This window comes from Mercurialis annua, linkage group LG5 (genome assembly GCF_937616625.2).
Source record: "Mercurialis annua linkage group LG5, ddMerAnnu1.2, whole genome shotgun sequence".
NCBI lineage: Eukaryota > Viridiplantae > Streptophyta > Magnoliopsida > Malpighiales > Euphorbiaceae > Mercurialis > Mercurialis annua.
In genome coordinates this window covers 6293441-6400233 of record NC_065574.1, presented here as the reverse complement: position 1 = coordinate 6400233, position 106793 = coordinate 6293441, and the positions used below count along the sequence as shown (strand labels likewise).

Here is a 106793-nt window from a genome sequence, read left to right as displayed (position 1 = left end):
CATCGATCCGGTTTGAATTTCAGTTTACGAGCATTGCTATCAGTGTCTCGTGTTTTAATTTTAAGTTTCGTTTTAGCTCATCGCTATCGGTGCTGAAAATTCAAGCTCTTTTCGAATCGTTGCTATCAGCGATTTCGATTTCAGGTTCCTATTCTATCAATTTTTTTATGATCAGTTCGTTAATTTGATTTCAATCAAATTCAGTTACAGTTTCTGATAAACTCTAATTTTAGTCCAATTTTGATTTCTTATTGATCATTATAATCAAGATTCAATTTCTGATTTCATTTCAATTTTGATCTCAGATTCTAAATTTCAATCTCTATAGTCTCTGTTCTTGTTTTTCGATTCATTCTTGTCGTTTTTGGTTTAACAGCAACTGTTCTGATCAGTTTCTGATTCTTCATCGATCTCCATATCTTTGTTATCTTTTGAGTACAGTGCAATCGGTACAATCTCACATTCTTTTTCAGTTAATTTTTATTTTCAATCAGCTCTTGTTCAATTTCAAATTTTTCTTTATTCAATCTCTGATATGTTTTGAGTTAATTGATTGAGATCGATGCTATTGTTTGGTTTATGGAGATGATTTTGCAGTGTTTTAAAAACTAGAACGGACCGGCCGGTCGAACCGCGAACTGGTCAGTGGTCCGGTCTGAAAAGGAAAAAACCGAATCTTTTAGTTGAACCGGATTGAACCGGTAAAAAACCAGACGTTGAATAAGATTGAACCGATAAAAAAACTGGTGAACCAAAAAAAATTCAGTTTTTTTAAATTTATTAAACCGGTTGAACCGGTCATTGAACCGATTAAATTGGTTGAACGAGAAACCGGTGGCCTCACCGGTTCGGCCACCGGTTCGGTTTTTAAAACACTGTGATTAGGGCTGAGCAAGAACCGAACCAGACCGAAAAATCAAACCGAACTAAACTTTGTTGTTTGGTTCGGTTTTTCGGTAAAAACGGTTTGGTTCGGTTCCTACTTTAGGTAAAGTTCGGAGTTCGGTGTTTGGTTCGATTTGGGTGTTTTGAAAACCGAAAATCCGAAAAAATCGAATAAACCGAAATTTAATATATAACTTTTTTAAAAATAATATACATATATACTCATATTTATATGTTTTTGTCTTTGTATCTTTATTATTGTTAATATATGAATTAACAATTGTTATTTAAACATATATGAAAGTATATTAGACTCTAATTATTTAATATTTGAATTAATTTTAATAAAAAAAATTAAAAACATAAAAGTAATTAAATTCGGTTTTAACCGAATCGAACCGAAATATTTCAGTTTGGTTCAGTTCGGTTATTTTACTTCCAAACTAAAAGTTCGGTTCGGTTTGGGAAATTTCCAAACCGAAAAAACCGAAAATTTTCCCACCGAACCGACCGATGCTCACCCATAACTGTGATTTTGTGATAATTTTGAGATTTGATTGGATTGGTTATGCCTTAAGTTTGGTGTTTAAAACAGCGCTCATTACATGTTTGATAAAATTCCTCACTAAAAATATGAGAACTCAATTGGAAGGTGGTGTGAAAAATGCAGCAATATGGTGAAATGCAGAAACTCAAGAAAGAGAATGTGGGGTTAACTGCTCTTTTTTATTTTGACAAGAAAGAGGCTTAACTTTTGACCACAAATGAACAGTGCACATATATGGATGGTTTGCTGAATATAAAATCAAGACATTCATAGAGGAATTGCAGGCTAAAGATGATGTTAATGTTGGTTGCTCCTTCTTCTTATCTTGTGGGAGAAGAATAAGAGGAAGAAGCATATGGAATTTCAACCTTACGTCAAGGGAATTTCCTTATCAAGCTCGGCATATTTGATGCCTATGCCAAGCTTGAGGGGATAACAGAGATGGTTGCTCCTTCATTTCCAACACTTCCAACACTGAAATTCCAGCTCAGCTACAGCTGTTTACAACTCACATTACAGCTGGTTACAGCTCACATAACAGTTGGATTACAGCTCATATTTTGTGTCTATAAATATAGATTTGTGTTTAGTTTAATTCCAGTTTTTATAATTTTACAAAAACTCAATACAAAATTGCTCTGTTCTCTGTTTAATATTCTGTTAAAGTAAATCAACAATAATTTATGGGCGGAGAGAAAATAATTTTCCGGTTAATCGGAAATATCATCTTCTCCCACCCTTAAAAAGATGAAGAAAAAAACATTTTTTTTAGATAGAAGAGAGGATAATTTTTAGAGAGAGAGTGAGCTCTCTAGTCCTCGTCCATTAGTTCACATAGAACTTTGATATTTATAAGGTTAGAAAATAGTGTTGTAAATTAAAGAGCAATGAACATAATCCAATTTTCATGGCGAGTGATTTAGGCACTGCTAATGTAATATACACATTTAATGAATCATTAAATCCAGGAACTTTCACACTGCAAAAATCATCAGGAAACATGTTGTTTTCGACCATGCTGTATTGTTGGTGCAGCACGTTGTTCTACAGCCAAGGAATATTCAGCATGGTCGGCCTAATCAACTGAAAATAGACATGTTTATGGACTTGGGTGCCCGTCCAGGCCTGATCTTTAGAGTCGGATTTGGTCAATAATTTTTCATCCCAAGTCTGATCCGAGCGCAAGCCCGAGCCCGTTATTTTATGCGGGGCTCTACATTTATTTTTATAAAATTTCCATGTAAGCCTATTCAAACCCAGCCCCAGCCCGTAAATTTATAGTATTAGGGCCGGGTTTGGGTAGAAAATATAAAGCCCAAACTGGGTATGGTCAGACTTGGGCTTGGAATAAAAATCAAAAAGTTTATTGGGCCCGACCCGACCCATTAATAGATCTAACTTAAAGTAAGAAATAAAATCACAACAAAGAAAATAAACAAAATTAAAAATCTGAAGTAATCCAATGCATGATATAATTTACCTAAAAACAAGACAATTACATTTGAGCAATATAAAGCAGTTCAACAGTTGAACATATAATATACCTGTCCTCTTTTCGAACAATTTAAAGATTTTTTTGCAAAATTTTAAAGAATAGACGATCTACGTGGCCGTAAAAAATCAAAGGGTGCTATTTTTAAATAATTTAAAGGATTGTTTCTAAACTGTTGCCCAATAATTTGTTTGAAACGTTTGATTTTAAAAAAATACTATAAAATGTAAATAATTTTGAAGGATAGTAAAAAAAAGTTACCGAAAATATAATAAATCTTATAGAATGTTTCATTTTTTTCAAGTCGATATCGAATAACTCACTAGTTCGACTTATTTAGATCCTTGATGAAAGACAATCCTTCAATTTCAGGCCGAGTACCAAAAGAGGAGGATTTATTTTGGGCCAAGTTAAAGGCGATATTGGGTCTGAAATTCTATCTTCCTTGTAATTTTGGAGCTTTATCAGCCCAACTTCATTCAAGCTTCATTGAAATTGTACCCTGGAACAAAAATCAAAAAAGATAAAACAAAATCAATTAACAAAGTGTTTTGTTGAGTTTTTTTAAGAGTTATGAACACAATCCATTTACATGGAGAGTGATTTAAGCACTATTACTGCAATATACAAATTCAATGAATCATTAAATCCAAGAACTTTCACATTGCAGAAATCATCAGGCAGTAGGCCGTGTTCGACCATATGCCGTGTTCGACCATATTTTGTTGTTGGTGCAACACGCTATTCTACAGCCAAGAAAGATTTAGTATGGTCAGCCTAATCAACTGAAAGTAGACTTGTTCATGGGTTTAGGTACCCATCCGGCCCGCCCAATCCCGTCCTTTTAGGGCCAGGTTTGAACATTAATTTTTAGTTACAAGCCCGAGCCCAAAAAACCTATAATTTTTTACTAATTTTATATGTAAGTCTAAAAAAATTTGACCCGAACCAACAAAAATAGAGTGAAAGGGCGGGTTTGGGTAGTAAAAATGAACCCCAACCCAAACTTACTTAATAAAAATACAAAAGTCTGGCAGGTCCGGGCCGAACTCAGACTATAAACAGGTCTAACTGAAAGTAAGAAAAACAAATTACAACGACAAAAAGGCAAAAAAAAAATAGAAATCTAAAGTACTCTAATGCAGAGTATAATTTACCTAAAAACAAGAAGAATGCATATGAGCAATATAAAAGAAGTTCAACAGTTGAGCATATGATTTACTTGTATTCTTTTCGAACAATTTAAAGAGTTATTTACAACATTTTAATACGTTGGACGTAGCCCTAAAACACTACAAATGGTTACTTTCTATTTTTGAATAACTTAATGGATTGTTTTTAAACCTTTGCCCAATAATTTATTTGAACAATTTAACTTTAAAAAATACTATAAAATGTAAATACTTTTAAAAGATAATAAAAAAAAGTTATGTAAAATATAGTAAATATTAGGGTTAAATGCAAATTCATATACGAATTTTACCCTAATTTGCAATTATAATATAAATTTTGAAACTTGGCCATGTCAGTATCCAACTTTACACTTTTAGCAAATCGATACACTCAACTCCAAAAACACTAACATGGACATTTTAATATACCGCCATGTGTCGTTACATGATTGGTCGGTATATCAATTTACCAAAAAATGAAAGTTAGTTACTGACATTGCCAATTTTTAATTTTTTTTTTTATAATTACAAATTACGGGTAAAGTTCGTGTATGAATTTTCAATTAACTTTTGAAGTTACTTAAACCCTTGATGAAAGGCAACCATTTCCAAAAGAAAGGATACATTTTGGGCCAAGTATATTGGGTCTAAAATTCTATCTTCCTTGTAATTCCGGAGCTCTATCAGCCCAACTTCATTCAAATTGTAAACATGCTCCATTAAAAAATCAAAAACAAAATAAATTAGCAAATTATTTTCTTGAGCTATGAAAGATTGCAATTGGAAGAAAGGGATTATTGAGTGAAATGGGGAATTGGAGAAATCGGCGTAGAGTTCGTTATCAACACTATAAAGATCCATCATCATCTTACTATAATCATCACCAACCTTCTCATCATTATCCAGGTATTTCATGTTTTTTTCTTCAATTCTTGAATTGGGTTTATGGAAAGTTATTGTCTTCTGGATTTTCTTGATGGGTTTTAGTTAGATTCTGTTTCTACTTGTTTATCTCATTGATTTAGTTGTTTCTTGAGGTCTCATAGTTACACTGAAGAAGAAAAAAAACGAGAAAATTTTATTATTGCCTGTTTGGTTGATAAGAAAATAGTGAATCATCCATATGCCGAGTAAGTAGTGTGACGTCCGAAAAGATTAGAACAACAATGTCGAAAAAGGGCTTCGAATTAGGCTTGTAATAACTGATTTTTATCTTGAAGAGGAACCTGCTCAATGTTAAAAATGGTGGTTAATGCCAGTTTTGAATGCGTTAACTAAATTAACCGCAATGAAATTGATTTCATATTGTATTTCTATAAATTTCTTTTTATCATTAAAAAATTAAGAATTGCTCAAAATTGGAAAGATGCATTTTATTTTTGTTGGTTTTCCAATTTCAATCGATAGAACATGATCCTGAATTGCTTTGAATAACTTCTAGGTCTAGTAAGTTTTAACTAGTTATTAACCACTCTAGAACTTTGAGTTTGATGTCACAAGTGAAGGTTGTAAAAATTCTAATGCTATTTTTGTTCAGAGTGCAAATTTAATGTGGATCAGTTGCGCCTAAACATAGTACGCTGAATCATTTTAACTCCACTTTCACTTGTTATCTAAGTAGCAATGACGTTTCATTGAGTCAATATTTTCCTTTTCGTAAACATGTCAAACTTGGCGTTTCCGGATATGGAACATAGGAAATCCTTAAAATAACATTGTCTCACCATGTTCGTGTTCAAGTGTCCTGTTTCTTATATCTGTGGCTGTGCTACGTCGGTTGTTATGCAAGAAGTAAAATGCTTATTCTTGAGAAAAAGAACAGGATCTCCTGTGCTTTAAAATTTTATCCATCCTCCAGTTATGACATCTCTATTAAAATTAAACTCTTTTTCTTTTGATCCAAAACTCTCTCGTGGACTGAGGATGGGCCTTAAACAGGTCCCGTGAGAAGATATCTGAAATGTGAATTGTTAACTTCTCTATACAGAATTGTTGAGGGTGGCTTCTTGTGCTAATTTAACAGTAATTTTAATGGTTATACTTTTGTATGGTAATTCTTGTATATGTTTATGCATACACGAGTCTTGTAAGAGTTTTTTGTTTCTCTCTGTTTCATAGTTGTTCCCCCTGTTCTTATAAAATTTCCTCTTCATTGAGCTGACAAGTGTTTATGAACTGATTTCCCTACTTTAATAGGGTTTGCTGAAGATGGTGTGCCTATATGGGAGAAGAAATTTTGTTCTTCGATTGGATCAGTACCATGGCAGAAGATTGTAAATGCTAAGAAGTTTTTGTACTGCCATGATACTGTTATGAGATGGGATGATTCTGCTAGTGAAGATGCATTTCAAAAAGCGAAAAAACGGTTTTGGTCAGAGATCAATCGCCTCCCTTCTGAAATTTCTTTGCCGGATCCAGATATGTTCATTGATCCAATAAACTGGCACCCGGATATTGATCCTGAATTGGTTAAGGACTTGGAGCTAGCATTTTTTACTCCCGACGACGAGGGAGAAAATGATGGCAGTGTAGAGCATAAAAATAAAAAGAATAAGAACTCGGTCTCTATTTCTTCAGAAGGATGGAACGGGAAGGAAGATGAAGTTAGAACTCCTTGGGAATGTGAAAATAAAACGGGTATCGTAGATTTAAAAGATAAAATACAGGACTGGAACAGGTGGCATACTAGTACAAATAATTCTAGTCATCTCAATAATAGCGATACCCCATGGGGCAATCGCTCTCCGCAGGGAAATGAAGCTTTGGAGAGCAAGACGTGGGGAACTAATGGTGATATATCTCAGGGATGGACCCAGAGTGTAAATAGCGTCAATGAAGCGAAAGACTGGGACAACTGCAATTTAAATAATGATGGTAGCCCTTGGGATTGTCGGTATCCTCAGGGAAATGCCAGCAACGGGGGAGGCAGTAGTAATAAATTATGGGGACGGAATCACAGTGGAAACCAGTTCAATCAGTCAAAGGAATGGAATAATAATGGTGGCAATCCTTGGAAAAGCAGCAGTCAGAGTTTCGGCCCTGCGAAAGACAAAGCATGGGGCTACTGCAATGATCGTTCCTGGAGCACTAATAAGCAGGAGCTCAGCATTAATGCTTCCCAAAGCAACTTTTCTCAGGGCGGTGGAAACCGCAAAGATAGACAGTGGAGAGGTAATGGGAACAATCCTTACAGAGAACCAAACGACATGGAATTAAGACAACAAGGTGGTGGTTGGCGAACCTGGGATGGGGATGGGGACGGTCACCGTAGGCAAGAAAGCAGTCATCTTCATGCTGCTGGAAATAAGCAGACAAGGTTTCAAGGGAATGATTTTCCTGCAAGTAATCGCTGGAATGGTGGAGCAACAAAGAAGAGGGTCAGTTTTGCTTACGAGTAACTATATAGTTACAGATTGGCCATTTTTGTTCTGGGAAAGTTCATCCTCTTTTTGCTCTGGCTGATCTTAATGCATTTCTATGAACTTTCCAGCAGGAAGTGAAGAATTGTTTTTGATACTTTTGCACTTTCTATCCTTTTGTTATAGTTCATATAACACCAGAAAACAAAAATGAACCACCTCACTTGACTGATGTTTAACAGAGCTACACAAGGGAATGTAAGCTGGTTTTGGTGTGTAAGTTTGTATTCTAATTCTATAAAGAGGGATATAATTTGCCACTATCAATGCAATTCGTTTACCTAACATAATAATGCCCTTTGTTTTAATTTATGCCTTTGGATTGATTTGAAGTGTTTTCAATTTTAAAGAATGAGTTTTCTGAAGACTTTTGTGGCAATTTGCCCTTCATCTTCAAAAAGTGATGGTTAAACAATCTACTATATTCTTACACAAGTTTCGACGCTTGTTGCTCAAATGAGATAATATTTATTATGCTAAAATTAGATAAATTGATTAGAAAAATCAAATTTATGACTAAATAGATCATAAAATTAAAATATGTGCTAATTAACTATCACTTGTAGAATCCGTTTTTTTAGTTGTCCATTTAGCCAAAATTACACATATTTAGGAATAAATACTAATATAACCCTATATAATAAATACTTTGTAAATTGAGTTATAAATTATTTTAGCCTTAATCACTCAAAAACCCCCCACCTTTAATTTTTTTTTCAATTCCACCCCGACGTTGAAAATTTGTCAATTTTACCCACTTTTGAATTTTCCGTTTTCAATTGTACCCCAATATTTTAATTTTTGTGAATTTTTTTACTTAAATGATGAAATCATTCAATTAATTAAGTCTAAACATGAAATTAAATTCTTTTTTATTCAAAAAAGTACAAATAAGTCCTTTATTTTTAAAAACTAACTAAAAACCATAATCAAATTAACACTAATTTAAATTCTTAATTAATTTAACTAAATTTAAATAAATTTTAAAAATATACAATAAATATATGCGAGACATGAAGAATGTTTTAAACAAATTTCCAAACGCAAAAGACGTTAATTTAATTTTTCAGGGTAGAATTGAAATACAAAAATGCAAAATAGGGTAAAATTGACAAATTTTCAACGTCAGGGTATGATTGAAAAGGGGCTAAAAGGTCGGGGTTTTTTAAGACATTAGGCCATTATTTTATTAGGGAGGGTTAAATTTGAAAGATAATAGTTAATGTTATTTTTAAATTCTAAATGGACAACTAAATGTAGACAAATTCATTTGGCTAAATGGACAACTAAAAAAGAACGGAAAGAGTAGTAAATTTTCATTTAAGTCATTTTGATATTTGTTCCTCCTAAAAAGTACAATGATTTTTTTGACCTTTTCTAGAGGCCAAATGTCGTAAAAAGGTCAAACCTTTCATAAAAGTTTCACAAAAGTCCTGACCTTTTAATTTTGTCGATTTTGGCCAAAAACAAATTATTTGGTTTCAATTGTGGCCAACTCTCAATTTGATTTTAATTTGCCTTTGTGACGCCTATATGGCGCCTATATGGCATGTCAAATATTGAAAGGTCGAGACTTTTGTGAAAACAAATAATTCATTTTTGGCCAAAATCGACAAAATTGAAAGGTCGGGACTTTTGTGAAACCAAATAATCAGTTTTTGGCCAAAATCGACAAAATTGAAAGGTCGGGACTTTTGTGAAACTTTTATGAAAGATTTGGCCTTTTTACAACATTTGGCCTTTTCTAAATAACAGACGAGATTTCTAGTGTAAACGATGTCGTTTAATCAGTTCGCCTGCAACATCTGATATTACAATTTACCACCAGAAATGCCACCCCAACCACCACCACCAAAACCTCATAAACCCTACTTCTTCTACGGCCACCGTAAACCCTCCCGAAACCGCCCAGTTGTCCGCGGCGGCCTCTTCACCAACCGCCAAACGATAAACTCTCATAACTCCACCAAACCCTCCACCAATCTCGCCCCATTTGACCTCCAAAAATGGGACCCACAAAATTCTTCACCACCAAAGTCTCCATCTTTATCTCAAAACAACTCCCTTTCCGCTCTTTCCCAACGCCTCTCCCCTATCTGCCGCTATATCCGCGACGCATTCCGCAAAAACAGCAACCACTGGGGCCCACCAGTCGTTACCGAACTTCGCAAGCTCCGCCGTGTAACTCCTGACCTCGTCGCCGAAGTTCTTAAAGTCGAAACTAACCCTCATTTAGCTTCAAAATTTTTCCACTGGGCAGGTACGCAAAAAGGGTACCAGCATAATTTTGCTTCTTATAATGCATTTGCTTATTGTTTGAATAGGAATAGCTTTTATCGTGCTGCTGATCAGTTACCTGAGTTAATGGATTCTCAAGGGAAACCGCCGTCCGAGAAGCAGTTTGAGATTTTGATTAGAATGCATTCTGATGCTAATAGAGGGCTTAGAGTTTATTATGTTTATCAAAAGATGAAGAAGTTCGGGGTTAAACCTCGGGCGTTCTTGTATAATCGGATAATGGATGCGTTATTTAAAACCGGTCATTTGGATTTGGGTTTGTTGGTTTATGATGATTTTAAGAGTGGTGGGTTAGTTGAAGATAGTGTGACTTACATGATTTTGATAAAAGGGTTGTGTAAAGTTGGTAGGATCGAGGAAATGATGGAGGTTTTAGGACGGATGAGGACGAATTTGTGTAAACCAGATGTTTTTGCGTATACTGCAATGGTTAGGTTGTTGGTTGGAGAAGGGAATTTGGATGGATGTTTGCGGGTCTGGGAGGAGATGAAGAGAGACAGAGTGGATCCAGACGTGATGGCGTATGTGACGTTGATTACGGGGTTGAGTAAAGGTGGGAGGGTAGTGAAGGCGTATCAGTTGTTTAAGGAGATGAAGGAGAAGAAAATTTTGATTGATAGAGCGATTTATGGAGTATTGATTGAAGCATTTGTGGGTGATGGGAAGGTTGGATCAGCTTGTGATTTGTTGAAGGATTTGGTGGATTCTGGGTACAGGGCTGATCTGGATATCTACAATTCACTTATTGAAGGTTTGTGCAATGTGAAGCGTGTTGATAAGGCTTATAAGCTTTTCCAGGTTATGGTTGAAGAGGGCCTTGAGCCAGATTTTAGGACACTGAATCCCATGTTGACATGTTATGCAGAGTTGAAAAATATGGATGATTTTTCCAAGCTGCTTGTTCAGATGGACAGGCTGGGATTTTCCGTTAAGGATGATATGTCCAAATTCTTCTCTTTTCTGGTTGGGAAAGAGGAAAGGACTGCAATAGCTTTAGAAGTGTTTGAAGACTTGAAAACGAAAGGTTATGCAAGTGTTTCAGTCTACAATGTTCTTATGGAGGCACTCCTCAAAAGAAATGAAGTGAAAAAGGCATTATCTCTTTTTGAGGAAATGAAGGATTTAAATATTGAACCCGACTCGATCAGTTTTAGTATTGCGATTATATGCTTTGTTGAAGATGGAAATATACAAGAGGCCTGTGCATGCCATAACAAAATAATTGAGATGTCGTCTTTCCCTTCTATTGCTGCCTATTGTTCCCTTACTAAAGGGCTTTGCGATATTGGTGAGATTGATGAAGCCATGATGCTTGTTCGCGACTGCTTAGGCAATGTTACGAGTGGACCTATGGAGTTCAAGTATGCTCTTACTATCCTTCATGCATGTCGATCTAATGATGCGGAAAAGGTTATTGAAGTGGTGAATGAGATGATGCAGGAGGGATGTCGTCCCAATGAAGTTATATGTTGTGCTATTCTCTCTGGGATGTGTAAGCATGGGACAACGGAAGAGGCAAGAAAAGTGTTTGTAAGTTTGAAAGAGCGGAAACTTCTAACAGAAGCAAAGACAATTGTTTATGATGAAATGTTGATTGAACACCTGAAGAAGAAAACTGCAGACTTAGTAGTGTCCGGATTGAAGTTTTTTGGTCTGGAATCTAAATTGAGAGCAAAAGGATCCACACTTCTCTCAACTTGAACAAGTAACAAATTATTTACTATTCTTTTAACCTTGATACGGCATCCAGAAGGTCTGTTTTCGTTGCTTGTGATTTGTGAATCTATCAATAAGTGTGTTACTACATTGGCTAGCAAATGAGGTTGAAATCTGTAGGTTTGGCGAGTTTACATGGTCGAGCCATCAAATTTATTCTTGCTCTGTTCATACAGAAAGATGGTGGAATTTGCAGAAATAAAAGGTGCAGATGGAGGTGGAGGTGAACTTGCCGGCTCTCACATTGTGTATACTTTACGATGGGAACGTTGAACCAGCACGAGTAATCTGTTTATTGTAGGTGCCAACATCTCCCATGGGCAGGTATATCAGTGAAAGAAAAGCAAAATAATTTCTTCAAGATAACTTATGGGATAACAACGTTTGTGTGTAGTAAAAGAATAATATTCACAATGTAGCTCCATAGCAAAGCAGAATAGCTACCTTTGTACTCGAGGCGCACTAGAAATTACAGGGGTTTAAGAAGTTACAATCAGCTTTTTATACGATGAAGCCCGCATTATGTTTGCCTACTCGTGCATTCAAATGCAAATAAAATTAATACAAAAAATCATATTAGATGAAACCTAGGCCTCCCGTTTTGGCCGGTTGCGGGTCTTTGTGCCCTGAAGCGCACGCTGATTCACTTCATCCTCCAAAGAAATGCCATCGTCGTCGTCACCCTCTTCATCAGCATCCCTGATTGCCTGATTAATGGCAAGCTACTCCACAAGAAAGAAAAAGAAACCCACAGAAGTTAAGAATTGAATAATCAAATGAACTCTTTTAAGTTTAACTAATTTTATTCTAATATAGATGAGCGATTGAAAAACCAAAACCCCAGTAGCGTACTTACATCAAACACCTAGTGGGCATAAAAATTAATAAGCAAAGACTCCATACTAACCGAGATAATTTCCCAACCCAAACACAACAGAGCGAACCAAAGCCAAGCAGAAAATTAAAGCTCAAAAAGTGAAAGTACCTCTTCAAGATAATCTCTGTCAAGCTTATCAGAAATTCTAAGAGAGGTGATGATGGTGCCGATAAGCATAGAGAGAGGGATCAAAAATGCGACAACATAGGTGGTTGTGCTGGGCGCTGCACGTGTTATTACCGATAAGCTTCTCCTCGGTTTTCCGTCGCCGGCGAAGCGGATTGTTTGCACGTGCAGAGGCTTGAAGGTGGCACGTGCATAGGCTGTTGTGTGGATAGGAAGAGCGGGAGATAGTGAATTGAGGATTAGGAAAGTAGCCATTGTTTTGGAGGGAACTCTTTAGGTGTATCCGTTCGTACCTTTCATATGATTTTCATATTTACATTTTACTCACCTTTTTTTTGTTGAGAATATTCTTTTTAAAAACTTTATTAAATAATAATAGTGTATATTTATATATTCTCAATTTAAAATTATATAAATGCTTCACATCTCTATATAAATCTTTTGTAAAAGTAATAATAATAAACGAAGGTTGGATTTTACTTTCATGCTATAAATTAAGATTTCTAATTAATTTAAATTTGGAATTTTAAAATTTAAAGATTTAAAGATTTTTTTTTTTTCGTTATAAAAAGAACTGAAAAAATGCAATTAGTGAATTAAAGAATACCATGAGGATATGTTAGCACAATTTACATACCTTACACACACTATTAACACGCCGTTTAAGAGAATAGTTTATTTACCCCTATTTAAAGATGTTACTATGTTAGCGCTTTATTTGTCCCTATTTATAGACCTTAGGGGCTTATTTTTCCCTTTTTAGAATTTAGGGGCTCTTTTGTTTTTGACTCCAAACATTAGGGGCATATTTGCCCCTTTTTCCTAGTCAATTTGAATTGCCAGTAGCAGCAGTAGTATTTCTTATTTAAGAATTAGGATGCTGTTTATGGTTCATACCATTCTAGCTTGAGGAGCTAAACCAGATTTCAGATTTTGAGATTATGTAGACAGACAGCTTTTCAAGTGCAAAGACAATTATATTCTTCTCCTTAATTACAAGACTGATATCTATACATTAATCTCCTAAAGGAAATGTACACAACCGCTTGGATCATGATCGGGAAGAACCAACCAAACCGAACAATAACAACATGTTTTACTGCAACAAAGAGTGCTCTTTCTTTTTCTCTCCTGATTCTTCCCTTCAATTCATATCATACCAAAATGGATCAACCTACTCGAACAGGATTGAGAAGAAGAAGCAATCATGCCGGTATCTTAAAATCACACTTCCATTAATTCCTCATTAGCTCCCGGTGGAGACAATGGTGGAACCGCTGCTTCGTGAGATGTCGTAGCTTCTGACTCCAGAATCCTCCTAGCAGTTGCTGCCTCATGCTCTCTGCTTCGGCCAATCTTTCTCGAGGGTAGCGATTCAGAAGCAACAGCTCTTGATGAGTTGCTTTTTTTAATAGAGGCTAAAAAATTGTCTTTTGAGAGAGTAGTTGGAGCAGAAGCGATTACAGAGGTGAATACACCAGATTCTCTTAAAGCCTCTATTATGATCTGTAATAGACGAAAAAGAGAAAAATCAAGGAAACCGGATAAATGACGAATTATGCATCCTTCTTCACTCTTGCAAGCTAAATAGCAGAAAATACAAAATAGGCAATAGAAAAGATCAGATGATTGATAAAACGATATGCAATGAAGTTCTTACAGCTCAAGATCAGTAGTCTAGCCATATGTGAAATGTGATTGGCTGAAGGAGAAGTCGGTTACAAATTGTAACGGAATTGCATTAGTTTGCAAGAAGTTAATTAGGAGTTAGTTATCTGTTAATGAGACTCTTATTCTGTTAGTAACTCTATTAACTGTAACAGTTGTAACATTTCCTTCAGCCAATCACATCTCACATATGGCTACGCTACTGATCTTCAGTTTGACAGAATTCTACAACTTTACGCTATGTAACCATCTGTTTGAGTTGCTTTAGCAAAATAAAGCCATTCCATTTAGATTTTACAATTCCTACTTATCAGCACTTTGTTCACAAACATAGCAAATGAAGAATTGCCTTTCCTTACCGAGGGAGAATATATGCGAGTTAAAATGCCTTTCCTCAAGAGTTTCAGTTTCTGGTCTTTATCACCCCATACAACATGTTCATGATACCTAAAAACAGGTGATGCGGAAAAAATTATCATTGTTCAACAAATAAATGCAAATTTACAGTTAAAACTAAAAATAAATTAAAAGAAGCATGTTGTTCCTAGCAATTTTCTACGCAAGGTAAACAATTTAAATATCTGCAAGTCAAGTATCTATTCAGATGAATCTCATACTCAAAACTTATTGGATTTAAGAAAATACAAAAATAAAGTTCATGGAAATAATAAAGCAGAAGATAAGGAGACAATTTTTATGAAATCAACTACTTACCACTTTAGCATTTCCTCCTCAGTTGCAGTTGAAGCAATTATGAAGGCCTGCACATAATGTTTAATTAATTAATTCAAGCTTTACTTGTAAAAGAAAGCCTAAACCTTTTATTTCTTGGCATATCTGGCAAAAGCATTATCCGGTGTCGTTATATTAATTAACAACTGCCAAAATCAGCGCCTTTTGGTGAAGGAAAAATACTTTTCAGCCAAAATGCCATATAATGAAAGGTTGTGTCTTCTTGTGCTACGTCTTAAAAGGTGTTTTTTTTTTTTGCATTTAACCCTTAATTCAAAGATGGGAAGAATTCAGAAGAAAAAGGAAACACAAAAATTTTCTAGCAATATAATTGATGCTCTATATTGAGCTATCAACCAGACCAATATGAGAACTGACATAAGCGAGCATCTCTAGGTTAAAAGAATTGGCAATAGCCCACGTCCTCATTATAAATACTTCTCAATTGGAAACCAAATCACCAAGTTCCCAGGAAACAAATTAATCCTCACTTTTTACATAATGACAAACACTCCCAAGTTGCAACTCACAAACAAAAACACTTCTCTGGTCAACTATAAATAGTAAGAACCACTCAGAACTGGCTAATGGCTACCATGTAAAGCCAACTTGGCCACCAACCCTCTGTTAGTTATCACAAACAGATTAGCAATAGCCCATGGCGTCATTGTAAATACACTTAGTTGTGTCATATCAATGTTATTCAATGGTGCTCTAGCATAATAAATGACAGTCGCACACTTTATCTACGTGCTATGTGCTAAACCCTCGGGGCTCTCTTATAGTTTTATTGTTTTGGAAACAGATGTGCAGAAAAAAAGGAGAGCAACAAACTAACAAAGTATTGCTGCTAGCATGATGTCCTAGATTCCTGTACAACATGGCCTCTTTCAACACAAAGTACAAAAAACTACTCCATATTCCACATTTATAAATTATCCAGTGTATGTCCACTGTATTTAAAATGCATATCATACTTTTTCCGGCTTATCCTGATGTCATCTAGAAAGAAAAGCAGCAACGGTTAAAATGAGAAACAATATGACTAAAGATAAATAGGAGTTGAACTCACAGCTCTGTCGAATTCCAACATAAAGCATCTTTTGACATCCTCCTTTGTGGGCTTGCAGCCACATCGATCACGTCGAGAAGTCAAATCTGAGAATTTGGAGTATGTGTAATGTAAAACCGCTGCCTCTTCTAACTTCACCTCACTAACAAAATACAAATCAATTGAAGTAGTTTTCAGAAAGCTGACAAAATTCTCACAAACAGATGACTGTCAGTAAAATAAAGATAACGCCAATAACTGAGGTCTTTCATTCACATTCCGTTTTAAATTTAATTTTCAAATCGTTGCTCATGTAATATCATAAAGTCGACGTACTTAGGGGTCTTCATGTAGTTGTGCCATCTATGAGCACCATTAGGACGAAGATGGTCTTGAATTCGAGCAGCAGATTTCCCATTTCCATAAGTTAAGAAATAGTTTGGATTACCACGAGTTGATTCCTTATACATGCCAAAGTATGTTTCCTTTGGGAGATGGTCATAGTTCTTCTTGAAAACTGATACCTGTTTGCATTGACACAATAATATAAAACATACACGAGAACGTCATAAAATTGTACAAAATAAAGGCAAGAAAATGCATTATTCAAATAACAATAGAGGCGGCAAATCACCAATCAGTTTCAGCAAAATTCCTATTACATTAGAAACTAAAATACTTGAGAAACGGTAATTTCTACTAAACTTTCATCGAATACAGAAGTCATTAACAAGACATCTGCTCCCATAGATTCATTTTTTGACTGCAAGCTACCCTTCCAAATTTTCAATCCCTCAATAAATTTTTCCAGATATTATTCTCCTTTGTCAAATGGATCTTTTGCCATAGAAAGTGGGAACATTGACCTCGTTAGGCATTATCTTTTCAATTCCTAAAGTCAGTGAACGCATGCGAGCATTTTATATAATGTTACAAGCAGTGTGATTTTAGATTTCATATTAGTGTTAGGTTTTGTGCATTTAGTTTATTAAGAACAAGAATAAATTCGGTAATAATAAACAGGTGCCGGCTTACAACATCACAAAGTTATTGCTTTTACTAGGAGGAAGACATTCTTGTTGTAAATGTATCAGTTCTTTTCCGCCTATTATATTCTCTTTAGAATGCCAGAAACATAAAGAAACTCACTACAAACACACAAGCAGCTGATCTTCTTTGGAAGTTTGGATATCTAATACTGGTTTATTAAGTTTCTGATATGGATTGGCCAAGTTGATCACGAAACCAAAACATTAGTTCTATTTTCAACCACCTATCATTTATTACATGATCACTGTGATTCAACATACTTGTAGGTAGTAGCATATATTCTGACCACAAAGAATTCAGTTACACAGTGTATTTGCAGTAGAGCATATAGAACGCTTAGTAAATCAATCCGTCTGACCCAACTTTAACAATTAACATAATTAAACAGTCTAAATTGAATTTGAACGAATGAATACAGAAATCCAAAGAGTTTACCTCAGTAAATGGGTCTTTGACATCATCACGTTCAACACTACTTTCCTGAGATACAAAGTTACCACCAATATTTGATTATAAGAGCTATCAGAACTATTAGCACACTGCCAAAAAAAACACATGCAACTTTGCAGAATTGGCAATCAGTACTATCGCAAAGTTCTAAGTCTCAATGATCTCACTTACATAATTTGGAAATATAACCATATCCACATTTCCAGGAACATCCATTAGTAATTGCCTTAAAGAATATTCACTAGCACCAGCAGGATGTATCAGTTCATCAGTGTCAAGATGAAGTATCCAGTCCATGCCAGCATCCTACATTTTTGTGAAGTGAGAAATAAGTTCAAGAAAAGAGCAACTTTTTGAATGCAAACAAAGAAAAGTGGAAAGTATATCTCCAGACATGAAAATAAAATGGCAGAAGCTGCATACCCTTGCCATGACAATAGCCATTTCCATATTAAGAGATTGCTTCACAAAGAGCTCATAATTGCATGGTTTGTAAAAGAAACTCGACAGCCATGTCTCGTTCCAAATACGACTGATTAAGAAACGAAATGAAAAAGTTAAATGGATCATCTACTAAAAAAACATCTTGAGCAGGAATGGGTTCAAGAACTTTAACTGACCTCTTAGCCTGTTGCTCCTCAAGCTCTCTTGTTCTATAAATAACTTTCACACCCTAATTAAAAGAACACACATTTTATGCTCAATAACTCACAATAACAAAATAACATATATCACCAACATAGACTGTAAAACACATTAACTCACGGGAATAGATTCAAGAACTTTAGATACATTAGGAGCTGCAGCCTTTCCTTCCACAAAGAAAAAAAAGGTTGAGACACCCATAACCTTGTGGTAAAACATCCATGGAAGAATTTGATCTAAGCCGGCTGATGTACTTGTTGTAATACATATCTGCACATTGAGTACAAAGGCTGCACACACTCAGAAATTACAATAACTAGATCAATAAATCAATTTAACATAAAAACTTATATCATTCAATCCAATGTTTATCCCATACAACCATTGCGTGCATCATGTCAAACAAGCCAATCAGCAGCATTTGCGATTGGAAATCTTTTAATTATTAAGTATTTATTATTAAATATTCCACGTGGCTAAAGCATTATTAATTTGCTGCACGAATAACATGGTAACGGTTGTGTTGTATAATTTTACTATTGAATAAACTTCACAACAACAAAAATGAAGAAATGAATCAATTTACCAAAAAGCCAGGAGCATTGATCAAATTTACATGCATACCTTGGGCCTCAAATTGGGCTCAACGTCAAATTTCCAGTCATGGAAGTACGGGAAAGAAGGGGAGGCAGAGCGTACAAGACTTAAGCAATCAGAAGAAGAGTGGTGTGGTTTAGGAGACAGAACGGAATTTTCCGTTCCGGGGAAGATCTCGTGGTTGTGAGAGCCTTGTGGGGCCCAGCGAGCGGTGGAAGCGGTGGGATCTGCTAGGCCGCCGTGATCGTCGCCTTTCCATTGGAGGATGAAGGCTAAGGCTGCGAGTGAGAGAGGAAGGAGAGTGAGGAGGAGAATTAGCTTTGAAGTGAAGGATTGGTGGTTGGACGATGAGGTGGCGGAGGATGGCCGGAGTGGGACGTGGAGGTGGTGGTGGTGGTTGGGCATAGTGATGAGTACTGTACTGGTGATGTACTATTAGATTTGATTTTATGACTTGATTTTGTCTCAACTCAACATGAGCGAGAGAGTGGTAATAAAACAGTGTAGCAAGTTAGTAATTTAAACTAATTTTATTATTTTAATATATATTTTCAAGTAATTATTTTAATAATTTTTAAAAATTTACTGTGAACCCTATACCATAATTTGCTTATTTAAAAATCAAATCGAATATTTCCTCACTTTCAATTATATTAACTACTAGTCGTAATCCCGCGCATTTGCGCGGAATCAAATTTATATATAATTTAAACTATGATTAATTTTTAAAATTGTAATATAAATAACTCATAAAAAATAAATTTTTTAATTTATGAACTAATTAAACAAAAAAAACTAAATTAAAATCTGATAATCTTAGTAATATATATATGTTTTGATTTTTATTTTCTTAATCACTTCTTGTACCGATTTTTATTTCTCCAATGAGTTAAATACTATTGATCACACGTAATACCGTCGCCCCACTGTTGATTATTTTTCCATATATACTTGTAACCTTTAAATTGTCTGATTCTTAGTTGTGACTTCCGCTACATTAATTCTGGAGGTTATTGAATTTCTTCAAAATTACATAATGGATATCGAACTTTAAAACATAATATAGTTATTAAACTTTCAAATTTACAATTCCAAGAAGTTTTTAAGTGACTTTTTGTTAAATTATGTATATATGATAATTATCTTTTAATTATTTATGACAAATAATACTTTATATTTTTTATATACACGATCAACCAAAAATCGGTGGAATTTTTTGTTCAGTAACAAAAAATTCTTTTTCTTAACATAAAATGACAGTTTAGTGATTTAAAGTTCAGAATCCATTTTGTAATTTTAAGAAAGTTCAATACCGTAATAATGAAATACCTGTAAAAATTTCAGATAAAAATACCAACTTTGATTAAAACCAATACAATTATTGTAAAAAGATCAATTAACTCCAGAAGAAATTAAAGTAAAATTTGAACTATTTTTCACATATCCTGGACAAAAATTAAGCGTGAATGTACAACAGATTTTATTGACGTTGAAAATGTGATGAATTCAAGGTTATAATCATTATATCTAATTGTTTGGTTTAACCTGTTTTTTTTTCGTATAAATTTATTTCCTGTTTGTTGCTATAATCTTTCTATTCTTGGTGGCATATAAAAAGAATGGATCAGATTAATATAAAAGAACCCGAGAATGTCCTGATAACACAATATTAGAAATATAAACATAAAAAAAGATCGTAACAATGCTCACAACTTATAGCTCAAATTGATAGTTAATTACTATTAATTCAGTTATTATCTTATCAATACCAAAAAATAAAAAATCAAAGAGTAATTTTAACTAAAAATAAATCAATACTACTTAACAAAAGAATATAATAATACTGAAATCATCATCATGTGTAGATGGAATATGCTTTAAAGTTCAATTTTTTAACAACATAACCTATAAAAGAAGAAGAAGATAGAACGTTAATCAACCACATTTAAAAGAAAAAATCAAACCCAAATAATGAATTGGTTTGAAGTTCAATTATTTTACCCAAAAATTAAAGTATTAGGTGAAATTGTTGTTAATTATTGACTTATATGATATATGTTAAATTAACATTATACATTCCAGTTTTTTACATTGCAATGCCAACCAGAAAATAAAATTATAATGTTCTTCTCCAGAAAAATGTCAATTTATCTAAGTAATATAACGCAAGTCATTAAAATATTAACATTTTAAAATATTAAAGAGATAAATTCCTTATTTATATCAATAAGAAGTGATCATCATAAGGTGAAAATTAATTTTGTACATTTTTTCATATTTCAGAATCAAAACTCATAAGTGAAAATGAATAAAAAAAATTATACATACCTTTAAATCTAAGCTACAGTTTCAACTTTTCTCGTAACATGCCTTGCCATCTGATAATATATAGAAAAAAAAAACAATTTTTAAATTGCAATAATAAGAATAAAATAAATAAAATATCTCAGAACTTAAAAAAAGAAATTTAGAGCAAATCGTTTCAGTATATTATTAACTAAGAAAACAATTTCCATGATAACAAATCAATATAAAAACAAACTTAATGAGCAAAAAGTAAAACCCTAACTACTATAAATCTCAATGAAATTACAACGGGAATAGAGATTGACTACTATGATAGTATTTGTATTAATATTAGGTAGTTCAGTGTGTTTAGGATGCTAAAGTCATGATAAATTCTAATTTAAATAAGTATTTTATGAAAAGTAGGAACTAATGTGAATTATTTATTAGTATTTATTTTTTAAAAATTAAATAAAATTAAAGTAGTTTAAGAAAGTTGGAGATTATGAGAATTCTCTATTTGGTGAGAATCGATGAGAGGGCTCCATTGTTTCTCTCAATTATATAAGTATATAGGAACTAATGTGAATTATCTATAAAATTAAAGTAGTTTAAGAAAGTTGGAGATTATGAGAATTCTCTATTTGGTGAGAATCGATGAGAGGACTCCGTTGGTCCTCTCAATTATATAAGTACTAGTCGTAGGCTCGCGCATTTGCGCGAAATCAATTTCATATTCTATATAAACATTAATATTTTTATTTAAAAAATTAATAGAATGCCAAAATAATTATAATAAATAGTATGGAAACTAATAATATTAAATAAAATAAAAATACATTCTAATAGTTTTTGTAATAAATTTTTCTAAAGTATATGAATATCTATAATATATATTTTTTTCATTTTATATTCTTATATTTTTTTTGTATTAGAGTTTTATACATGATGCTACTTCTCATAATAAATATGGGCTGGATACCATAATAATCAATAATTTACAATATTTATAAAATTTTCTTATGCAGTTTGATTTTTTTACGATTGATAATAAAAAGATTATTGTTCATTTTCTATTAGAAAACATGTGTTTAATTATTACATTGGCAAAAGTTGCATATTTATTTTCCTTCTCATCATAATGCTTTATAGTGACGAATTCTAATAGTACTATTTTTCCTACGAATAAATAGAGTATATATTTTAATATTAATATATTGAGTTTTTTTATATTATATATAATTTTATAATGAAATTTTAAAAAGTTATAGTTATTTTTCGAATGATTTTCAAGAATGATTTTGAATTTTTCATAATTTGAAAATAAAGCACCCTGAATCTATCAATATAATAAATAATAAATAATAAATTGATATGATTAGAATGAATATTATAGAAATTAGATGAAATTAATTTTTAAAAAATATGAGTGGAATGAAATCAATTTTTACCTTAAAGTATCATATCTTTAAGTCACTATCTAAGGTAATTTATTAATTTATAACTGGGGTGCAACACTTTAAATTAGCTACAATTATGAGTCTCGTCGTAAAAGAAAAATTATCTAATAGATCATTAATTAGCTCTTAAGAGAAATAAAAAAACGCGTGACGATTTAGCACAATATCTGGAGGTATGATCCTCTACCTACCAATTTTAAAGTAATTATTCTTAGTCCTAATCTTAATTGTGTTCAACTAATTAATGAAGGTTTTTAATAATTATACACGCGTACATTTACTAATCTAATGCTAAGGAAAATTAACTAACATATGCATACTTTCTAGCAAGGGATTTAGATTTGAGTTAGTCTATGACTATACCATATATTAGTGGGTACGTGTTCCATTCATCATTGCAAGGAGATTAGATATGTGTATATAGCACACTCATAATGAACAAAACAATACTAACTGTTCACAGTATATGCAAGTTATCTCTATTATATATAAGATTTGCTGTAAAAAAATAATAATATGATACCTTCTTGGAATATTAATCGCACCAGTAGTTAGAATAAAATTGCTGAATAGAATTGCTGAATAGAATTATTTATGTAAATTAAAAGTACATCGGTAGAGTTTATATAGATTGAAATTTGACGAATTGTATTTAACTTGAAACTTATCACTTTCTCAACAACTCAACTATTGAATACTTATCTATATATATTATAATACTAATTTAAATTAAATTCATGATAACAATTTATCTAAAATAATTAAATTAGAATAAGTAGTTTAAAAAAATTGGACACTACCAGAATGCTCTATTTTGTGAGAATCAATGAGAACGCTCCGTTGATCCTCTCAATTATATAAGTATATAGATATATAGATTTTGTGAGAATCAATGAGAACGCTCTGTTGGTCCTCTCAATTATATAAGTATATAGATATAGATTATGAACTTTTATTTATATTATTTTATTTAATTACACAGTAAAGAAAAGGATAGTCAAAACTTAAATAAAAAATTATTACCTAAATATACCTTTAAACCATATTAAAATTTAAACAAAAATTAGAGATCAATTGATACTTTTTATTTTTTTCTACTCTTCTACCGACAACCTCTGCCACTTCCGCCATCCCTACCCTAACGAACACACATTCTCATACATGTTCGTCTGAGATCTATGTTCGTCTCAAAGGCAAACAGATTTGGGTTCGTCTCGCCGGAGGTTAGGTCATAGGTGTTTTTTGTTTGATCCATGAATCGGCGATGTTTTGTGTAAAAAGCATTTTTATTTTTTCATTCCTTTTTAATGGTAAAAATACAAAAAATTTACAGATACCTTAATTATTTATATAACTAAAAATAAAGGGTTACTTAGTTTGATTCCAATCGATAAATATCAAATTATGAATTACAGTATATGCCAGTGCTTACAATAATTTGATCTGACTTAAGTTATTTTTGATATTTACTGCATATAATTTTATTTAAATTAATTTTTTAAATATATTGTTTAATTTGTGGTAAGCTAAACGACTTAAGTGACAATATACCCTCTAAACTTATAAGCAATGTGCAATTAACACATAAATTAACTTTGCGGGCAAGTCAGTACACGAACTTGGTGATTATAGGCAATTTGCCTCATTCTGGCAATTTGCCTCCTCATTTTGTAAGTTAATTGTCTCTTAAATTGGCAATTTGCCCCTTTAACTTGTAAGTAAATTTGCCAAAATGGGTTAATTACCAATAATTATCAAGTTCGTGTAGTGATTTGTCAACAAAGTTAATTTATGTGCTAATTGCTCATTGCTTACAAGTTGAAGGGGCAAATTGCTACTTAAATATAAGCTAAACAGGCTTTTGCTGCAATGTCCTGGCGTCATATGCCAGATGATTGGCCAAAAAAAAAATATGCCAGATGATCAAATTGAAAGCCACGTCATCTGATAATTCCAGATGGCAACCATGTCATAATTTTTCTACTAAATAAAATACGACACATCACCAACTTAAAACGATGCCGTCGTTAAGAAACCGAGAAGCCCTTTAACTCATCCCTAACATTGGGTGAAATAAAATAAAAAGCAAGCGTAACCCTAAATTGACATCAGACCAGAACAATAAAAAGAAGGCGTAGCCTTCGTTTCTCCGATTATCCACCAGCAGTTAGAGTTTAGCTCACCTGATGCTCGGTGGCGTGGATTATCTTCCCTTAAAACAAAAAGGAGAGGATTCCGCCGCTAAATGCTGTTGTTTACACCCAATTTCATGTCTTCTTCATTCGACTCCTCTCTTGCTCCTCACTGCAACTCCTTAAATTCCCGTAGTGTTGTATTTTTTTCTCAATTTATTCTATCTTTTCTTAATTATAAATTTATACGCTTCTTCGGTCCTAATCCTCAGCTTCGTCTATCTAACACAAAATATGAGTATTAATAATAATAATAAAAAGGTACGTCTTCGTAAATTTTAGTTATGTTTGTTTGATTATCAATTATAGATTATATAATGGAGTTTGCTATGTTGATCTTGTAGGTTTTATTATTTGGGTCATTCACAGAAGATGACATCAGGTCATGGCAAGATGAAAAGCCCGTGGAGAAGAAAGAATTGAAGTTTGGTTCTTTGAATTGTCCCACTGGAATTACTTTTGGCAATTTTAATGGTGAATTGAGCTCGCAACGAGGCTCTACAGATGGAAAAGTGAGCTTTGGAAGTGCCAATTCAGCTAAGAAAGATAAAGAGAAGGATGTTAAGGACGTTAAGAGCGTTAAGAACTCCGAGCCTGGCATCTTGGGCAGTCCGAAACAGAATGGAAGTGTTGCCAAATTCGCCCATTCTGATGGTGTTACAATCGGTAATGGTGTGAAAGACTTGAAACTGGAGAGTTTGGAGTTGAATTCGTTGCCATTTTCACAGAATGAAGACAATGTTGTAAATCAATCACTGAGCTCGAGCTTTCATGTCCTTGATGGTGGACCAGTAAAGGATGGGGATGTAGAGAGGGCTAACAATGAGCTAGCTTATGTGAAAGTTGAGAACACTAGGAAACTAAATAATGGGCCTGTTGCAGCTATGAGAGATTTACTCCCTCGTGGCTTGATTAACTCGGGGAATTTATGCTTTCTCAATGCCTCTCTGCAGGCTTTCTTATCCTGTTACCCTTTTGTTCAGCTCTTGCAGGATCTTAGAAACCGCGACATCCCAAAGGTTTGCTAGCTTTGATGTTTTACTGTTTTTTTGAGGATTGGTGTGTGCAAATTTATAATAATTACTGATGCTATGCGTCTGTTGGGCAATGATTTACTAGGCTGGGTTTCCAACGTTAACAGCATTTGTTGAGTTTCTCTTCGAGTTTGACGTGCCGAGCAGTTGCAGCTTGAAAAAAGACACAGCTATTGTTGAGACTGGCAGGCCTTTTAGCCCTGCCATGTTTGAAGGCATTCTCAAAAAATTTACTCCAGATGTTCCAAATAGCATATCAGGACGACCCAGGTCTGTACTTAAACTTTGCCATTACTTTTTCCTTTAAGATATCATGAAAGACTCTACAAAAACATTATCCCTGGAACTTTCTTTGCAAAATCTGGTTTTGTGGGCTGCTGTCATTATATTTGTTATATGTCTACAATGTATGCACCATGCACATGTGTGCAACTGTAGTAGTTTTGAGTACGTAAGATATGAAAATAGTGGAAATTTAACATGTGACTGCAAACGCAATAATTGGTGTGTGCTTTTTCTTCCCCTTTGCTACTTGTTGGATTCATATATTTTCCTTCAATGTACTTACTTTCTGGTATTTTTGAGTGACCAGTTAACTAACTTTAGTAGAAGAATGAGCAATAAGCACAACCCATAATTTTGCTTAGACATGCTTTCATGTTGAAAGAGCTGTGAATTCTAATACCAATTTAATTTGCTTGGCAGTCTGAAAGGATTAGGTACTGTAAGTAACTAACTAACTATAAAGTTGCCATTTGCCTAGTGTGCATTAATGAAATATTTCCAAAATTCGAGTTAAGGTGAAATCATGTGATCTTGTGCTCTGTATCACAGGCTGGGGTCATCCTGAAATGTCAACCTGTTAGGAACATAGGTGGAGGCATTCGCCTTCTCATGTTGCAGAATAATGAATTGTAGTCTTGTGATTGTTATAGACAGATTTCTAGACCTGTTGGTAGTATTGAGTACTTTTGCTATTATGCACATAGTTTATTGTAATCCCATCCCCATAACAAATATGAGTTTAGCTTCTGACACATTGTTTTCCAGGCAGGAGGATGCTCAGGAGTTCTTAAGCTTTGTCATGGATCAAATGCATGACGAATTGCTTAAGCTTGAAGGGCAATTTGGTATCACTAATGGTGCCAAAACATCTTTAGTTTCTTCAACTGAGGATGACGAATGGGAAACAGTTGGCCCAAAAAATAAATCTGCAGTGACTAGAACACAAAACTTTCCTCCTTCAGAGCTAAGTCATATTTTTGGAGGACAACTGAGAAGTGTTGTGAAGACGAAAGGTATTTTTGTTTTTCCTTTTTATAACAGAACATAATGGAAAAGTCCATGTTCTACTATTTGTTTCTTCTGAATTAATTGACTTTTCTTTTGAAATCTATAGGAGGAAAAAAAAAACAATTAGAAGCATTTTCTTTAGCAATCATGTAAGAAAAACACACTTCATTTGCAACCTGCATGAATATGTCTTTTAATTTCTCTTTAAAAAATGCTGAAAATTATGAATGATTACTCTCATCTTGACTTTAGAAATTCTCACACATAGCTAGGAATAGGTAACTCATGAAGGAGGCTTACTTAACCAGTCAATCTTTTATTCATAAAATTTTTCTCATGTTTTTATACTACACCATGGGTCCTGTATAAATTCCCTATGTGCATGATAACTGTTGGCGTGCTAGCTATTAATATAGCATATCTGGCAGTATCAAGTATACTTACATTTCTTTTTAACATTTTTTGCGTGGTGCAGGAAATACAGATTCTGCAACTGTTCAACCGTTTCTGCTGTTACACCTTGATATTTATCCTGAAGCTGTACGTACGATTAAGGATGCACTTCATTTGTTTGCTGCACCAGAAAATCTCGAAGGGTACCGGGCATCGGCAGCTGGAAAGGTGACTTATTGACTATTTTTACTTGTTTGATTGAGGTTAATAAGCTTACTTCATTTTAAGTTTAAGAATCGTCTTGAGCCTATTGGGAATTAATAAACAGTAATTAATATTTATGGGTTGATACAGCTTTTAATTTTGTCTCTGGGTTCAAATGCTGATTTTGATATTTGGTTTTAGCAAGTTCTTTATGTTTCCTAGTGATTAAACTTTGAAATGCATTAAATTCCTGCAGGCTGGTGTTGTGACTGCTAGAAAATCTGTGAAGATACAAACACTTTCTAAGATAATGATACTGCATCTGATGCGTTTTAGTTATGGAACCCAAGGGAGCACCAAGCTGCACAAGCCTGTGCACTTTCCCCTTGAATTGGTGCTTGGTAGGGAACTACTTTTTTCTCCTTCCACTCAGGTAATACACCTTTACCTTATGTTATTCTTATTCAACAGCTTTTTGTTATCAGATCTCTCTTTTGGCGCTTAATCATTCTACCTTTTTTCATTCTTTCCAATAATTTTGGTTTTGGACAAGCATGTCACTTAATTTTTCTTTTGCTTCCTTCCTACTTGGCATATCTTAATTTGGCATTTTATTATTTGGTTGTCTGGGCACAGTCAAGCTAGTTTAGTTTTTTTTTTATGGGTTGAAGCACTCATTCATACAGATGGCACTAATTATCACCTTTGTATTGGCTGAATGGGGAAAAAATTATTCATTCTAGTGCTATTGTGGCAAACCAAGATTTCTCTTTAAATGATGTAACAGAATGGTATTGAAAATCGTTGTCAAATCGAGAAGCGAAATGCTTGATTAGTAAATCTAGAATTGAATCGAAATCGTAAGATTCGTTTTATATTTTTAGCATTAGTTAAAATATACTTGCGTAAATTATTAATGAGATTCTATATATTCCTAAAATTTGAACTTTAGAAGTATTAAATACAAAAAATAAATCCTTGACAAATTAAATTAGGGTACTTATTTTAGTAAAGTGCTTTGAGGGCATGCAAGTTTCAGTTTCTTCTTATTTTCTTGTCATTTTTTCCTCTTTTAATTTATGGCATATGAAACAGCATGTTTTATGTGTTTTTTCATCTTTTCCACTGATCCCATAGATTCGGTTTTCATTTCGGTTAATTTGCGATTCAGATACGAATCTTTTTGGCGATGAATCATACAATTCTGGATTCTAATCTTGCAATATTGATAACAGTGGTATTGATTAGTTTCTTCTTTTCCTTTTGTCATTTGCATTAACAGAGCCGGAAATATGAACTTGTTGCCACAATAACTCACCATGGGAGAGAACCTTCAAAGGGTCATTACACGGCTGATACTCGCAGTCCGAAAGGCCATTGGCTCCGTTTTGATGATGCATCTGTCACCACAATTAGTACATCGAAGGTTTTGCACGACCAGGCTTATGTCCTCTTCTACAAACAAGTATAGAAGGTGGTGGAAAGAAATTAAAATTGTGAAATATTTAATGGATGAGATCATCTGGCAATATGACCTCTGATTAGTAAGGAAGTTATATGCTAGGTTCTGGGAGCTGCCTTAACAATCATGTATTTATTTATGCATGAGCATAGAGTGTGTTCTTGATGAAAGGTTGGAAGAGTTTTTTGTGCAGTAGTTTTATTGTAACCTTTTTTTAGTAGCTTTATTATGAGGAATGTAACCGATCTCAAATTTCGTAAAGTTTTGCTGAAAATATATTTCTATTTGTTCCTGTCTTATTTGTGTTGTCTTAATTGAGAATAAGAATTTATTAAAGTTTGTAGAGCCAGCCTGTTACTCCAATTGCCTCTAAAACAAATTGTGCTCAAGGATCCTTATGCTAGGCTCTTCTTCTTATTAAATTTGATTGATTAGGTTAATCAGGAATAAAGTAAAAGAATATATTTAACATAATGGAAAAAGACAATCACATTAAACAGAATAATCCTTAGTTTAATACCTAATTAAAGTAAGCTAATTGTTCTTTTTCCTTTTAGCTACTAACAATGTCAGGGTATGCCATGTTCTTTGGTTTATGATAATATGAACACATGTTAAGCTTAATCATGTGTCTAAAGTCTAAAGTATGATTTAAGAAAATTTAAAATGATTCACACCACTAAATATATTGTATCCTTCAATTTCTTTTCTCTACAAAAAATTTCATGTAATACAAACTCAAATCTTCATCCTGTAAACAACAAAAGTATAACAAAATTTAAAATGTTGGTAAAAAAAACAAAAACAAAACCTTTCACTCTTCAATTCCCTATATTCCACACACTTGGATCTCAATTAACAAAACTATAACACAAATTGAAAATTAGAATCTTGCAGAATTGTCATCTATACTCTGTTTTTACAGAGTTTTGTTGTGTGTTAAGCTTAGGCACCCACCAAACTCTTAAACTCTTGTCGAGACCGCCGCTATACAGCAAGAAACCGCCGCCAACTCTATTCGGCGACGCCTGCAAACACTTGACAGGCCCTTCATGACCACTAATCTCCCAAACTTTACTAAGCTTACCATAAGCTTCTCTTCTCCAAATCCCAATTTTCTTATCAGCTGAGCCACTACACAAAAACTCCCCCATCAAACACATACACAAAACCGCCATATCATGTGCCTTCGTCTCCGAAACCAATCTCCACCGTTCAAGATCACAGCTCTTTTCCCATCCCATCACATACCCATCAGACCCGCCTCCATAAACCCACTTCCCATCATCCGAAACCGCAACCGAATTAACCGAAATGTTCTCTCTCTGTCCCTGCAAAATCCCCTTCAGACAATGAGAGCTCATTTTCCCTTGCTTTGATCTCCCCCACGCTTTAATCTTCCCGTCTGCTGAAGCTGAATAAACCACTCCATTACATGCTACAACTCCATTAATGGCGTCATCATGAGCTTTAATCGACTCTATGCATTTCAAATCCGATACCCTCCAAACTTTCAAACTCTTATCCCAAGAACCAGAGTAAATATAACCGTTATCAACCGTTAAACAAGAAATACTGTCGGCATGTTCGATCCACAGTTTCTTATGATGTCTCCTAGTTTGTACGTAATTACTCTGCTTCATGAATTTCCTGACATAATCTTTTGTAGTTGGAAGTGTGTCGACAAGTTTAAACACATTCTCCGAGCTTCTCGAAACCTTCCAAACCCTAATCCTACTGTCTTGATGCGCAGTAAAAACCCTGTTTCCGACAGCTACCAAAGCTTTAACCGACCCGTCCCCTTGTCCGAACTTCGTAAACAGTCTCAAATCAGGCTGTTGCCACACTATAATATCTCTCCCTTGCGAAGCACTCAAGATAAACTCCCCGCATAAAGCCAAGCAAGAAACGGAGCCAACATGGCCGGAGAGTACTGCTAGAGAGCGATACGGGTAAGAACCAGATAAAGATTTTCTTATATTACAATCTTGAAGATCAAGACGGAACGATGGCGGCCGGCTGTCGTTGCTGACCTCGCTGCTGGCGGAGCTTGTGGTGGTGGTGGTGGTGGACATGGGGGCTGATAATAATGGAGTTGAGGAATTAAACTGTGGTGTTATGAAATGGTTAATAGCAAAGATGTGAGACAAGGAATATTCTTGATCCATTAATTAATGATCATAAATTTTTTTGGTTTGTTCTTGATTTAGAGAGATGAAGGGAATAAGAAATAAAGATAAAGAGGGGAGCTGGAGCGGAGATAATTAAAGGGAGGGACAGGGATTTCTTGAGGTTAAGGGATTCCTATTGGTGGGTATATTTAAATGGGATAGAGGTGTAACGGCTACTTTGAATATATTGGCAGTTGGATCATCAAAATTTAGTAGCTTATTTGGGTGTATGTTGACCACTCATGGCATGCCAACTCAACACTTTATTCACCAATAACCAAATTTGATATTTATCTTTTCTAAATATAATTAGGAACATTATCATTCTTCTTATGAAAAATGCATGAGATGGTGTGAATCATCTATTTATAATGTCTTATAGATAATTTATTGACACAACGGTTCTGTCTCATTATTTTTGCAATACACCAATGTAATATATAGTATATAGTATAATGTTATAATATAATTATACAAGTTAAACGAGCATTAAAAATCTCAACTTTAGATATATTGTATTGATTTATATGAATAAATGTTAATTTTTCATTTTGTTCTAATAATTTAAAACTCATATTTAATTTTAGATTTTTTTAAATTACAATTAGATTAATAGATATAGAAAAAAAAATTGTTTTCTTATTTGCTAAACAAACGTGAAATAGATAAATTGCTAATATAAGTTTAGTTTTTTTTATGAGTATGATATCCAGATTTTACAGTATATATTACTCGAGCTAACTCCGTGTGTTTGTGGATTTTACGCATGGTTCACCATGGGCGTGGTGAGACCCGTCAAGATTTTTATCTTATATTTATGACTCGGATATTCAATGATCAAAGACGCTATAGCTCGTTGTAAGTGTTAACAGGAATGATGTGATTAATTTTCATAACCGTTGTGTTTTTTACAACTAAAGTCAATGTTGTCAATTGTGCATCTTTAAAGCTTGTAGTAGAATTTAATATATATAACAACTTATATCTTAAATATTTAGTATTTTGTTTTGCACATAAAATAAAGATTTAATTATTGCCACTAACATTTCAAAATTTACAGTCCAGTTAAATTGAGATTTGAGCTTTGAGGCTTAGAATAATTGCTGGATAGATGAAAATTCAACATTAGAAAAATTTGAGTGTAATTTAGAATATATTAATGGGAGAGGATGGATTAATTCATTATTTTTGATTTTAAATTTGATGTGATTCCAGTTCACAATTTTTGTTTTATTCAGGACTTATAAACATAGTCTTTAATACATTGAACAAAGGATCAACGCGCCTCCTGAACTTATGACACGGGGTCATCTAGTCCAAATTATATTTTTTTGAGCAATTAACCCATAAACTCTTCATATTTAGATCAAATAATCCCATAATTTATATTTTTATTTCAAAAAATAGATTTAAGATAATTATATCGCAAAAAATTAAGGGAGTATCTAATTATTTTTTTTGCATCCCTCACCTTCGATTTGTATTTTACGCGTTTTAAAAATATAATTATGCGGTTATTTGACCCAAAAATGAAGAGTTTTGGGGTTAGTTGCTCAAAAAAGTATAAATTGGGTTAGATGAACATGTGTCACAAGTTTAGGGGGCGCGTTGACCCTTTATTCTTAATATATTGTATTTTGTTGTCCAACAAGGAGTATCTGATTCGGCTCGGTGAAATAAAGTAATTCCGGATAAAAAGTTTGAAGAGTATTAAAAAAACTCAGAAAATGGTAAATCTATCGAAGAGTATAAACAATTCAAAAAATGGTAAATCTATCGCTCTCTTCTGTATAAGATAACTCCGGATAAAAAGTCAGAAAGTGATTTGTCCGTCATTCTGGTGAATTTGGCAGGTCTGTCGCTCTTTTTTATATAAGGTGACTCCAAATAAAAAATTAGAATGTGACAAGACCGTTATCTCCGGTAAATTTGGCGAGTCTAAAAGAACAATTATTGAATAACAAATGTGATCACATTAAAAAATTATGAGTATAATGTAAAACATATAAATAGAGATGACGGACTAACTAATTAACTAGTGAAACAAAATTGCTTTAATTTGGCTAATAAAATTATTCATTGATTGAACAATAAGTCAAATGTTGGAAGCTTATATGCCACTTTTTCATACATAGTACTATTAATAAAATCCAATGTGGGATCAACAACAACAAATTATAGCAGAAACATTGGACAAGACATTCATCCTTAAATTTGTATGTACCAAACCTTTGTACCCATCTTGAGCACCCCAAAAGTCGTCTCCAAAGCTACTTTTTCATATAGTATAACTACATATTTTCCTTCAATTTTGGTTTAAATATGTTTTAATTAAATACTACTATGATTAGCTCACATTAGTCACTCTAATTGCAATCTCAACTGAACCCACCTGCAGCAATAATCGCCACCGCTACCTAATTCTATTCTTTTTAGTACTGATTAATTAATTAATAATTAAATTAATGTGGTCGGTCATTATGTTGGAAATCTGAATAAAGAACAAAACTCATGTGTCCGTTATATAATATTCTACTACATCACATGGGCTGTAAAGAGTAGAATTGTCTATGGAAGTTGCTCATAAAGCAATCTTTGGGTACCTTTTAGTAATTAATTAGTACAAAATAAGATGTTTGTGAAATATATATTTTCACCCCAAATTTTATGGAAAAAGTACTAATGTTTGATTAACTTTTTTTGACTTTCTAACAAGGAGGCTATTTGCTAGCATAATTAGTTCTCATGAACAAAAAACAGGAATAAATATGTTGCTAAGTAAAGAGGAAGAAATTAATAATACACACTTTTGAGCTGTTTCAGTTATGTGATTAAGCGTCAAGGCACTAGCTACAATGGCCGAGTTACTCACATATTCGTGCACTCGTTCTGGTTGGAATTGGTCGAAAATATAAATTTCCTTAAAATAATAGATTCCGATATTTGAACTATGTTATGATTGATATGAAAAAAATTATCGATTAGTGTTATTACAGTTTCCCCCGACAGGCTATATGATACTGTTTACTTGGAGTAGGGTATTTGTAGTTGGTTGGATGGCTTTAACAATTTACTAGTACTGTGGCCATGACCTGTAGAATTGAGTATATGGTTACTGTTACGCTAAGGCCACCCCTAAAAGAGAGAATAAATAAAATAAAAAACAAGAATTAATCTCGATTTGGTTGGTCAACTTCTTATCTGTCAAGTGTTGAAGATGCAGATCACTACATTCTGAAATCCGCATCGCTAGACTCGCAAAGAAAGGCTAAGTTCCGGTAAGTGTGAGTAATAGGCCCAGTTAGGGTGTGCGTTTGTCAGTTTGATCACCGAATCGTATTATCCGTTATCAATTGTTTCAATTTTCACCGAATTAAATTGTAATCGAACTAAAATAATTGTTTGATTCGATTGGTTAGTTTAATTAACTGAATAGTCGAATTATTTTATTATTAATTATTATAAAAGTAGAAATAAAATAAAAAAATAATTTTGGCACCTGACATAGTGGGTGAGTCTACCAGTGGGGATTTTCTGCATTCACAAGACTCAAACCCGAGACTTTGTCTAAGCGATACCTAACCGCTTACCACTTGAATAACATTATGAATATGGGAAAATCTATCCGGAATAAATCAGTCAATTGATCGGTTCAACTAGTTCATAAATTTCAAATGAAAATTAAACCAAAAAATGGAATAATGCACACAGCCAGTAACCAAATGGTCGGACAAGAAGTAGATCTGCTATGAATTTTGCTTTTGCAGTTGCAAAACATTTTTCCAACACATATCACATCCTGACAATCACAACCTTAAATCAAATACCACAAACACACAGTTCACGAGCTATATGTACAAGTACAAACAGATAAACTGGAAACAAACAAAAGTCTGGAGTTGTGTCTCAATCAATTTGCAGATCTAAATATTTCAACGAGGCTGATGAATTTGGCGAATGCGTCTAGGTGAAGCAGGAACACTCACTGCCTTAATCCGGTATTCAGCTGCCGCCGCCTTTGCCGGAGAGTTGCCGGATCTAATTTCCTTATTCATCAACTCTTTCATTACAGCATCTGCATAATCAAAAACCTAAAAAGATCAGATGTATATATTAATTACATCGTACTCCCCTGCTAATTAATTAATAACACTGCCTACCGTTGAACACCGAAGCATTCGGATCCTGTTCTGCAGTCATAGCTCTAGTTTAACAGTCAACTGATTAAAATGAGAGTGAAATAATCGGACAAATACTTTCAGATAGGGATAAGGAGAGCGACTGAGGAATAGAAAAGTGTTAACGCGCGTGATTGAGTCCCAAGCTCAGTTTCGAGATTATAAAATAGTAACCGGTAAAAGCCGGTTTGAATTGGATATGTTTGACACGTGGCGATTAAGCAATGATTGAGAGGATTATATCAGACAGCAGGATCAACGGTTGAGAGTTATCTCAAATACTTGCTACTTTAATAGTACAGCCGATAATAAGAGAGTTTTGAGTTTTAACATATTTTACCTTTTTAGATAAAAATGAAATGAAAAAGAAAAGTACAAAATTGAAGGATTAAAATTAAAACTTTTGTAAAAAATTATCCTATTTCTAACTTTTTCTTTTGAAAGTACTCCATTTCTAAATTAATTTGTACAAAATTTTCCGATTTTAGAACTGTATTATTTTACTTTTTTGTTTTAATACTCAAAATGTATAAAAATATTGAATTTTATTTTATTTTTAGTTATCATTTTTTTGCCAGAAGGTAATTTTTAGTTATCATTTAAAACCGTTATAAATCTTTTTGAAAGTTATTTTTAAATATAGTTGCAAGCCTATGTTTAAAAGTCTATTGAAATTATTTCAAAAGAACTGTTTGAAAACTATTTTCGAAACTGCTTTTTACTTTTTGAAAAATAATTGTAAATTATTTTTAAAAATCTGTTTCAAATTATTTTAAAAAACTCATGCTGAAATGAGATTTGGATTAGAAACCAAAATACAAAAGTAAAAAAAATAAATAAACTTCAATGAACATTGAAATGTAAATTTTTAAGTTATAGTTTTAGGGTTAATTCTGCATTTATTTTTAGTTATTTTTTTATAAACATTCATTAAAATACACTGGATCACCCAGAGCCCAATCCAAGTAATCCTTCTGTAGCCCAAACGCTCGGCTCGATCCACATGGGTAAATCAATTTTAACTTTCAAACTTCCTGGCGCGGTTTCTCTCTCTGCCACTCCAAATCAAAACAAAACCCTAATTCCCAACCATTTCAATTCCCCAATCAAATCAATGATCCTGTAGAAATTCACCCTTCTTTTACAAAATGCAGAACCAGAAACGGATAACGTGCCCCGAAAACGAACCATTAGCGGCGTACATGCTGCAAAAAAGGCAAGAAATCGCCGATAAACCAAAAGGGATATCTGACAACTTAGACACAACTCTTTCTAAAGCTTACAACAGTGTCTGCACTGCAAACTCACCTATCACTAATCTCAAGGACTTATCTCAAATCAAGTATGCTAAAATTCCATACTTATTCAATTTTCATTTTTGCTATTTTTTTCGTTGAATTTGGTGTTATTTGTGGCATAGGGGTATCGGTAAATGGATTCTGAAGCTAATGCAGGGGTTTTTCAATAGTGATCATGGAAGTTCCGAACTAGAAGACTTGACCGACAAAGGTTTTTAAGTTTTTTTGTTTTTGTTTTTGTTTTATTTTAATTTTCTAATTATGTACAGTTTAATTTTTCAGTTAAGAAAGGGAAGGAGGCGAAACGATACATGCCTCAAAAGAGTTCCGTGGCATATGCGTTACTAATTACCCTCTACAGGGAGACTTCAGATGGCAATGAATTTATGCGTAAGCAGGAACTTATAGATGCAGCTGAAGCAAGTGGGCTATCTCGAGCTCCTATTATGTATGTTGGTTATTGCTACTTTCTAAATTGCGTATTGATTATTTAATTAATTAATGGAAGTAGATATGGGTTGATGGTTGAATGCTGTTTCTGTTCATAGGCCTGACAAAGGGAGAGGAAAACAGACACAATTTGGAAGTTCTCCTCGGGACTGGTATACTGGGTGGAGTTGCATGAAAACATTGATAACCAAAGGATTGGTTGTTAAATCAAGTTGCCCAGCTAAGTAGGTTTTTATTTTGCATGTTTTGTTATTTCTGATATGTGGCCCATGATCTCTTTCATGTCAACTTTTGGTGTTACAATTTAATTTTTTATTAGAAAATATAGTTTAGGATAGATTAATCACATTAACTAAGGTTTATTAGAGATGTGAATACCTTTATGCTGAATAGAATATGGAAAAAAATCAAGTGACTTATAAGTAAAGATGTTTTGTATTTTGACACAATTCAGTTAGTTATGTGTAAGATGAATTCCATTTGGTCAAGCACTCTCGGGATTTATAGAGTTTCTACAAGGTTAGATTAGATTAACTTATATTTATTCCCATATTTTTGGCTCAGAGTTTGCCCATGTTTGTGTTGTTTATGAATGAGTTTTGATACAAATTTTATAGAACAGTCAAATATGTGCATCTATTATACGTGTTTTTGAAGGCATTCTTTCTATAAGGAGCTGCCACAGGGTTGCATTATATGCATATGCTTGTCAATCTGATCTAGCCAATTATATTTCACACATGTAAAGAAATCACGATGAATAATCTGGTTCTTGTACATACAAATGTTTGTTCCTTCATTTTACATGCAAATGGTATTGCCAGGTTCATGCTGACTGAGGAAGGACATGAAGCAGCTCGTGAATGCCTCATGAGATCTCGTCTGCCAGATCCTAGAGAGGTTTCCCTTTCAGCTATTGTGGGGGAGCCTTCCGATGCAGACATGAAGAATGCATCAAATCTAGAATCTAATCACTCTGACTTAGCTGGAGCAGTGACATCGTCATCTATTGGTGTAAGCAGACAGAAGAAACCAATAGATGTTCCTCTTGAATCTCTTCAGAGGGTGCGCCTTCTATTGTTTCTTGTTAAATAATAATCTTCCATTTTTTATACTTCAGTTTGAGAGCATACATCAGCAACATCTTAAGAATTCAGTTTTGATGACCCTCCTCCTCTACTCTTGTGCATTTAGAAGTCCCTGTTTTTAGAATCTCTTTAATTCCATCTCTTGTCTTGAATGCATGATCTCTTAAGACTAATTACTGTATTTTTGGCAAAGATTTTCCTTGCTTATCATTATTTTTAAAGTTAGTACATGATTTATATTTCCTGTGATTGCTACCTGTTTTGATTTGTTCTCATTTAGAATTCTTATTTTGTAGTTTTTACGCATGGGATACTCTAAGGAACAGGTTCTCCATGCTTTCGCTGAAGTCTCAAAAGAAACTGCTCCGAACAAGGATATTTCATCTCTCTGGCCGTCAGTTTTGTGTCGTCTACGAGAAGATGAAGTTTATGGTCTGCATTCAGAGTCTCAGAGTTTCAGAAAGCATTCCCAGTTGACGACAACAACCTGTAAATATGTAAATGGTAATGAACTTAAATTGTAAATGTTGGCATTACTAGTATTTAATTTAATAAAATAGTCATTTTCTGATTGGAGCCTTTATAGTCAATCAGGTCAAATGGATCTTGTTGGTAATGAGAGTGTAATGGATTTAACTTCTGCTGATGGAAAAACATCAGATTCATATTCAGTCCGCTCTGCACCTGATTCATTTTCCTTGAGAACATGCTCATCATCGGTATGTGCTCAGACTTGATATATTTTTATTATCACTACTGTGGAATGCTATTTCGTCTTCTAGAAAAACGCAATACACCTTGTTCAATTACCTCAGGTAACAGTGCATTATCTAGCTGTTACTTCCCTTTTCCTCGCAGGATTATCATGTGAAAAAGTCAAGTTTTGATGGTCTAGAAGCAAAGTTGAACACTTTAAGCATGCCACCTCTGAGCTTAGGTGAAAGATTTGAGGATTTATATGAAGTAATCTTAGTATTGGATGACAGAGAGCAGTTTGCTGTTCAGGGGTTAGTACTTAGCTTCACTAGGGATATTTATTATGTTTTCTGATGTAGGATCTTAACCAGTAGTTGTGCATGAACAATTTATAAAAAGCATTTTCTTTTATGGAATTTCCAAAATGGTCTCTTGTCCTAGTGAAACATGACTATACACTCTTTTCTTATGACGATGAAGCTCGACTGTTTTTTTTTTTGCACGACTAAGTGTTTCTTGAAATGCCACATTTACACTGTTATGTGAAAAAATCAGTGGTATATGTTTATAAAATTATTTTTGGAATAATATTGAGTCTGGTTTTGATTACTCTGAGTGTATGCATATCTCTTGGTGTGATTAGGAAAAAAATTGTGATTGTGAAAGACTTTGTTATGTAAGGTGTAAATAGGGGTGAGAAAAAAGCAAAGAAAACATATTAGGGATGTGCAATCTTCTTGAAAGTTCTGAAAATGTAACTTTTGTGTAAGAAATATGCAAATGAACTTTTGTGCATGAAATGATACCAGATTTTATGTAGCCATTATTTTTTCATACTCTTTACTCTGCTGTTGGCCGTTGCTTTCCATGATGTTTCACCTTTTTGGATGGAACCTTGCCAGTTTGTATGGTTTTATTTTGGTGATTCTTCCTTTCTATACACATCATATTAAATTATTTTTGAACTCCTTTTCTTGTTCCCTTGCCTTATATATGCATTATCGTTGCTCTGACAGGTCAAAGCGTAGTAAACTTATCGAAAGCATTTGTAAAGAACATAAAATCAAAATAGTGGTAAGCCTGTTTGATCCCTTAAATATGTCTTTTTTTTTGGAAGTTTGTCGTGGGAAAGGATTGTTAAACTGTTCTTGAGAGTAGAATAACTATGGAAGTGTGAATTTTAATATAACATCAATTGGATACCCAGTCATGTTCTTGCTCATTGTTAATTCATTTGCTATATTTTGTGGTTTGCTGTATATTTTATAGTTGCTGTATACCACTCTTCTACACTTAGAATTTTGGAGGGACCTTGCCTGGAATAGCCTCATAAGGTCTATGTGTGAGAGCTGTAAGTTTGTAATCAGAATTCAGAAGTGATTTCATAGACAGAAACAAGTGTTCTAGTTGCGCTGCCAATTTCTTCGGTGATTTTCTTGGCACTCGTGCTTTTCACTGGACATGCTGAAATTATTCCAACAAGAGGATAAAAGAAATGGTTTGTCTCTGTTTGTTTTGAAGATGCAATATTTGAGAAATATAGAACTTATCCCAGTTTCATGCTAGAGCTTCTGCTCTTTTTCGTTTCTGGATCTCTGCCCTAAACTTGGGAATAGGGAGTCTTTTTTTGGTTTGGTTCCAGCTGTTTGTTCTTTGAAATGTCCATGGTTATTTATTATAGATGATTGATTGTTCCATGTACATTGTACTTTTCCATATCAGGTTAGGCGCTTACCTGTTGGAGATGGAATATGGATAGCTCGCCATAAGTATCACCACAGTGAATATGTTCTAGATTTTATAGTTGAGAGGAAAAAAGTTGACGACTTGCGCTCTTCAATCAGGGATCACCGTTATAAAGATCAGAAACTAAGACTTCTGGTATCTTTTTCACTTCTCTCTTCTTATTTTATCTTCAATAACAGTCTTGCTTTTTTGTTTCCTTTGATTGCACTTTTCTGGCGACTTATCAAACTACAAAATTTATAATCTCCTTTAAAAAAACCTAAGTGTAAACCTATTGGATAACTTGATTTTTCATTTCTTTAATTCTTTAATGACTTCACTCCTAAATAACAAGACAATAAAGCAGACAGCATGGATTTGACCAATGCCCGAGGATAATAAGTTAGTGCATGAATCTGTAATTCCCTAATTTGGTTAATGAGAGCAACTTCATTTTTTTCATTGAGTTCTTAAAAATGTATGTTATTATCCATTTATCAGAATATTCTCATATCATTGTTTAATATGAAAACGGAAATGAAAATGAGAAGACACGATGGTAACAATTAATTAGGATAGCATATTTGTTGTGTCTTTTGCAGATTTGTATGGATACAGCTTGTGAAAATGAAAAAACACGCTTAACATGTGGTGTGGGTCGTTATTTTCAAAATTAGATTTCTTTGAGTTTGGTTCTAGTAAGAGAAAAATTGTGTTACATCGTGACATTTTGTTCTGGTTAGTGGTTATAATATTTCATAGTGATGTTGGGGTGCTAATTTTCATGTCACTAGAGATGCGGACTTAAGAAGCTGATATATCTTGTGGAAGGCGATCCAAATTTTTGTGAAGCAGCTGAAAGTATCAAAACAGCGTAAGCATTAATTTTAATCCCAACAGCCTCATTTTAATTTTTTTTTATGTTGTAACTTTCTTCTTGATCTTTTGATTGGATATTTCTGGGTTATGTGATTTATGTCATTGCAATTATTCTGAAGATGCCTGTTATGAACTATTGAGTGAGTAATGATGATAAATGGAAATATGGTTTTGAATGATAAAGTCAAGACTCGTATGAGATAGGGCATTGAAGATTATGTTGTCAAGTTTACCTTGGTGGTTTAGAACAAGTTCACCTTTCTGCAAGTACTTTTGTGTTCAATTTTCATTACAACTTATCTGTTTATAATTCTGTTATATGCAGCTGTTTTACAACAGAGATTCTGGAAGGATTTGATGTGCAGAGAACAAGTTGCTTGCGTGATACACTCAAGAAGTATGGATATCTAACTCATTCCATTGCTCTGTATTATCGTTCGCAGCTACCTGCTGATAAGCCCAAATGCAACGAGGTCTGTCCTCCTTTTGATGAATTTATTAAAAGGTGTCAAGACCTGGAGAAGATGACAGTCAGTGATGTATTTGCCATTCAGCTCATGCAGGTACTTACTTTTCTTGTTGGTGTGGATCATGGGGTTGACTAAATCAATTATATTTCTAGGAAGGAAGTTTTATAGGTTAATTAATCTTACAGAAAAGCCCAATTTAGAGAAGTTATGGCTCTATTACGCAACTTTATCAGGGGCCACAGTGCTGATGTATGCTTAATTCTTATTTTCCGCCTTAGTTCTTGAATAGCCTGAATGTAGGACCCATACATGTGGGGCCAGAAAGATTGCATAGGCACCTATAAATGAATTAACGTTTGATTAGTGAACTATATACTTGGGTTATATATTGTGACTTAGAGGTGAATACTTTGTTTGATTAACTCTTTCAATTTCCAAGTCCAGGTCCCACAGGTAACAGAAGAAATTGCCATTGCTGTTCTAGATCTGTACCCAACAATTATCTCTCTTGCACGTGCCTATTCTCAACTTGTGAGTTCTCATTTCCAAATGCTGGCTGATTAGCAGACTGATTCGGGCAATTGGTTTTAGTTGTCTTGGGTCTTTTTACAGGATAAATTGTTACCAATTTACTACAACTTAAATTGTCTGCTTAGAGGGCTCCAAGAGTTAGTTGGCTGTTTGTCTTGTTTTCTGTAATTCATTAATTTTGCTATTATTTACTATGCATGGATTATCCAACTTTGGAAGGATGGCGACGTTTGTGCACAAGAGGAGATGCTTAGGAAGCACAGTAACAATGCCATCAGCGCCACCGCTAGTAGAAATATTTTCCGATTGGTTTGGGGCAATGACCATTGAGGTATTGATTCTTTGAACATATTGGAACTTGATTTCTTTTGTAAGCAAAAGCTATTTGCTTCATTACTCTGCATTTTTTATGTTTGTTAAATATCATATGGTGAGCGGAATTGTTGATATTGAAATTGTACATTTCAATCATCAATAATTTCATTTTAAAGGTCAGAAAATAGTAGATAGGTCGATACAACAAGTGACATATAATACTGACATAGACATAATGAGCTAGTAAATCACTGCTTTCTTTCTTTTTTGATAATGTTGGTGCAGATACAAAAACACCAAGTTTTACTCTCTAGCAAGAGGCTAACTGTATATAGAGACCTACTGAAGTAACTACAAAAATAACCATCTGCCAACCTATCTTCTTTGCTTTTTTATGATTCGAAAGCTATCCATAACTTGTCTCGTATATGAATTCACAAACTGCAAAGAATGATGGAAATGAGTTACACAAGTTGTGCATATGGAACTTGTCTTTGTCGGACTCCTAGAAATTGTGCGAACTAACTAACCTCTAGTTTTAGGTCGTCCTTTGTTGCATGTACTCTCGAATAGCCAAAACTTGATATCCTTTTCAAACTCCAAACTGGAACCTGTAGTATTGGTTGTCACGTCAGTAGGTTGCTTAATCAATTCGCTTAATCTTTCGTGGGAAATTATACTTACAGAGGGTGGGAAGTTGTCCAAGCGAAAGCCAGCCATTCCGATAACTGTATGCACTGGGGCTACATAGTTGCTGTGATCGTATGTGTCTGTCCCATTTGCATCTTTGGTAGGCATAGCCAAGCATTTTGATTTGGAAACAGAACAGCTTCTTTCGTAATTGTGAACATGGCCGACTAGCACTAGATCGACCTTGAACTCTACTAGTAATGGCTCCACAAAGACGACAAACTTTCCGTCCACGCTTAACATATCAGATGAGTACATAGGTCTATGCCTGCATTTATGAAATTATTATAATTTGTTTTGCAATTATTATTCATTTGCTTTACTTAGTGCTGAATGAACCTCAACTTACCCTGTGAAGATTAACCAAGGAGTTCTTGAGCGATTAACTGAAGCCATGTCCATTCTCATCCATTGATACTGTTCAGAACTTGGAGACCAGTCATTTTCCGTTGACATGACCACAAAATGGACACTTCCTTGTTCAATGGAATACCATGGCTTATCCTTAGCATATGTTGGCATTGGAAAATATTTCTCGTAAGGAACTCCGCATTCTCCCCCTGAGTCAGGAGTTCCATAAACCCCTCCCGATTGTATATAATCTCTGAAAAGGTTTTTCCGTATTAGTATCCTATAGGAGCAACATAGAGAGTTCGAATGCTCATTTGAAAGTAGAAAAACATAAATCTGTCACCTTTCATGGTTTCCCATTGCAGTCATGTAAGAAACTCGAGAAGCGACCGGGTTGATTTGGTGTAGAAAATAGTCCCATTCAACTAAGAATCCGGTTGCATAGCTTATATCTCCAATGTGGAAGATGGAGTCTGCATTTCCATATTTTAGTTCTTCAGCTATAGCATCAATCACTGATATGGATCCTGGCTGCATACATTTATATACTGTGCAATTAACCTCCGATAGGTATTTACTTCGAACCAGATCAAAATTATAATGGTGCAAGTTTTTAAACCAAACCAAATCAAGCCAGTTGGTTTGGTTTTTTAGTTTGATTTGCATGAAAATTTAACTAAATCTCTTCATGTTCAAAATGGAACTGAATAATCAAAACTTTTTGTAGTGTTACTTCGTTTGGTTTTCGTGGACTCCTAATTATGGGTCGTGTGATTGAATGTGGATACTTTGATACCTGAATGAAGTGTTCCACGGCAGCATCACGGGGAGCCTTCCCCATATCACCGAATGCAAGGAACTTTACTTCATCTGCCCCTCCGGCAGGTGGTGTCTTAAACTCAGTTGGAACACTCCAACCAACTAAATCACTGAATTAAATCATCAACAAAAATCAATAACGTATCATATATAAGTAATTGAATGTAATTCAATCAAAACTGAAATGATCTTTAGTATTATAAGATGTATCGTATTTGAGTAATATTAATTCAAAATTTTATGGTTGATATGAAAAAATATGGTACCTTCCATATCTGTAGGAAAAGGTAGTTGAAGGGGTAAGTCTAGTCATTATAGCTGAATGTATAAAGCCAGGGTCATGCCATCCAAAATCCCTGGCAGGACTTGGGATTGCGGTACCTATCAATTTTTACAAATAATTAGTTACGTCGGTATGTAATGTGATTAATTTGATTTCCGAGACTTGTGTTGCACGAAAAGTTATCAGGTTTTAAATTTCAGCAATTCGAATCCGTCTTTGGACTTATATATATTCTGAAACTCTATTTGTATAATATATTTTTGTAAAAAAAATTCCTTTTCTCCATTTATTTATTTTTTTAAAAAATTGTTTCCGTGCTACATAGATTAAGACTGCAAATTATATAAAGAGAAAGTTCGGAAATGAAATGAGACTCACTACACATATCCCTTTGTGTAAATGTTGTAACTTGTGATGCCGCTGCTTTCCCATTGTACTCTACTTCTTGTGGTTCTGCACTCCCACTAGTCCATGTTACTCTCATCTACACCATAAATTATATACAGCGGTGGAACTATAAATTTTTAATAAAGTGCGCAAAACTATAAAGTGATATTCGTTTTATTATGATTATATATATTATTTATAGTATCTTCAACTATTTTCAGACTTACAGATGTTCCGGTTGAGTCCGTGCTCGAAAGATGGCCATGTAAGGGTGCATTTGGATTAGAAAATTTGAACGGACCGGACCTAGCCAAAATGCAAGGTGCATCGAAGCCGCCGGCAAAAAGCACAAACTCAATGTCACTTCTAATATTGATCAAATGAAAGTTGAGTGTACCACTACAAACACCATCAACGAAACAATTGATGCCCTTCATGCTGCATTTTGTTTTACACTTCAAATACTCCGGATCATCGCTCATATACTTGGCCTGTCCATGAATTTAAACACTCTTATTCAATACTAATAATTAGTTATTTATCCAACAACAAAATTACAAAGGCTTTTAAATGACGGATCGTCTATGTCGCATGGTTCTCCGACATTGACACACATACCCAATGGCGAAAGTAGGGGTATAGTAGGGGGTTATTTAATATCTTATGCTAAATGAAATTTATAATATGTCGACTCCTATTTTTGGTAAGTAAAATTTTTAAAATTGGCATAAAAACTGTTTTTTAATATTAATTTCAGAATTTGTAATCATATTTGTAGTTTATTCTTTATCTCCAAATAAAAGCACTACTTGAAGAGAGTGCATACCTTAACAGGATAATGACAGAGTAGAGGAAGACTGGTAATATCACCGGTCTCTACATAGTGAACTTTATTTAATGGACAACTCGAGGCGCTGCACATAAATTCAATATTTTATACCTCGAAATATTAATTTATGCAATATATAAAAAATAAACTATAAATATACCAAAATAGTTATATATAAATAAAAAGAATTACTCAGAAGGTGATATCATGGCAATCCAATGATCTCTCGTAGGACGCGAAACTCCACTAACGGTTACATTCACGAATTCTTCATCGGAGAGAGTGTAAGCATTATTAATATTTGCCGTTGAGGTGACACTTATTTTAATCTTATGAATATTTAAAAATGGACATTCCAGCAAAGATCTTCTATTAAGCACTCGGAAACTCGATATCCCTGTGTAGTTTGCATGCGCGATCGTCGAGTTAACAATAGCCGGATGCAGAGAATACGAAAAAGATGAGTTTGGAAATAAAAATAATCTTATTACAAGAACAAAGAAAACCCAAGAACAACATGAGGGTTTCATGTTCAAAGATTGAGAGTTAGCAATACAAAATTGCTAGCTATGGCAAGAAAGAAAAAAATGCTATTTATTAATATATTTCTTGTTCTTTGTATATGTATATAGATTTGCTATAAATAAGAGAGTTTTTGGTTGGTAAGTTCAAATTGTGGTCAAAATTTTAATATTTTTTTTATGAGTTTGAGATTTAAAGCCTGAAGGAGCGGCTTGGATTCTATATTTATGGAATTTAGCTAAATATATATTTTATTGATTTATTTGATTTCTTGACGTGACTGAGTTGTGATTATTTACGTTGATAATAAAGAGGAGGTGCCTGACTGTTTATTTCTTGGATTTTTTGTCTATATATATGCTTTTTGCTTATATTTCGGTTATTATAGTATCAGCCACATATTTTTTGCATGGCTATAAATAGAAAATTTTCTTATATCTTTGAATTTATTTTCAGAAATTAGTTAGCAAAACAAAATGAGGAGTTGAATAATTAATTTATGCTCTAACTGTATAAACATAGTATGGTGATCGAAAAATATTTACCCCAACCGCCTCTTTTTAACTTTCTTCTTGATCCTTTGGTTGGCTATTTCTGGGATTTATGTCATTGCAATGATTCTGAAGATGTCTATTATGAACTATATTGAGTAATGGTACAAGAATTATATGGTTTTTGCTTTTTGGTATACGGTCCATGAGATTTCTCGAACGGGTCAAGACGACACCTTTAAGCTTTTTACATTCAGTCTAATGTAGATTCTTGCGGGAGGACTATTGCTCCAAGTTTTAAACGGCTACGTACATGAGTATAATTTTGACTGATAAAGTCGAGATCCTTATGTGATAGGGTGTTGAATACCATGATGTCAAGTTTACCTTGATGGTTTAGAACTAGTTAACCTCTCTGCAATCATATTTTTTGTATCCAATTATTGTTCCAACGTATCTACTTATAATTCTGTTATATGCAACTGTTTTACAACTTACATAGAAATTTCGGAAGGATTTGATGTGCAGAGAACAAGTTGCTTGCGTGACACACACTCAACAAGTATGGATACTTAACTCATCCCATTGCTCTGTATATGTTCGCAGCTGCCTGCTGATGAGCCCAAATGCAATGAGGTCTGTCCTCATTATGATGAATTTATTAAAAGATGTCAATGTTAGATTAATTTTATGTTTGTTAAATGTCATACGGGGAGCGGAATTGTAGTTGATATTAAAATTGTACATTTCAATCATCAATCATTTCATTCTAAAGGTCACAAAAATAGCAGATAGGTTGATACAACAAGTGGCATATAATACTTTGACATAGACATAATGAGCTAGTAAATCAGTGTTGTCTTCTTTCTTTTTTGATATGACCTACCGAAGTAACTGCAAATGTAACCCTCTGCCAACCTATCTACTTTGCGTTTTTATGATTCGGAAGCTATCCTCAACTTGTCTCGTATTTGAATTCACAAACTGCAAAAATTAACGGAAATGAGTTATACAAGTTGTGCATACGGAACTTATCTTAGCCGGACTCCTAGTAATTGTGTGAACTAACTAACCTCTAGTTTTAGGTCGTCCTTTGTTGCATGTACTCTCGAATAGCCAAAACTTGATATCCTTTTCAAACTCCAACCTGGAATCTGTAGTATCGGTTGTCCTGTCAGTCAGTAAATTGCTTAAACTCGCTTAATCTTTCGTTGGAAAATTATACTTACAAAGGGTGGGAAGCTGTCCAAGCGAAAGCCAGCCATGCCGATAACTGTATGCACTGGGGCTACATAGTTGCTGTGATCATATGTGTCTATCCCATTTGCATCTTTGGTAGGCATAGCCAAGCATTTTGATTCAGAAACAGAACAGCTTCTTTCGTAATTGTGAACATGACCGACTAGCACCAGATCGACCTTGAACTCTACTAATAATGGCTCCACAAAGTCGACAAACTTTCCGTCCACGCTTAACAAATCAGATGAGTACATAGGTCTATGCCTGCATTTATGAAATTATTATAATCTGTTTTGCAATTATTATTCATCTGCTTTATTTACTGCTGAATGAACCTCGACTTACCCTGTGAAGACTAACCAAGGCGTTCTTGAGCGATTAACCGAAGCCATGTCCTTTCTCATCCATTGATACTGTTCGGAACCTGGAGACCAGTCATTTTCGGTTGACATGACCACGAAATGAACACTTCCTTGTTCAATGGAATACCATGGCTTATCCTTAGCTAAGGTTGGCATTGGAAAATATTTCTCGTAAGCAACTCCGCATTCTCCACCTGAGTCGGGAGTTCCGTAAACCCCTCCCGATTCTATATAATCTCTGAATAGGTTTTTGCATATTAGTATTCTATAAGTTAGAATGATCATTTGAAGAAAAAGGATAAATCCATCACCTTTCATGGTTTCCTATTGCAGTCATGTAAGAAACTCGAGAAGCGACCGGGTTGATTTGGTGAAGGAAAAAGTCCCATTCAACTAAGAAACCGGTTGCATAGCTTATATCTCCAATGTGGAAGATGGAGTCTACATTTCCATATTTTAGTTCTTCAGCCACAGCTTCAATCACTGATATGGATCCTGGCTGCATACATTTATATATTGTGGAATTAACCTCTAATAAGCATTCGCTTAGAACTAGATCAAAATATTTAAACAAAACCAAATCGAGCCTCCCACTTAATACACCTTGAACAACTCGTACAAGTGTTTCCAATAAGTCCAACGAGATGTGGGAATTAAACTTTGTCCACTCCTGAAACCAACTGAGCCAACCCGTGATATGGTAGTTGGTTTTGTTTTTTTAGTTTGGTTTACACTAATATGTCACTAAATTTTTTCATGTTCAAAATCGGATTGAAGAACCAAATCCTTTTGTAATGTCAAACCGAATCAAACTGAATTTGTCGGTCTAGTTCGGTTTTTCCAGACACCTAATTATGTGATTGCATGTGGATAACATGATACCTGAATGTAGTGTTCAGCAGAAGCATCACGGGGAGCCTTTCCCATATCACCGAATGCAAGAAACTTTACTTCATTTGCTCCTCCGGCAGGTGGTGTCTTAAACTTGGTTTCAACACTCCAACCAACTAAATCACTGAAACAACAAAATCATAAACTCATCATATATAAGTAATTGAACGTAATTCAATTGAAACTGAAATGATATTCAGTATTATGAAATCCCGAGTTCGAACTGGACTATATAGCTGATAAATCAAAAATAATGTATTAATATATTTAAGTAGTATTAACTGAAAATTGCATGGTTGATATGGCAAAATGTGGTACCTTCCATATCTGTAGGAGAAGGTGGTTGAAGGGGTGAGTCCAGTCATGATAGCAGAATGTATAAAGCCAGGGTCATGCCACCCAAAATCGCTGGCAGGACTTGGGATAACCGTACCTATCATTTTTACAAATAATCAGTGTTTGTGGGAGGAACTGAACCCCATGACCTTAGCAATTAGCATAATGCTGCCTTATAGTGTTTGATTTTTTTAGCGGATATAAATTTTTGTAAGTAAATAATGACGTAACCATGAGCTGTAAGTTGCAGCTGCCGAGACTTACGTTGCATGAAAAACTGCCATGTTTTACATTCCGGCAATTCGTATATGTTTTCGGACTTTTAAATATTCCAAAAATCTATATTTATAAGTTATTTGTGTGAAAATTATGATTTCACCATTTTATATTTTAAAAAATTTCTCGATTTCGTACTATATAGGATAAAGAGAGAGTTCGGAAATGAAATGAGAGACTCACTACACATATCCTTTTGTGTAAATGTTGTAACTTGTGATGCAGCTATTTTTCCATCATACTTCACTTGTTGTGGTTGTGCACTACCACTAGTCCATGTTACTCTCATCTGCACCATATAAATTATATACAGCGGCGGAATCATAAATTTTTAATAAAGTGGCAAAACTATAAAGTGATATGCATTTTATTATGATTATAAAATTGAATTTTCGGACTTACAGATGTTCCGGTTGAGTCCGTGCTCGAAATATGGGCATGTAATGGTGAATTCGGATTAGAAAACTTGAGTGGAGCAGACCTAGCCAAAATGCAAGGCGTATCGAAGCCGCCGGCAAAAAGGACAAACTCAATGTCACTTCTAATATTGATCAAATGAAAGTCGAGTGTACCACTGCAAGCACTGTCAACGAAACAGTTGATGCCCTTCATGTTGCATTTTGGTTTACACTTTAGATACTCCGGATCATCGCTCATATACTTGGCCTGTCCATGAATATAAACTCTCTTATTTGATATTCTTGATTAATAGTTTATCGAAAAGCAAAATGTATCGACGCTTTAAAAATGGAGTGTCTATGTCGGATATTTCTCCGACATCGACACACATACCCAATGGCGGAAGTAGGGGTGGGGTAGCGGGGGCGTCCGTCCTTATGCTTGAAGTATGTATGAAAAACAATTGTAAAGTTATTTTAATATTTTTTATATATCATTATTTTTATATCAATTTCAATGTATTTATGTTTAACACTCTTACAGTTGCTTTTTACGCGGTTAGAAAATATATGAGTAGATTTAATTAACCTTATTTTGAAGAGTTATTGTCAAATTAAAGCAAGCCCGATTTATATGAATCCGTCCAACAAGTTCAAGGATCGATAATGACCCATAAACGAATTTATAAAATTGAAAAGAACATGCAAATTAAAATAATTTTGTAGAGAACTTTATAAAGTTTAATGGTATTATAATTATAGTTAGAATGGTTCTTTAATTTTGAGAAGTTATAAGCGGTTGGATCTAAAAGTTTGTAAAATTAGAGCGTTTTTATTGTTGTAATTATAGTTCAGGGGACGGAACGTAGAAGGCAAAATTGGACATTTGTAGTAATGTCTTGGTCTCTACTCTACTCTACCTCTAGGAATCAGCTTGCCCCTAACATTTAAATTCCTTTTTATTTTCTTTTTTTTCTTTTCGTTTTCAATTTGAAATAATAAGAAATTTGTTTTTTTTTTTTCAAAGGCTAATCTTTATTGATAGAATTATTAAAATTACAAAATACATGATTAAAATGAACTCCTAATCCTTTTATTTGTTAATTGGATATAAAAATGACTCTAAAAATACAATTGCAGGACCATACTGTGCTGTCATTATTTTATATTCATAAGATATAATTTCAATTTGGAGATATAAACTCATTTTTCCATCTATATATTATAAGTTTCAGTCAACTTAATTGATTTTCCAAATTTTCATTCAAAATTTTCTCAAAAAAAAAAGGGCTTCGTCAAAATTAGGAGTGTTTATTTTAAAGTATATATAAATACACACACACACATATACATGTAAAAGGAAATCACGGTTTCATAGTACAAAATTCCTCTCTAATTGGGATATTCAAAACAGTGTTTTAAAAACCGGATCTTTTAGTTGGACCGGATTGGACCGGTATGAACCGGTAAAAAACCGGGTATTAAACCGGATTGGACCGGTAAAAAACCGGCCAAACAGAACTACTAAAAAACAGCTAATTAGCGACGGAAATTAGCGACGGATTCAATTTCCGTCGCTAATTAGGTGTATTAGCGACGGATTCAGCGACAGACGTTGAATCCGTCGCAAATATGGCAAAAAGACTGGCGGGAATGCTCCCGCCACGTTAGCGACGGCCACGTGCGTCGCCAATCCGTCGCTAAAGTGGCGGGAGCATGGCGGGAACGTTTGGCGCCTATATTGGGGGGCAAATTTGGCGACGGATGTTTACATCCGTCGCCAATTTTGCCCCCCAATTGAAACGCGCCGTTTCAATTACAGAGTTAGCGACGGATATGTATATCCGTCGCTAACTCTGTAATTGAAACGGCGCGTTTCAATTGGGTCAGAGATTAGCGACGGATTATGTCCGTCGCTAATCTTCGACCTAATTAAAACACTTCTCTTCCTCTTCCCCATTTCTGCTAACCACTTTTTCTCCCATTACTGCCGCCGTCCGTTTTCTCCCATTGCTGCCGCCGTCCGTTCGTTGCTCCCGCCGTCCGTTCGTTGCTGCCGCCGTCCGTTCGTTGCTCCCGCCGTCCGCTTCTCTTCCTCTCCTTCCATTTCTCCTCCCCGTCAACCACCGCCTCTCCTTCCTCCAGTACTGCCGGCACCACCGCGCTGCCGCCACCGCCACTGCCTAAGGTAAGCTGTTTTTTTATTATTCCTTGGTTTTTATTTGTTTTTAATTAATTAAATTAATTAAAAAAGCTCCTTTCCGCAGCCACCGCTGCCACCACTGCCACCGCTGCCGCCGCTGCTTCCCCCGCTGCCGCCGCTGCTTCCCCCGCTGCCGCCGTTGCCCACGCTGCCGCCGCTGCTGCTATATATTGTAAGTTTAATTTTTTTTTATTAATTAGTTATTTAATTAAATGTTAATTATTAATTATGTTATATTAGGTTTAGGGTTATTTGTTAGGTTAGATAGGATTTTATAATTTGTTAGGTTAAATTAGATTAAAATTGTTAATTAGAATTTGTTAGGTTAATTAAACCCATAACTTTGCAAATGTAATTTAGGTGAATTAATTATTGTAATTAATTTAATGTGTTTAAGTTTAAATATAATTTTTCTAGTTAATAATAATATTTAGCAAAGCTTTTTTATATTGGTTTAGATTAACTTGTTATTCAAATGTTTAATTTGATTTCTTTTGTTTAATTAGGTTAAATAATTGTTTAATTAGGTCACATAATTATTTTTAATTTTCGGTAATTTAATTAATTGTTATTTAGGACAATTAGTTGTTTGATGTAGATTGCGGTTTGTGGATTGTAATTTGCTTGCAGGACTTCCCTGAAAAATGGGTGATGCTCATTTTTAGGGGAAGTGCTGCCCAATTTTTTCTAGAAATTTAATATATTTATTGCGTGATAGGTGTGATATCCGTTAGTGTGTTGCAGCGGCTCGACATTCTTTATTGTTCTTTTATATCTGTTGCGGTTCTGCTCTACAACAAGTAAGTACCGTTATTATTTTTATTTTTATTTTCATTTATAATTAATTAGTTAATTTATAAGCTGTTTAAACCTAAAATGACCTCGATTTTATTCCCACCGAATAAAATCGTAAACCTAGCCGTAGAGTTCCCGTCCCGTGTGTTCAAGCGATTGAACGACACGGGATTGTACAGTTTGTACAGTTCGCAAAACTGGTCCTCCCGTAACTCGATCACGAAAAATATATATGTCTAGTAGCGGTAGAAAAATATTCGGTTGTTTTCCAGCGTTTGTTCTCCGGGTGGATGTATAGTATATGTTATGTAACGCTTATTCCTCGCGGAATATATAATTAGCGTTACACCACATATGCTAAATATCGCACTGAAGGAGAACGACGCCGGAAGGCTGCCGAATATTTTCGCCGTTGCTAGGCATATATCGTGGCCGAGTTAAGGGGCGCCAGTTTTGCGAATGGGATAGGTCCATACCTTTAAAGCAGTCAATTACATTGACTTTGCTATTTTCGAGCGAAAACCCCTCCTAATTATCCGTGCTACAGAAATGGAATCAGACCGAAGTTGGATGTATAGGCGGCTCCAGGGCGGGTTGTTGTACCCAGGTTTTGACGAGCGCGTACAAGAGTTTGTGAATTTCGCCTTACGTCATCCTGCGTGTATGAGTGGGGCTGAGATTAAATGTCCTTGTCCTAGGACAGGATGTAAAAATACGAGTTATCGGGATGTCGAAACAGTCAAGCTTCACATTTTGCAGAAAGGGTTTGTCAAAGATTATCAAGTCTGGGTTTTTCATGGTGAGGGAAATGTTTTAAATCCCCGTCCCGTTGCAGAGCTACCGGAGTATGACGTTGACATGGAATATGAGGGGGGTGACGAGTTCAGCTCCGTTCAGAGAATGGTTATCGATGCTGCCGGTCCAGAAGTAGTGTTCACGGAGGAGGAACCGAATAATGAAGCGAAACATTTTTATGATATGATGCGGGCGGCCGAAGAACCTGTATGCCCCGGTAATAGCAAACACTCTCCCTTGTCTGCAGCTGCTAAAATGTTAGACATCAAATGTCGACATAGTGGGTCAGTAGCTTTAGTAGATGATGTGACCGAATTTATACAAGAGCTGCTCCCAGAGAACAACAAGATGCCAAAGAACTTTGCTGAAATCAAAAAGATAGTTAGAGGTCTTGGATTGCCGGTTGAAGTTATCGATTGCTGTTTTCGCAACTGCATGATTTATTGGGGGCCAGACGCGGAGTTAACACGATGCAAAATTTGCGATCACGAACGTTGGAAACCGCCCCCTAAAGGAAATTCTGTGAGACGACGAGTTAACGTCCCTTACAGGAAAATGTTTTATTTTCCTATAACTCCGAGACTGCAGAGGTTGTACGCTTCTATAGCCACCGCCAAGCATATGACGTGGCATGCAGAACACGAGATGGTTGATGGAAAAATGTGTCACCCGTCAGACTCTCCGGCGTGGAAACATTTCAGTGAATTGCATACAGAGTTTGCAGGAGAAATTCGAAACGTCAGACTAGGCCTGTGTACTGATGGGTTTCAACCATTTGGGGCATTCGGGCAGAATTATTCATCATGGCCAGTCATTTTGACACCCTACAATCTCCCCCCAGGGATGTGTATGAAAGATGAGTTCATGTTTTTAACTGTTATTGTCCCTGGGCCTCGAAATCCTAAACACCAAATGGATATATTCCTGCAGCCGTTAATAGCTGAGCTGAACCAACTGTGGGAATTTGGAGTCCAGACATTCGACGTTCATAGGCGACAGAATTTTCAATTGAAAGCGGCACTAATGTGGACAATTAATGATTTTCCCGCGTATTCCATGTTGTCTGGCTGGAGCACATCTGGGAGATTGGCTTGCCCACACTGCATGGAAGATACCGCTGCTTTTACGCTTAAAGGGAGTAGAAAACAGTCGTGGTTTGATTGCCACAGAAAGTTCTTGCCTCGTGGTCACCCGTACCGTCGTAACACAACTCATTTCCGTAAAGGGAAAACCGTAAATCAAGAATTCAGACAGCCGAAAACCGGAGAAGAATTGCTGGCAGAGGTGGACAATCTGGGTTTTATGAAGGCATATGAAATTGGGGCTGAGAAAAATAATGCTGCAAAGTCGACAGATTATGGTTGGAATAAAAAAAGCATTTTTTGGGATTTGCCGTATTGGAAAACAAATCTCATTCGTCACAATCTCGATGTCATGCACATTGAGAAAAACGTATTCGACAACATTTTCAACACGGTACTAAATGTTCCCGGGAAAACGAAAGACCATGCAAAATCTAGGGAAGAGTTGAATGACATATGTGATCGGCCTGAGTTAGCAAAAGATCCGATAACTGGGAGATTTCCTAAGGCGATGTATGCTTTGGACAGGGACGGAAAAAAGGCTTTACTCGAGTGGATTAAGTTAATAAAGTTTCCAGATGGCTATGCGTCTAACTTGTCCAGATGTGTCGATACAATCAGTTTGAAGATGCATGGAATGAAAAGTCATGACTGCCACATTTTTATGCAAAGACTTCTGCCAATCGCTCTCCGTGAGTTATTACCGAAGGAAGTGTGGGAGCCTTTAACAGAGCTGAGTATCTTTTTCCGTGAGTTAACCTCCACGTCTCTAACAGAGAAAGATCTTGAACGTATGAGGCTGGAAATCCCAAAGATACTGTGCAAGCTAGAACGTATTTTTCCGCCCAGCTTTTTTGACTCCATGGAACATCTACCCGTACATCTACCGTACGAAGCTATGATGGCAGGGCCGGTTCAGTATCGCTGGATGTACCCATTTGAAAGGTAATGTTACTGAATTTTCTCAATACTGTGTATTAACATGTAATGTTTGCTAACTGTGGCATGTGGAATCAGATATTTGAGAAAACTGAAAAAAAAGTGTCCAATAAAGGGAGGGTAGAAGGAAGCATCAGTAGCGGATACTTGAATGAAGAAACCGCAAAATTTGCAGCTTATTACTTTTCAGAAGGTGACCCAATGATACCTGAGCGGCTGCAGAGAAATGAAGTTTGTGACATTGAAGTCGACGACAATGTTGACAGACTATCTATTTTCAAGCCTCACGGGCAATCAGTGGGTGCTTGTCGAAAGAGATATCTTGAAGATGCCGAGATTGTTGCTGCCCGGACATATGTTCTGTTGAATTGTTCAGAAATTGAAAATTACAGAGAGTAAGCTTTACTACAGATGTTAATGTAAATAATAATAACGATTCAGAGTCTAATTGTTGATTTCTTATTAACTTAAGGATTTTCGAAGGCGAGTTGCGGAGAGGAAACCCCGATATCAGCACCTCGCAAATTGAAGCAAAGTTTGAGAGTGACTTTGCCTACTGGTTTCAACAATATGTAAGTTTTTTAAAAATTATATTTCGATTATTTCAGTATAAAGTTCCGATTTACAATACACTTTTACGCTACAGGTTCAAAATCCAACTGTCTGTAGTAATCCCTTCATTCTTAGTCTCGCCAAAGGACCTCTTAGATCAGTCAAAACATTTAAGGGGTACCGGGTAAACGGATTCAAGTTTCAGACTCAAGCGTATGGGGAGGAACAACTTACGATGAATAGTGGAGTCTGCGTGAAGGGAACTCAATATGTCGATAACGAAAATGACTTTTATGGAGTTTTGACAGACATAATTGAGTTGGAGTATCCGGCGCTTCCAATGAAGACGACTGTCTTATTTAAATGCGAGTGGTTCGACCCAGCGCACAATTCTGGCACAATTAGTAACAAAAAATACAACATGGTGGATATTAATAACAGAAAGAGATACAATAAGTATGAACCTTTCATCTTAGCCGAACAGGCCGATCAAGTTCATTACCTACCATATCCGAGTAAAAGAAGGGATAAATTAAATTGGTGGGCAGTTTGCAGAATAAAGGCACGATCAGAACTTGACATGCCCGAGGGGATTGTCCCGGCTTTTCAAGATGACATAGAAGAAAATCCTCTCATTGTTGCAACAGACGACAATCCGACATATTTAGCTGATCAAAATGGAGAAGCTGAAGAAGATGCGTTGTTTATGCCTCCTGAACAAGAAACAGAAGATGAGTTCATCGCATCCTCATCAGACGAAGATGAAAGCGAAGAGCTTTAGTAGTTTAGTAATTTTTTTGTATTACATTTTTTAAGTGTATACTCGTTGAATTTTAATTAATATTTATTAGTTTTATGTTTCACGAAATATTTCTTAATTTATATAATGTGTTGGTTGGTTGTGGAACATGTAAAATTGACGTATGTACAGGTATGAGGGGTCGAGGCAGTGGCTCAGGCCGTGGCACAGGCCGTGGCACAGGCCGAGGACGCGGACGAGGAGATGACCCTGTTGTTGGCGATACCGACGTTGCTGAGGAGCAACAACAGCTGGAGACCGGAGGACCTATTCAGCCTCGGCAGCAGCGTGAGCCTGGCGAGCCCCCGGCTATTCTGGACGACCAGGGCAGGGCGAGGGTTCACCCAGACCCTAGCAGGTTTGATTACTATTTAGTTTGTAATGATATCATAATATGTAATTAATTTATATGTAAACTAATTTATGCTAATCAAATCACAGGACTTTGTTGCTGGACTCAGGGCCGGTTTCTCGTGCCATCAGAGAGATTTTCAGGAAGTGCTGGTTCGAGACTGGCTATGCATGGCGCTTTCTGACTGCGGATCAGAGGGATTTCTATTTCCAGGAGTTCCAGGTAATTAAATTAAAGTTAATACATGTACGTATTGATTTTCGTGAAAAACTAACTCACATCATACGTTTTTACTGTTGCAGAAAGAATTCTGGTGGGATAGTTCTGTCTACAGCGACGAGCTCATCAGACAGGTCTTTATGACCCACGCAGCTACCCGCTACAAAGACAACGTCCATAAAATGAAGTCCAAAAAGCAGAAGCATCAATCTGTGGGCCAGGACATATGGGATGCCTGGAATGCCTTCTGGGACACAGAGGCGGAGAAGAAGAAGTCGGAGATAGCCCGGGCAAACCGGATGAGCGAGCCGGCGGGCGCCGGTACTGGACCGGTCCGTCATACCGGGGGATCCCGCTCAGCTCTCAAGCATATGGACGTGATGGTATGTTTCTAAATTCAGTAAGTAAAATTATGTTTTTTTTTTATTTTCGAACTTATTTAATCATATTTTTTCTAATAGGCTAAGGAGCTCGGCCGGAAACCGAGTGCGACGGAGCTGTACACTCGCATTCACTCCACGAAGGGTGAGAAGAAGCCTGTAGACAAGCGGGCTCAGAACATGACTGTAAGTTCTTATAAATTCATAAATCTATTAATTAGATTTAGGCTTCAGTGATGAATATATATATTGTACTTGTTAAATATATTTGGATTAAATCTTTAAGTATATAAGTTGTGTAGACTTGACGTTTGTATACTTAATTAGATTGAAAGTGTTTGTTGTTTGGGTTATATATTGTAATTTTCTTGCAGGATTTCCCTGAAAAATGGGTGATGCTCATATTATAAAGGAAATGCTGCCGAAATTTCGTTAACAATTTGAATTACTTTTCATATGTTATGCTTTTTTATTTGTCATTAACCTGAACTGATATGTTTTTTAACTGTTTTGCAGGACGCTATTGCTGAGAGGCTGGCTGCTGCGACTCAGTCGCCGACCGGAGAGGGTAGCTCGACGAGTCCAGCTGAGGTGGATGAGACCCAACTGTTTCTGGACATCGAGGGTGTCAATAAGAAGCACCGCGTGTACGGTTTAGGGTCGGCGAGTAGCAGGTATGCGGCCCCCAGTAGCAGCAGGGCGCAACGAGGCAGCTCTTCTAGGTCGACACATCTTGCGGACGAGGACATCGAGCGCCGTGTGCAGACAGGCATTCAGGAGGGCCTGCGAGAGGTTGAGCAGAGGTTAGCGGAGCAAAATCGTCAACAGCTGGCAGAGCAACGGCGTGAGCACCAAGCGGCAATGGCCCAGCTTATCCGAGAGGAGATAGCAAGGATGATGCCTAATCTTCCTCCAGAGTATCAGCCACAGTTTCCCGCTCCCCCACCAGACCGTGATGACACTACAGATTTGTAGTGTCCTGTTAGATTAGGATTCAGAACTAATTATGTATTTTTTTTCTTTTAGACGACGTTATGTGTATTTTGATATTTATCTATATATTCAGTGTCAACTTTCTATTAATTGTTATCCGTAAATGAATTTTAATTACTGTATTTACCGGATTTGAAACGACAGGGAAAACAACTGCGAAAAATGGCATAAATCTGCCGAAAAAACATAAATTGGCGACGGATTTTAAATATTGGCGACGGATATATCCGTCGCCAACTTGCCAAATCAGAGACAAACTTGGCTAATTTGGCGACGGATTTATCCGTCGCTAAATTTCTGGAGTTGGCGACGGATATATCCGTCGCCAAAGGTGCCCAGTCTGTCTCCAAATTGGACAGTTTAGCGACGGATATATCCGTCGCTAATCCGTCGCGATTCGGTCTCAGCTTTGGTCTCAGCTTGAGACCATTTAGCGACGGTTTCTGGTGAATTTAGCGACGGGTTATCCGTCGCTAAATCTGCCACGGAATACAATTTTGGTCGCTAATTTGTTTTGCGACCAAAAATGTTGCGACGGACGTAGTCCGTCGCAATTCCGTCGCTAACAGCAGTTAGCGACGGAATGTGGGGCATTAGCGACGGAAACCGGTGGCTTCACCGGTTCGGTTTTTAAAACACTGATTCAAAATAACCTCCATTCTAAATGGAATTTAAAATATTTTAACTCCTATTTTTGGTGAAGAAAATTTTATACCAATTGGCCTAAAAACTATTGTATATATATGAATTTGTAATCATATTTATAGTTTATTCTTTTTTCTCCAAATAAAAGAACTACTTGAAGAGATCATATAGTGCATACCTTAACAGGATAATGACAGAGTAGAGGAAGACTGGTAGTATCACCGGTCTGTACATACTGAACTTTGTTTAATGGACAACTCGAGACGCTGCATATTAATTCAATATTTTATATATCGGAATAAAAGTAAACTATAAATATACTGAATATATAAATGAAAATTATTACTCGGAATTAATTGGTGATATCATGGCGATCCAATGATCTTTTGAAGGATGCAAAACTCCAGTAACGGTTACATTCACAAATTCTTCATTAGAGAGAGTGTAGTTATTATTAATATTCGCTGTTGAGCTAACACTCATTTTAATCTTATGAAGATTTGCAAATGGACATTCAAGCAAAGCTCTTCTGTTAAGCACGCGAAAACTCGATATTCCAGTGTAGCTTGTGTGCTTGATCGTCGAGTTAACGATGGCCGGATGCAACACATACGAAGAAGAAGAGTTAGGAAATAAAAATAATGTTACTAGAACAAAGAAAACCCAAGAACAACATGAGGGTTTCATGTTCAAATTTTGAGAACTAACAATACAAAATTGCTAGCTAGCTAGGAAAGAAAGAAGAAATGTTATCTTCTAATATATTTCTATTTGCTATAAGTAAGAGTGTTTTTGGATGGTAAGTTCAAATTAAGGTCAAAATTTTAATATATTTTCTTGTGAGTTTGAGGTTTAAATCCTGAAAGGAGCGGCTTGGATTCTATATTTATGGAATTTAGCTAAATATAAATATATTTTATTGTATTATTTGATTTCTTGACGTAATTGAGTTGTGATTATTTATGTTGATAATAAAGAGGAGGTGCCTAACTGTCTATTTCTTGGACTTTTTGTCCCTGCTTAGGAATTTAGGAAATACATACTATGCTTTTTGCTTATATTCGGTTATTACAATACCAGCTACACAATTTTTTGCATGGTTATAAATAGAAATTATTTTCTGTTTTCTTCGAATATAATTTCAGAAATTAGTTAGCAAAAGAAAATGGGGAGTTGAATAATTAATTTATGCTCTAACTGTATAAACATAATATTGTGATTTAGTACCATTCTAGATTCTAGTATATTGTGTGGTCCGTGGCAGAGTGAGAATAATTCGTTCAGTCTGAATTTAATTTTTATTTATATTTAATTTTTCGATAGTACGGTCATAGTCTCTATCTAATCCTAAATTAATTACAAATTTAATGTTGTATTTTTTTTTTAAATTCTATTTTGTAAAACGTTTGATCACGACTAGAAAATTAATTGTAGTAATTTTTAATCATTAAAATTTCACATGGCTCACGCACAATTAATTTATTATATGAATGATATGCTACCACGGTTGGATTTTATAATTTTTCTTCAGATAGTCCCGTTCCTTTTTTGGTGTGGTCTACTTGCATGTGAATTTCACATGTTTTTAACCATTTAGAGCCGTTGAAAATTGCATTTTATAGATTCATTCAATAGCCATCCATGCATGATGCAACTTTAACATTTATGTTGATATTTAGGTCTTACTATTTACTAGTTTGTTCTGAAATTTATATACTAGAAAGTTGCATTTTTTTTCAAAGGAAAGTTCAAGCTTATATAATTGCTTTACATGCATGTAATTTATGCCTAAATGCATTAAAATAAGGCTAAATTTATTTTGAGATCCTTAAATATATTATTTTAGTTCATCAAATTCTTCAATTTTAATTTGGCTTCTTTATATCCCTAAACTTTTATATTTTGGTTCATCAGATTCTGTAAATCTTTAAACGGATATCCATTTAAGGACCAAATGATCCAAAAACGAAGATTTAGGATCCAATGAACCAAAAAACAAAAATTTAGAAATTCAATGGAGCAAAAACAAAATTTTAGAGATACGAGGAAACCAAATAGAAGTTGAGGGACCTAAAATGAACCAAAATCGTACAGTTTAGAGACTGCAAAATAAATTTAGTCTTAAAATAATAAGTAAAGGATCATCTGGATGTTTAAATTTGTAGGAGGGATTTATGTAAATAAAAATTAGCTTACATTAATAATTTACTCAATAATTTTTTGAAAAAATTATTGCATTTTTAGAGAATGTGAAGCAGTTAATATTTATTAAACACAAATTTCTTAAAATTTTAAATAGAAAACATAAATATATTGAAATTGATATAAAAATAAAAATTTATCTATGATTGTTTTCTATGCACTTTAAAAATACTTAAGTGAATGTAATTAACTTTATTATAGAGAATTGTGGAATAAATTGTCAAGTTAGATAGCGCTTCACTTATATGAATGGGATTATAAATTTAAATATCAAAATGACCATTTACTCTAAATATAATTTAAAGGTATAAAAATGAAAAGAAAAAGAATCTGAAGGATCTCATTATCCAGAAATGTTTTGTATCTTGAAAAAATTAACTATTTTGAATAAATAATTTGGATTGTTAATCATTTCACTATTCATTGGAGGAAGATTTACTCAAAAGTTATATACTATATATTATTACACACTCGACTGCAAGTTAATAGTCAATTTATTAACTAATAATATGTATATGTAATATGAACATAAGCTATGTAAATTTTATCTGTAACTGAAGATGGGTATTGTGTGTAGGCAACTCTCTTACATATAAATCTGAACGTACACGTTTAAAAATTGGAGTTGTCCCATGCTCCGACCCTAAAAAAGCCATCAACTTTTAGTTTCTTCCACCACAAGGATGTTGATATCGATCTTTCAATATAGTAATTGATTGAAAATGAGGCTTCGTGTTAGCAAAACCAATCCCCTAGCGAGCTAGTGAGTGGAGATTCCCCTGCAGAGAGCCGCATGAGGGGAGACCTTCACGTCTAGTTCGGAGGGCGGAGTTCAAAAAAATTTAAATTAAGAATTAGAAATTTAAAAAATAAGGATAATTGAAAAAATGTTGGAAGGAGATGGTAAATATCTTCTCCTTCCACTTAGTTATAGGATATTTGATTATGCTCGTAGATTCTACAAAGTCAGATATACATTGTTGAGCTGACTTTAGGTTGTTAATTATTCTATTCACATTGAATTCTAATTCCGAATTAATATTCATGTTGAAAATGATTTTTATCTTTATCTTTTTTTTCCGGTGTTTCATATCACTTATCAGTTTCAATTTATTATCTTTGGTTTTCACGATTTAATTTTTTTCTCAATTTCTTCTTCTATTGAAAGAAATTCCTTCTTCTTTTTTTCATGGGTGTCGAGATCTCCGAGCTTTTACTGCTCCCAGTTGGCTCCGAAATTCACTTAATTGTTGTTTGGTGTTAGGCTTCACAAATAAATTTTACTTTTTGAATGTATATGAAATTAAAGATCAACTAACAATATACCGATGGTAAATTAATAGTAAATTTATTATTTTTAGTAAACCGATAATTAATAGACTAATAGTAACTTTATTTTTAAGTAAACTTAAAGTAAACCGATGACAAAGCGGCTGAAATTAATTTTATACATAAAAAAAATATTGATTGTAAGCTATACAAATGGGGTGTTTTGTTCAGTTTTTTGGTGGAGTTTTTAACTTTTACTTTTTAAAAAACTTCACCAAATTGTTTGGTGAGAATATTTTTAGAGCTTTTTGGAGCTTTTTGAACCTCCAATAGGTGATGTTTGAAAAGCTTCATTTTAGAGTTTTTTGCTAACAGCTAGTAGTTGTTTCAATATTTTTAATGATTTTGACAAAATTACCCCTATTAGAATATATCGTTTTTTAATATATAAAATTAGTTAAATTATTTTTAAATACTATAATCATTTATAAATTATATAAAATTATTTTACTTATATTAAGACAACTATAATTTATTTATTTTTAAAAAAATTATTATAAATTTATCAGAAAAATATCTAAGTAAATTTAAATTAAATATTACTTCTTATAATTTTTTTTTAATATTTTTATTAAATAATATATGATATATATATATATATATTCATAATTTAATAAATAAAAACAAAAATATGCCCTTTACGGTCATTTTATATATAAACAGCTACAACAAATTCAATCTCACCAAACATTTACGGTCTATCAGTTATACGCTACCAGCCAACAGCTAACAGCTAACAGCCACCAGCTACAAGAAACAGCTGAACTAAACAGACCCAAAATGGTTTACTATATTTTATAATTATGACAGTAAACTGATAATAAACTTGTGAACCAATAGTAAACTGACGACGAATTAACAATAAACTTAATTTTTAAATAAATCGATAGTAAACTAATAATAAATTTACTTTTATCAGACTAAAAAAACGAATCAAAATTATTTTATGTTATGTTTTATACAATTGAAATTAAACTGATAGTAAACTAATCAATAATTTACTTTAACTTTACAATTCAAAAAATTATAAACTAATAGTAAATTTATTTTTTTAATTAAACCGATAGTAAATTTAAAATTCTTCTGAAAACCGTATTTTTTCAAATAAAAACCGTATTTTAGCAATCAAAAGGTCTAATTTTATAACTTATATCAATCCAAGTTAGTCAAACCGTAATTTTTAAAGTATTTATCCGCTGTTAGATTTTTTTTTTAAAGAACCCCTTATATTCTGCATTTTAATACTTAACGAGTTACATAATGTCTGCGGAGGTTTTGTCGGTAAACAATGGGCTATTATTTTGTGTTGTTGACTGACTGGATATGGGCTTATCAGTTGGTCTACAATTCGGGTTGGTTACATTTTACCTTAAACAAGATTATTCTAATCATGTTTTGTTTTATTAACATAACTTAAAATTTTATTTAAGTTATCTATGTAATCACGAAGTTTCCTGCAAAAGCATACATTGCCCACTAGCTTACAAATTAAGAGTGTACTTTGCCTTGAAAACACCCTCATTAACATTTTGTTTGGACCGTCTAAAAGACAATAACCCACATTTCATCCCAAAACTCCAATTTACATCTAATAAGTCTCTTTCAAAAATGATATATTCTAGAGTTTGAAGGAAAAACAAAATATACAATCCTAGCTCCATTTAAATTTTCTCCTCCAGAAATATTGATTGCTTCATAAATTTTAATTTTTATGTTTTTATTTTTCAATTTTATCCCCATCTCTTACTTATATAATTGACTTCCGCCAATTAAATATTTGCTTCGAGTATTTTTAATTGAAAGATGATTTAGTCACATCAAGAATTGAATTTCTCAATTTAAATTAAAAATGATTGACTATCCAATCTATATTAGAATAAGCATATGATATATTAATTATCAAATAGATAGAAAGATTTTGTTGGTTGCTCTACGAATGACATTTTTATTAACATTTAAGATAGTCATAAAATGAAAACAAAATCTAGTTTGACTTTGATATTTTATTAAATTCAAAGATAAATGTTAAGTAGCATAATATATATCTCATGGTTTGAAGTTAAATATGCTTTGGAATATTTAGTGTCTAGTAATATAGTTAGCTATAGTAAATATCATTCTAGCATACATATTGAACGAAGTATGTTTAGCAGGTTTGGTGATTAATTCTGAAAATGCATGGTATATTCCTAGTATATTTTGTGCTCTAATTAACCTAGGCATACACATATAGATTCCTTAGTACGACATTTATGCTTCCAATGACACTATTTCTAATGCATTGCATCCTCACTTGAGTAATGGTTTTAAACATATCAACCATAACAAATTAATGACTAATTGACTATGCTTTACTTATTAAATTATGCTAATGCTATCTCCAAGGAGAACTAATGCTGGCCACTATGGCTTTAAAAGATTAATTATCATCACCAAATACAAAAGAAAAACTCAATGAACAATCGGATATGTGTGAGTGGGTATCATATAAATGTTGTTGGAAAATCCATTATATATCTACCATATGAGGATGTGGTATACCACTAACTCATGTACTAACTAATGTTGGATGAATATAAGCTGTAAATATTACTAATGTTGGATGAATATAGACGAGCCTATTTTTTTATAAATTAATTTTTTTGTTTTAATTTTCATGAAGACTGACAAGCTCTTTTTTACATATAAAAAAAAAATAAGAATGATAAAATAAAAAAACTCACGATATTTAACAAAAAAACAGATTAATAGAAAGTAAAATTATCATTAAAATAAAATATTTGAATCATATTATTATTGTTTCAAAAATTTCTAATACTTTTTTTTTTCGTTGTGTAAGAAATACACAGAGAGTAAAAAAAAGTAAAAATCCAAGAAACTCCTACTAAAGAATCCAAACCAAAAGTGAAAACTTTTTGCTATCAATTTGTGGCATTATCCCATGGCACAATTTGTCATCGTACAAGAAGAAATAAGCAAGTGGTGTAACGCATTTGAAAAACAAAAGGAAATGGTGGTTTTGTTGGAACTTGTTCATCTTTATTATCATCACCCACTACCCAACAACACTCACTCTTGTTCTGTTTCGTAATAACATGTTTGGATTTTACTTGTGTTTCAAGTCTTTGGCCCGCTCTTATTCTCCCTCCACTTCACTTCCTGACAAAACCAACTCCAAACAAAACAATTTCGTGTTAAAAGAATTCGAATTTGTAGTCCGAGAAATTCCATATTCTTCTGATCACTCCAAGGGACAACAAAACAAATGACGACAAATTCAACCTCTTGTATTGTCGCCAACGCAGCCTTGGGCTGGAATTCAATCCCTTTATTTCCAAATTTGACTGCTCTGTTTTCCTGCAGCGAAACCCTAATCTTACTTACACGCACATGCTTTTTCTTGACCTGCTTTTCATGGATTAGGACGGCTGGGTCTTCAAGTTTTTGAATTTCTTCAAGGGGTTTGTTGGGTTTTTTCTGAATTGTAATACCCAGTTGTGAATTTTAATCCACTGTTGCTTTTCATCAGTGATTCTCTCAGAATTTGTCTGGTAATTTTCTGTCTCTGTTTGGTAATTTTAGCATGAAAAGTGATTTGTTTGCGTTTATTTTGTCTTGGTTTAGTCTTGGTATTGAAATTTTTGAAATGAATGTAGATTATAAACGATTGGAAGTATTGGGTTAGTGAAAGTATTGAGCTCTGTTTAATTTTGTTTGTGTAGTTGTTAAGATATGAGAGCTTTCATTATTATTGAGAATTGGATTGATTCATGAAACAAGAATGCCAAGATTTTCATTTTCAGAATGCTGAGTTTTTTTTAATCATTGTTAATGTCAGGAATGGCGCAAGAAGATGGAGCATCATCTGTATCGTCACCGATTCAGTTCTTTCCGTGGATGTCGCTATCTCCGGGATATGGATCGCCATACCCATGGCCGAGGGAGCTAAAATCGGAAGAGAGGGGTTTGTACCTGATTCATCTGCTGCTTGCTTGTGCTAACCATGTTGCTTCTGGAAATGTTGAAAATGCAAATATGAGCCTCGAGCATATCTCCCATCTTGCCTCTGCTGATGGTGATACTATGCAGCGTATTGCTGCTTACTTCACCGAGGCACTTGCTGATAGGATTCTTAAAAGATGCTGGCCTGGTTTGCAGAAAGCCCTCAATTTTACGAAAAAATCGTTGGTATCTGAGGAAATTCTTGTTCAGAGATTATTCTTTGAGCTCTTTCCGTTTTTAAAGCTTGCTTATGTGATCACAAATCAAGCCATTGTAGAGGCAATGGAAGGGGAAAAGGTGGTACATATTATTGATCTCAATTCATCGGAACCTGCTCAGTGGATTAATCTGCTTCAAACATTAAGTGCACGGCCTGAAGGCCCACCCCATTTGAGAATTACAGGTATTCATGAACAGAAAGAAGTGCTGGACCAAATGGCTAATCGGCTGACAGAAGAAGCTGAAAAGTTGGACATACCATTTCAGTTTAATCCTGTTGTAAGCAAACTAGAGGATCTAGACTTTGAAAGCTTGCGTGTTAAGACTGGAGAAGCTCTTGCTGTCAGCTCGGTTCTCCAGCTACACTCTCTATTGGCATCCGATGATGAAATGCCTAAGCAAAAATCGCCATCCGCTGCAAAGAATCCAATTGCTAATCACTTTCAGAGAGCTTTGCAGTTAAGCAAAAACCAAAAAACGTTAGGCGAGTGGCTGGAGAAAGATTTCATCCATGTTTACAGCGCAAGTCCCGATTCAGCATTGTCCCCGTTATCTGTAGCTCCTTCACCGAAGATGGGCAGCTTTCTAACTGCACTCTGGGGTCTTTCACCAAAATTGGTGGTGATCACTGAGCAGGAAGCAAACCACAACTGTTTTACTTTAGCGGATAGGGTAACAGAGGCATTGAACTTCTATGGTGCACTTTTTGATAGCTTGGAGTCGAATGTATCAAGAACGTCAGTAGAGCGACAAAAAGTTGAGAAGATGCTATTCGGAGAGGAAATAAAGAATATAATTGCTTGCGAGGGCTGTGAGAGGAAGGAGAGACACGAGAAGCTGGAAAAATGGATTCTAAGACTTGAATTGGGCGGGTTTGGAAGAGTTCGTTTGAGCTACCATGGTATGTTGCAGGCAAGCAGGTTTCTTCATAGCTATGGCTACGATGGATACAAGATCAAAGAAGAGAACGGATGTTTAGTTATTTGCTGGCACGATAGACCCCTTTTCTCTGTATCTGCCTGGAGATTCAGAACTTTTGATTAAGACATTATCCACGGTATGCAGATACTGCTTCTTTTTGTTCTTTAATACTGTTTCTTGTATAAAGAATGTTTAAAGTTTTATGTGCAATTGCATAGTCTTCGCTGAAATTGAAATATTTTTTTGGCTCTTTATTATTCTTCCTGGGTGAAACTCTAAACTCTGAGCTAGAAAATACATCTTACATAAAATAAGTTAAATAACCAGACTCAAGTGGAAAAGCACTTTCTCTTCGGAGATGTAGTTTCTGAAACTATATTCACTATTTGCAAAAACTATAAAGCATCACGTATGATTAGTAATGTGTAACGTAGACATGATATTCGACAATTGCTTCTACCATGTCAACATGAATAGTATGCGCCAACGCGTAGCCACTAGCAAGCCTAAAAGCCCCGGTCCCTCCAACTATAGGCATTTCTCTGCTATCATCAAAAACATGATTTCTTCCGAGAATGCTAATGCTGCTTCCGTCATACTCTCCTTCTGTAAATGCATAGTTCAATACCATTAACAATAACATATCATTTTGAGCTGCCACCGCATACATACCCTGAGCTCTTCCAATCAGCTTTGACGTAAGATTAGGACCTTCCGTCAATGGATCATCTATCATCATTGTATTACCAAAATCTGTAATGCTACTATCTTGAGGTCCAGCAATTCTAATGGCGGTTGCATTTTTGCCAGCTACAATGTCGTGAAAGTAGAAATGTAAGTGTGTAGTCTTCTCTTCGCGTTTTATAGCTATGCCTTGAGCTAATTCCTCGGAGAAAATTGCACGAGTGATGGCGAATAATGATGGAAACAAAATGAAATAGAGGGAGACGAGAGTGTAAGCCATCGTTGTTGAAATTGTTTGAACTCTGTTTTTAGTAGATGGCTATAGAATGATCTACTTTTAAAGGGATGAACTGGCTGCAGTGCTAAGAAACGTTTCCGCTAAGAAACACTTGTTATAATGATTGAATTCATGGTTTCATTACTTTGAAGCAAGAATTTCCATTCCATCATTGATCCCAATATTTAAATTAAATTGAAAACTGATAAATTATTGTTTTCGTCATAGAGAAAAGGAATTCGTCAACTAATACAATTGCTGGCTGGCCAACGTAGCGGAAAATTATAATAAAAATAATAATAATTACGGTTAGAATATTGAATCGAGCACGATTATCAATTACATTCTTCTATTAGCATGTTGAGTTAATAGATTAATACAAAAATATGCACCCGGATGTCCTTGATTTAAAGAATGCCGAAACTGAGAGAAACTTGAAGTATTATTTCATAAAAGATACCATATCATTATTCTAACCATAGATGTTCCAAATAAAATTCATAATCTTCACATAAAAAATATTCTTTTTATTCTTGTAATTAGGAATATTTAGAAGGTTACAAATAACTCTCAAAAATAAAATATATCTCTAAAAATCAAATCAAATATTTACTAATAATGTAACTTTTTTCGATTTTTTTCCCGCAATGGCTAAATTTTGGTGTAAGTATCAGTAATCTGAATTCTATGTTGTAAGAAATGAATAGAGAAGATTATTCCAAGTATCTGGAAGTCCTGCAATGCACCAATGAGTGCAGTCCATGCCCTTAAGCCCGTTAAAAGGACCTGGGTGTGCATCTTTCCTAAGCTGAGACAGAGTTGTTATATTCAGCAAATGAACCGGTTTCTTGATCCTGCTTAATACATCTTCCAATACTGATAATGCCAGTGGTGAACCTCTCGAATAACTCGATCCGCTAATTGGTTGCGTCTCGTTTGAACAATTGGTCACTCCTGGCTTATTCCATTCGCTCCCACTGATTGGAGTACGAATTAAAGTTTAAGGACTGTTTAGAGAGATACGATAATCCAGAGATATTTAGAGTAAATTATCCGAGTATTGTCAGATAAACTTACTTATAATGTGAAGGAGAAATTCCTTGAAAAATGACTCGGGTTTTACTTGTGTCCACATCAGAATCGACCCATTTCGCCCACGTTGTTAAAGCTTTACGAAATGCATCCATACGATCAATGTCTTTCAGAATGTTCTCACCATCTTCGACATAATCCCATCTGAAATTAATCAACAAATATTAAGAGCTCGAAACTCGAATGGAAATAAAAATGAATGAGAACAAATTGACGAGTGATGAGTCAAATACGGTTGCTTAGGTCCTCTACGGTACCACCATAGCCAAGTGTTGAAAACAAGAACATCCATATCTTTCCAAATTTCGCCATTCTTGAGAGAATCGAGCTTTAGAACTCGACCAACGAGTTCTTGTTCGACGTCAACTAGTAAAAGAGTATGAAATAGCATTATTGATACATCATAGTCCTCAAAAATGACTGTAGGAAAAGTGGCATTTTTGTCCTGCCTAATATTGGAATTAGGAACAGCCGCATGAAGCAAGCATAATAATGACTCGTATTGGTTCAGACTCACCGAGTCTCCTATAAACATTATTTTTTTGCCTTTTAGTTTCCTCAGAAAATCTTGGCCATCGAACCTGCAAGGTAATAAATCAAAGATCAGGATGACGTGATGCAAACATTATGAAATTTAGATAAATTTTGTCTGCTCATTTTCATATCAAATGAACTCATAATTGGAGAAAGGACCACTTCACTACCTTTATGTTACTTGCCAAGTTATTGTGACCCTACTAGTATTAACTGGTGCATTGCAATCTTACAATAAATTTTTGAATTTATGAACAGAATCTAAACAAAAAAAAGTCTTTACAAAGGATGCAAAAACTTTGAACCTCATTGTCAAAAGAATCAAGACCCCACCTTTTTCACTTCTTTTATTTATATCATAAACTTTCAAAATCATCAATTTTATCTTATTTTTAATTTTTAATTGCCACTGTACGCATTTTTTCAAAATGAAACTTTTTCACTTGAATTTTTTTTAAATGCTCTTCATATTGACATATACTCTCAATTTTAGTATTTTGTAAAATATTATGGGGCTTATTTAGATTACATATCAAATATAAAGGATATATTTGAACGTTATTCAAAGTGAAAAAACTCCAATATAAAAAAATGGGTACAATTAAAATTAAAAATTGTGAAATGGAGTAGAAGTGACGATTTTGAAAGTTTGAAAAACAAACAAAAAATTGAAAAGTTGAAATATTTTTAGATGATTAGGCTAAAGAATCAACCAATGTTCAGTTCGTTCATCTTTGACACATAAAAATTAAAAGAGTCAAATTTCATGGCTTTAAATAAAAACAACCACATCTAATCAAATTTGAATCTCCAACTATCATAACCGATGTTAAATTATGATATAAGCGGATCTAAAATTGACAAATTGTGGGTTTTTTTGTTTAAAATTATGCACTTAGACTTTTATCATATTTTGTGCCAAATTGTAGAGGCAAAGTGAACCTTTATTATCAAAAGAATTGAGGGAGGTTACATAGTTTTTTTTTTTGAGAATTGAGGGAGGTTACATAGTTGAATTGTAACATTTGATCATGACACTTAACCTTTCTTGTCATTACAACTCAAAAGAAGCTGGAAAAGCTTGTCTACATATACCCACCATTAAATAACAAAGTAACATGTCAAAATCTTAGACTCATTTTCCAAATTTCATAGACAAAATCATTAAATTAAGCATTCAAATTCTAGCAGAAAGATGTATTGTGAGCTCTAGCCCATATTCTACGAGAAACGCTAAAACGGAAAATGCCCAAACATAAAATGGAAAAACAATAATTTTTTTGATAACGAAATTATATGTCTAAAAGTTTTAGAGTTTCAGAAACGGAAATGAGAAATCCAAATATAGCTAGTTAAGTTTCCGTGCAATATAAATACTAGCTCGTGATTGGCACGGAACACGAGAGATGCATAGAAACATACCTTGGCAGGTCACATTCAGTGGGCTGCCATCTATACTCAAGGTAAAGATGATCAGGCCGGCCATACTTGAAACAATCAAACTCCTGGCGAATGAAAGGGCAGGCTGATGAATTATACAGAGGAAACGACTCGTCGTATACCCAACTTCCTTGATAAACATCACACGTACTCTTCTTCTGTTTTCTGATCTGCTTCAGTTTGCTACAGTTTGCCAGACATAAACATAACATAAACATGGCAATAACAACATGACAAGATCTTTGCTTTCTTCCAAACTCCATTGTTTTACTGAAATCTAGAGAGAGGAACTGAGAGTTTTGTCTGAAATGAGAGAGAAGCTGAAGAATCAGTTAATAATTATGAATTTATAGCATTTAATTGTAGGCCCTATAGCAGTAATTCTTTATTTTTTTTCTCTTAGTTTTATCAGTGTGATTATTTACAGTTTGATTTACCCAACTGGATTCTTGCATATGAAATCAAATTAACTTATCAAAGATTTCATCTTTGTATGTTCTTACCATAACCGTGCTTAGGTCAATGGTTTCTATTTACGAACATGATCATATTTTTGATATGACCGATTGTTATTGGTTGCACCCATTATATTATATACTAGTCGTAAGCCCGCGCATTTGCGCGGAATCAAATTTAAATATAATTTAAAATATGATTAAATTTGAAAAACTAATCTAAAAAATTTATAAAATAAAATTCACAATCTATAATAAACTACAATATATTTTAATAATTCTAGTAATGAATTGTTTTAAGCTAATGAATATCTACGATATATTTTTTTTCATTTAATTTTCTTAATTATGTAAATCAGTGGATACATCATAGACATAAACTTTGAATGAAGTTCTGATATTCTCTGTAAACTTTATCTCATATATGTTCCACTATAATATCTCTTATTATACTTTCACCACTAAGTATGTAATATCGTTAACAATAAGTGTTGACATTTCAGATGGTGTATGAGTGGTATACACCTTACTATCTTTCTTTTGTATTAAATAATCGAACACGGACATCAAAGATTTTTTTTGACTGATATTGATCTTTTGTCATTTTGAAAGACTTGGCATATGAATATCAACAAATCACGCAACCCTTTGTTAATTTCAACATCAAAATCGTCTGCAATTTCCTCACCTCCTTACACATTGCATTCTATTATTAATTTCATTTTGTGTATTATGTATATATAACTGCACAAAATCGATTTTTTTTGGAGTGCCTTCAATGATCCTATTTCATAATAATTTTGATCTCTAATTTTTAATACATAGCTATCTCTACCCATATTAATTTTTTTAGTAACTCTACCTCCCATTAAGGTAAAAGAGAACATTTCATTGTATCACCTGTTGTTGTTTATATAATGATATCTTCTTTTTTTTGTTTTCGTTATTACTAAGTATACTTCTTATGAAAACTGGAGGATCTTTTATTAGAAGAAGTTGAACTTTACCATGCATTAAGAAAAATGAAATTTATTATAGTAATTATAATATTTAATTATTTTAAAATTTTGAATATTTATGATATCTTTTTTTACATGTTATAATTTTATAGGTTTATTGTGTTGAAATTTTATTTCTTTTTAATTGATATTCCACCCCCCCGGAAATTTACATGTTACTACTTTTATAATGGATCAAATACTAATAGTTATTAATTTGACGTATTTTAGTATCTCATTTCTATAAAAATAATCTAAAAAAGTCCCACGACTCATGCGAGATTTTAAGAACACCATCCAAAATAATAATGCTATTTGTCTATTAATTTTATGGAAAAGAATTTCTAAAAATGTAAGTACTTTATAGTGAGGGAGAATTATAAAATTCAAGCTCACTTTCTACAACTCTGGTAATTGTATAATAATATTTTAAATAAATTCAAATTAAATTCCACAGACAACACACAACTGCCTAATTAATTTTTTTTAACATCTATTTTGATCAAATTAAAACACTTGTTTATTTGCGTTGTTATTATTTTTACTCTTAAATATACCGAAGCCCAATTACTGCAAAATATAATAAACATCAAGGCTTCTATAAAAAAAACATCAAGGCAAGTCAATTAAAACCTTATCAACACGACAAAAATATTAAAGCTTAATTCAATTTCTATAAAACAAAAGTCATCAAAACATCACATAACCATGTAACATGTTTTCACTCTAATGAAAAATTAATGCACCGTATACGAATGTAATAGTATTAGAAAATTGAGCATCTATTTAATATTTCAAGATAACAAACGCCATAAGTGAAAGAAAAAAAAACTGAATATAAAAAAATATTTTACATACTCTAAATCTAAGTAATGAGAATCTTTCATTTCTCCCCCAACATTCATTACTACCAGGTAATACAAAAAAACTAAATTTCAAATTGCAACAGTAAAAGCAAATTTGGATGAATAGAATACAGAAAATTAAACAATCTAAAGCTCTATAAAAAAAAAAAATCAAATCATTTATATAAGTATATTATTATCTGAAAGGAAACACTTTCCATGTAAATAAAACAATCAATTACAAAAAAATTAATGAACAAAAGTAAAACTCTAGCTGCTGGAAATCAAAGCAGGGAAAAGAGAATGAATTCAAAGAAAAATAATAAGAGGAAGAACAACGTAGACATGGCAGTATGAAATTAATATTCTTATGAAATTATGATATATTTATAGTGATAAATTAGATAGTTCATTTATTAGGTTAGGATGTTAAAATTTATGATAATTTTTTTATTAAAATAAGTATTTTAAGAGAAGTGGGAACTAATATGAATTATCTTTTAGTTTTAACTTTTAATTTAAAAATTAAATAAAATTGAAGTAGTTTAAAAAAATTGGAAACTCTAATATTGCTCTATTTGGTGAGAATCAATGAGAAGGCTCCGTTGGTCCTCTCAATTATATAAGTATATAGATACTAGTGTCGTTTTACGTGTTTCACACGTGACTCGTAGTGTGACTCGTCAAATAATGAAAATTATATTTATTTTTAATTAATAAATATAATTTTTTTTAAATATAAAATGTCAAAAAACTAAAAATATTATAATAATTTATTAAAAATAGTTTACTGTAATTAAAATTCTATTTAAAATAGTATATTCTATAATGTAATTTTCAATTAATAGAATATTCTATAATGTAATTTACTTTTATTTGAAACATATACTATATTAATTATCCACTTGATATCCGAGAATCTACCATCAAAATATTACATATTATATAATGTATATTTATTTTGTATTAGAAACATAAATTTTATTAATTTTAATTATGACTATATACCAACTTGAAATTAGATTAGAAATGCCACCAATTAAAAATATCAATTATTCTTCCTAAAAATTAATCTCTTCTTTTTTTTAATCGCAGGAATCTAAATTACCTAATTGAACTTTTTTGGCTAACAGTAATACATTAGCTATTTTTTTGGCTAACAAAAACTCGGCTACTTTTTTTTATATAGCAATATTGATTTCTAGGAATTATAATCCAGAATTAAATAGATAGATTACATATAATATAATTCTATTCTAATTAAAACTCTAATTATAATATATCTAATTAAGATTCTAATTGTAATATATTTTTAGTAATAAGTTAAACAAATAATTATTAATGACCATCAAACCCTTATTTAATAATAAATTAGAAAGGACATTAACGTAAATGTGCCTGTCCCCCCCCCCCCCCCCATCCGTGCTTTTATATATAGTATAAATAGATAGATATAGATAGATACATATTCATTCATGCAGCCGTTTAAATCTTAGGTCTAAAGTCTACATCCGCAAGTAAAGATTAGTGTTAGGGGTGAGCAAAAACCGAACCAAACCATTAATCCGATCCAAACCAACCCGAAATTAATTATGGTTTGGTTAAAATGGTTAAAATGGATTGGTTTGGTTTCAAATTATAAAAAAGTATGGTTTTTGGTTTTGGTTTGGTTTCTATTAGTGGTTAACCGAACCAACCGAAAAACCGAAGTTTAGAATAATATTATTTTTATTAATATTTATATATGTATAAATAAATATAAAAATTATTTATTGAAATATTTATATATAAATATAATATGTGTGTGTAGATACATAAAATGAAAATAAAACATATAAACTAATACACACATATAAGTAAAAATTATTACGTATAATTTTAATTATTACGTATAATTATATATAATTTTTATCTAAATCTATATTAACCAAACCGAGCCAAACCGAACCGAAACCGATGATAAAGTTTGGTTAACCGAACCGAAATTTTATATAAATCTTTGGCGTGGTTTGGTTTTTATATTTTCCCTTAAAATATGGTTTGGTTTTGGAGTTTACTAAACCAAACCGAACCGAACCGAACCATGCTCACCCCTAATTAGTGTAATTGAACCGCCCTAGTTGATATTAACAAATCGCGGGTTAAAGATTCTTTTCTTGTAGTTTGCCTCCCAATCTATTTTTTTGACAACGCCACTGTATATATTGATATGGAAATTATTGAGATGTTGATTAAGATTCTCAACAACAGTTGTTTTAACATGAAGAGATTTAAATTTAATACCCCTGTTTTGGCATGTCTTTTATAGAGATCAAAACCCAATTTTTAAAATATAAAATGCAATCTACTCCAATTATTTAAATAAAAGAAACATAAGCACATGAGTCAGTTTAGATAGAGAATCATTTGACATTTTTAGAACTCTGTTTACCCCTTAAATTGTCCATGATCTCTTTGAGACGTGCAAGAATACACAAATAATTTATTTTCTAATCTTGTTCAAACTAAAATGTCTGTCAACTCTCAGCCTAAGCAGGAGTTTGTCGACATACCTAAAACTATAGACACCAAAATGCCACCACATAGAAAACTCAAGCACTATAATATAACTTTTCCATTTAATTATCCTGGAAAATGAAAAAAAACGCTTCTTATTTTTCTCCTTCTACGTCGTCGTTTTAGAAATTCGCTCCGCCATAAACAGGTTCTGCACCGAGCTCTTCCTGAATACTTGCCGCCGAATAAAGTTGCAGAAGCTAAGCGAAACAGAATTAGTTATCAGTGAAATTAGCTGATTGTGAAAAGGAAACAATAAAAACGCTTCTACTGGTAAAACCCCGTATTCCGTTTGTTTCCCGCCGGATTTTCTCCGCTTTTTAATTGCTGATTAAATTAGGTCAGAATATTTTGATTTTTTAGTTTGAGAGTTTATTGTTTGATGTTTAATTAGGTATGGAAGGCAGTAGTTTTGCAAAGGAGCTTTATTCTGACAGTTTGAAATTGTCAAAATTAGAATTGGATGTCTCTGGTATGCATTTTTACTTTTAATAATAATAATAATCATAAAATGTAACTTTCTGCTGCAATATTCAAGTTTTGGTTTTTCGTTTTTAGGTGGAGATGATCATGATTTACAGGGTGGAGATGGATCATTTTGGGGCGATTCTGATGAGGAATTTAATAAATCATCTGATTTAGATAGGGAATGGGAGAGGAGGCGCGATCAATTTTATAATGTAAGTTTTGCTATTTTCTTAGTTTCACTGTATTTGTCGTCGGTTGCACGGATATTTCATTTATGTGCCGGACAGTTGGCTTTTCGAACACAAAACTTCAATTTTTATGTAGAAAACCTTACCGCTGTTTTGTTGTGTTAGTGTCCAAGTGTTCTATTTATTTGTGTCCATGTCCGTGTTCTATCTAGGTCGTCGGTGCCATTTTTAAATCACTTTTCTATTTTGGTGTCTTTCAGGTCGGATACCGTGATGGTCTTTCTGCAGGTAAAGAAAGTATTGCACAAGAAGGTTTTAATATTGGTTTCAAACGATCTGCTCTTGTTGGATTTGATTGGGGTCTTGTTAGAGGTGTTTCTAGGTATGCTAAATTAAAATCAATTTAAGATATAACTAAACGATTTAATCTCATTTTTTACATCATCGCATCACACATTCCAACCTTTCAATTTTTGACATTATGTAGCACATTCCGGTTTTTGACGCTGTTCATACAAAAAGGCGCCGATTTTGTACACATTTTATAGTTTATACTTGGTGAAAAAACGACTATAGACTGCACAATGCAATAGTGCGAAAGGTTGGTATGTGCGATGCAACGTTTTAAAAAATGAGATTAAATCGCTAAAAAGTGAAACCTTATAATTTAATATGCAAATAGCCCTGCAAATTATCCGATAGATTGTTAAGAATGCCTCCACGTTGATTCTGTTTTTTTTCTCCATTTAATTCCTTTTATCAGTGCATTTGCCTGTCTTCCGGAAGAATTGAAAGCGAGTCTGATTGAAACACAAGAAAAGAGAAAGAAATTCCAGGAATTGTATGATACTGTACATTCTATTTCCACAGCTGATGCACTCAAATCATTTCATGACGATTTAGTGACAAAGGAAGCAGCAGAACACATTGAAAATTCCAAGTCTTGTTCTGATACAACAAGCTTGGAAAACAAAATTTCAGACTTCAATTTAGGGAATTATGCAGGAGAGCTTCAACAACTTCTTCTTGAATCTCCTGCAATTGACTCTCATTTATCAGTAAAGTAATTTTGTTTTTCTGAAACAAATCAGTAAAGTAATTGTGTGCATAACATATTTGAGTTTAGTATGTTATGCGTGGACTGATTTAAAAATTACTATGGCAGATTTTTTTTTCAAGATTCTGTTATGTTGCAGCCGCTTTGATATGCGCTTGGAATCAATTGGGATATTGTATATTACACTTTTCTCGATGATGTAGCTTGGGATAGAATTCATTGTAGCATTTCAGTTCATACAAAAAACTTCAGGAATTGTATATGCTACTAACTTTTGAATGTTCCACAAGTAATGACCTTATGTTCCATAGTTCTGGTGATTTGGGATAGAACAAGATATTCATACTAAGACATAAACACTTTTTGGCAGATAGTTTTATTAATTTTAAAAAGTAAAATTTTATAATTGTTAGAGCTCGATAATGCATTATCTACATGAAATAATTGAAAGTTTTTCTATCGTAAATGCTTATAGATTTGTTGTAAATGTAATGTGATGATAAAGGTTATAAATTTTTGTATTTGTGTTTGTATTGCTATATCCTCGTCAATTTTTATTTACACTTTTGAAAGAGGAGTCATGCGAGAGAAATACCATTTGAAACAGCTCCAGTTCAGCTCCATACTCGCACAGAAGATTCATCAACAGCCCATCAACGAGTTCCAGTCGATTAAACAAACAAACATAATTCCTTACCCATCAAAGAAAATATTAACCCAAAAACACAAGCAATCCAATTTCCAATCAGCCACCATTACAGACTCCGACATAGTAAAATGGAACGGAACAATCACTGCGCACATGCGCAACGGACAACTTCACTCTGCGCTTCAAGTGTTCAACTCCATGCCTCGTCGAACCACAGTTTCGTACAATTCAATGATCTCTGGGTACTTAAGGAATGGAAAATTTGACCTTGCACGAGAACTGTTTGATAAAAGTCCTGAGAGAGATTTGTTCACGTGGAATGTGATGCTTAGTGGGTATATTAGGAACAAGAATCTCACTGATGCTCGTGCATTGTTTGATCGAATGCCGAGTAGGGATGTTGTTTCTTGGAACGCAATGCTTTCTGGGTATGCTCAGAATGGGTGTGTTGTTGAGGCTAGAGAAATATTTGATCAAATGCCTGTTAAGAATTCCATTTCTTGGAATGGTTTGCTTGCGGCGTATGTGCAGAATGGGCGAATAGAGGATGCAAGGAGGTTATTTGAGTCCAAGATTGATTGGGATGTTGTTTCTTGGAACTGTTTGATGGGTGGGTTTGTTAGGAGGAAGAGGTTAGCGGATGCGAGGAGACTTTTCGATAAGATTCCTGGGCGAGATGAGGTTTCGTGGAATACTATGATTACGGGTTATGCGCAAAATGGAGAGTTGGACGAAGCAAGGAGGTTGTTTGAGGAGTCTCCAACTCAGGATGTGTTCACTTGGACTGCTATGGTTTCTGGATTTGTGCAAAATGGGATGTTGGATGAAGCTAGATGTATTTTTGATAAGATGCCGGAAAAGAATTCAGTGTCATGGAATGCGATGATTGCAGGATATGTACAATGTAAGAGGATGGACATGGCAACAGAGCTGTTTGACGCAATGCCTTTTAGAAATATAAGTTCTTGGAATACAATGATAACCGGATATGCTCAGAGTGGAGATATGGCCTGTGCCAGGAATTTCTTTGATAGGATGCCTCAGCGTGACTCCATCTCTTGGTCCGCCATGATCGCCTGCTATATGCAAAATGGTTGTAATGAAGAGGCTGTGCATCTTTTTGTTGAAATGAAAAGAGATGGGGAAAGATGGAACAGGTCCTCATTTACTTCTGCTTTAACTGCTTGTTCCAACATTGCAGCTCTAGAGTTAGGTAGGCAATTGCATGGATTGCTGGTTAAGGCTGGATATGAGACTGGTTGTTTTGTGGGGAACGCTCTTCTTGCCATGTATTGCAAGTGTGGAAGCATAGATGAAGCACATGATGCATTTCAAGAAATAACACATAAGGATATAATCTCATGGAATACCATGATTTATGGTTATGCGAGGCATGGATTTGGCAAAGAGGCTCTGATTCTCTTCGAGTCAATGAAGACAGCTGGTGTTGAGCCTGATGAAGCCACTATGGTAATTGTTGGCTAATTCATTGACCTACTTTCAAAATCTTTTTAGCCCATGATGAACAGAATTCCTACTTTTTCTGGAGAAGTATACCCAGTAAATGCATTCTTGAAGATATCTTGTATACTTCATGATTGTAAAATTATGATATCTGATCGCATAACTTCTTTTAATTGCTTTTCAGGTTAGTGTGCTGTCGGCTTGTGGTCATACTGGCTTGGTTGAGAAAGGAAAGGAATATTTTCATTTGATGAATCAACAGTATGGTATAAGGGCGAATTCAGTTCATTACACTTGCATGGTTGATCTTCTTGGTCGAGCGGGACGCTTGGAAGAGGCCCAAAATTTAATTAGAAACATGCCATTTGAACCAGATGCTTCAACATGGGGAGCTTTACTGGGTGCAAGCAGGAAACATGGTAATACTGGATTAGGTGAAAAGGCTGCTGAGATGATTTTCAAGATGGAGCCTGAAAACTCAGGTATGTATGTTCTTCTCTCAAATTTATATGCAGCTTTAGGAAGATGGCCTGATGTTAGTAAGATGAGAATGAAAATGAGGAATGAAGGTGTGAAAAAGGTACCTGGGTATAGTTGGCTTGAAGTGCGAAACAAAGTTCATACATTTACAGTTGGGGATTGCTTCCATCCAGAGAAGGATAAAATATATGCATTTATAGAAGAGGTATATTTGAAAATGAAGCGTGAGGGATATTTATCCTCTACAAAAATTGTTTTACATGATGTGGAAGAGGAGGAAAAGGAGCATATGCTCAAGTATCACAGTGAGAAGTTGGCTGTGGCATATGGTGCTCTATCCATACCTGAAGGTAGACCTATTCGTGTTATTAAAAACTTGCGTGTGTGTGAAGACTGTCACAATGCCATCAAATACATCTCAAAAATTGAGGGAAGACTGATCATATTAAGAGATAATAATCGATTTCACCACTTCAAAGGGGGTTTGTGCTCTTGTGGGGATTACTGGTGAAACTCGGAAAACTTAAGGATCTTAATGCATCTGCATATACTACCAGGCCGATCAACACAGAACCATAAATTTGTCCTTGAAGAAGAAGGATCCTTTCTTGTTTCTCTAGAAAAGCTGCTGCTGAATTCATTCAGATTCGGTACTCAGGCTGCTAATATTTTGAAAGGAGCTTTCTCATTAACTGGCAATCCAAGCTTTTTAACGGTGTGTTGTGTTGATAGCAAGTGTTACTACCATTAGAGAGAAACAAAGCATATGACAACCGTACTGACCATGAAGCGTTCTCCATCACTATGGGCATGGAGTTCAAATCCAAAAATGAATGGATTTTGAAAGATGGGTGATGAAATAAGGAGAAACAGTTCAGGAGTTGGACGCTGCTCCATTGCGTGCATGGGAGAAGAAACTATTTCAGGAAGTCAAGGTAGAGATCTGAATTCTCTTGATTTTTACTCGTGTCCTATGTCTAATTGTTTCACACTAATTCAGGATTAGAATTTTCTGATTAGTAGGTTGCTTACAGTGTCAAAAAGTAGTCGTTGATGTATCCAAATTAATCTTGATAATAATGATAATATAATATATTTATTAATTTCTGACTAAATTGACAGAAGAATTTGTTTTCCATTGATTGATAAAATCAAGAGTACAAGATGATTATATACATGTCTCTGATACAGATTCAGAAAGTTAGGAATTATATTTCTGAATAGGAAAATTAGATTCCTATAAATCTGAAATGTATGTGCTACCGAATCATCAAATTATTCCTAATTGTACACAATTAACTTCTTTACAAATTGGAAGTTATCCCACACTCCCCCCTCAAACTGCTGCATATATATTTTCCATTCCTAGCTTGGCAATTATCTGATGAAACACTTTAATAGATATGTGCAAAATTGCAAGTATGCAATATCGCATATAAGTAACAAAGAACAGATAGAGTATCATATTCGAAAGAAGATTGTATTTATTACCAAAGAAAACAATTAGTCTATTATTCAAGTAACGAATAATGGTTTTGAGATTTTAATTAACCAAAACTAATAAAAACAGAAAATTTAATTAAAAAATTAACAATGATGATAAACAACTCAGAATATTGCTTTCATACAAGTTCTTAATTAAGTTGGTTTCTAATATTTATCAATCAATTTTAATTGTTTTATATAATGGATGATAGATCTAAATTGTTAACCATCTATTCCTAGACGATGGTAGCATAGTAATTATAACCCGACATCCTGAATTATTCTGCTGTCACGTTTACCGAATAATAGAAAATAATCAGCAATTTATAATCAGCGATAGTTTCTTCATAGCTTTGGTCATGCATAGTCAGCTATTCACTAGTTATGGATCATGCAAGATATATCGTCATTCTCTGTTCTGAGTGCATGGATCTTTATGATTGTAGAAAATAACTACAGTATGTCTCTTTTGTCAAAAAAGCTACTTGTGGAGATGAAAATGTTGATCTGTACATGATTACATAATTTTTAATACATAATATTAAAGATATGATAAGTTAATAACTTGATAACATTTGGAGATGGAGTTCTCTCCTACAACAACTACAACAACAACAACAACACACTCAAACTCTATCTAAAGCTGCTACTACAATATCTTATTTAGCTAGAAAGTCTTCATAACACACAATTCACCTGCTGTGCTTAGGAGAAACCGTCAACTGCATTTACACTTTGACTTCCATTCAGCCACCGCACTAGTAAATGTTAATTGAAATCTATTGAATTTGTAGTTTACTCCTAAAACATAAGCCTGGCTTGTTATCGTACTTCCTAGATCAAGTTATCTGACGTAGACCATCTGATTTCTCTTCATTATCACCTGCACATTGATTTGTGAATTTCACTTTAATTTCAGGGTTTTATATTGTTACTACGTTTCAGCTATAAGAAATATAACCAAGTTGTAAAATATGAGGCCTGAACTGCTGTACCTCTGGAAGCACCATCAACTACATGCTTGCATAGGTCTTGTGTGAGAAATGACAGCTGATGTATTCCTTCTATGAGTTTCGTATTTGGGTACAGGCAAGACTGTCTCAAAAGCTGCTACAAGTAAGGCCACCTTCCTCTTTCTAGCCGGAGCAAGTTTGGTGACAGCTTGTCGGAGTGCATAATCAACCATCCATTCCTCAGAATTTTTTCTATCATCCATGATCTGATGCTTGAGATCAACCTTTTCTGCATCTGGGTCGGGAATAACAGGAAGAAAATTTGGTTCTCTTGGATTGAAATCCCTTTCTTCGTCTGACTCCATGATGGGTTTCTCACACTGGATTGTCCATTTCCCATTGCAGATGCTGGAAAGTTCTTGGGACTTCCTTCCTTGTCGCTGGTATCTAGACCCTAGTCCTGGACTGGTTCCATTATCGGCTGTAAGCACTGATTGTGCTGTATCTGGCTCTGTGTCGACTTCTGCTTCCGTCTTTTCAACTTCTGCTGCATCATTTTCAGCTGAACTGATCGTACAGATTCCGGAATTGCTGTGTTCCTGAGAATCCATTGCATTGGGAGTGTTGAGTTTGTTAGTTCCATCTTGATCTTTCTCCAGTAAAATATGATTCTCAACAATTTCATCGGCTAACTCTTGACTTAAACTATTTATTTCTGAAATTGTGTCAAATTGGAAAGCTTCAGCTGTTATGGGGTTTTGGTTATCATTTACCATGATATCTTGATCAGCATCTTCACGCTTCTCATCAAGAATACCTTCCAGTTCAGGATCACTGTGTCGGCTTTGTGAGTCAAAGGAGGCAGTTTCTTGTTCAAAGAGTTCTTGAAGTACCTCATCAGCTAGAGTCTCTTCAGTGTAGTTGCTGATCCTATCATCTGATATAATGATCTCAGGCTCATTAGGATAATCAAGCTCCTTGCTTTCTGAAAGGTAGTCACCAATGATGCAGAAATCTTTCTCAGGCTTGTTCAGATGTTCAACTTCATTATAAATCTCTGAGATGGAGCGTTGTCCCTCTTCCCACTCCATATCACTAGCTTCAAGTATGTTATCACCTTCTTCTGTGCTTGCATAATCAGTGTCCATCTGCAATGATGTATCAGTCACCTCCTCAGCATCTTGCTGCATGTTGTCTTGTTCAGCTGCTGCATCGCTGCTATGCATGGAGGAGGAATCACTGTGTTCTCCAGCAAAATCAATTGTTCCGTTACCATCATCTGCAAGGCTTTCAGTTGCTTCCGCACCATCATCTATACTTGTGGCATAGATTTCAATAAAGAAATCTGCTTCATACTGTGGAGACTTTTCGCCAGAAAAAATCAATACCTCATTGCCAGTTTTTTCTGTCCCGTCAGTTGATGGTTTAGCTCGAAATGGAGATGGCACAACAGGTTTCGCGTTCTTCTGGGCCTTCATTGAACGTCTTTTTGCCTTCAAAAAGCTCTTCAAGGGAGGCGCAGGTTCGTGGTGATGACCATTAAGAGAGCAGTATGTATAAGGACAGACCTTCAGGATCGAAGTTCCTTCTGCGTCTGTACCTCCAGGATTGAGCATCAAATAAGCAGGAAACTTCGAGTCCTTTAATGTTGAAGAACAGGTAGCCTTCTGTACATCTATATCTGCACATAAAGCTACTCTGGAACATCTCTTTGTAGCGCATCTCACCGGTTTAAAACTGGGACTCTTCGTTAAAGTTCTCACACGCTTCAAACTAGATGACCTAGTTAGACTCCTAATTGGTGTATCGCTAAAAGAAGAGCTGAGCTTTGAATTGCTCGAATTTCTCCGGCGCAGATTCTTACTATCCGAGGGAGTTGGAGTATTGTAGGAACGATCTTTTCTTGCCTCGGAGCTGCTCGTAGCCTTCATGTAATTCGGTGAACTGCCAGTTGTTTTGATCATAGGCTGCTTGTGTGGGGTTGCTGCGATGATCGAAGGACTGAGAGGCGGCAGCTTAGCAGGTGATGAATTCAAGCTCTCAATAGCTGAAAGTTTGATTGATCTTGACCTTTTCATTTTCTTTTTCATATCTGATCCTCTGTTCTTGCCATCTTGGCTCTGACAAGAAGATGGTTTCAGATTTCCGAACCGCTTCTCTGTTTTAACATGATCAGCTTGGATTCCAAGCTTGCTGCTGGGTACTTTTCTTTGCACCATCTTCAAAGAAAATCAAGCAACATGAATCAAAACAGTGGTTTAAGGTAAGTTTTCTTTTCTTGAAGGTCGGGGTTTGGAAGAAAAGCGGTTTCTTTGTAGTTTGATGAAAAGATATGGAAAAACTTGAATAGCACACAAGTAGAGATTCTTCTTGATTTTATTTCCTTGGGTTTATGTTTGGTTAGCTTTCAATAGTGATAGGCATATCAAATTTGAATAAGGTTGAGCTAGGAGTTTGATGCTGACTGCCAACATAGGTGGTTTGGGTCCATTTCTTTAAGGCATCTTCTGAATTAAATTATTGCGTATATGGCATGGGAATACTGCATCTTTTTCAAGATTATGTTAAAGAATTGACAATTAGGTACCCTAACCCATCATCTCTTTTTGTGAAATGACAGAAACCCCCCTGAATCATTTGGATAAAGGGAAGGGTCCATTTCTTCATTATGCATATTGATAAGCATCTCTCTTATTGTGGTCTAATTTGTCTCTATTCTTCAATTATATTAAACAAGACCATATGCAAAACTTTAAAAAAAAATGCCATTGAAATGATGCTTTAACTCCTAAAAGACATCCTAGTTCAAATTAGTTATCAGTTGGAGAGTTGTTAGAAATGTTAATGCTTGTGAGATTTTGATGCCACTTTTTTATGAAATTGAGAACAAAGCAGTACCATTTAGAGTGGTGTGTAACTTACAAAACCTTAAATCCCTCATAAACTGCACTCAAAAATACTTACTATAACTGTGTCAATGCATGCAGTTTTAGTGGTTTTTAACTAAACATTAATCACTAATGACTTCTTCACTTCATCATATATAGTTATCCACTCTTGTCCCTAAAAAATCATTAAAATTTGAAAGTAAATCATTGAATCACACAATTGACAATCCATTTGTGACTATTTTTAGTATGCTTGATATGTTAAGATAGAAGAATTAGTTCGGATGTCTATATATGTCATACGATGCTAAATTAGTAGTAGTTGTAACTAGTAGGAGTGTGTATTTGGTTCGTACTGAACCGAATCAAAATTTTGTTTTTTTATTCAAAATTGAACCGAAGGTTGTTTTTTTGGTTCGGTTTGTATTTAAAATTAACTGGATATTTTGTTATAATACAAAACCTAATTGAATTAAATCAAGTTTGTCGGTTTGGTTTGGTTTAGCTATTTGTAACCAATGAATATTATTTAGAATATGAGGTAGAGGGTATGATTGGAATTACAAGAATAGAAAAAAAGAAGTAGGATTATTTAGCTTATTGGGCGGTAGCACTTTGCAAAAGAAAGGGCAGTGGTCGGCGAAAATGGGTGGTGGTGGTGGGGTCTAAAGGTGTCTGCCGCACCAGACGCTCCTCTCGTTTTCCCAAGAAGCAAATCTTTATTAGTATTAATTAAAATTAAAGCATGATTATCATGATCATTTCAAAACTATAACTAATGAGCCACTTAATTTTGGATTACGCTACTCAAGACAAACGATTTTAGATCACCTTTTTTTGACTTTGCTTCCATGGAAAGAAAAGGAAAATAGAAGGAAATGTGTATAAAAGAAAGAAGGAACCGTTTTTATTAAAATTAAATTATTTTCTTTTTAACGGAACTGATTAATTTATCAAATTTAATCGGATCGTTTTATTTAGAAAGTCTTGTTATTTTCATAATGTTTCATTCAAAAAGTTGCATGTACACTTTGCGTATTTTTTTTAATAATGATTAGATATAATTACAAGATAATTAATGACTAAATATAATTTGGAAGTAACAAATGTTTAAAAGTATATGACCATGTTTTTCTTTTCATTTTTCATCATTATTTACTAGCGGAATAGTGAAAAATATTCACATTATTTATTAGGAGTATCGAAAATATTATCATTAATTATTAAAAGTATACAATTAATAATATGGACAAAACATGAACAAAAAATATGAATTATATTTTCTTGTTATGTGTAAATTAACAATATGACTTTTTAAATGGGACAAACATTGTATAATTTAAATATATAATATCAAATCAATTGAATTGAATTGGTCATTTAATTTGGTTATTCAATTAAATTGATAAAAATAAATAAAAATATTTTTTATCATAATTAAATATTAATTTATTTATTAAAACTCCTAACCATAATTAATTTTTTTATTGATTAATGAAACTAAATTAGTTGAAATATTTAATTAGATTAAATAGAACCAGTTAAATTGATAATTTGATTTAAATTGGTGCTAACCTCTAATAATTACTGATGGATACCGAATCCTATTGTAAGTATAATGGAGCCGAGTTGCAGGAGATCCACTCTCAGGCAATACCGGACTCCCCCTGAAGATCGGAAGATATGAAGGAGATGCCGAATCTCTTAAGATTCGGTAACATGCTAATAAAGACCGAATCCCACATGATCCGCCGAAAGCGCGTCAGGTCCGGGATTCGGATAATCGACTAATTATGGAAGTGTTGTCCTATTCGGACACAAACACCACATATGAAAGGATAAGCTCTACTTTAGGAAGATAAGACTATTTAGGAAGACGTTTCTAAATAGGACTCTTATCAGATTAAGGTAGATCCCGACAAATCAGGAGAATCTCTACGATATTGCCGAATCCCTATAAAGTAGGATTCACCTGCCTAATACAACTCTATTAGGTATATTCGACTACTATAAAAGGAGCACGAGGTATGCCTAGAATCACAATTATATTCATATACTCAAAACGCTGCTCAAAGCTCTAGACTGACTTTAGCATCGGAGAGTTAATCGGACAACCACCGTCCGGTTAGCTTCTACCCTGTTTTGCAGGTTCACTCACCGGTTCAGAAGGCAGACTCCATCAATTGGCGCCGTCTGTGGAAAAAGGTTAACCAAACTTCAAGAGAAGGAGCTTTTCTGAACTCAAAAAACAAATCTCATTGAAGAAGATGACTTCTGAAAGAGTAAACCTGAAGGATCAAACGTCACAGAGAAAACGAAAAGCAACAGAACTCTCAACTCCTCCTCCAGTAACTTTTGACGGGGAGGACTTCGGGAGAATAGCTGAAGAGCACAACGAAGCTCTGGTAGTGGCCATGATCATCGAACACTGGAACGTTGAGAGAATCCTGATCGATGAAGGAAGCGCAATAAACCTAATAACAAAAAAGGCCTACGAAAGCCTAGGAGGAGACCTAGCGGAACTAAAACGAAATGCCACGCCTGTGGTAGGATTTGGGGGCTTGCCAATTAAGCCCAACGGAACAATTACACTCGATGTCAAGCTAGGAAGGACAAGGAAAAGCGAGGAATTACCTACACGGTTTAGCGTCGTAGAAATCGACCTGCCATACAACGCGATACTGGGGAGACCTTTCCTCCACGACTCAGCCGCCGTGACGAGCATAAAGGCACTAACCATGAAGATACCGACGAAACAAGGAATTATCACGATACAAGGAAACCGAGCCGAGGCGAAAAAATGCTACGAACAAGCAATAAAAGAATCAGGCGAAGCAATGGCAATAGAAGAAATCCTTAATCACGACATCGAAGAAAAAGAAACAGCACCCGAAGGCGAAACAAAGAAACTCCAACTCGACAAGGAGAAAAGAGTAAATCTCGGCGCAAACATGAACCCAAAGATCGAAAGCGAAATCACGGCCATGCTGAAAAACAACGTCAAAACCTTCGCTGCTAACGCATCAGAAATAGTCGGAATAGACCCCCAAGTCATTACTCATGATCTAAATGTAGCAGAAGCGGCGAACCCAGTGAAGCAAAAGAAAAGGAAGTTCTCGGAAGAAAAACAGAAAATAATCGCTGAAGAAGTAGAAAAACTGGAGAAAGCAGGATTCATACGAGAAGTCCACTACCCCGAATGGGTAGCTAACGTAGTTATCGTAAAGAAAGCCAACGGAAAAAATAGAATGTGTGTGGATTACACCGATCTAAACAAAGCGTGTCCTAAAGATAGCTACCCTCTCCCAGATATCGATCAACTCGTGGACTCTACTGCTGGAAACGCGATGTATAGCCTAGCCGACGCAGCTCAAGGCTACCACCAAATTCAGATGAAGGAGCAAGACCAGGAAAAAACTTCATTCATCACGGAGGGAAGAACTTACTGCTACACGGCAATGCCTTTCGGCTTGAAAAATGCTGGAGCAACATACCAAAGACTTATGAATTTCATGTTCAAAGACGAGATAGGAAAACGAGTCCAGGTGTATGTAGACGACCTAATCATCAAGAGCGAGAAGGAAGAAACTCATGCAAAAGATCTCGAAGAAACATTCAACATACTGAATAAGTTTGGAATGAAGCTGAACCCTGACAAATGCACGTTCGGCGTACAAGGCGGGAAATTCCTGGGATTTATGATATCTCAAAGAGGAATAGAGGCGAACCCCGAGAAGATCAAAGCAATTATGGACATGAAGGCACCAAGAAGCATAAATGAAGTTCAAAAACTCAACGGGCGAATCACAGCACTCGGTAGATTCATGTCTTGCTCAGCAAAAAGATGCTTGCCTTTCTTCAAAGCCCTCAAAGGAACACAAAAATTTGAATGGAATGAAGACTGCGAGAACGCTTTTGAAGAAATAAAGAAGTTCCTCGTCACCCCTCCATTGTTAAGCAGACCGCTGAAAGGGGAGACACTATACCTATACATCAGCACCACGCACGAGACCATCGGGACAGTGCTGGTGAGGGAAGAAGATAACGAGATGAAGCCAATCTACTACATTAGTCGAGTCCTGAAGGGCGCGGAGACACGATACCCCGAGATCGAAAAAATGGCACTGGCCGTATTGACCACAGCCAAAAAGCTGAGATACTACTTCCAAAGTCACAACGTTGTGGTAAGAACAAATCAACCATTGCGAAAGGCGATCCAACGACCAAAAACTTCCGGAAGATTAGTCCACTGTTCCATCCAACTCAGCGAACACGACATAAGATACGAACCTCGTCCGACTCTAAAAGCACAAGCTTTGGCGGACTTCGTAGCAGAAATAACTCCAACCGAGACCGGCCAACCCAAACCAGCCTTGGTATGGGAACTCCACGTAGACGGAGCGTCGAATGAAAAAGGAGCTGGAGCAGGAGCCATCCTCAAAGGACCCGAAAAAATCAGAATCGAATATGGAGTAAACATCCAATTCGCCGCCAGCAACAATGTAGCTGAGTATGAAGCCCTAATCGTAGGCCTCGGCCTCGCATTAGAAATAAGAACGGAAATCCTAAAGATATATAGCGACTCCCAACTGGTGGTAAATCAGGTCAAGGGAGAATATCAAGCCAAAGAAACAGGGATGATCGAATACCTGAGTCAAGTCAAAACACAGCTCCAACAGCTGGAAGCACAAGGAGGACAATGGGAAATCATTCAAATCCCGAGAGAGGAAAACACCGAAGCCGACGCCATCGCCAAATCAGCATCAGAACTCGGAGATCTATTCACTAAAATGCAGTTAAAGGAAATTCTCGAATCGCCAAGCACCAGAAAAACAGAAGTCATGGAAATCGAGGAGGCCGACTCCTGGATGACTCCATTGATCAAATATCTAGACCGCGGCGAGTTACCAACAGACAAAGTCGAAGCCATTCGCACCATCAGAAAATCTGCCAACTACTCTTTTCACAACGGAGTTCTTTACCGAACCTCATTAACTCATCCATGGTCTAGGTGTGTCTCGCCTCAGACAGGAGAATCCATCTTAAAGGAAATCCACGAAGGAATATGCGGCGCACACGAAGGAGCAGTCACCATAGCAAGAAAAACAATACTCCAGGGATACTACTGGCCGACCATCAAAGAAGACGCGAAAACATTAGTCAAGAAATGTGATAAATGCCAAAGACACGACAACATCAGTCGTGTACCAGCAGTGCCTCAAGGATCAATGGAAAGCCCATGGCCGTTCGCCACTTGGGGGATTGACATAGTTGGACCGTTCGAAACGGGAAAACATCAAGTGAAATTCCTAATCGTCGCAATAGAGCACTTCACAAAATGGGTAGAGGTAGCGCCTGTCGCAACCATCACCGCAGCCAAAGTAGAGGAATTCTTCAAGAACGAAGTAATATGCCGATTCGGCATACCCCACACTGTAATAGCAGACAACGGCAAACAATTCAATTGCAAGCGGTTCAAGGCATTTTGCAAAGGACTAATGATCAATTTGAAATTTACTTCGGTGGCGCACCCTCAGACAAACGGAATGACAGAAGTCACCAACCGAACCATAGCACAAGGAATAAAAAAGAGACTTTCTCAGTATAAGGAGAACTGGGCAGAAGAATTATACAGCGTTCTATGGGCATACAGAACAACTCCTAGAAAAGGAACTGGCGAAACACCTTTCAGGCTCGCCTACGGTACTGAAGCAGTAATTCCAGTAGAAATTGGCATACCCAGTATCAGAGTAAACTATCTAGAAGAAGAAACTAATGAGGCTAGAACAAGGCTATGTCTAGACCTACTAGAGGAAAGAAGGGATGAAGCGGCAGCCCGAGCCGCCACATACAAGAAGCAAGCTGCAAGATACCATAACAAAAGAATGAATTTTAGAGAATTTCAAAGAGGCGATCTGGTCTTACGAAACGCGGAAGTTGGCAGAGGAAACGCAGGAGTAAAGAAAATGCAGGCTAATTGGGAAGGCCCCTTCATCATAGAAGAAGCTACTGGCAAAGGCGCATATAGACTAAAGACAATAACTGGGTCCATGGTACCCAGATATTGGAATGTAGAACACCTGAGAAAGTATTATCAATAGATTAATTCATGGCATGTACTCATTTCCATTTTTGAAATAAAAGGCGATTTGGCGAAGCAAATCTTATAGGCTCGCTCGAGACCTAATACATACAATTTAACAAGAGTCGTTTGAATCTTAGTTAAAAAATAATTTAGACTCGTCCGAGTCAAATAAATAAAAGGATCCGTTCGGACCTACAAATAAATTACATCAGCAGAAGTTTAGATTAACTTCTCAAAATAACAAACGAGTTTAGATTAACTCTACAACTAAAGAAAAGCAATGGTCAAAAGATCATTATATTCACAGAAGCAAAATTACAAAGGATCCGCCTACGATCCAATACAAAAATAAGGCAAAAGCAAAAAATACAAAAAAGCAAAAATACAAAAAGAAGAAAATAAAAATTAAGCCTTCTTCAGAGCATCTTGCTTCTGCTTATCAAGCTTCGCCTTCACCTCCTTCGCCAAAGAAGCAGGATCCAACTGATTGACTCCAGAAAGATCGACGCCAGGATTCTGCTCCCGCAGCTTTGCCCCGATCGCCAACCGGTATTGAGTCATGACTTGGGAATAAAAGCTCCCAGAGTCACCCAAACGCCGGCGGAGACGCCCCTCTTCTTTCTTCAGATCATCCCTCTCCTTAGTGAGAGCACCTGAAGAAGACTGTAGAGACTCGACTTCCTCGGACAAAGTTCGAACCCGAGCCTCTAAAGCGGAAATCTCCCGAGTCTTGGCAGATACGGAGGACCTCAGCTGTTGGATCAGACCAGTCGCCTCGCCAGCCTCCTCCTCCATCTTTTGTTTTTCGGAGAGCCAGGATTCGGAATCTCTCTGGAGCTTCTTCAATTGATCCACCGCATCCCTTCGGCGGCGCTCCAAAACAGCGATGGACTGGACCACCTGTAAAAGAAAACAACAAATAAGAAAAAAGGAGAAGCAAATCATAATATAAAATAAAAGAAAGAAGCATACCGAAAAACCGCCGAGACAGGCGAACTCAGCCAAACTATCGCCATGTTCGCGATCAATGGACTCAATGTCCTCTTTTATCATAATATTCTCCATGCAAGCATGAAGAATGGCGACGTTTGAAAGACGAGACGGATCTTGTGCGTCCGCCCAAGCTGCGAACCGAGGTGCCTCCTCGATAGACACCCCAGAAGATTTCTTCTTCTTGGGACGCTTGGCAGAAGCTCCAGCCTGGTCCTCAGCAGGACGCTTCTGGCCGGCGGTAGGCAACCCCTTCAGAGAAGGAGCTGATTCCTTCGAAGGAAGAAAATGCAACTCAGAAGTCGCAGCAGGAACTTGATCGCCAGAAGCAGGACCAAGATCCACCGAATCAGGCGTCGGATTCGGTACGGCGATCGTAGACGGATTAGGAACGCCACTAGTAACCTCGCCCATATCTACAGTCATATCGACATGAAAATTGTCAAGCAAATGTTCAAGAGAAGTCGACATCCTACAAAACAAAAACATAACAACAAAAGATTAGAAAAATACCTTCTAAAGGAAGACCCGCCAAAAGTATTTCACGGCGACTCAAATATTGTTCTAAAAGAACGCTGTACTTGGGCTTATCAAAACGACAATCCGACAACAATGACAGGGCGAAGTCCTTCTCCCCATCAGCCAGATCAGGTACATCAGTAAGCGAAACCTTACTAGAAATAAAACTCCGCGAAAAAGAGGAAAAAGAAGAATGCTGAACTAAGAAAAACTTAGGGGTCCAACCCTTCAAAGAAGAAGGAAGACTAAAAAGAGATCGATTCGGTCGACCACCAGCAAAAATAAATTCCTCACCCTTTCGGCGGGAGAAAACATAAAAATAATTAAAAAGAGCAAGCGAAGGCTCCTGCATCCGAACCCTACACGATTCCATAAAAGAACAAAGAAGGCGAATCGCGTTCGGATGCAGTTGACCCAAAGGAACACCTAAATTGTGACAGACCTCTACAATTAAAGACTCTAAAGGAAACCTAAGACCCGCTAAAAGCTGTTCATGAAAAATTACTATCTTGGATGGCGAATCGGTGCTATGATTCGCCCGATACAATTTTGCCGGTCTCAGAATAACATACGACTCAGGAAAGTTAAATTCCTCGGCATAACCGAGTATCTGCTCTCTTGACAAGGAGCTCCGGGTATATTCTAGCTCGTCACGAGCACCCTTCGCCCCCTCAGTTACTTCTGACATTTTATAATTTTTAAAATGGGGGGGAAACACGGAGTGATGATGAAATTAAAACTCTAAAAGATCAAAAGATAGGAAAAGACGAAGAACAAGACGAAGAACAAGAAGAACAAAAGGAATAAAATCAAAACTGAAAACTACCAAGAAATTAAATTAGCGAAAAGGTAAAATACCTCGCAAGCAAATACGCAGGATCAAAAGAAAGATAAGGAGCAACTTGAAAACGAGGAATCTTGACAGCAGAAGAAGGAAACCCACAGAAAGCTTGAAGAAATTGAAGATTTAGCAGTTGCAGAGAAAGCAAAGGTTGAAGAAGAAAGAAAATGAAAGAAAATGAGCAATTATATAGCCTGAACCAAAGAAACTGAAAAGACGAGATCCCATAATTACAAATAAGGACCAACTAATAGCGCACGAAGACACTTGTCCTTCATCCAGTCATAACCCTCTACTGATAGACAACACGTGGCAACGCAGAATCTTACTAAAGATGAAACGTCGCCCACAAACATATGAAACGACTCGCCCGGAATATAAAACGACTCGCCCGTATAAAAGAACTCAGCTCCAAAAGAGCTAAAATCCACTAAGGCATAAATGCCAAACTACTTCAGCTCACTTGCGGGGGGGGGGGCTAATGATGGATACCGAATCCTATTGTAAGTATAATGGAGCCGAGTTGCAGGAGATCCACTCTCAGGCAATACCGGACTCCCCCTGAAGATCGGAAGATATGAAGGAGATGCCGAATCTCTTAAGATTCGGTAACATGCTAATAAAGACCGAATCCCACATGATCCGCCGAAAGCGCGTCAGGTCCGGGATTCGGATAATCGACTAATTATGGAAGTGTTGTCCTATTCGGACACAAACACCACATATGGAAGGATAAGCTCTACTTTAGGAAGATAAGACTATTTAGGAAGACGTTCCTAAATAGGACTCTTATCAGATTAAGGTAGATCCCGACAAATCAGGAGAATCTCTACGATATTGCCGAATCCCTATAAAGTAGGATTCACCTGCCTAATACAACTCTACTAGGTATATTCGACTACTATAAAAGGAGCACGAGGTATGCCTAGAATCACAATTACATTCATATACTCAAAACGCTGCTCAAAGCTCTAGACTGACTTTAGCATCGGAGAGTTAATCGGACAACCACCGTCCGGTTAGCTTCTATCCTGTTTTGCAGGTTCACTCACCGGTTCAGAAGGCAGACTCCATCAATTACCAACCCTATAAGCTAGCGATGTCAATCACTTCATATCTCAGATTTAAATGCATTTTAAGCCCGGTATTTTAATCAAGAAATGAAAATTGAAAATCTACTAATAATTGAGTGCATTTGCTTTTTCACTTTTTATGGAACGAACCGATATTGATTTCTTTTTTAGACCCTATTAATGTAATTTGCTTGTCATGCTAAATACTGATTAACTAATAATAACCTTAATAATAAACCCAGTTCTTGTTTAATAAAGTTTTTCTAGTTGTTTAATGAAATTCTTCCACATACCAAGACGGACTAGCATCATTTTAATACACAAGAGCATATAATAATTGAGTGATTAGGCTAGATTTAACCTTTATATATTAGCTTATGGCGTCACGTGGATTATAATTAGTCAAGTCGTTGTATAAATTGATTATAATTAGTTTTTTTCTTTAATACTGATTATAATTAGTTAAACTCATTGCTTTTATCCCCCTAACATGATGTTAAAAGTCGCACACGAGTGCATCATTTTCTATATTTTATATTCTTAACCGAGACTTTTGAAAACCATGACACTCAACTCCCACCATCAACAAAATTCTAAGAATATGCCCTTTTTCTGGTGTTTGGTTGAATTTAAACAATAAAAAAATTCTATTTGTCAAATTCTATTTTCAAAGTTAAATTTTAAAATCGAAAAAAAAAAATTGAATGAAGTTGAGAACGTTGTGGAAATAGTAAGAAAAGAAAATGTCTGCCTAAATTAGACAATGAAAAATGGTAAGTCTTGCATCTGTTGAATGCTCTCTGACAATTGGAGCGTGGTCTCCAGACACTAATGGACTCCCATACAGATATGTTTTCATGCCACATGTTTCCATTAATTCATGCATTGGGGCCTTTATTTTTACATAAAGATCAAAAAAATTATTTAAAAATTATTTAATAGAATTAAAAAAATTAAATATTTTTTCCTTTTACAAGTCTAGTTAGCGCTGTGATGCATCGAGCCGGACCGAATTTTAAGGTGTTTATGTTCGGTTTATTACATGAATGAAGATGTTCATGTTCGGTTTGTTCGAACTCTAAATAAAGTGTTCATGTTCGGTTCGTTTAAAATGTATATTAGTATTCATGTTTAGTTCGTGTTTCAGCCCGTGTTTGTTTGTTTAACTCATTCGTTTGGAAGCTAGACGAACGATCATGAAACGAAATTATTTAATTTTACTTTTTTCCCTATTAAAACTACATATAACTTTGCTTAAAATAATATAGTTATAATGTATTAAAAAAAATTATATTTAGATATATATGACTAGCTAGTTCGCAAACTCTTTATTGAGATCATATGCGAGTCAGTTTGTGAATTCTTTATCGAGCTCATATACGAGCTCGTCCACGACTTCTTAATCGAGCTTGTTCAAGAACAACTAAACGAGCTGTTCGTGAACATAAACTAATCAAACACTGCTATGTTCATATTTAGCTGTTTTAAATAAATGAACATATATAAGATCAAGTTCAAGTTTGGTTTGTTTATAATATGAAAGAACATGAACCGAGCTCTTATCGAGCTGAACAACGAGCTGCTTTTGAGCAGTTCGGACCATCTACCGTCCTAATTCTAGTTAAAATTTTAATTTAATTTCAAACATTCATCAACAAATATAGCCAATTTGCCTTGATCAATTTAAATAACGTGTGATTAGTCTCATGTGGCCTCTACACTATCAAAAATGCATTGCCGATATAGAAAGATGCAATGAACCAAAAAAAATTCAAATCTTTTGAATCTTTTAAAATTCTAACCAAAAATTTAAATATTTATAATTTTAATCAAATTTCTAATCCATGTGATCTTTTGACAGTAGTAAAGGAGGCCACGTATAATTGGACACATGCTATTAAAGCGATCGGGTGAGTCGGTTAAAACCGTTGCGAACATTCAAAATTAAACTAAAATTAAAATTGAAATTCTAAAAAGTCAAAAAATTAATTTTTCCTAATCCATTAGACCTAAAAAATCCAGAAGGACAGTGACAACGGTTGAAGCCGAGACTTGAATGAGTCGTGTTGACTAGTTGTTGCTTGTGTTGCACTTATGGGAGTTGCAGCACGTGAGCTGCAACAACTTAAAAGACACTTCTGAATATTACTAGATTACATGTATATATGTATATAATTGTGAGTGTATCTATGTTCTGTAATCTGTCTCATATGCAATTATGTAATGTCACATGTTATCTTGTTCCCAACATCCTTTCATTTTTTGGTTTTCAAATAATGGAATTGGCCATCTTATTTTATATATTGTTTTGTCTAGGTTCATTCAATCCCAACTTTCTATCAAGACTTTGGCTTTTTAGGCCAATTTTGATTGTATCTGAATTAATAATAGACATCGGTGCCGATGAGCTATAGACAAATGATATAAGCGTTTGAGTAATAATTTATTAGATCGTAAGATCAATTCTTCCTACAAGGCTTTCTCCTCCCCTAATTATCAAAAAGACGATAGACATCGGTTATTGCTTCCTATAATTTGTGATTAAACAATATAAGTTATGGTAGAAACTATTTTACTTGCAAGCCAAGGCAATAGAGTAGAGATCCAGTAAAGGGTATCTTTTGTATTTCTTTGCATGGGATAGTTTAGAAGTTTCACAGGTTATCGGAAATGATTTAGTATTTTTTTGGTATTTCATATGAATATAATTGTTTTGGATCTGAATTAATATGCTTTATCGAGTTTTAAGGAAAAAAATAGCTAGAAAAGATATGTCAAAATTTCGTAAAATATGTGTATAAGGCTTTTATTGCATGTTTTATAACACTACTAGGTTTGCTTAAAAAACATACATTTTACATGGACATTAAAAGTTAAAAACTTTCCTAATTAGATGACAATTGGGACAGATTGGACAGATTTGAATTGAACAAAGGATTAAAAAAAAAAACCTAAACTTGGCACGAAAAATTAAATATATCCAAAGTCACGAAACCGGGTTAATACAAGGCCCACTATTATAACAAATTGGTTCAAACACACCCCTCACACACCCTTACCGACTCTCGCACCGCGTATGAAACACTCTCCGTAAAAATAAATAAAAGAATCTAAATTAGTTTTTATATTTATTTTTAAAAATTTCAAATTAATACCTAAAAAGTTTTAAAACAACTGGGTTAAAAAACATTTCCGACTGATCCTCCTCGCTTGAGGAGCTGTTACTCCTCCTACGTTTGTCGGAAAAAAATTCCCCCAATTTATTTTTTGAAATTTTTTTCGGCGGCAGTTTTCGATGTGTGTGGTGGTTGGCGGTCCGAATGGAGCGGGTTCCGGTGAATGAAAGGGTGTATTGATCCGGTTTTTGCATAGTACATGACAAGATATCTCATTCTCTTTCGATATTTTTGATCCATTTTCATAATTATTGGATTATTTTGATCCCATTTCACAATCCTTAGACATAGTCATTGACTTTTAGTTATTTATTCGAATCATTTTGAGTTCGGAAAAAAATTGTTCAGGACCCTAAAAAAAAGAGCATTTATTGCAACGAAAAAAATGCATTTTTATTATTATAAAAAATTAAAAAGTTTAAATTAAATTATAATAAATTGTACATGTTTGAATTTATTTTACCATTAGACCATAAAAAATTATAAACTTATTCTTAAATTGGGTATGTTCCATTATTAATGTGATTAGAATGAATACAGATAAGAAAAAGAAAAGGAGTCAGAATATAATCAACAAAATGTTATTGGTGAATTATTTTGAAATTTATTAGATAGATAGTATGAGCATTACACGTTGGCATGCGGACAAAAATAAAAATAATTATAAGATTCCTCTATAAATTATTAAATATATAATTATTAGCAATTATATTACAAACAAACAAACCTAAATTACGTGCATATACATTTTGATATATCATTAATTTATAAAATCCTAATTGGAAGTCTTTGTGTTTCTAATCTATAGTATTTCCTATGCTAATAACCCTAAAATATGGGAGAAACAAGAAAAATATCGATTAATCTACTTTTTTTTATTAATTGATTCCTACAATTAGTTTCAAAACGATACAATTGGTTTAACTGAAACAAATAAATAAATTAAAAAAATAATTGATAAAAAATAACATTTAATTTAATTAAATGTAGGGCGAATCCATACGAATACTTATTTCTTTTTTAAGAACTCTTCTAGCAATTATAGATATTTTACTTAGAATATCCGGGTAAGTTATGTATATATGAGGGAACGATGGATACTTGCATCCTCACAATAAAATCATGTGAAGGACATCTTAGGAAACATTGGTTAATGTGCTACAAAATTGATCCCGAAATGCACTGATCATATTGATAACCTTCTAACACAAGATTACATTAGTTATCTGTTCGAACATATTACAATTACATATAAATATAAAAACATGCTCGGTAAATATAAAAATATATGTATATCGTAATAATTAAGAAAATTCGGGGGACGAATCATTGACTTGTTCTGATGTTAACTCTAAAAAGTATGCTTCGAAAATTAAGGATTTGACTCTGAAACTAAAAAGTAAAAATTACTAAAATATTTAATTTGCTCCAACATCTTAAATAATTTTATAAAAACTTTAATTTTACTTTTTATATAACAAAATAAAATCTAATTTTATCTTCATCTGTCTCTATCTCTCATAAAGTTATAACGAAATAATGCACATATTAATGTAACACAATCACGTAATTTGTGCACTTCAACTACCCAACTCATTAGTTTGAAAAAAGAAATACTCAACTCATGTGCATTTACTATAAATATTTTATAATCCTCACACAAAAATAATTTACATTACCTTGAGTGAATTTTTTTTTGAAAGGTCTTTTCACATTTAATACTTTTATTCAATTTTTTTAAGCAAAATTCTCTGGACTTGGTTTAATAGTGTTTTGATTTTAACAGTATAAGAAGAAGGGGTTTAAAATTTAGAATTATAATTTAAATTCGCTAAAGCATATGCAAAAATAATTTAATTGTTATCTTTTGTTAATTTTTGTTGATTCAACAACGTGAGTCTAATCAATATAGTTATCATATTGAATGAGATTTTCATTATATTTAGGCGTCCACATAGTTCTAGTTTAGTTATTTTAACTTTTAAGGGTGTTGATGAAAAACTAATTGGACTGTTTACGTATTTATGTTGAAAATTAAAGATTATTGTTTTTTACCTCAAAATGGAAAAATTATAAAGAATGTACTCTAAGATTTTTTCAGATTTTAGTTTTACTCTAAGTTTTAAAATAATTGTGATTTTACTCCGTTATCATGTAGTTATCATCACATATCATCTTATTATTATTTTTCTGTAATTGTTTTTCCATCCAGGTATCTTATTATCATACTATTATCATTTTATTATCATAAAATCTTATCATACTATTATCTTCACATTATCATCTCGTTATCATAATTTTTCTGTAATTTGTTTTCCATATACGTATCATATTACCATATTATTATCATAATCTTATCATTTTACTATCAATAAGAATTTTATCATATTATTATCATAATATTACCATACTATTATCGTTATCGTATTATTCTATTATCACAACTTTATTATAATCAAATAATATTATGATACCAATACGATAATACAGTGATACGCATATGATAATCAAATGCTATGATTTTTATAAAAAAATTATTTTTCTCTGCAGTGTTATGATAATGATATGATAATGCAATGATATTCATATGATAATCAGATGGTATTTTTTTAATAAAAAATTATTTTTCTCTGCAGTGTTATGATAATGATATGGTAATACAGTGATACTCATATGATAATCGGATGCTGTTTTTTTTATAAAATCGTTTTTCTCTGCAGAGTTATGATAATGATATGATATGCAGTGATACTCATATGATAATCGGATGCTGTTTTTTATTTTACAAAAAATCGTTTTTATGGAGAAAATTATTTTTTTCATCATAAAATTGTTTTATGTGTATTTTTAGATCTAAAACTATAAAAGAGTAATTTAATTAAATCTGAATGTAAAAATAAATCATAATAATCACCACAAATTAAAAAAATCGTTAAAATAAAAAAATGAAAGAACGGCGGAGCGACGGTGGAGCGACGAAGGAACGTCAAAGAAGAAAAGAAAAAAAAGAAGAAAAAAAAAGCGAAGAAAAAGAAGAAGAAAAAGAAAAAGAAGAAGAAAAGAGAAAGAAAATAGAAAAAAATGACAGTCGTCGCATAAAAGTAAAAGAAATATATTTAAAATAAAAAAATAATAAAAATAGGTATTATTATAATATAACCACTTTTAAAATAAAAAAAAATAAACATTAAAGAAGTGAGGTATTTTTTCTATTTTTTTATGAAATTAAAAATTTAAATTCTTTTTAAAAAAATAAAATATTTATTCTAATTTTTTTAAAATAATTTGATCGCCACATCCGGTCACCACCGGCCATCCACGGCTCTTCACAAACATCTAAGCATGAGATAGTGGGAGGTAAAATAGGACTACATACATTTTGAGGTATAATATAGCATCTTAAAAATAATTGAGTACTAGTCGTAAGCCCGCGCATTTGCGCGGAATCAAAGTTAATTATAATTTAAAATATAATTAAATTCAAAAAAGTAATATAAATAATTCATAAAATAAAATTTATAACATATAATTACATATAAATTTTAAATAAAAATATAGTTCAATAAGTTACATGTAATATTTATTCGCAATGCACCTTGTTTTCTTATCAAATGCTTTCCCTATCCGCTCTTACTTTTCTTGCAAGTTCTTTATCTACAAACAATTGCACATATAAAAATCAACATAAAAAATGAAATCGACTAATTATAAATATCTGCAATCTTAAAAGATATATGAATCCTTTTAAAGCTGATTTCCAAAACAAAAATTCAAATGCCATTAGCTTAATATTTTTTTGGCTAATTTCATTATTTGCTTATTAGCTTTCTATGGTTTATACATACTAATAATACTGCTCCCACCAAATTATCACATACGTAATAAGTTTTATTTTTATTTATTTTATTGGTTCAACATAACCTTGTCGCTGTAATGAAGCAATTGAATACTTTAAAGGCGCGTCATAAATTGTATAATTACAAAGAACTCACTTATGTATTATGTTATAAATTGTATAATTAAAATTAATTAATTCTCATCTATATGCATTATGATTATTGCTATAATTTTTTTTATTGATGCCATATTAAAAGAATAGACCAGATTGGTACAAAAGTGATCGAAAATGTCCTAGATGTAACTGTTTACACTGGCCTAAAAAGAGCTCATATGGGCTAATTCGGGTTTTTGAGCCAAAAGCCAACAACTATCCTTTTATTCTTATCTTAGCTTAGTAGTTATCTTTTTGTGTCATTATCTTATTTTTAGTCATTATCTTAGTTATTTAGCTTAATATTTATCTAAATAAGAGATTGTATCTCACTAGATTAGGTTTTCTATTTTAGGGTTTGTCCCCTATAAATAGCTAGCTTTAGGTTTGTATTAACGACAACTCAAATCAATCAACAAATACAACTTCAAAGCCCTGCGCTTTTCTATCCTCAACCTCCGCGGTTGGTTAACTTAGGAGTAGGAGTAGTGTATACATTAATCTCGCCTAGGTTGCTTAACCTCCAGATCAATGTTTTAGTTTAGTTTAATTAAACCCTGTTCAGCTTTTCGGACCGAACCGGTTAAAGCATCGATCCGTACAGAACCCATTTATAAATTCAAAGATTCGAGTTTGGAAATATTTCCACGCGAACATCTTTTGGCGACTCCACTGGGGACGCATTTATGGTGAGCACAAAAACCGGAACTACGAAGAAAAGTTATAGGTGCACTCGTTCAAGTAGCCGAGTCCAACCCGAAGTAGATTGCACATGTTCAGGCGATCCAAATTCAGACTTGAAGAAGATCGTGACAAATGGCGACAAGTCAGGGTTACAGCCGCAAAAGAGGACCGATGCACCTCCCGCTGTGACAATGACCGTCGAGTTTCAGCTGCAAAAGGGGACCGACGCACCCTCCGCTGGGACGACGACCGTCGATCTCAGAGTCAAGCATCTGAATCAAGTACACGAAGAGGAGACAAATGATTATGTCTGCAACCTACCTCTCTCTCGCCCCTCACTATCACGTGCCGATTTCATAACCATGCGTAATGAGTTAGTCCAGAAAAAATCGGCGGACATGTGATGAGGCGATGAATCAGATGGAGGGAGCCATCAAAATAATTTAAAGGGAGAAAAAGGCGGATTTCGATAGTTTAACGAGTGTAGTGAAATTATTGGTGAAAGTCTTGTCAGGATAATATATCGCTGAGACTGCCAATAAAAAGGCCGGATTTCTCTAAACACCGAATAAACTCGGGGTTCGAAAGATATCGGCCAAGCAAAGTATCAAATGCGAATAGGCGATCAAAATTGGAGCCTATCATGAATGATTATCAGTGTTTTAAGAAAAATGATCGGCCAAATTTCTTGTTCAAATCAAGAAATCTAGACATGCCCGGGATAAATCAGATTGAAAATTCCATCATACAACAAAAGACATGTGGCCCGCCAAGTTGTTCAACTGAGTAGAAGCATGCACTAGTGTTCATTTGTCCATGTAAGAATTGAAAAGAAAAGTGGGCCAGCTTTCATTTTTTATGAGCAAACAGGAGCAAGAAAGGAAAAAATTGATGGAGAAGCAGTAACTAGACAATGACACGGCTTACACCTACGATCGGCCAAAAATTTATAATTCTTGAGTTTATAATAATAAGGCCAATCAATTTTATGTGCTGGTTACCGAAATCCGATCGGCCAAAATAAGTGCTGAGCGATACATTTGATTTTTTCGGTCTAAGCGACCGATCACTGGATAATTTATGGCATACGATATATAAATACGTCTCTTTACCTTTCTTGACATCCAGCTAAAAAAATGTGGGGGGCATTGTTTACACTGGCCTAAAAAGAGCTCATATGGGCTAATTCGGGTTTTTGAGCCAAAAGCCAACAACTATCCTTTTATTCTTATCTTAGCTTAGTAGTTATCTTTTTGTGTCATTATCTTATTTTTAGTCATTATCTTAGTTATTTAGCTTAATATTTATCTAAATAAGAGATTGTATCTCACTAGATTAGGTTTTCTATTTTAGGGTTTGTCCCCTATAAATAGCTAGCTTTAGGTTTGTATTAACGACAACTCAAATCAATCAACAAATACAACTTCAAAGCCCTGCGCTTTTCTATCCTCAACCTCCGCGGTTGGTTAACTTAGGAGTAGGAGTAGTGTATACATTAATCTCGCCTAGGTTGCTTAACCTCCAGATCAATGTTTTAGTTTAGTTTAATTAAACCCTGTTCAGCTTTTCGGACCGAACCGGTTAAAGCATCGATCCGTACAGAACCCATTTATAAATTCAAAGATTCGAGTTTGGAAATATTTCCACGCGAACAGTAACATAAAAAAATTAGAAAAGCTTAAAACTTTAAAGATCAGATTAAGTTACCTGATAATTATAATATAAGGTGGAAAGTAGAAAATGAAACTCCCACTATTTGTGCATGAAGAA

General features: G+C 34.5%; 17 protein-coding genes and 1 long non-coding RNA gene across 23 annotated transcripts; 8 read left to right on the top strand and 10 right to left on the bottom strand.

Moving 5' to 3' along the window:
* The first annotated feature begins 4771 nt into the window (after nucleotides 1–4771).
* On the top strand, nucleotides 4772–12035 carry LOC126681361 (pentatricopeptide repeat-containing protein At4g20740-like). The gene is made up of 3 exons (XM_056105827.1): nucleotides 4772–5002; nucleotides 6293–7490; nucleotides 9327–12035. The coding sequence occupies exons 1-3, from the start codon at nucleotides 4903–4905 to the stop codon at nucleotides 11512–11514; spliced, it is 3486 nt and encodes a 1161-aa protein (XP_055961802.1). The 5' UTR covers nucleotides 4772–4902; the 3' UTR covers nucleotides 11515–12035.
* On the bottom strand, nucleotides 11935–12851 carry LOC126680673 (uncharacterized). The gene is made up of 2 exons (XM_050375836.2): nucleotides 12515–12851; nucleotides 11935–12251 (listed from the first exon to the last, which is right to left on the bottom strand). Exons 1-2 carry the CDS (start codon nucleotides 12785–12787, stop codon nucleotides 12117–12119), a joined length of 408 nt encoding a protein of 135 aa, XP_050231793.1. The 5' UTR covers nucleotides 12788–12851; the 3' UTR covers nucleotides 11935–12116.
* Nucleotides 12852–13438: 587 nt separating this feature from the next.
* On the bottom strand, nucleotides 13439–19218 carry LOC126682160 (glycosyltransferase-like KOBITO 1). Its single transcript, XM_050377746.2, has 11 exons — nucleotides 18753–19218; nucleotides 18249–18398; nucleotides 18104–18156; nucleotides 17907–18015; nucleotides 17655–17789; nucleotides 17469–17513; nucleotides 16320–16507; nucleotides 16005–16146; nucleotides 14915–14961; nucleotides 14560–14647; nucleotides 13439–14038 (listed from the first exon to the last, which is right to left on the bottom strand). Exons 1-11 carry the CDS (start codon nucleotides 19128–19130, stop codon nucleotides 13757–13759), a joined length of 1617 nt encoding a protein of 538 aa, XP_050233703.1. The 5' UTR covers nucleotides 19131–19218; the 3' UTR covers nucleotides 13439–13756.
* Nucleotides 19219–24537: 5319 nt separating this feature from the next.
* LOC126680960 (ubiquitin carboxyl-terminal hydrolase 24) lies at nucleotides 24538–29348 on the top strand. The gene is made up of 7 exons (XM_050376280.1): nucleotides 24538–24924; nucleotides 25008–25682; nucleotides 25783–25967; nucleotides 26748–26995; nucleotides 27466–27611; nucleotides 27844–28020; nucleotides 28870–29348. The coding sequence occupies exons 1-7, from the start codon at nucleotides 24898–24900 to the stop codon at nucleotides 29056–29058; spliced, it is 1647 nt and encodes a 548-aa protein (XP_050232237.1). The 5' UTR covers nucleotides 24538–24897; the 3' UTR covers nucleotides 29059–29348.
* A 387-nt stretch (nucleotides 29349–29735) lies between these two features.
* Nucleotides 29736–31401, bottom strand: LOC126680961 (protein JINGUBANG). The gene has a single exon (XM_050376282.2). The coding sequence runs from the start codon at nucleotides 31215–31217 to the stop codon at nucleotides 29952–29954; it is 1266 nt and encodes a 421-aa protein (XP_050232239.1). The 5' UTR covers nucleotides 31218–31401; the 3' UTR covers nucleotides 29736–29951.
* A 3534-nt stretch (nucleotides 31402–34935) lies between these two features.
* LOC126680210 (uncharacterized) lies at nucleotides 34936–35747 on the bottom strand. The gene is made up of 2 exons (XR_007641080.2): nucleotides 35381–35747; nucleotides 34936–35295 (listed from the first exon to the last, which is right to left on the bottom strand). It is a non-coding gene; the product is annotated as an uncharacterized LOC126680210 (long non-coding RNA).
* A 670-nt stretch (nucleotides 35748–36417) lies between these two features.
* Nucleotides 36418–45951, top strand: LOC126682563 (crossover junction endonuclease MUS81). Of its 6 annotated transcripts, XR_007641469.2 has the most exons (16): nucleotides 36419–36740; nucleotides 36819–36907; nucleotides 36979–37144; nucleotides 37245–37370; nucleotides 37971–38211; nucleotides 38531–38738; nucleotides 38829–38953; nucleotides 39093–39241; nucleotides 39947–40004; nucleotides 40653–40811; nucleotides 41450–41529; nucleotides 41860–42097; nucleotides 42449–42535; nucleotides 42755–42866; nucleotides 43537–43800; nucleotides 43899–44455. XR_007641469.2 is itself a non-coding variant. In XM_056105662.1 (15 exons), exons 1-14 carry the CDS (start codon nucleotides 36547–36549, stop codon nucleotides 42863–42865), a joined length of 2031 nt encoding a protein of 676 aa, XP_055961637.1. In that variant the 5' UTR covers nucleotides 36418–36546; the 3' UTR covers nucleotide 42866; nucleotides 44619–44707. The 6 variants fall into 6 exon arrangements, 5 of the variants coding, with proteins under 5 accessions (XP_055961637.1, XP_050234242.1, XP_050234241.1 ...); XM_056105662.1 differs by lacking the exons at nucleotides 43537–43800; nucleotides 43899–44455 and adding an exon at nucleotides 44619–44707 and having other exon boundaries at nucleotides 36418–36740; XM_050378285.2 differs by lacking the exon at nucleotides 43537–43800 and having other exon boundaries at nucleotides 36418–36740.
* Nucleotides 43078–46829, bottom strand: LOC126682566 (probable inactive purple acid phosphatase 27). The gene is made up of 11 exons (XM_050378289.2): nucleotides 46402–46829; nucleotides 46207–46294; nucleotides 45608–45871; nucleotides 45372–45477; nucleotides 44977–45091; nucleotides 44688–44820; nucleotides 44235–44422; nucleotides 43890–44144; nucleotides 43535–43808; nucleotides 43381–43461; nucleotides 43078–43291 (listed from the first exon to the last, which is right to left on the bottom strand). Exons 1-11 carry the CDS (start codon nucleotides 46737–46739, stop codon nucleotides 43226–43228), a joined length of 1908 nt encoding a protein of 635 aa, XP_050234246.1. The 5' UTR covers nucleotides 46740–46829; the 3' UTR covers nucleotides 43078–43225.
* A 1120-nt stretch (nucleotides 46830–47949) lies between these two features.
* LOC126682565 (probable inactive purple acid phosphatase 27) lies at nucleotides 47950–61264 on the bottom strand. The gene is made up of 11 exons (XM_050378288.2): nucleotides 60825–61264; nucleotides 60657–60744; nucleotides 50729–50992; nucleotides 50510–50615; nucleotides 50033–50147; nucleotides 49706–49838; nucleotides 49135–49322; nucleotides 48807–49061; nucleotides 48452–48725; nucleotides 48296–48376; nucleotides 47950–48206 (listed from the first exon to the last, which is right to left on the bottom strand). The coding sequence occupies exons 1-11, from the start codon at nucleotides 61163–61165 to the stop codon at nucleotides 48141–48143; spliced, it is 1911 nt and encodes a 636-aa protein (XP_050234245.1). The 5' UTR covers nucleotides 61166–61264; the 3' UTR covers nucleotides 47950–48140.
* On the top strand, nucleotides 53473–59923 carry LOC126682569 (uncharacterized). The gene is made up of 6 exons (XM_050378293.2): nucleotides 53473–53727; nucleotides 58022–58247; nucleotides 58331–58463; nucleotides 58544–58843; nucleotides 58922–59026; nucleotides 59357–59923. The coding sequence occupies exons 2-6, from the start codon at nucleotides 58024–58026 to the stop codon at nucleotides 59813–59815; spliced, it is 1221 nt and encodes a 406-aa protein (XP_050234250.1). The 5' UTR covers nucleotides 53473–53727; nucleotides 58022–58023; the 3' UTR covers nucleotides 59816–59923.
* LOC126682570 (uncharacterized) lies at nucleotides 56658–57931 on the top strand. The gene is made up of 2 exons (XM_056105663.1): nucleotides 56658–57110; nucleotides 57185–57931. Exon 2 carries the CDS (start codon nucleotides 57326–57328, stop codon nucleotides 57869–57871), a length of 546 nt encoding a protein of 181 aa, XP_055961638.1. The 5' UTR covers nucleotides 56658–57110; nucleotides 57185–57325; the 3' UTR covers nucleotides 57872–57931.
* Nucleotides 61265–66943: 5679 nt separating the features above from the next.
* LOC126682567 (scarecrow-like protein 3) lies at nucleotides 66944–69381 on the top strand. The gene is made up of 2 exons (XM_050378290.2): nucleotides 66944–67560; nucleotides 67848–69381. The coding sequence occupies exon 2, from the start codon at nucleotides 67850–67852 to the stop codon at nucleotides 69272–69274; it is 1425 nt and encodes a 474-aa protein (XP_050234247.1). The 5' UTR covers nucleotides 66944–67560; nucleotides 67848–67849; the 3' UTR covers nucleotides 69275–69381.
* Nucleotides 69377–70154, bottom strand: LOC126682577 (dirigent protein 1-like). Its single transcript, XM_050378301.2, has one exon. It carries the CDS (start codon nucleotides 70113–70115, stop codon nucleotides 69567–69569), a length of 549 nt encoding a protein of 182 aa, XP_050234258.1. The 5' UTR covers nucleotides 70116–70154; the 3' UTR covers nucleotides 69377–69566.
* Nucleotides 70155–70618: 464 nt separating this feature from the next.
* Nucleotides 70619–73731, bottom strand: LOC126682571 (protein trichome birefringence-like 38). Its single transcript, XM_050378296.2, has 4 exons — nucleotides 73161–73731; nucleotides 71438–71785; nucleotides 71190–71348; nucleotides 70619–71089 (listed from the first exon to the last, which is right to left on the bottom strand). The coding sequence occupies exons 1-4, from the start codon at nucleotides 73439–73441 to the stop codon at nucleotides 70798–70800; spliced, it is 1080 nt and encodes a 359-aa protein (XP_050234253.1). The 5' UTR covers nucleotides 73442–73731; the 3' UTR covers nucleotides 70619–70797.
* Nucleotides 73732–78154: 4423 nt separating this feature from the next.
* LOC126682575 (uncharacterized) lies at nucleotides 78155–80055 on the top strand. Its single transcript, XM_056105773.1, has 6 exons — nucleotides 78155–78305; nucleotides 78427–78504; nucleotides 78591–78712; nucleotides 78949–79070; nucleotides 79452–79751; nucleotides 79854–80055. Exons 2-6 carry the CDS (start codon nucleotides 78429–78431, stop codon nucleotides 79891–79893), a joined length of 660 nt encoding a protein of 219 aa, XP_055961748.1. The 5' UTR covers nucleotides 78155–78305; nucleotides 78427–78428; the 3' UTR covers nucleotides 79894–80055.
* A 162-nt stretch (nucleotides 80056–80217) lies between these two features.
* Nucleotides 80218–87470, top strand: LOC126682561 (pentatricopeptide repeat-containing protein At4g02750). Its single transcript, XM_050378281.2, has 3 exons — nucleotides 80218–81864; nucleotides 82043–83273; nucleotides 84743–87470. Exons 1-2 carry the CDS (start codon nucleotides 80242–80244, stop codon nucleotides 82847–82849), a joined length of 2430 nt encoding a protein of 809 aa, XP_050234238.1. The 5' UTR covers nucleotides 80218–80241; the 3' UTR covers nucleotides 82850–83273; nucleotides 84743–87470.
* On the bottom strand, nucleotides 84341–86995 carry LOC126682562 (uncharacterized). Its single transcript, XM_050378282.2, has 2 exons — nucleotides 84819–86995; nucleotides 84341–84706 (listed from the first exon to the last, which is right to left on the bottom strand). The coding sequence occupies exon 1, from the start codon at nucleotides 86993–86995 to the stop codon at nucleotides 84833–84835; it is 2163 nt and encodes a 720-aa protein (XP_050234239.1). The 3' UTR covers nucleotides 84341–84706; nucleotides 84819–84832.
* Nucleotides 87471–94030: 6560 nt separating the features above from the next.
* LOC126682576 (uncharacterized) lies at nucleotides 94031–95165 on the bottom strand. Its single transcript, XM_050378300.2, has 3 exons — nucleotides 95055–95165; nucleotides 94722–94889; nucleotides 94031–94649 (listed from the first exon to the last, which is right to left on the bottom strand). The coding sequence occupies exons 1-3, from the start codon at nucleotides 95163–95165 to the stop codon at nucleotides 94155–94157; spliced, it is 774 nt and encodes a 257-aa protein (XP_050234257.2). The 3' UTR covers nucleotides 94031–94154.
* Between the last annotated feature and the right edge of the window lie 11628 nt (nucleotides 95166–106793).

Coding starts and splice junctions, on each gene's coding strand:
- LOC126681361 (XM_056105827.1), top strand. CDS start 4,903: ATGGGGAATTGGAGAAATCGGCGTAGAGTTCGTTATCAACACTATAAA. Junction 5,003..6,292: donor ACCTTCTCATCATTATCCAG/GTATTTCATGTT, acceptor CTACTTTAATAG/GGTTTGCTGAAGATGGTGTG. Junction 7,491..9,326: donor AGGGTCAGTTTTGCTTACGA/GTAACTATATAG, acceptor CAACATCTGATA/TTACAATTTACCACCAGAAA.
- LOC126680960 (XM_050376280.1), top strand. CDS start 24,898: ATGAGTATTAATAATAATAATAAAAAG. Junction 24,925..25,007: donor TTAATAATAATAATAAAAAG/GTACGTCTTCGT, acceptor TTGATCTTGTAG/GTTTTATTATTTGGGTCATT. Junction 25,968..26,747: donor AGCATATCAGGACGACCCAG/GTCTGTACTTAA, acceptor ATTGTTTTCCAG/GCAGGAGGATGCTCAGGAGT.
- LOC126682562 (XM_050378282.2), bottom strand. CDS start 86,995: ATGGTGCAAAGAAAAGTACCCAGCAGCAAGCTTGGAATCCAAGCTGAT.
- LOC126682565 (XM_050378288.2), bottom strand. CDS start 61,165: ATGAAACCCTCATGTTGTTCTTGGGTTTTCTTTGTTCTAGTAACATTA. Junction 49,062..49,134: donor GCAATAGGAAACCATGAAAG/GTGATGGATTTA, acceptor AAACCTATTCAG/AGATTATATAGAATCGGGAG. Junction 48,377..48,451: donor TGGACAGCTTCCCACCCTTT/GTAAGTATAATT, acceptor CCGATACTACAG/ATTCCAGGTTGGAGTTTGAA.
- LOC126680961 (XM_050376282.2), bottom strand. CDS start 31,217: ATGGATCAAGAATATTCCTTGTCTCACATCTTTGCTATTAACCATTTC.
- LOC126682576 (XM_050378300.2), bottom strand. CDS start 95,165: ATGACTGTAGATATGGGCGAGGTTACTAGTGGCGTTCCTAATCCGTCT. Junction 94,890..95,054: donor GTCCTGCTTCTGGCGATCAA/GTTCCTGCTGCG, acceptor TCTATCGAGGAG/GCACCTCGGTTCGCAGCTTG. Junction 94,650..94,721: donor CCTGTCTCGGCGGTTTTTCG/GTATGCTTCTTT, acceptor TTTCTTTTACAG/GTGGTCCAGTCCATCGCTGT.
- LOC126682567 (XM_050378290.2), top strand. CDS start 67,850: ATGGCGCAAGAAGATGGAGCATCATCTGTATCGTCACCGATTCAGTTC.
- LOC126682570 (XM_056105663.1), top strand. CDS start 57,326: ATGAATAGTGGAGTCTGCGTGAAGGGAACTCAATATGTCGATAACGAA.
- LOC126682569 (XM_050378293.2), top strand. CDS start 58,024: ATGAGGGGTCGAGGCAGTGGCTCAGGCCGTGGCACAGGCCGTGGCACA. Junction 58,464..58,543: donor TCTATTTCCAGGAGTTCCAG/GTAATTAAATTA, acceptor TTACTGTTGCAG/AAAGAATTCTGGTGGGATAG. Junction 58,844..58,921: donor TCAAGCATATGGACGTGATG/GTATGTTTCTAA, acceptor TTTTTCTAATAG/GCTAAGGAGCTCGGCCGGAA.
- LOC126682160 (XM_050377746.2), bottom strand. CDS start 19,130: ATGCCCAACCACCACCACCACCTCCACGTCCCACTCCGGCCATCCTCC. Junction 18,157..18,248: donor AAGTTCTTGAATCTATTCCC/GTGAGTTAATGT, acceptor TCTTTTAATTAG/GGTGTGAAAGTTATTTATAG. Junction 17,790..17,906: donor TGGCTATTGTCATGGCAAGG/GTATGCAGCTTC, acceptor ACAAAAATGTAG/GATGCTGGCATGGACTGGAT.
- LOC126682566 (XM_050378289.2), bottom strand. CDS start 46,739: ATGAAACCCTCATGTTGTTCTTGGGTTTTCTTTGTTCTTGTAATAAGA. Junction 45,092..45,371: donor TACACAAAGGGATATGTGTA/GTGAGTCTCATT, acceptor AAAAATTGATAG/GTACCGCAATCCCAAGTCCT. Junction 43,462..43,534: donor TGGACAACTTCCCACCCTCT/GTAAGTATAATT, acceptor CCAATACTACAG/GTTCCAGTTTGGAGTTTGAA.
- LOC126682575 (XM_056105773.1), top strand. CDS start 78,429: ATGGAAGGCAGTAGTTTTGCAAAGGAGCTTTATTCTGACAGTTTGAAA. Junction 78,713..78,948: donor GGCGCGATCAATTTTATAAT/GTAAGTTTTGCT, acceptor GGTGTCTTTCAG/GTCGGATACCGTGATGGTCT. Junction 79,071..79,451: donor CTTGTTAGAGGTGTTTCTAG/GTATGCTAAATT, acceptor TCCTTTTATCAG/TGCATTTGCCTGTCTTCCGG.
- LOC126682561 (XM_050378281.2), top strand. CDS start 80,242: ATGATAAAGGTTATAAATTTTTGTATTTGTGTTTGTATTGCTATATCC. Junction 81,865..82,042: donor AGCCTGATGAAGCCACTATG/GTAATTGTTGGC, acceptor ATTGCTTTTCAG/GTTAGTGTGCTGTCGGCTTG.
- LOC126682577 (XM_050378301.2), bottom strand. CDS start 70,115: ATGGCTTACACTCTCGTCTCCCTCTATTTCATTTTGTTTCCATCATTA.
- LOC126682563 (XM_050378284.2), top strand. CDS start 36,547: ATGCAGAACCAGAAACGGATAACGTGCCCCGAAAACGAACCATTAGCG. Junction 38,212..38,530: donor CTCTTGAATCTCTTCAGAGG/GTGCGCCTTCTA, acceptor CTTATTTTGTAG/TTTTTACGCATGGGATACTC. Junction 41,530..41,859: donor GCTGAAAGTATCAAAACAGC/GTAAGCATTAAT, acceptor TGTTATATGCAG/CTGTTTTACAACAGAGATTC.
- LOC126682571 (XM_050378296.2), bottom strand. CDS start 73,441: ATGGAGTTTGGAAGAAAGCAAAGATCTTGTCATGTTGTTATTGCCATG. Junction 71,786..73,160: donor ACTGAATGTGACCTGCCAAG/GTATGTTTCTAT, acceptor ATTACCTTGCAG/GTTCGATGGCCAAGATTTTC. Junction 71,090..71,189: donor ATTTCTCCTTCACATTATAA/GTAAGTTTATCT, acceptor TACTCCAATCAG/TGGGAGCGAATGGAATAAGC.
- LOC126680673 (XM_050375836.2), bottom strand. CDS start 12,787: ATGGCTACTTTCCTAATCCTCAATTCACTATCTCCCGCTCTTCCTATC. Junction 12,252..12,514: donor ACAGAGATTATCTTGAAGAG/GTACTTTCACTT, acceptor CTTGTGGAGTAG/CTTGCCATTAATCAGGCAAT.